The sequence below is a fragment of the Tenebrio molitor genome, chromosome 6 (assembly GCF_963966145.1).
Source record: "Tenebrio molitor chromosome 6, icTenMoli1.1, whole genome shotgun sequence".
In the NCBI taxonomy this organism is placed as follows: Eukaryota; Metazoa; Arthropoda; class Insecta; order Coleoptera; family Tenebrionidae; genus Tenebrio; species Tenebrio molitor.
The window spans coordinates 7514289-7630808 of record NC_091051.1 but is presented as its reverse complement, the minus strand read 5'-3'; the positions used below and the strand labels follow the sequence as shown (position 1 = coordinate 7630808).

The 116520-nt window shown below is 37.4% G+C and overlaps 25 protein-coding genes and 11 long non-coding RNA genes across 40 annotated transcripts; 20 read left to right on the top strand and 16 right to left on the bottom strand.

Annotated features, from left to right (window-relative positions):
* Positions 1–2716: 2716 nt before the first annotated feature.
* Positions 2717–3101, bottom strand: LOC138132430 (uncharacterized). The gene is made up of 2 exons (XR_011160082.1): positions 3005–3101; positions 2717–2938 (listed from the first exon to the last, which is right to left on the bottom strand). It is a non-coding gene; the product is annotated as an uncharacterized lncRNA (long non-coding RNA).
* Positions 3102–4213: 1112 nt separating this feature from the next.
* LOC138132432 (uncharacterized) lies at positions 4214–4777 on the bottom strand. Its single transcript, XR_011160084.1, has 2 exons — positions 4513–4777; positions 4214–4452 (listed from the first exon to the last, which is right to left on the bottom strand). It is a non-coding gene; the product is annotated as an uncharacterized lncRNA (long non-coding RNA).
* Positions 4778–6474: 1697 nt separating this feature from the next.
* LOC138132434 (uncharacterized) lies at positions 6475–7532 on the bottom strand. Its single transcript, XR_011160085.1, has 2 exons — positions 6770–7532; positions 6475–6708 (listed from the first exon to the last, which is right to left on the bottom strand). It is a non-coding gene; the product is annotated as an uncharacterized lncRNA (long non-coding RNA).
* Positions 7533–8713: 1181 nt separating this feature from the next.
* Positions 8714–9263, bottom strand: LOC138132431 (uncharacterized). The gene is made up of 2 exons (XR_011160083.1): positions 9021–9263; positions 8714–8953 (listed from the first exon to the last, which is right to left on the bottom strand). It is a non-coding gene; the product is annotated as an uncharacterized lncRNA (long non-coding RNA).
* Positions 9264–10672: 1409 nt separating this feature from the next.
* LOC138132428 (uncharacterized) lies at positions 10673–11560 on the bottom strand. Its single transcript, XR_011160080.1, has 3 exons — positions 11498–11560; positions 10966–11359; positions 10673–10905 (listed from the first exon to the last, which is right to left on the bottom strand). It is a non-coding gene; the product is annotated as an uncharacterized lncRNA (long non-coding RNA).
* A 47-nt stretch (positions 11561–11607) lies between these two features.
* LOC138132429 (uncharacterized) lies at positions 11608–12452 on the bottom strand. The gene is made up of 2 exons (XR_011160081.1): positions 11888–12452; positions 11608–11831 (listed from the first exon to the last, which is right to left on the bottom strand). It is a non-coding gene; the product is annotated as an uncharacterized lncRNA (long non-coding RNA).
* A 7413-nt stretch (positions 12453–19865) lies between these two features.
* LOC138133126 (uncharacterized) lies at positions 19866–20438 on the top strand. Its single transcript, XM_069050931.1, has one exon. The coding sequence runs from the start codon at positions 19866–19868 to the stop codon at positions 20436–20438; it is 573 nt and encodes a 190-aa protein (XP_068907032.1).
* A 466-nt stretch (positions 20439–20904) lies between these two features.
* LOC138132938 (uncharacterized) lies at positions 20905–22265 on the top strand. The gene is made up of 2 exons (XR_011160225.1): positions 20905–21473; positions 21527–22265. It is a non-coding gene; the product is annotated as an uncharacterized lncRNA (long non-coding RNA).
* A 131-nt stretch (positions 22266–22396) lies between these two features.
* On the bottom strand, positions 22397–22780 carry LOC138132937 (uncharacterized). The gene is made up of 2 exons (XR_011160224.1): positions 22702–22780; positions 22397–22641 (listed from the first exon to the last, which is right to left on the bottom strand). It is a non-coding gene; the product is annotated as an uncharacterized lncRNA (long non-coding RNA).
* A 3667-nt stretch (positions 22781–26447) lies between these two features.
* LOC138133939 (uncharacterized) lies at positions 26448–27130 on the bottom strand. The gene is made up of 2 exons (XR_011160577.1): positions 26752–27130; positions 26448–26684 (listed from the first exon to the last, which is right to left on the bottom strand). It is a non-coding gene; the product is annotated as an uncharacterized lncRNA (long non-coding RNA).
* A 2677-nt stretch (positions 27131–29807) lies between these two features.
* LOC138133755 (larval cuticle protein F1) lies at positions 29808–30596 on the top strand. The gene is made up of 2 exons (XM_069051707.1): positions 29808–29957; positions 30009–30596. Exons 1-2 carry the CDS (start codon positions 29949–29951, stop codon positions 30540–30542), a joined length of 543 nt encoding a protein of 180 aa, XP_068907808.1. The 5' UTR covers positions 29808–29948; the 3' UTR covers positions 30543–30596.
* Positions 30597–31978: 1382 nt separating this feature from the next.
* Positions 31979–32899, bottom strand: LOC138133406 (larval cuticle protein F1-like). Its single transcript, XM_069051310.1, has 2 exons — positions 32554–32899; positions 31979–32500 (listed from the first exon to the last, which is right to left on the bottom strand). The coding sequence occupies exons 1-2, from the start codon at positions 32563–32565 to the stop codon at positions 32042–32044; spliced, it is 471 nt and encodes a 156-aa protein (XP_068907411.1). The 5' UTR covers positions 32566–32899; the 3' UTR covers positions 31979–32041.
* Positions 32900–33712: 813 nt separating this feature from the next.
* On the top strand, positions 33713–34583 carry LOC138133407 (larval cuticle protein F1-like). Its single transcript, XM_069051311.1, has 2 exons — positions 33713–34004; positions 34060–34583. The coding sequence occupies exons 1-2, from the start codon at positions 33993–33995 to the stop codon at positions 34513–34515; spliced, it is 468 nt and encodes a 155-aa protein (XP_068907412.1). The 5' UTR covers positions 33713–33992; the 3' UTR covers positions 34516–34583.
* Positions 34584–36570: 1987 nt separating this feature from the next.
* On the top strand, positions 36571–39281 carry LOC138134023 (uncharacterized). The gene is made up of 2 exons (XM_069052084.1): positions 36571–36719; positions 38892–39281. The coding sequence occupies exons 1-2, from the start codon at positions 36708–36710 to the stop codon at positions 39192–39194; spliced, it is 315 nt and encodes a 104-aa protein (XP_068908185.1). The 5' UTR covers positions 36571–36707; the 3' UTR covers positions 39195–39281.
* A 3198-nt stretch (positions 39282–42479) lies between these two features.
* On the top strand, positions 42480–43394 carry LOC138133124 (glycine-rich protein-like). Its single transcript, XM_069050928.1, has 2 exons — positions 42480–42630; positions 42748–43394. The coding sequence occupies exons 1-2, from the start codon at positions 42619–42621 to the stop codon at positions 43243–43245; spliced, it is 510 nt and encodes a 169-aa protein (XP_068907029.1). The 5' UTR covers positions 42480–42618; the 3' UTR covers positions 43246–43394.
* A 4895-nt stretch (positions 43395–48289) lies between these two features.
* Positions 48290–49218, top strand: LOC138133886 (cuticle protein 63-like). The gene is made up of 2 exons (XM_069051886.1): positions 48290–48440; positions 48492–49218. The coding sequence occupies exons 1-2, from the start codon at positions 48429–48431 to the stop codon at positions 49035–49037; spliced, it is 558 nt and encodes a 185-aa protein (XP_068907987.1). The 5' UTR covers positions 48290–48428; the 3' UTR covers positions 49038–49218.
* Positions 49219–50987: 1769 nt separating this feature from the next.
* LOC138133904 (uncharacterized) lies at positions 50988–51830 on the top strand. Its single transcript, XM_069051913.1, has 2 exons — positions 50988–51090; positions 51142–51830. The coding sequence occupies exons 1-2, from the start codon at positions 51049–51051 to the stop codon at positions 51691–51693; spliced, it is 594 nt and encodes a 197-aa protein (XP_068908014.1). The 5' UTR covers positions 50988–51048; the 3' UTR covers positions 51694–51830.
* A 1326-nt stretch (positions 51831–53156) lies between these two features.
* Positions 53157–54010, top strand: LOC138133112 (cuticle protein 64-like). The gene is made up of 2 exons (XM_069050916.1): positions 53157–53271; positions 53324–54010. Exons 1-2 carry the CDS (start codon positions 53260–53262, stop codon positions 53846–53848), a joined length of 537 nt encoding a protein of 178 aa, XP_068907017.1. The 5' UTR covers positions 53157–53259; the 3' UTR covers positions 53849–54010.
* A 1256-nt stretch (positions 54011–55266) lies between these two features.
* Positions 55267–56014, top strand: LOC138133469 (isoniazid-induced protein IniB-like). The gene is made up of 2 exons (XM_069051405.1): positions 55267–55378; positions 55427–56014. Exons 1-2 carry the CDS (start codon positions 55367–55369, stop codon positions 55889–55891), a joined length of 477 nt encoding a protein of 158 aa, XP_068907506.1. The 5' UTR covers positions 55267–55366; the 3' UTR covers positions 55892–56014.
* A 1345-nt stretch (positions 56015–57359) lies between these two features.
* LOC138133861 (uncharacterized) lies at positions 57360–58366 on the top strand. The gene is made up of 2 exons (XM_069051848.1): positions 57360–57483; positions 57536–58366. The coding sequence occupies exons 1-2, from the start codon at positions 57472–57474 to the stop codon at positions 58100–58102; spliced, it is 579 nt and encodes a 192-aa protein (XP_068907949.1). The 5' UTR covers positions 57360–57471; the 3' UTR covers positions 58103–58366.
* Positions 58367–58766: 400 nt separating this feature from the next.
* Positions 58767–61012, top strand: LOC138133654 (calphotin-like). The gene is made up of 3 exons (XM_069051597.1): positions 58767–58875; positions 59069–59459; positions 59508–61012. Exons 1-3 carry the CDS (start codon positions 58864–58866, stop codon positions 60836–60838), a joined length of 1734 nt encoding a protein of 577 aa, XP_068907698.1. The 5' UTR covers positions 58767–58863; the 3' UTR covers positions 60839–61012.
* Positions 61013–61838: 826 nt separating this feature from the next.
* Positions 61839–62717, bottom strand: LOC138133545 (antifreeze protein Maxi-like). The gene is made up of 2 exons (XM_069051495.1): positions 62575–62717; positions 61839–62526 (listed from the first exon to the last, which is right to left on the bottom strand). The coding sequence occupies exons 1-2, from the start codon at positions 62584–62586 to the stop codon at positions 62002–62004; spliced, it is 537 nt and encodes a 178-aa protein (XP_068907596.1). The 5' UTR covers positions 62587–62717; the 3' UTR covers positions 61839–62001.
* Positions 62718–64129: 1412 nt separating this feature from the next.
* Positions 64130–64725, top strand: LOC138134286 (cuticle protein 64-like). The gene is made up of 2 exons (XM_069052473.1): positions 64130–64234; positions 64287–64725. The coding sequence occupies exons 1-2, from the start codon at positions 64223–64225 to the stop codon at positions 64653–64655; spliced, it is 381 nt and encodes a 126-aa protein (XP_068908574.1). The 5' UTR covers positions 64130–64222; the 3' UTR covers positions 64656–64725.
* A 251-nt stretch (positions 64726–64976) lies between these two features.
* LOC138134285 (uncharacterized) lies at positions 64977–65675 on the top strand. Its single transcript, XM_069052471.1, has 2 exons — positions 64977–65177; positions 65228–65675. Exons 1-2 carry the CDS (start codon positions 65166–65168, stop codon positions 65609–65611), a joined length of 396 nt encoding a protein of 131 aa, XP_068908572.1. The 5' UTR covers positions 64977–65165; the 3' UTR covers positions 65612–65675.
* LOC138134287 (uncharacterized) lies at positions 65622–66345 on the bottom strand. Its single transcript, XR_011160706.1, has 3 exons — positions 66044–66345; positions 65884–65952; positions 65622–65830 (listed from the first exon to the last, which is right to left on the bottom strand). It is a non-coding gene; the product is annotated as an uncharacterized lncRNA (long non-coding RNA).
* Positions 66346–67632: 1287 nt separating this feature from the next.
* Positions 67633–71702, top strand: LOC138133134 (fibroin heavy chain-like). The gene is made up of 5 exons (XM_069050939.1): positions 67633–67725; positions 67783–68872; positions 68930–71326; positions 71379–71489; positions 71544–71702. The coding sequence occupies exons 1-5, from the start codon at positions 67702–67704 to the stop codon at positions 71630–71632; spliced, it is 3711 nt and encodes a 1236-aa protein (XP_068907040.1). The 5' UTR covers positions 67633–67701; the 3' UTR covers positions 71633–71702.
* LOC138133136 (cilia- and flagella-associated protein 298) lies at positions 71693–75383 on the bottom strand. The gene is made up of 3 exons (XM_069050941.1): positions 75302–75383; positions 72006–72675; positions 71693–71956 (listed from the first exon to the last, which is right to left on the bottom strand). Exons 2-3 carry the CDS (start codon positions 72651–72653, stop codon positions 71726–71728), a joined length of 879 nt encoding a protein of 292 aa, XP_068907042.1. The 5' UTR covers positions 72654–72675; positions 75302–75383; the 3' UTR covers positions 71693–71725.
* Positions 74747–79105, top strand: LOC138133135 (bromodomain-containing protein DDB_G0280777-like). The gene is made up of 2 exons (XM_069050940.1): positions 74747–74898; positions 77436–79105. Exons 1-2 carry the CDS (start codon positions 74887–74889, stop codon positions 78543–78545), a joined length of 1122 nt encoding a protein of 373 aa, XP_068907041.1. The 5' UTR covers positions 74747–74886; the 3' UTR covers positions 78546–79105.
* Positions 79106–84347: 5242 nt separating this feature from the next.
* Positions 84348–88083, top strand: LOC138134282 (uncharacterized). Its single transcript, XM_069052468.1, has 2 exons — positions 84348–84503; positions 86969–88083. Exons 1-2 carry the CDS (start codon positions 84501–84503, stop codon positions 87815–87817), a joined length of 852 nt encoding a protein of 283 aa, XP_068908569.1. The 5' UTR covers positions 84348–84500; the 3' UTR covers positions 87818–88083.
* Positions 87983–92283, bottom strand: LOC138134280 (facilitated trehalose transporter Tret1-like). Its single transcript, XM_069052466.1, has 3 exons — positions 92149–92283; positions 89493–89662; positions 87983–89441 (listed from the first exon to the last, which is right to left on the bottom strand). Exons 2-3 carry the CDS (start codon positions 89536–89538, stop codon positions 88111–88113), a joined length of 1377 nt encoding a protein of 458 aa, XP_068908567.1. The 5' UTR covers positions 89539–89662; positions 92149–92283; the 3' UTR covers positions 87983–88110.
* Positions 92284–92429: 146 nt separating this feature from the next.
* Positions 92430–94965, top strand: LOC138134288 (uncharacterized). Its single transcript, XR_011160707.1, has 2 exons — positions 92430–92559; positions 92621–94965. It is a non-coding gene; the product is annotated as an uncharacterized lncRNA (long non-coding RNA).
* LOC138134279 (facilitated trehalose transporter Tret1-like) lies at positions 92454–94041 on the bottom strand. The gene is made up of 2 exons (XM_069052465.1): positions 93927–94041; positions 92454–93871 (listed from the first exon to the last, which is right to left on the bottom strand). Exons 1-2 carry the CDS (start codon positions 94024–94026, stop codon positions 92553–92555), a joined length of 1419 nt encoding a protein of 472 aa, XP_068908566.1. The 5' UTR covers positions 94027–94041; the 3' UTR covers positions 92454–92552.
* LOC138134281 (zinc finger protein 143-like) lies at positions 94164–96268 on the bottom strand. The gene is made up of 6 exons (XM_069052467.1): positions 96128–96268; positions 95769–96062; positions 95608–95718; positions 95386–95552; positions 95137–95332; positions 94164–94957 (listed from the first exon to the last, which is right to left on the bottom strand). Exons 1-6 carry the CDS (start codon positions 96129–96131, stop codon positions 94554–94556), a joined length of 1176 nt encoding a protein of 391 aa, XP_068908568.1. The 5' UTR covers positions 96132–96268; the 3' UTR covers positions 94164–94553.
* A 73-nt stretch (positions 96269–96341) lies between these two features.
* Positions 96342–97412, top strand: LOC138134283 (soma ferritin-like). Its single transcript, XM_069052469.1, has 3 exons — positions 96342–97033; positions 97087–97173; positions 97235–97412. The coding sequence occupies exons 1-3, from the start codon at positions 96512–96514 to the stop codon at positions 97382–97384; spliced, it is 759 nt and encodes a 252-aa protein (XP_068908570.1). The 5' UTR covers positions 96342–96511; the 3' UTR covers positions 97385–97412.
* On the bottom strand, positions 97400–98609 carry Fer3HCH (Ferritin 3 heavy chain homologue). Its single transcript, XM_069052470.1, has 3 exons — positions 98474–98609; positions 97989–98213; positions 97400–97938 (listed from the first exon to the last, which is right to left on the bottom strand). The coding sequence occupies exons 1-3, from the start codon at positions 98579–98581 to the stop codon at positions 97744–97746; spliced, it is 528 nt and encodes a 175-aa protein (XP_068908571.1). The 5' UTR covers positions 98582–98609; the 3' UTR covers positions 97400–97743.
* Positions 98610–98692: 83 nt separating this feature from the next.
* LOC138134277 (tetratricopeptide repeat protein 17) lies at positions 98693–103662 on the top strand. 5 transcript variants are annotated; one of them, XM_069052462.1, is made up of 10 exons: positions 98693–98833; positions 99206–99279; positions 99507–100387; positions 100436–100972; positions 101025–101274; positions 101393–101927; positions 101996–102205; positions 102255–102411; positions 102467–102868; positions 102916–103662. In XM_069052462.1, the coding sequence occupies exons 3-10, from the start codon at positions 99606–99608 to the stop codon at positions 103166–103168; spliced, it is 3126 nt and encodes a 1041-aa protein (XP_068908563.1). In that variant the 5' UTR covers positions 98693–98833; positions 99206–99279; positions 99507–99605; the 3' UTR covers positions 103169–103662. The 5 variants fall into 5 exon arrangements, with proteins under 5 accessions (XP_068908563.1, XP_068908561.1, XP_068908562.1 ...); XM_069052460.1 differs by lacking the exon at positions 99206–99279 and having other exon boundaries at positions 98701–98833; positions 102916–103209; positions 103261–103662; XM_069052461.1 differs by lacking the exon at positions 99206–99279 and having other exon boundaries at positions 98701–98833; positions 101393–101852; positions 102080–102205.
* The last annotated feature ends 12858 nt before the right edge of the window (positions 103663–116520 follow it).

Sequence of the window (116520 nt, the reverse complement as noted above, 5' to 3'; positions counted from 1 at the left end):
GTTAGATGGAAATATTTGTCGCAACCGTTGTCGTTACCTTATTTATTATGGAGAAGGAGAACCTTACCCGGTACCTACTAAGGTTCTTGATTATAAAAAAAAGGTAACGACAACGTTACGGTTGCGCCAATATTTCCATCTCACTTAATTTGTTTGTCACACTCATAGGTTTGTCGATAATGTCCTCTCTTTTAATTTGGAGTCTCAAAAATGAACAATGAGTTGTCGCTACCTTATTTATCATCGAGAACCTTACACGGTAGTCCCGGTACATGTCATTTCTGCCCTCATGCTGAGATACAGCGCAAAAGTGAATGCAGGTGAATTCCAAAAATGATCTGAAAATTCTAGGGTTTTAATATTCTATTTCGATTTCACCCTGTATGTTGCCATGAAATTTTAAATGTTGGAGGAAGCGTGGGGGAAAATTGAAATGGATTTGTAAAATAATACGATAAAACTAACTAGTAAAACACGATAGGTATTACTATTGAATATTGGATAAAGTGGTTTTTCGGTCACATTTAGTAACTATCGTGATGTTGACTGTTGTGATTAAGACATGAAACATAAAGCATAACATGAAAAGTTTACTGGTAATGCAGGATTCAAGTATAAGTAGTATTTTATGTAGAACATCAAAATACAATAAAAAATAAAAATTGGCTGGCTATAATTGCATGACCTAAATTAAGGACAAGAGAAAAGTGTAAAATAACTTTATGTAATAACCGATTCTGGTTGAAAAATAATATTTACTCGTATCTACAAAGAATACAATTCAAAGTAGATAGCATAAAAGTGATAGTGGTTAGGTAGATGAAGAAAATTTTACCTACTTGGAAGCAACTGATCTAGAACTAATTTTTAATAATAAGAATATGCTTGACTAATTTAGATACAAGTTATACCTTATTATAAATATTTAAATAATTTTAAATAAACAACAAAAGCAAGCATATCTTTTAGATATAGCTGTTCCAAATTCACATAATATAACACAGACATATAACACAAAAATTAATAAATATTTAGAGCTGTCCGTTGCTATGAGAAATCTTTGGTGTTTAGAAAAAATTTCGATTTTACCACTTGTAATTTCAGCAACGGGAATAGTACCGCAATCTCTTTTTAAAAATTTAAAAATTCTGGATTTAGATAACACATTGGTAGTTGAAATTCAAAAAGGTATATTATTATACTCATGTCACATCGTGAGGAAGTTCCTTAACATTGACACAAAACATAATACACAACAAAGTCAAAATGTGGAGGCAAGACGCCGGTAATTATGTTGATAAGCACTGCACTATTACTTGATAGTAATATCCGTAATAGTGTATGTACTCCGGCAAAATTGCCCTGCCGCCGGGTGGAGGTGGGATAGTGTATTTAAGTAATACTAATCAAGTGAAAATTATAAAAATTGAAACTGTTGATTAGTGAATTAATTATTATTATTTTACTTTGCGTTTAATTGTATATGTATTTTGGCACAACAAAATTTCGAAGCAAATCTGTAAGCGTTTACACAGTTTTTGAAGTGAAACTTTTTATGGGAGGGTCTTGAAATTCTGATCGGCAACCTTTTTGTGTGACGAAAAGTGGTGGGGGTAAACACAGTCTCGCACAACGGTTGCGCCAATATTTCCATCTCACTTAAATGTAATTGTGTATACTTCTGTCTTTGTCACACTCACGGCATTTATCGATAATGCCTTCTCTTCAATTTGGAGGCTTAAAAATGAACAATGAGTTACGCATTTCGATATTGTTTAGTGTTATCGTTGTTTATAATTTATTTTCTTCATTAAAATATACAATTTTGTTGTGAATATGCTATTTAAAAGTGATTGATGAATAATTACAATGTTTCCCTGTAATACAAAAGTTTCACTTCTATCGTGCGTCTTTACGACACATTCTGTTTTTTTGTTATCAATTTAATTCTCTACTGCAGTTGTCAAAAATTGTTAGCCGTCAATAATAAAAAATATCTATGATCATTGATCACACATATCTGCAATATTTAACATTGGGTGGTTCGATAGTATGTACTATCGCGGCCATCCAAAAGTGAACGTTTTTTTTTAATAGTTTGATTTTTACTTTAAATCATAGGCGTCCTAAAATGTCAAAGTTTGACACTAGCGTTAAAAAATTATTGAAACTATTTTTTTTAAATGCCACATCTCACTCCGATTCAGACAGCTAGGGCTATTGCAAAGCTAGAAGAAAGTTGGTCGTTGGCTGCTGTGGCGAGAGAATTAGATAGATTGCAGTAAGACTCGCATCTTCAATATAAAGAGGCTTTGGCAAGAAAACAGGCTTGAGACGCCAATACGAATACGTGTTGGAAAGGTTTCTTTACTAAAGTTTACTTTCACTTTAATAATGTATGAATTACTTCTGAGCCTCATTTTAAAAAAAATATTTATTACAACTTTTTATTATTAAAATAGTAACGACTGCTGCACGAACGCCAATGAATACAGCCTGATTTAATCTAACGAAAAATACGAAAATTTTGGCAAGCTATCGTTCACTTTTGGATGGCCGCGATTGTACCTACCTCTATCAAAATTTTACTTTAGGATTTGGTATTACAGTTTGAGAAAATGTTTTTCTATAAATAATAGTTACTTATTACAAAACCTGTTATTTATGAAATTTTTTTTCAATCTGCACGAGGATACATGAATAAATGAAGAACACATTTGTAAAAAGTACTTACTATTTATTTATTATACGTTTTCACATAAATTCAATTTTAAATATTGCTAACCAAGGAAGGACCAGCCCATGCAGGAGCAATAATTCCGGCGCTCAAAGGCGCAGCCACTAGAGGCGAAGAGACAAGGCCAGCGCTCCATGGAGACACAACGGCAATTCCAGCATAAGCGGTGGCAAGAGCCAAAACGACGAAAATGGCAACAATCTAGAAAACACAAAAAAAAATTTATTAACAAATACTTTACTTATTCTTAGAGTATAATGTACTCACCATAGATTTCATGATGATTTTTAATTTGTTTGTTTAACGTTTATAACTGTTAAAACTTATATGTCGGGATAAACAACGGGACAAGTTTATATATAGGGCACCGTATCCTTGAAAATGACATTTTTTTGTATGTAAACTGGTTATAATGTAACTCAACGAATTATTTCAACAGAAATTTTTGACAAGCGGGCATCAAACTTCGCATAATTAATTATCATAAGATTAAACAAACAAACAAAGAACATGACACGGACTTGTTTCCTGAATTAATTAAAACAGCTGATCGATAGAAATGTAAAATTCTTTTTTATGGGTGCCCATGTCAGTAGTGACGTGATGTAACAACAGTTTTAGATGTCTCCTTTAAAAGAAATGCAAAAAGCCTCTTGTTTCGACCTATAAATTATCCGTTCCCTGAAACAAAATCCTGGGACAATCATAAGATTTTTTAATTTGTATTATTCATGACCAAAAATTAATTATGTACTTACTAATAAGTGTTCAAGACAATGTTGTCGTGAACAGAATTGTAACACAATTTCTTAAATACCAAATTTACAGTGATGATTACAATAATTTCCAAATAAGATATAATTTATCTACGATCATGCGATATATTCTATTTTCACACGCATTCCAGGCAAGTAATAATTTACTTTACCGCACGCCCTAGGATAAAGTACAAGTACGTACAGCGTGATTCAAGTTTTAGCGCCCGATCGAAAACACCCATTTATAATCGATTTAAAATTCAGGAATTGATGTATATCGTAGAATATTCTGTAAAAATTTCAAATTTTTTTATGAAACAGGTAAATAGTTTAATATTCTGTAAAAATAAAAATGTTTGTTTTTCAATTTATTTGTTGTATAATTTTTTCAATTATTCATATGTGTCAGAATTTAGAAACCACTAATTATTTGTTGGTTGGGGTGGGAGCCTAAAATTGATCTTAACTTGTGCTGATGGATTATCACTTTTCTTGTCAATTTAATACAGTTAATTAAGTAATATGCTTTTGCCAATCAGGGAAAAATCAATCAAAAATAAAATATCAGCTCACTAAAAAGTTTTTTTTTATGTGAAAGTTCTTATAAATGGAGCATCTTCGTAATTGGGGTAAATCAGTCACATCGGAATCCACTGTATTTTTTGCCAAAAGAGAACAAATATATGCTTGTGTGAGGAAGTCAAAAAAGTCCAAGTAATTAAAAATATAAAATTCTTTATTTACATAAATGCACCTTTACACTTTATATAAACTGGTCTTCCTTTACCAAACAGCTCCAACAACGGGGCTGGCACCCCATGAAGAAGCGATGAGACCACCGCCCAAGGGACTAGCCAATGGAGAAACCAGTCCACCGTCCCAGGAAGAGGCAATAAGTTGTGGTCGTGCTCGTGCGTAGGTGAAGGCAATAGCCAACACGAAGAAAAGGGCAACAATCTAGAATACAAAAAAATTAATAATAAATACTTTACTAATTTTTAGTGTATATGTATTCACCATAGATTTCATGATGGTTTTTAATTTGCTTGTTTAACGTTTGTAACTGTTGAAACTTATATGTCGGGATTCACAACGGGCAAGTTTATATAGGACACCTTATCCTTGAAAATTTCGAATTTATACGTAAACAGGTTATAATGTAACTATCCGAATTATTTCAACAGAAATTTTGGACGAGCGGGCATCAAACTTCGCATAATTATTATAAGATTAACGAAACAAACAAAGAACATGAGACGGACTTGTTTCCTGATTTGATTAAAACAGCTAATCGACAGAAATGTAAAATTCTTTTTTATGGGTGCCCATGTCAGTAGTGACGTGATGTAAGTAGGTAACAGCTGATTTAGATGTTTCCTTTTAAAGAATTGGAAAAAATCTTTTGCTTTGAACCGTTCCCTGCAACAAATGTTCTGGGAAAATCTTAAGTTCATGGCCAAAAATTAATTAGAATTAGGTGTAAAAGACAATATGTCAAAAGAGAGTGAATTTCTAAGTTGTAACATACCTACCGGTCACAATTTCTTAAATAGCAAATTTACAGTGATGATTATTATTGATTAAAATAATTTCATCCCAATGAGATATCCATCTCCGACACGCGATATAGGTATTCTATTTTTCCAGGCATTCCAGGCAGGTAATGATTTATTTTACCGCACGCCCTGGGATAATAGTATATTATTGTACAAGGTTTATAAGACGCTTGATTGTGACACGAGTTGGTTGGGGCACGACGAACGCAGTGAGGAGTGCTTCAACAGAATCATGTCACAGTGCGTCTGAAAAATCGAGTGTAACATACAATTTTTTCTACTTTGGTCGCATTGATTTGATAAAAACTCGAAAATCTAATTATGAAATAATCTAGAGCCTTTTGTGTGGCATGAGTTATGGTGGCATTTCTGTGAAATTTATGTCAAATTTCAAATGTTGTAATTGTTAACAGGAGGTCGCTAGAGATGCCGGACGCCGGCCGGCCAGCGTGATATTACACCAATACCAACGTAATACGTATAAAAAAAAAACCAAAACGGTTTCACAGAAAGTTCCATTGTAACACTACTTTTAGTTTCACAAAGACTCACTTATGATACCAAAGTAGAAAAAGTACATTAAGAAAGAAATCGAAAAAATTAAACAAGCTTCCACTCATGATTTTTAATGAGAAGATATAGGATAAGGGTTGACGCTACTACTGTGTCTGCAGACAGGTTTTTGCCTAAAGAATTCATTATCTCTTCTCAAACTTTCATGAAAACAAAAATCTAAAGTTGACTGTTTGTGTAGTTGCTGAGGCTTTGCTATGATTTTGAAAACATACTCGTATAACGCATATTTATACTTTGAATTGAATGTTTGCAAATAAAAATCCGTCTATTTTAAAACATTCTCTAGAATAAAATGTTTATAGATAACATTTTGCAGGCAACAAGTGTATGTTGTAATGGCACTGACATCATCAAACAAAGTCAACCAATAGCCTCGTTGTGTAAACTTATGATGCGTGCGATAATAATGTCTATACACCACTTGTTAGGTAGATAACTAAAACTTTTTTCAATTATGTTTAAACACTGAACGACGAATTTAAAGAATGTTTTGAATGGTACAAATGATTCAATACAATACTTAAATTATGAAATATTTTTTTTAGCACAAACTCTTGAGAATTAAAAAAAATATATATTTGTCATTGTTGAGAATTCTCTTCTGCAAAAATTTAAAGTTCTGCTTTTCAATGCTTTTATTTTTATTGTATAATTTTTTCAGTTATTCACCAATCTCTACATATGATTTTGTTTCGGAATTTAGAAACCACTAATTATTTATTTTCATTCTTTATAACAGGAGCAGCTTTGTAATTGGGATAAATCAGTCACAGCGGAATCCACTACACTTTTTGTTAAAAGAGTTAGGTAATATGCATGTGTGAGGAAGTTAAAAAAGTCCAAATAATTAAAAATAATAAAATTCTTTATTTACATAAATGTACCTTCACATTATATATAAACTGGTCTTCCTTTACCAAACAGCTCCAACAAGTGGGCTGGCACCCCATGCAGAACCGATGAGACCGCCGCCCAAGGGGGTAGCCAATGGAGAAACCAGTCCACCGTCCCAGGAAGAGGCAATAAGTTGTGGTCTTGCGTAGGTGAAGGCAATAGCCAACACGAAGAAAAGGGCAACAATCTAGAATACAAAAAAATTAATAATAAATACTTTACTAATTCTTAGTGTATTATGTATTCACCATAGATTTCATGATGATCTTTAATTTGCTTGTTTAACGTTTGTAACTGTTGAAACTTATATGTCGGGATACACAACGGGACAAGTTTATATAGGACACCTTACCCTTGAAAATTTCGTTTTTATATGTAAACAGGTTATAATGTAACTATCCGAATTATTTCAACAGAAATTTTGGACAAGCGTGCATCAAACTTCGTATAATTATCATGGAATTAACGAAACAAACAAAGAACGTGGCACCAACTTGTTTCCTTAATTGAATAAAACAGCTGATCGACAGAAATGTAAAATTCTTTTTTATAGGTGCCCATCTCAGTAGTGACGTGATGTAAGTATGTAACAGCTAATTTGGATGTTTCCTTTTAAAGAAATGGAAAAAGTCTCTTGCTTTGAATCGTTCCCTGCAACAAATGTTCTGGGAAAATCTTTAGATTTTTAAATTTATATCGTTCATGGCCAAAAATTAATTAGAATTAGGTGCAAAAGACAATATGTCAAAAGAGAGTGAATTTCTCAGTTGTAACATACCGGTCACAATTTCTTAAATAGCAGATTTACAGTGATGATTATTATTGATAAAAATAATTTCATCCCAATGAGATATCCATCTCCTAGATGCGATATAGGTATTCTATTTTTCCAGGCATTTCAGGCAGGTAATGATTTACTTTACCGCACGCCCTGGGAAAATAGTATATTATTATACGAGTTTTATAAGACACTTGATTGTGACACGAGTTGGTTGGGGCACGACGAACGCAGTGAGGAGTGCTCCAACAGAACCATGTCACAGTGCGTCTGAAAAATCGAGCGTAACATACTATTTTTCTTACTTTGATTATGAAATAATCTAGAGCCTTTTGTGTGGCATGAGTTATGGTGGCATTTCTGTGAAATTTATGTCAAATTTCAAATGTTGTAATTGTTACAGGAGCTCGCTAGAAATGCCGGGCGCCGGCCAGCGTGATACATATTACATCAATACCAACGTAATACGTATAAAAAAAAAACAAAAACGGTTTCACAGAAAGTTTCATTGTGACACTACTTTTAGTTTCACAAATACTCACTTATGATACCAAAGTAGAAAAAGTACATTAAGAAAGAAATCAAAAAAATTAAACAAGCTTCCACTCATGATTTTTAAGGAGAAGATATAGGATACAGGTTGACGCTACTACCGACAGGTTTTTGCCTAAAGAATTCATTATCTCTTCTCAAACTTTCATGAAAACAAAAATCTACTCGTAGAGTTGACTGTTTGTGTAGTTGCTGAGGCTTTGCTATGATTTTGAAAACATACTCGTATAACGCATATTTATACTTTGAATTGAATTTTTGCAAATAAAAATCCGTCTATTTTAAAACATTCTCTAGAATAAAATGTTTATAGATAACATTTTGTACGCAACGAGTGTATATTGTAATGATACTGACATCATCAAACAAAGTCAGCCAACAGCCTCGTTGTGTAAACGTATGATGCGTGCGATAATAATGTCTATACACCACTTGTTAGGTAGATAACTAAAACTTTTTTCAATAACATTTAAAGACTAAACGACGAATTTAAGGAAAGTTTTGAGTGGTACAAATGATTTAGTACAATACATACTTCAATTATGATTTTTTTTTTGCACAAACTCTTGAGAATTAAAAAAAATATATATTTGTCATAGTTGAGAATTCTCTTCTGCAAAAATTTAAAGTTCTGTTTTTCAATGCTTTTATTTTTATTGTATAATTTTTTCAGTTATTCACCTATCTGTACATACGAATATGTTACGGAATTTAGAAACCACTAATTAAATATTTGTTTCCATTCTTTATAACAGGAGCAGCTTCGTAATTGGGATAAATCAGTCACATCGGAATCCACTACACTTTTTGTTAAAAGAGTCTTAATATGCATGTGTGAGGAAGTCAAAAAAAGTCCAAGTAATTAAAAATAATAAAAAATTTTATTTACATATATGCACCTTCACATTTTATATAAACTGGTCTTCCTTTACCAAACAGCTCCAACAAGTGGGCTGGCACCCCATGCAGAACCGATGAGACCGCCGCCCAAGGGGGTAGCCAATGGAGAAACCAGTCCACCGTCCCAGGAAGAGGCAATAAGTTGTGGTCGTGCTCGTGCGTAGGTGAAGGCAATAGCCAACACGAAGAAAAGGACAACAATCTAGAATACAAAAAAATTAATAATAAATACTTTACTAATACTTAGTGTATTTGTATTATGTATTCACCATAGATTTCATGATGATTTTTAATTTACTTGTTTAACGTTTGTAACTGTTGAAACTTATATGTCGGGATACACTAGGGGACAAGTTTATATAGGACACCTTATCCTTGAAAATTTCGTTTTTATATGTAAACAGGTTATAATGTAACTATCCGAAATATTTCAACAGAAATTTTGGACAAGTGTGCATCAAACTTCGCATAATTATCATGAAATTAACGAAACAAACAAAGAACGTAGCACGGACTCGTTTGCTAAATTGATGAAAACAGCTGATCGACAGAAATGTGAAATTCTCTTTTATGGATGCCCGTTTTAGTAGTGACGTGATGTAACAGCAGATTTAGATGTTTGCTTTTAAAGAAATGAAACAAGTCTCTTGGTTTGAACTACTTACAAATTATCCATTCCTCGCAACACATTTTTTGGAAAAATACTAAAATTTTTAAATTTATATCATCATGGCCAAAAATTGATTACTAATAGGAATAGGTGTTTATGATAATTGTGACATACCAGACACAATTTTGATGATTATTGATTAAAATAATTTCATCCCAATAAGATTTTATTTACCTACGACATGCGATGTATTCTATTTTTTCACGCATTTCAGGTAGGTAATGATTTACTTTACCGCACGCTTTAGGATAAAGCACATAAAAAAAAATGAGAAAAAAATTCAACAAGCTAACTCATATTCGACGCATGATTTTTAAACAGAAGATATAGAATAAGGATTGACGCTATTCATGTGTTTGCAGACAGATTTTCGCCTAAAGAATTCATTCTCTCTTCTCAAACTTTCATGAAAACAAAAATCTAAAATCGACTGTTTGTGCAGTTTCGGGGGCGTTGCTACGATTTTGAAAACAATTAGCGATATTTCTACTTTGAACTGAATTTTTGCAAATAAAAATCTTTCGATTTTAAAACATTCTCTAGATAAAAATTTCATAGATAACATTTTGCAGGCAACAAATGTATAATATGTTGTAATGGCACTGACATCATCAAACAAAGTCAGCCAACAGCCTCGTTGTGTAAACTTCAGATGCGTGCGATAATAATGTCTATACACTGAACGACGAATTTAAAGAATGTTTTGAATGGTACAAATGATTCAATACAATACTTAAATTATGAAATCTTTTTTTTAGCACAAGCTCTTGAGAATTAAAAAAAATATGTATTTATCTCATAGTTGAGAATTCTCTTCTGCAAAAATTTAAATTTTTGCTTTTCAATGTTTTTATTTTTATTGGATAATTTCTTTAGTTATTCAGCTATTTGTACAAATGTTTCGGAATTTAGAAACTACTAATTATTTGTTTCCATTTTTTATAAGTACATCTAATACAAATGCTAGTGGGAGTTGTAAAATTGAGCTTAGCTTGTGCAGATTATCACTTTTTTTGTCAATTTAAGAGAGTTAATTAAGTAATGTGCTTTTGCCAATCAGGTAAAAATCAGTCAAAAATAAAATGTCTGCTCACTAAACATTTTTTTTAATTATATGAAAGTCCTCATAACTGCAACAGCTTCGTAAATGAGAAAAAGCAGTCACATCGGAATCCGCTATACTTTTTGGCCAAAAGAATCTTAATTGAACAAGTATATGCATGTGTGGGGAAGTCAAAAAAGTCCAAGTAATTAAAAATATAAAATTCTTTATTTACATAAATGCACCTTTACACTTTATATAAACTGGTCTTCCTTTACCAAACAGCTCCAACAAGTGGGCTGGCACCCCATGCAGAACCGATGAGACCGCCACCCAAGGGGGTAGCCAATGGAGAAACCAGTCCACCGTCCCAGGAAGAGGCAATAAGTTGTGGTCTTGCGTAGGTGAAGGCAATAGCCAACACGAAGAAAAGAGCAACAATCTAGAATACAAAAAATTAATAATAAATACTTTACTAATTCGTAGTGTATTATGTATTCACCATAGATTTCATGATGATTTTTAATTTGCTTGTTTAACGTTTGTAACTGTTGAAACTTATATGTCGGGATACACAACGGGACAAGTTTATATAGGACACCTTATCCTTGAAAATTTCGAATTTATACGTAAACAGGTTATAATGTAACTATCCGAATTATTTCAACAGAAATTTTGGACGCTCGTGCATCAAACTTCGCATAATTATCATGAAATTAACGAAACAAACAAAGAACGTAGCACGGACTCGTTTTCTCAATTGATTAAACAGCTGATCGACAGAAATGTAAAATTCTTTTTTACATCTGCCCATGTCAGTAGTGACGTGATGTAACAGCTGATTTAGATGTTTCCTTTTAAAGAAATGGAAAAAGTCTTTTGCTTTGAACCGCTCCCTGCAACAAATGTTCTGGAAAAATCCTAAGATTTTTAAATTTATATCATTCATGGTCAAAAATTAATTAGAATTAGGTGTGTAACTGTGTAAGACAATATGTCAATACAGGGAATATTCTAAGTTGTAATATACGTACCGGTTACAATTTCTTAAATAGCAAATTTATTTTGAAATGCGATATAGGATAGGTATTCTACTTTTCAGTTGTCAATTTTGACGGGCTAATTCAAACTTCAAAAGCAAGTGTCATTTTTGTATCAATTTATTAATTAAAATGGTTTTTACACTAGAGCAAGACATTTTTATTGGTATGGCGTACTTTCGGACTGGAAATTTTGATGCTGCTAACGGTTGGCAGTATTCCACGGACCACAGACGATGCATTTCACCAATTTCAACAAATGTTCCCCGAGCCAGTTGTTACCTTAGTTGCGTTTAGGCAGCATTGCACGAGATTGGCGCAACGTTACCTGCAAACAGGTGATGTGAAAAAGGCAAAACCTACAGGTAGAACATCTACACTCACAGAAGATGTAGTCGAGAACGTTCGAGGTAGAATGGAACAAAGCTCTTGAAACTCAATGCGAAAACTTTCACTCCAAAAGGGTGTGATTCTTATTTAAAACACACGCATCCAATGTTCTTTGTTGGGCACGTTTAATGCAGGGCCTAATAATTCTTACCATTAAAAATCCCGTCATTCCTTTTCCTTAGTTTACAGGCTTGTCATATGGAAGTTGCCTAACCATTTTAAAGAAGAAATTAAAGTTCCACCCTTACAAATTTTCCCGGATCCAATCCCTGCATCCCGCAGACTTTCAGCTCGAAAATAATAACGCATGAAACATGTTTCTGTTTCTCAGGAGGACCATGCGGTCACGGCCTGTCGCTTTTATGAATATCGAAACAGTGGGCCATTTAATTAAGTATGGCTAATTACTTTTTATACTGTTTTTGGTCGTTTTGTACGTATCGTGTTTTAAAACTACCAACCCGTAACATAACCTAAATTTTTTGACATTCACAACTTGCAGCGGGTGCCAACACTGACGCACAAAAAATTTTCATAGTTTGGGAATATTTTGCTGTCATTTGCTGCCAACAGCTTCAGTCCTTGTTGATCACGCTGTAGTATATTATGTTATGAGGAGCAAAAATGAAGTTTTATGTGCGTTCCGCAGCCAAACCAGCCAAAGCGCATAAAACCATTTTTGTTCCTCATGCCAAAAAGGCCCAATTTACACACGAACGAGTTGAATACAACGTTTTTTGTTCGACGAGCCCCTTAAAGGCTTTAAATCACTTAAAATCTTTAAAATTAGCTAGACGTTTCGTTTTGACAAGTTGTGACATTTATCAAAATCCGTTCACACAGGAAAAAATTCTCAAATTCTGACAGTGTCGCACAAAAAGGTATATTATTATAGTCATGTCATATCGTGAGGAAGTTCCTTAACATTGACACAGAACATAATAAAACACAACAAAGTCAAAATGTGGAGGCGAGATGCCGGTAATTATGTTGATAAACACTGCACTATTACTTGATAGTAATATCCGTAATAGTGTATGTACTCCGGCAAAAATGCCGTGCCGCCGGGTGGTGGAAGGAAAGTTTATTATTACACGAGACGATTGATTGTGACACGAGTTGGTTGGGGCACGACGAACGCAGTGTCACAGTGTGTCTGATAAAACGAGTGTAATATACTATTTTTGCTACTTAGGTCGCATTGATTTGATAAAAACTCGAAAATCTAATTATGAAATAATCTATAGACTTTTGTGTGGCATGAGTTATGGTGGCATTTCTGTGAAATTTATGTCAAATTTCAAATGTTGTAATTGTTAATAGGAGCTCGCTAGAGATGCTGGACGCCGGCCAGCGTGCTATTACAGCAAAACCAACGTAATACGTATAAAAAAAAAACAAAAACGGTTTCACAGAAAGTTCCATTGTGACACTACTTTTAGTTTCACAAAGACTCACTTATGATACCAAAATAGAAAAAGTACATTAAGAAAAAAATCGAAAAAATTAAAGAAACTAGCTCATGATTTTTGAAGCAGAAGATATAGGATAATGGTTGACGCTACTGCTGTGTCTGCAGACAGATTTTTGCCTAAAGAATTCACTCTCTCTTCTCAAACTTTTATGAAAACAAAAAATCTAAAATTGACTGTTTGTGTAGTTGCTGAGGCATCGCTATGATTTTGAAAACATTTTGAATTGAATTTTTGTAAATAAAAATCCGTCGATTTTAAAACATTCTCTAGATAAAAATGTTTATAGATAACATTTTGTACGCAACAAGTGTATATTGTAATGATACTGACATCATGAATCAAACTCGGCGAACAGTCTCGTTGTGCAAACTTCACATGCGTGCGATAATAATGTCTATACACCACTTGTTGGGTAGATAACTAAAACTTTTTTCAATTACATTTAAACACTGAACGATGAATTTAAGGAAAGATTTAAATGATACAAATGATTTAGTACAATACTTCAATTATGAAATATTTTTTTTAGCACAAACTCTTGAGAATTAAAAAAAATGTATATCATTGTTGAGAATTCTCGTCTGCAAAAATTAAAATTTTTGCTTTTCAATAATTTTATTTTTATTGTAGGTATAATTTTTTCAATTATTCACCTATCTGTACAATTAATTTCACAATTATAGAGTACACCTAATTTTCCACCATATGAAAGGCACTTACACATTTTGTCAATGATCAATGTCAATTTTGACGAACAAAATGCCTAATCTCATAGAAAACGAGAAAATGCCCATTCTTTCCAAATTAGAAGAAGGGTAGTCGATCCGGAGGGTAGCCCAGTATTATAACATCGCGAAGAGCACCGTGCAGAGGATAAAACAGACAATATTATGGTGTCCTAAAATGGTCAAACTTACCTAACCTATATAAAAAATATGACGTTCAAATTTCAAAAAGGCATCTTTACATATGGAAAAAACTGTAATAAAGCGACTTCTTGATTTTTTAGGTGTACTCTATAATTTTGAAATTAACTGTACATACGACTATCTTTCGGAATTTAGAAACCACTAATTATTTGTTTCCTTTCTTTATAACAGAAGCAGCTTCGTAATTGGGATAAATCACTCACATCGGAATCCACTACACTTTTTGTTAAAAGAGTCTTAATATGCATGTGTGAGGAAGTCAAAAAAATCCAAGTAATTAAAAATAATAATAGTTATTTATGCATTAAGAGTGTACAAAATAATGTAATTTTGAACGTTATTGTTAGAAAGAGGTACTGTAGCAGGTAGTCCTGCCTACTTTCTTTGTGAGAGGGGTGAAATCACCCACCCTTATTTAAGTCGAGATATAGCGGTAAAAACAAGAGTCTACCACTATCCTTGGTACTTAACACTTGTACATCAACATTTTGTCATACAATAAAGTTTTTAAGTAGTTATACAAAGACGACTATATCATTTGAACGGCTAATATCACCACCCAACAGTGATTAATCGTTCATAATTTTGGTCCTTCGAGCCGGATGATTAAATCCATATCACACGACGGTCGTCTAGTGTAATAACAAGTGTAATACAACAACAATTCAAGAAACAGTTTCGACACCCAGAGGGCAGCAACGATTTCGTCACCTTCAGCAAGGGCAAAAGGGCAGCACGAATAGTCACCGAATTGGGTAGCAGCGAAGCGATCATCACTCAAGACATCAACAAAGGTTAGTGGCTCTCAATCCTTTCAATTTCCCTTCCAAACTGCATTACTACGTACGACTTTTTCTATTGTTCCTAATTTCGCAAATTTTCATCTCGACCACGTAAATCAAATCAATCATTATGCCCGAGACATCCTTATTAGATGAATCAATTGCCAAATTAGAGGCTCTAAAAAGGAAAAGAACCTCATTAAAAGCTAGAATTACGCGTATTCAGAACTTTGTGTCTAATTTTCAATCAAATGATAATGATGTGTCTCCACTAGAAACTAGAAAAACATTCATCGAACAAATATTCAAAGAATATGACGAGGTACAGACTGAAATTGAATCACTCGATCTTTCATCAGAGGCGATTGAGACACAGACTCAGGACCGCGACGAAATTGATTTAAGGTATCTCGATGTATTATCATCAATTCAAACAAAAATTAGACAAACGACGCCTCCACCGCACACTGCGGCCACAGCGAATCCTAACGGTAGTTGTTCCAGCGCTAATTCACATTGCTCTAATCGTGATCAATCAATCAAATTGAATCTGCCAACTTTAAATTTAAAATCTTTCACTGGTTGCTATAAGGAATGGTTGTCATTTCAAAATTCATTTAAATCCATTATTGAAGACGAAAACAACATGCTAAACAACTGTCAACGTTTCCAATATTTGCGATCATGTTTATCTGGTGAAGCTTTGCGAGCAGTCGAGTCATTAACGGTGTCATCAGAAAATTATAATGTAGCGTGGGATATCTTAAAGAAACGGTTCTGCAACAAACGGCTGATCGTTCACGATCACATAATAGCCATCACAAAGGCACCCCAAGTAATTAAAGCCTCGCATTCGTCACTTAGGTGTTTTTTAGATACGTTGAATTCAAATGTTGCCGCGTTAAGACAGCTAGAAGTACCGATTGATACTTGGCACGCTCTTCTAGTCGTAATAATTGTGGACAAATTAGACGACAATCTTGCAAGAGAATGGCAGGCTACATTAACCGACGAGGTTCCAACTTACGGTCAAACGATCGAATTTTTAGAAAAGAAATGTCAGTTGTTGGAATCCTTAAATCTATTGCACCCCAAATCGAACGTCAATCCGAATCACAATAATGCAAAAAACAATATGTCACAAAAACGAAGCACTACATCTTATGTTGCCACAAACAAACTACATTGTACATTTTGTAAAAATGACGATCATACAATCTTTCAGTGCAATGAATTTACAAAATTAAATGTAGAGGAAAGAAACGCTCAAGCTCGAAACCTGAAGTTATGTCTTAATTGTCTAAGAACCAATCATTTTGTTAACAACTGTCAGTCCAAATTCAAATGCCGTAAATGCAATCAAAGCCACAATACGCTGCTTCACAAAGAAAGACAAATCACGCAAACCAATGAAACACCAGCACAGGTAGAAAGTTTAAACGCTCATTCTATGAGGTCCCAATCATCAATTATTTTGTTATCAACCGCGATCGTTCTCATAGAAGATCGTAATAATAAGTCACATAAATGTAGAGCTCTCCTGGATGCAGGGTCCATGAACAGTTATATTACGTCATCATTTTCCAAAAAATTACGTCTACAGCAGAAAGCCGTAAATATAACCGTTGGCGGAATTGGTCAAATTTCGACGAACATCAAACAGGCCGTCCAGGTAAACATCAAGTCTCAGTACAATAAGTTTTCGGCGAACTTAAGTTGTTTTGTTCTGGAAAAAATAACCGAAAATCTTCCCCTGGTGACCATAAACATGTCTGCAATAAATATTCCAAAGGAATTACAGCTAGCCGATCCGAAATTCTTAGAAACTGCACCAGTAGACTTACTTATCGGGGCTGATTTGTTTTGGAACCTTTTATGTCAAGACCGCAAGGAAATAACACTGAAGAACCATAACAAACTAATGCTGCAAAATACCCATTTAGGTTTCATTGCGGGTGGGTCACTAAATATGAACAATAACAATAGCTCAAGCACCTGCTCGCTTTCTCTAACGTCGGTAACCGACATTTTAGAGAACCAGGTGCAGAAATTCTTCGAACTAGAACAATGCAGCAACCCTTCCGAACAAAAATGCTTTTCAAATGAAGAGATTATGTGCGAGCAACATTTTATTCAAAATACGTGCAGACAAACAAACGGAAAGTTTCTTGTTAAACTGCCATTAAAAAATGATCCTCCAATTCTCAAGTCAAACCGCGATAGTGCTGTAAAGTTTTTTAACAATCTGGAACGAAACCTAAACAAAAGGCCTACACTAAAATCAGATTATGTGCAATTCATGCGGGATTACATCTCTTTGGGTCACATGGAGGAAGTTCCGGGTTGCGAATTAAATAAACCGAACTGTACATATTTGCCCCATCACGCGGTACTCAAGGATTCTACATCGACCAAGTTAAGAGTTGTTTTTAACGCGTCATTTCGCTCAGCTGATGCATTAAGTCTAAATGACAATCTTATGGCAGGACCTACAATCCAGCCAGAGCTTTTTGCAATTTTGTTGAGATTCAGAACTTTTAAATACGTCGTAAACGGGGACATAGCTAAAATGTACCGTATGATAGAAATACATCCCGATCACAGTGACTATCAACGAATTGTTTGGCGCGAGAACACCGAAGATCCGCTAAAAACGTATAGATTAACCACTCTAACCTACGGTACAAAACCGGCCAGTCTTCTAGCAACAAGATGTCTTAAAGAACTAGCTCTTCAAAACGTAAATCAGTACCCGGAAGCCGCTAAAGCAATTCAACAGGATTTTTACGTAGACGATCTTCTGACGGGAGGAGACTCACTTGAAAACCTAATCACTTTACGAGATCAAATAATTCAAATTTTAGCTCATGGTGGTTTCTTATTACGTAAATGGGCCGCCAATCATCCTGCATTAATTCCAGATAGTCACGAGCCTAATCTCAACGTCAGTTTCGATAAGGATGCTTACACTAAAACGTTAGGGCTTTTTTGGAATCCTAATCACGATTCGTTACGCTATCAGGTAAAACAGTGCGACATTCCGAAAAGACTAACAAAACGCGAAATCCTGTCTAAAACTGCCCAGGTATTCGATCCATTGGGTCTTGTGGCGCCAGTAGTAGTAAAAGCAAAAATAATCCTTCAACAGTGCTGGAGTTTGAAAATTGGATGGGACGATCTATTACCTGAAACTATTTATTGTGCATGGGTTAAGATCTTGCAAGAACTCGCTCACTTAAACGAAATCGAAATTCCCAGAAACATAATAAAATCAAGCCCCGTACAGGTGCAACTACATGGTTTTGGTGACGCATCACAAATCGCATATGGCGCTGCTGTCTATCTAAGAACAACTGATCATAGTGGCAATCATCAAGTTCACTTAATTTGCGCTAAATCTCGTGTGGCTCCTCTTCGCGCTGTTACGTTACCACGCTTGGAGCTGTGTGCCGCCTTAACGTTGTCGCGACTATTTAATACAGTTTTACGAACGATAAATGTCAAAATTGATCAGCAATTTCTCTGGACAGATTCCACAGTCGTTCTGGCATGGATAAACGCTACATCTTCAAACTTACAAACATTTGTAGGAAATCGAGTTTCCGAAATTCAAACGCTAACGGATGCGAAAGATTGGTATCATGTCAAAAGCGAAAGTAACCCTGCGGATGTACTAAGCCGAGGTGCTTTACCTGGTCAACTCAAAACTAATAAACTGTGGTCGAACGGTCCTGATTGGCTGTCAGAAAACAACGACACTTGGCCCGTATCTAACGTAAATCTTTCGGATATTGAAATTCCAGAACGGCGAACTGTCACTCTGACCAATATTCATTCTCGCGAAAGACAACTACCGCTTCTTACAAAATTTTCAAATTACAAAAAAACTGAACGCGTAATGTCATGGGTATTACGGTTCATCAACAATTGTAGGAAGCCAAACCAAAGGCAAATCTCTAGTTCTTTAACATGTGAAGAATTAAAAGATTCCATGAAGGCCATCATGCGTTTAATTCAAGAAGTTGCATTCAACGATGAATTAGCTTGCCTTAAACAAAACAAACCGATTAACAAGAAATCACGTTTACTGTGCTTAAATATTTTTCTCGACAAGAATGATAATTTAATTCGCGCGGGAGGTAGGTTGCAAAACTCATCCTTAACTTACGATGTCAAACATCCCATCGTGCTACCAAACGATCACCATTTGATTAAGGCATTAGTCAAACACGTGCACATTGAGCAACTGCACGCTGGTGTTCAGGGAACTTTAGCCGCGTTACGTCAAAATTTTTGGATAATTTCTCCACGCAGTGTGGTACGCAAGATTTTGCACCAGTGTTTGCAATGTTTTAAAGTCAAACCAAGCGTTATGTATCCTATTATGGGTAATTTGCCCAAATCCCGTGTCGAACCAACCAGACCATTTTCAATCAGTGGCGTAGATTATGCCGGGCCTATTTACATCAAGGAATGTCGTGGTCGCAGTAAGCGTACTGTGAAGGCATATATTTGCGTCTTGGTCTGTTTTTCAACTAAAGCCGTTCATTTAGAACTAGTTGGTGACTTAACGACTCAAACCTTTTTGAATGCGCTAAAACGCTTCATATCAAGACGTGGTCATGTGTACCATCTTTATTCGGACAATGCTACAAATTTCGTTGGCGCCAATAGAGAATTACTGGAACTAAGAACATTTCTAAAGTCAGCTTCATTTAGTCAAATTACAGAAAATCTGGCTAATAAGGGTATCTCGTGGCATTTCATTCCCCCCAGATCCCCGCACATGGGCGGTATTTGGGAAATAAACGTAAAATCCATTAAAGGTCATTTAAAGAGAACAATTGGAGAAGTCGTGCTTTCCTACGAAGAATTGTATACCCTGTTAACAAGAATTGAAGCAGTCCTAAACTCCAGACCTTTGTGTCCCTTGAGTAACGATCCTAATGACCTTAATCCCATAACCCCTGGTCACTTCCTCATCGGAGAGCCATTAACTTCTATAAGCGAAAGAGATCTTACGACGACGAGGATCAACCGATTGACGCAATGGCAAAGAGTGGAACAGATGAGGCAGCACTTTTGGCACCGCTGGCAAAGGGAGTACCTTGTTCAAAACATCAATCGTTCCAAGCAGCTCCGTGGTTCCGGTTCCAGACCGTCCACCCCCGCCTTGGAAGTTGGTTCCATGGTGATTCTAGTTGAGGACAACACGCCGCCACTACAATGGAAATTGGGACGCATCGTAGAACTTCATCCCGGAAGTGACGGTGTTGTGCGCGTAGTGTCCGTAAAGACTGTCAATGGCATCTTCAAAAGAGCCACGCGAAAGGTGTGCGTTCTGCCAGCGAATGAATAGACTATGTTTGTATCGTGTAAATATTTGTTATAATTATGCATTAACCCTTTTTTTACAATTGACTTCAATGTTTGTATTTTTTAATGTTTTTTGTCATGTTTATTGTGTAACAATCCTTTTTCTAATAACCATGTTCGATCTTTGCTAATTCCAATATTTTTGAAGTCCGTGCCTTCAAGGGGGGCGGTATATGTACAAAATAATGTAATTTTGAACGTTATTGTTAGAAAGAGGTACTGTAGCAGGTAGTCCTGCCTACTTTCTTTGTGAGAGGGGTGAAATCACCCACCCTTATTTAAGTCGAGATATAGCGGTAAAAACAAGAGTCTACCACTATCCTTGGTACTTAACACTTGTACATCAACATTTTGTCATACAATAAAGTTTTTAAGTAGTTATACAAAGACGACTATATCATTTGAACGGCTAATATCACCACCCAACAGTGATTAATCGTTCAAAGAGCATAATTTTGCATTTTGCTGCTCGCATCGTCATATTGATGCCAGAGGCGCTAGCCGAGGGCATTAAGACGATAAGAGCAGCAAAATGCAATTTATGCTCGTAATGCATACAAAATTTTATGCGCTGCCCTCAAAAATTGAAAAAACCAACACAAAAATTTCCTTGGTATTAATTTAAACAAAGTAGCCAAAGATTGATAATTTTTCCAAACTACCGTAACTACGAAATTTTGTAAACAAGTGGCAGACATTTGCTTTTGTGTGCAAAAGATTTTTCAATTTAGCTGAAAATGGTAAGAAGACTATACAGTACACTGAAGATGTTTGTCTCGCTTACTTTTTTGAAAAATCCAACAACTACAAGTCTTCGAGTTTGTGGAGTTTTTACTCTATGTTAAGAAGCACCTTGCTAGTAAGAAATGGAATAGACATCAGCAAATACTTAAAACTTCAAGCATATTTAAAGTGACAATGTGATACTTACAAACCTAAAAAGTCAAAAGTCCTTTCAAAAAGCGAAATTGACAAATTTATTACGGAAGCACCAGATGATACGTATTTAATGATCAAGGTAAATTACTTTGTTGCTTTTATATTTCAATAGTTAATTTGTAATTATTCTAGGTTGCTGTAATCGTAGGAATTGCCGGTGCTTGCAGATCGCAAGAGTTGTGCTTTTTAACAACAAAAGAAATTGAGGATTTGGGCTCTGCGATACTGATAAGACTAACTGAAACGAAAACAAAAGTATCAAGACGGTTTACTATAATACAAAATGAGCAAAATTTCTTAGAACTTTTCCGCAAGTACTTTGTTTTGCGGCCTCCACATACTAAACATAATCGATTCTTCATTTTTTACAAAAATGGGAAATGTTCCACGCAACCCGTAGGCAGAAATACGTTTGGAAACATTCCATCAAAAGTAGCAACATATTTGAACCTTCCCGACCCCAAATCTTATACCGGACATTGTTTGCGTCGCAGTTCCGCTACTTTACTTGCAGATTCTGGTGGACATATTACAGACTTAAAACGTCACGGAGGTTGGCGTTCTGGTACAATCGCAGAAGGATATATAGAAGATAATATTCAAAACAAGCTCAAGATAGCCGAAAAAATTCAAGGGAAACGTCAACATGAAAAAACAGTAGTCCCATCAACATCCAGTGCTTTTTCAAATGACTACACTGAAGAACCGGAGGATAAGAAAAGTAAAGGAGTTTCCATTCTTCAGACAAATGCGGAGTTGAACATTCAAAATCGACAGAATCAAATATTTTCAGAAAAAATCAATTTACCTTCGATTGTAATTAATAGTTGTAACAATGCTAAAGTAGAAGTAAATTTTTCGTTTAATTAAATTGTTACTTTATTAAGAAATACGCAATTTCATGTAATAGAATTTTCTTTAGAGCATAAAAATTACGCCAATGCTTTAGAGCAATAAATTACCCTTTTATGCACTCTAATGAGGTAAATAAAACGGCCAAAATTGCTTGGCAGCGCATAAAATCCTTTATTTACATAAATGCACCTTTACACTTTATATAAACTGGTCTTCCTTTACCAAACAGCTCCAACAAGTGGGCTGGCACCCCATGCAGAACCGATGAGACCGCCGCCCAAGGGGGTAGCCAATGGAGAAACCAGTCCACCGTCCCAGGAAGAGGCAATAAGTTGTGGTCGTGCTCGTGCGTAGGTGAAGGCAATAGCCAACACGAAGAAAAGGGCAACAATCTAGAATACAAAAAATTAATAATAAATACTTTACTAATTCGTAGTGTATTATGTATTCACCATAGATTTCATGATGGTTTTTAATTTGCTTGTTTAACGTTTGTAATTGTTGAAACTTATATGTCGGGATACACAAGGGGACAAGTTTATATAGGACACCTTATCCTTGAAAATTTCCTTTTTACGTGTAAACAGGTTATAATGTAACTGTCCGAATTATTTCAACAGAAATTTTGGACGAGCGGGCATCAAACTTCGCATAATTATCATAAGATTAACGAAACAAACAAAGAACATGAGACGGACTTGTTTCCTGATTTGATTAAAACAGCTAATCGACAGAAATGTAAAATTCTTTTTTATGGGTGCCCATGTCAGTAATGACGTGATGTAACAGCAGATTTAGATGTTTGCTTTAAAAGAAATGGAAAAAGTGTCTTGCTTTGAGCTACAAATTATCCGTTCCCTGCAACAAATTTTCTTGAAAAATCCTAAGATTTTTAGATTTACTTATATCATTCCTGACCAAAAATTAATTACTAATAGGTGTTTAATACAATATGTCAAAAGAGAGTGAATATTCTAAGTTGTTACATACCAGACACCACTTCTTAAATAGCAAATTTACAGTGATGACTATTCCATTCACCTGTCATTTGTTAAAAATGGACCAATAAAAACACAATTTTACACATTTGTTACCATGGTTTCAAAAAATTGGACCGAATATTCCCACTCGTGGAAATTGTATCGGTAATACCACTAGTGATCCCAGCGATAATTTTTAACAAATGAATGTAGCCTGGAGAATTGCTTCCAAATAGACTCACGTGTCTTTTTGTGTTGTTGGAAACATTTTCTTCGATTTCTGCGTTAATTTCTTCTTCCGATTTGCTCCCAAATTGCCAAAGTTGGTTCATGGAATAGTCCTCCGAATACAACTCGTAGTCCAAATTATGTAGACTATTTTTCAAACTGGTTTCACTCATTCAGTTGTGCTTGCGAATCTCACTCGTGGATTCACTCCCAAGCACAATTGATAATAATTCGTGACCAGTTTGAAAAATAATCGACATAATTTGGACTACTCGTGGTATTATAAATGATTATTATTGCTTGCAGTAATTTCATCCCAATAAGATAGCACATGGGATATATGTATTCTTTTTTCCCATGTATTCCACACAGGTAATGACTTACTTTACCGCACGCCCTGGAATAAAGTACATAAAGACAAAATTAGAGAAAATTAAACAAGCTAGTTCATATTCGACTCAAGATATTTTAAGGGTAAGATCTAGGATAAGGATTGACGCTGCTACTTCTGTGCCTGCAGATAGATTTTCGCCTAAAAAATTCATTCTCTTTTCGCAAACTTTCATGGAAGCATAAATCTAAAATTGACTGTTTGTGTAGTTGTTGAGGCTTTGCTATGATTTTGAAAACAAATAGCGGATATTTCTACTGCTAGAAATAATGAAGTAAATAACTTGATCACAATTCTTCAGTATTGTTATAGCATTAGCTAGTAAAAGACAAATAGTCAAAATCTGTTTTAAAAATAAACGAGGTCAAAGCTGCACCTTTTGAGCCCCCATATTTTCAAATCTAAGAGGTATAGAATTTTTTCATTATTTTATAACATGAGTTGACATTGCTCCATTGAGTTTTTCCGCGAATTTTGGGGCTCCCAGTATATACCACTTGTTGGGTAGATAACTAAAACTTCTTTCAATTATATTTAAACACTAAACGAGGGAGTAAATTAAGTAATTTGTTTTTGCCAATCAGGTAAAGATCAGTCAAAAATAAAATGTGTGCTCACTAAAAAGTTTTTTTTTCCAACGTCAAGTCTGAAAATGACATTTCCATCACTCAATTTAGAGATGAAAGTAGGCGTTTGCATCACATGTGAGGAAAGTAAATCACTTCCCTCACTAGTGGGGAAAGTAAAAAAAAAAAATTGATCCCCATTTAGGTATGTACATACTTTCTTTAAAATAACGTTCAAATATACATATATATGTTACGGACAAAGACGATAATTCGGCCAATAACGTTATTGGCCGGTCAATGACGATAATGGCCAGTCAAGTTGGACATTAACCATAATGACCGGCCAGTAACGTTAATGTCCATGTAATTTGGGCAATGTTAATAATTCATTCATAACATAAAATAATACCAGCGCGCTGCATAAAAAAATTTGCAATTCGAAGTACCATGGATCACTCTCATGCCACAACAAAAATGAATAATTTTGAGTACTCTCAATATTATTTGAAAAATTTGTATTTTTCACTTTGTTCTAATTAGCTATTTATGCACCAAGGGCGTTACAACGATGATTATGCCCGGAGAACGATGAATCCAGCTCGAGGGCTTTACCCCGAGAGATGGATATCGTTCGATGGGCGTAATCATTCGGTGACGCCGTGGTGCATACCAGATTTTATTTTTCACTATACGTGTTCTTTAAAAAATTTCATTACGCCCGCTTATTCTTATTACACCCTGTTATTATTCCCCGGTTGTTATGGACATGTTTACGTATTTCGTATCCTAGGAGTTATCATGCAATTATAGTAAAGTGAAAAATAAAAAAAATCTTTTGTTTTTTTTATTTACTTACGTTACCAAGTAAAATTTGATAAGTGTGAATAATATTTTTTCACATAGTACCTACTTCAACACATTTGATAAATAAAAATACTAAAAGAAAACAATATATGTATTGTCTAGTTTCAATAATAATCATGTAACCTACGAGTATATCAGCATTACCCAGCCGTTTTTGACCATTATCATTAATGACCGGGCAATGCTGTTAGCGTTAGAATAAAAATGACATTTTTAATAACATTGCCCACTCACCACGGGCCATAACGTTAATGTCCGGTCATTATCAATAATCGCCAGGAAAAATGGACATTCACGTCATTGTCCGGCCATTATCGTCAATGTCCATTTATCGTCTTTGTCCGTAACATATATACATTTGTCAGAATTCTTTATTAACAATTAGCACTTACAAAGATACTTAACTTTTTTATCAGTATTATAGAAATTAAATGTACAATTTTTTACACGAATTAAAACTCCAAATGTTCCTGATTTTTTTTTCTAAATAACGTGTCGGTACAGAGCTTGACGTTGACGCCAAACTAGCGCTTCTTACTACTTGTCTCCATCTCAGTAACGCATCGTATTCCTTTCCGTAGCGTGCTCGAGATTTTATAGGTAATAATTCCAAAGATACCTACTTCGCTGCTTCTTTAATTTCTGTATTTGGTAAATTTACAGCACTATCTTCTACTTCCATCACTATTTGTTTAGTAAATTCTGAGTAATTTTCAAGTTTTGGTAAAAACACGACTTGACATTCATTAATTAAATTTTATTGTTTACTGTGAGCATGGAAACGTGATTTTCAAATTTTACTTCTATGTTGATTTGTATAAAATAATAAATTGATAATACCTATGCAAGATAAACCGAAAGCTCTTGACGTTGGAAAAAATAGTATGTTATATACGTGAGGGAAGGTCCATTGCTAAACTTGAATGATTAGATTAACTCGCTATCGCTCGTGATCCAATTGTCATTCTCGTTTAGCAATGCATCCCTTTCCTCACTTATATAACAATATACTATTTTAATTATGTGAAAGTCCTTGTAACTGCAGCAGCTTCGTAATAGAGAAAAATCAGTCACATCGGAATCCATAAAACTTTTTGCCAAAAGAGCCTTAGTAGAATAAATATCTATACGTATGTGTGAGGAGGAAGTCAAAAAAGTCCAAGTAATTAAAAATATAAAATCCTTTATTTACATATATGTATGTGCCTTTACACTTTATAAAAACTGGTCTTCCTTTACCAAACGGCACCAATAACAGGACTGGCAGCCCATGGAGAAGCGATGAGACCACCGCTCAAGGGGGTAGCCAATGGAGAAACCAATCCCCCGTTCCAGGTAGAGGCAATAAGTTGTGGGTGTGCGTAAATGGAGGCAATAGCCAACACGAAGAAAAGGGCAACAACCTATAAAAACAAATAAATTAGTTAACACAAATAAATAAATTGCAAGACTTATATTTTTGTATCTTACCAAGCACTGCATGATGATTGTATTCAATATTGTAGTTGTCTTGTAGTGATCACAAACTTTGTATGCCAGGATGAAGCTCCTGGAAGCTTATATAGGACACTCTAACCTTGACAGTGTAGTTTTTTCGATATCTTAACAAGTTATCTTGCAATTTTCTGAACTATTTCAACAGAAAATTGTTTTTCGACAAACATAATTATCATAAATTAGAAGAAAAAAAAAACAAATAAGGAAACAAAACAAATTTATCGAAGACACCGAAATATGTTTGAAAGTTAATTTTTCCGAAGATGCACCAAAGAGACATTTTTCAAATGAAGACGACAAGCGACATGAGTCACATCTGTTGGGACCTGTTGGTTTGAACTTTAGAAAAAAATATGAAGCAATTGTTGCTGAAATTTCATAATACAAAAAAGGAGTTTGCGTTTGAATTTGTAACAGAAGCTGTCAAAAACCTGTTTTACTCGTATAAATACGTGAGGATGTAAACCAACAACACTAATATTGACCTGGCTTGGTAGGATTACTCAACTTGAATCAATGTCACTTAACAAGAGTTTAAAAAGTAGTTTAGGTGAAGAGAAAATCATAGAGGGAGCAACAAGGGACAAGAAAATGAATGATAAGGGACAAGAAAATATAGACAATTGATACATTGCATAAATTTTATTGTAAATCTTATGTTTGCAAATAGCAAAGTAGTGACATGTGATGTCACAACATAAATTCTGAGTGACTTAATACCATTATTTATGGTCGATCTTGTGTCATTACGAACTCCACACCTTAAGCGAATCTAATTAATGTCGAAACTAAAATTATACGCCTTAACTAATTTATTATTGTTCGCATAGCGAAGAAAATTCGGTGTTAACTTGTAAATCCGATTGACATACTTAATAAGAATGTTAATTTCCTAGTTACACATGTCAGAATCCACGGACAGAGGCGTCCATTCAACCCTGCAATAGAACCACGATTTTTCTAATTGTCTGCATCAAATCGATTTTCTTAGAGGCCACCCCTTTGATTATATAAGCTAATCAGCTAATCACAGCAAGCATCATTCAAACGACAACTTCGTCACAGAAAAATTCAAATCATGCGTTCTTTGGTGGTAGATTTACACCAAAATATTTTTAACAAATTGTTTAATATTTTTTTGAGTTTTCAGGTCGCCTTTGTTGCCCTCACTATTGTCTCTACCGAAGCTGCCATAATGCCTATGATGGGACGTGCTGGAATGATGGGGGGTGGTGGAATGATGGGGGGTGGTGGAATGATGGGGGGTGCTGGAATGATGGGAGGAGCTGGAATGATGGGAGGCGGTGGAATGATGAGAAGTGGTAGAATGATCCGAGCTGGAGGTATGGGAGGTGGTGCGGGGATGATGATGGCTCCTATGATGATGGGAGGCATGGGCATGGGCATGGGGGGTGGCGGCATGGGGGGTGGCGGCATGATGATGATGCCACGAATGATGGGACGAATGGGATAACAGACTTACAGAATGGACTCCTTGGATGATGTATAATTAAAGAAAATTTTCCAATATTTGTGATAAAATTAAAAAAAATGTACAGCGAAAAAGTATTTAATAAATGGGTAGTGCAACTAATAATCTTTCTATGAAGAACAATATTTAGTATCTATTGGCCAGTTTTTATTGGTTTTTGTTTTCCTACATTAAACAAGAACTACAAGAAGAATGAAAATTAAAAAATATGAAATATATTATCCGTTCACGATTGTTTCAAATTCGGACTCTCTATGAAAATCTGACATTTTAGTTGTCAATAATGTGATTTGGCGTAATAAATCTATTTTATGTTATAATTGAATTACACTGGATTAGAGTCACTGGATCAATTAGGGAATTGACAACAAGACGAATATTTAATAACGAAACGTCATATGACAGGACCTGACGCCAATCTAACAAAAAAATATCGGTATCTTCTGCGTGTTTAAAACAATCGTGAACGGCATATAAAACCATTAAACATTTTGATTGGATGACAGTTGACAGTTGTGACGTATTTAGTCTTTAAAAAAAATAAGCTCCATCTCATTTTGACAAGTGTTGTTTGTTGTACCTGGTTGTACCTCTCCAGAGGAAGATTTGGAAATTGGTTTTTATTATTGTGGGAATTGTGCACCACTTTCTTTTCTCAAGTTATTAATCAAATCTTGTATGATGACATAACCAAAATGAGTAAAGTTCTCGAATTTTTGCTCATTAACATAATGTCATTGACATATAACAAGATTTTATCAAGATTTTGTCAAAGAACTTGTCGATCCTGCATCAGCTGTAACAATCAACTGAAAGTGTCTGTAAAGCGCCTTACCTTCTTACGACAATACCAGCACTAAGTGCAATACGAAATCGATTAAAATTACAAAAGAAAACATTTAAGACTTAAGAGATTAAGTTTGCATTAATGATCCATTTTTTCTATTATATGAAAACCAGTTCATTTCCATATTACATTTTTCGCCATAGAGAGAAAGGTTTGCGACTTTGTTGGCAAATTGCAACATTTGGATTACAAAACGTATTGGAAAAAATCAAAATTATTGTATTACACGAAAAATGTAATTATGATTAAGTAATCTATCGATTCCAACAGTAGTAACAACAAGAGTAGATAAGATTGTTTATCGTCGAAATAATTTTAAATGAAAATTTATTCGGCAATAAATATGCAAATTCCATTCAGTGCTGTTGCTACACCTCCATTGAACAATGTCTTTCATAATATGGGACATATTTTTGCTGTTCATTATTTTGTTGTAATAAATTGCTGACAATTAAAAATTAATTATGTGTGTCTTTGCTCCATAACAGTTTTGCACATGGCCGTCGTTTAATTTATTTCTGTAGAGCTTCAGCGAAAGGTGACGGTCATGTTAATTAATGAATCGAGCTTGAGACCTCCATAAACTGTATAATTTCATAATAATACCGAATCGGTACCATCAATATAATGGGTGATACTGATATCTAGATATTTGACATTATAATTGGGCACTTGAAACATAACACACCAAACCAGTTTTATTTAGGGTGGCCACTAAAATCTTGTTGAGGTTGAGGCCATTGTAGAGCTATATAAATCGAAAATTTCTTTCAGATCGACATCAGACAACCACTCAAGTTTTTAACAAACACATCTCCCAACAAAACCACCATGAACGCTGTAAGTCCATAGTTGTCAAACCATCATCACATCTAATTTGTTTCGTTGCAGTACGTAGCCGTCTTCGTCGCCTTCGCCGTTGCCACCGCCAACGCCGGCCTCATCGGAGCCCCCATCGCTGCCCCCATCGCCGCTCCCTTGGCCACTAGCGTAGTGTCCACCCGCACCATCCACGCCGCCCCCGTCGCCGTGGCCCATGCTGCTCCTCTCGCCGTAGCTCATGCCGCCCCCGTCGCCGTAGCTCATGCCGCTCCTCTTGCCGTAGCTCATGCCGCTCCCGTCGCCGTAGCTCATGCTGCTCCCCTCGCCGTAGCTCACGCCGCCCCAGCCATCGCCTATGGAGGATATGGATCTGGATTGATCGGTGGAGCTTATGGAGGTGGATTGATCGGCTCCCGCTCTCTCTATGGAGGATACGGATCTGGATTGATCGGTGCCCGCTCTGTCGTAGGAGGATACGGATCTGGATTGATCGGTGGAGCTTATGGATCTGGATTGATCGGCGGAGGATTGTATGGTGCCCGTTACGGACTTGGTGCCCCCGCTCTTGGTCATGGATTGATTGGCGGCGCTCATTTGTACTAAATTATTTACAAAATCTGTGTGATGATGTATAGAAATAAAATTTAACTTATTCAAGTCTTTTGTTTAAATTTGTTTCTTCTGGATAGTGAAAGTGAATTTTAATATAATCTTAGTTGGCAGTTAAAAAAAAATCTACATCGAATATAAGTTACTGGGAAAGTGATATCTACACATCGACAAGAAAAAACTACAATTTTATTGTTAGAACAGAATTTAGAAGACAAAAAAGATTCCGTAGTGGTGCCTTGAGGGAAACCATCTAGTATCAGTGATACAGAAATTTCTGTACTGATTTCCTAACAAATGTATTGATTTTTGGTCAAGAAATGTAATACATACATGTTTATTATAATTTTTTTATTTTTAAAATTTAATTACTGATCAATTTCTAAAAAGTTGCTTTTAATTATTTCTGTTAATAAAATAAAATAAAATTGTTTAATAAGCGTTAAGAAAAATGACAACGTGCTGTAAGATTTAATCGATTATAACAAGACCTTGTTTTTTAATAGGATAAATTTTTTTATTTCACAAAAACTTTTTGGTGATAAATTTACGAATTTGAATTGGACATTTTTCTTCTGATTAAGATTTAATCTTTGAAGAAAAATGTCCAATTCAATGAGTAAATTTATCAAACACAAAAAGTTTGAGTAGATAAATTAAAAAAATTATCCGATCGAAAAAAACAAGGTCGAGTTATATTTGTTGAGATTATATCCAGAACAAAAAAAAACAACAAACAACCACAATATATTATTATTTATCGACGAAGAAGTCATTTTCATTAAATTATAAAATGAACTGTCAAATGTGACAAGTGGAAAGAAAAATTTTAATCTGACAAAAGGAAGCGAATTTTTATCCGAGACAAACAAAAATGATTGGTTCAAAAGTCAAATTCTCATTGGACCATTGCCTGTGTTGCTATAGTGATGGAAATAATCAATATAAAAATTTTAACAAGTCTAGCAAAATTTTTACGACAGTTGATTAATAAATTAATAATGATAAATCTTTTGCTTTTGCAAACTAGATAATAAGCTTGTTAGAGGTGTGGATTCTCTCATGGGCTGTGACCTTGGAAATATCTGCGAAGACGGGCGATAAACCAGTGAAAAATCTGTAAATGAAAACTGAAAACGTCGACTAGTTTCAAATTCAAATACAAACGAGAGAGAGAGAGAGACAACGAATGACGATGTTTTCCGGTCGGTTTGTAGCGCCTACTTGAGACCGATATTCGTCGTTTGAGCAGATATGATTCATAGTTCATGAGAAAATCCAAGACCTCTACACATTTTTTCTTTACAGTCTTAATTTCTCTCGATAAAATTATAGGTAGAATACCTATGATCTCTTTATGTTCTCACATAATCCAAATGCTTATTGATTCTTTGTCAATTTGGGTGATGAAATACAATGAAAAGTCCAAATTATTCAATAAATAATTTTATTTTCCTGTCTCACTGAGTCTGGCAATAAGAATTACATTTTCTTTACCAGGCTGCCAAGGGGGCGGCAGAGAGTGTAGAGATGGCTGGAGCGCCGATGACGGAACGAGCACCGATCAAACCGGTGGCCAAGGGAGCGGCAGAGAGGGTGGAGATAGCTGGAGCACCGATGATGGAACGAGCACCGATCAAACCGCCGCCCAAGTGACCGGCAGAGAGGGTGGAGATGGCTGGGGCACCGATGATGGAACGGGCACCGATCAAACCACCGGCCAAGGGACCGGCAGAGAGAGTGGAGATGGCTGGGGCACCGATGATGGAACGGGCACCGATCACACCGGTGGTCAAAGATGGACCGGCGAGGGCTACGGGAGCGGCGACAGCTGGGGCGGCCAAGGAGATGGAACGGGAGGCAACTACACTAGTGGCCAAAGGAGCAGCCAAAGGAGCTCCGAGGAGATTTCCAGCGCTGGCACCGGCGACGGCGAGGGCGGCAAAGACGATCTACAACATTTGAAAATACTCTATGGACTTACGCAAAATCTAAAGGGTTTTACCAAAGCGTTCATGGTGGTTTTTTGAGTTTGTTTGTAAACTGTAGTTACAAAAGCTGTGTCTACAAAAACTGCAGCATGACTTTATATAGTGACAACTTGTCCTCCACCGAATTAGGTGGTTCTATTTACAAAAAAAACCTGTTCCATTGTGGGATAATTTGCAGGCCCACCATAAATGTCAGATCTAGTTGGTGCGATGTGGTAGCTTATGAAACATTCAAAAAAATTGCATTTTGCAAATTTGTCACGTCTTTGCCATTTTTCATTAGGTTTCATTATGTTACATTCTGTATCAATATAGAAGAACCTAAATCTTTTGCACTTGAACCTTGAGGACAAGTTTCTTCCTCGTGCAAGAGACTTTATCTAAAAAACTACAAAATTATACTCTGAAACAACTCCTTTCTTACCAAGAATTTCCTCTAAGACAATAAACAATTGTTATTACGTTGAAAATGTTAGATGTTGAGTAAGTCAAATAAAAAAATTGTTTTACTTAAGTGAATTACTTAGACGATGTGCAATGGGTTCTCTGACCTTGCGATAGTTATTTGAGATAAATAATTTATATTTATGGCGATTAGATCTCACTCTGCATTAATTAATTTATCACATTTATAAATTACAAAAGCTTTAATTATGTATTATTAAAAATTACCTTTCCTTAATTTTCTGAATAATTTATTTTAAATAAGCTTTAATTTTATTATAACCAATAAAATAATAACAATATCTCAAAAATGAGGTATGAGTCATTTTTTAAATAATTATAAATTTCCTGTTTGTTAAAAAGTGAACGATTTAACATTTAACAAAACCTAAGCAGGAAAAAACTGGGTTAACAGAAACAACCTTCAGATCCTTATAGATCAAATTGACGTATCCCTGCGTTAGCCAAAATAATAATTTCATTTTATTTGACATTTTTTTCCACAATTTAATGCTGTAGTAGGCAGTTTTTTCATAAATTAATAATTTTTCCAAAAAGCAAGAGCATATTTTATCGATATCCTTGCAAATTATTTTTAAACTCGACTTTTATCAACTGCTATGAAAATTATTGGCAATTCATCTTTTTTAACATTTTCAAATTTACGAGTTAAAAAGGTTCAAAATCCATATTTTTAACTTCTTGTGGCTCTTGTATGGATGATTAACATACTTTGCTTGCCAAATCACATTTGTAGTTTGTATTTGATCATTCAGATCACACTTCCAACTGCAATTTCTTGCAATATTTCATAAGCCTCATCATGGTGCGTAAACATCAAATTTTATAGTACAACCATATCACACCACAATGAAACAGGTTTTTCAACCACTGAACAATTTTGGTGGAGGACACCATTTCACTATAAATACTCAAATTTTGCTTTTTGCAGATATCACAACTTTAAAGCTATTGTAACAACAGTTTACAACCAAACAACACAATTACCATGAACGCTTTGGTAGGAACCATTTCATTTTAACTGTTTCCTTTCACTACTGTTGTTTTATTTGCAGATCGTCTTTGCCGCTCTCGCCGTCGCCGGTGCCAGCGCTGGAAATCTCCTCGGAGCTCCTTTGGCTGCTCCTTTGGCCACTAGTGTAGTCGCCTCTCGTTCCATCTCCTTGGCCGCCCCAGCTGTCGCCGCTCCCGTGGCCGTCGCCGGTCCAGCTTTGACCACCGGTGTGATCGGTGCCCGTTCCATCATCGGTGCCCCAGGCATCTCCACCCTTTCTGCCGGTGGCTTGATCGGTGCCGGCGGTTTGATCGGTACCGGCGGTTTGATCGGTGCTCGTTCCATCATCGGTGCCCCAGCCATCTCCACTCTCTCTGCCGGTCACTTGGGCGGCGGTTTGATCGGTGCCCCAGGTATCTCCACCCTCTCTTCCGGTGGCTTGATCGGTGCTCGTTCCATCATCGGTGCTCCAGCTATCTCCACCCTCTCCGCCGCTCCTTTGGGCGCCGTCTGGTAAAATGTTGTTGATAAACTGTTGTTACTGATGTCTTCAATGTTAAAATAAATTTATTTATTGAATATTAATTTTCTGTATTTTATTTTAATGTCAAAAACTGAAATCTTTTAATTTTTAATGGTAAAACATTAATAATCTATTACACCATTTGTTAAAAGGAATAATAATATGTCTAGATCATCTTTGTTTATCCTGTTTATCGCCGGTGTTAGCGCTGGAGGCTTTGTCGGAACTTAGTTCGCTGCTCCCTTCGCCGCCCCTTTAGCTGTTCCGTTGGTTGATTCTTTGGCTGCTCTCACGCCGTTGTTGCCACCACCTCCGCGATTACCGCTGCTCGTTTCGCCACTTGCTTCCTTGCTTGATCGGAACCCGCTGCATCATCGGTGCTCGAGGTCTTGCAGCCGCTCCTCTCGCCGCCCCCTGCTAAATAGATTTTTCAAATTAAAGTGCCAACGACCAGTGTCCATAACAAAGGTTGTATTACTTATTGAACAATATTTGTCTTTTATTGTTCCCCTCCAAACTAAAACTAGTTCAACGTAAAAATGGACTTTGTAGGTTAATTAATACAAACATTTTTTTGAAAATTACAAGATTTATTGAGTGGAAATTTTTAAAATGGTGATTTGTGGACAAGTCTAACTTGTTTCGTTCAGTTTGCAATTAGAAGCAAATTACAAATTCTAAATTATTGTTAGCTGTAGATACCTAACCTAAAAATATTCATTTTCACAAGTAATATTCTTTTTCTCGGGGATTCTCGATGTGGATAAAATGTCAAAACGAAGAGACCAGAAATGGAAACAGGTGTTTCTTCAGTCCTGTCAAAATTACAAAAATTTGTTAAAGTTTCACTTTCAAGTGATATTTGTGGTCAACCAAATGGATACAAGCCATAAATTAACACTTTTGACAACTTTGTTACGAAAAGAATCGTTCGCATTCCTCTTCAGTACCATTGTAATTCAAAAATCGGTACATTTAACCTTGATCAGATGTTTCCTCAATATATTTGCAAAACTCTTAGTTATTATTCTGTCGTTGGCAGATTTAAATGTAAACGGAAATTACTCGATTTTTAATTCACCTTGACTGAGATTAATCTCAAGATATTAAATTCTGGTGGGTAGCTCAGAATTACGAAATGACGTGATAGTTGCTATTGTTAATAATCCCTTGTTCTGTTCTAATAATTAAACAAAGTTCAAGTAGAATCAAAAGTTCTGTTTGAGCGACATTTTGCACAAACTTAGACACTCGATGTTGAAATTTTAAGAATCTTAAAATATTGAAAATTATGCAATAATTTAGTTTAACCTTGCCATCTTAACACTGACTCCAACCTATGGTGATAAAATCATCAAAGTTGTAATCTGATTTTTGGCAAATTGCGAAATTTACAACAATTTTTATAATGTTACGCTAACCTCGACCGTTTAGTCATGCTTCATTAATTTCGGAAGTCACGAACAATTTAAACTTATGTTAATGCTATGCAAATATATTAAAATTATGGAATCGCTCACGGTTTTATTATCTATTAAATAATGCATTGTATTAACAACTGATTTATTGTCGCCAATTTGTACAACAACATAAATTTTTATTAGAATCGTGTCCATCATCGTCTCTCATCAGTTCATCACATAATTAGTTACTCACTAATTAATGACGTCGCACCAGTTAAAAACCGTAACAATTCGCAATATCCATTTTTCACCGTCGAAAGTAAACTCAGCGTGCCCGACTTCTTTGTCAGCTGAATGATGATGTAATAATTTGTATCGGTTTCATTGATTCCAAAGATGTAAAAACTGACGCAATTTTCGGAGATTTTCGGAAAAGTCGCCCCTCCAAAGCTACCACCGTGGATTTTTTTACCCCACGGTGATTAACTGATTAATAATGACAGAAATCGATCAAGTTTAATTAACGCGACTTCATTTTGTTCGATCTGACCCAATTTACCATAGACCATACCTACATGAGCGACAAGCAATAACAATTTATTTTTAAAAAATTGCATCCTATGCTGTGTTAGTAGAACCAGTTTTTCTTGGAAAAATCGCAATTTATTTGGATCACGAAGGCCGTTAGATCTGTATAAATACAGTATGGGGTGTGCACAATGGCATTACGCTAAGTACACTTGGTTTCAGTTAGTCAACTTAAGTTAATCTAATCCGCTCGAAATGTACGCCGTGGTAAGTTAAAATCTCATTTTTTGCTCACTCCTGACGCAATGAAAATACTAAATCTCTGGTCCAAATTATATCGAAAACGTTTGGTAATTAACAAATTGAGAAATCGTTCAACAGAGGACATAAAATCTGTAGCAAAAAAATTATACATATAATAAAAAATTTGGAATTTTGTTGTGTAAAAAATGTACAATTAAAGAAAATTGTTTGTGAAATCCAAAATTGGGTAAAATTATTAAAATTAGGAGAAAGTAGAAGCCGGCTATTGTTGAGACAGTGACAAGATTAAAACCGGTAATTTTATTTTAGTTCCACAAACGAATTGCTGTCATTATTATTTTTGTAAAATGAAAAGCCCACGCAAATAAAGATATCTATTTTTACTTTTTATACAATGAAAACATCAATAAGTTATTAAACAATTTAATAAATTAGATGAAAAAATAATTTGAAGTTAGTTCAAAGGTATGCAACCAACTATACCCTCAAGCGTGTACAATTCTCTATCAACAATAACAGTAGTTAAGAAAATTTAACGATTTAATGCTCGTTACCCATTTCTTCTCTTGCTTTAAAATTTCTCGGCGCATTTTTAGTTTTTTTTCTTTGAACTTGTCAAATTTCTATCAAGCATTAAGAATATTAATAATAAATTTAATATTTTTAATATTCAAGCTTCTCATGCATGGCTTAAAAAATCAAATATTCATCCTGAGACTGAGGGTTTTATATTTGCAATACAAGATCGTGTTATAAATACAAGAAATTATAAAAAACACATATGCGGTTTACAATCGATCATCGATAAATGTAGGATTTGCGGAACTGAAGGGGAAACCATTGAACACATCATTTCTTCTTGCACCGTTTTGGCTCAAAGCGAATATAAAAAACGTCATGATATATTCGCAAAAATTATACACATGAATTTAGCAGTTAAATTCAATTTATTAAAGGATACACAACCACATTACATTTATAAACCAGAAAGTTGTTTAGAAAATGACAATTACAAATTATATTTTGATCGCACAGTTTTAACTGACATTCACATTCAGCATAACAGACCAGACATTATTATTTTAAATAAACAACAAAAGCAAGCATATCTTTTAGATATAGCTGTTCCAAATTCACATAATATAACACAGACATATAATACAAAAATTAATAAATATTTAGAACTCTCCGTTGCTATGAGAAATCTTTGGTGTTTAGAAAAAATTTCGATTTTACCATTTATAATTTCAGCAACAGGAATAGTACCGCAATCTCTTTTTAAAAATTTAAAAATTTTGGACTTAGAGAACACATTGGTGGTTGAAATTCAAAAAGGTATATTATTATACTCATGTCACATCGTGAGGAAATTCCTTACATTGACACAGAACATAAAACACAAAAAAGTCAAAATGTGGAGGCGAGACGCCGGTAATTATGTTGATAAGCACTGCACTATTACTTGATAGTATTATCCGTAATAGTGTATGTACTCCGGCAAAATTGCCGTGCCGCCGGGTGGAGGTGGGATAGTTCAAATTTAAAGCTTTTTCGTTGTTCTTGGTTTCCGTTTTTGATTTTTGTGCTTTGACGTACCAAATGTCTTCGGTGGAATAATTGAAGAGATCCCAAGAAAGCTAATGCCTCGAATAAATAGAAAGAATAGAAAATTTATAACCATGTATTTTATAAATGTAGGTATTTTAGTAAAATAGGTATTATCAAAGCTATTTAATTGTGTATCTTCTGGTTTTCATATCATTTATACAACTTTTCTGTACTATCAGAAAGGAACGGTTTTGGAACATTGTTAGACAGGTATTAAATAATCAGTGAAATCTGATTGCGAAATTTTTTCTTAAACAACAACGAAAATATTTACAACTTGTCAAAAAAGTGTTAGTCACAAAAGAATTCGCATTTGTATTTTAATATCACGATAATGGCGATTTTTTATTACGCCAAAGTGAACGTAGTTCGAGAGTTCCCATTGTCGGTCGGCACCTCCAGTCCAAGGCGAATAAAGAAACAATAATTATATCAATACAATTTTAGTACGTACCGGAAATCGCGCACGAAAATCATAATAACGGCCACAGCGCAACTATTCGCCTAAAACCCTCTCCGACCTTCACGCTTTCGACACCTTATTCCATCTGATTCCCTTTCTTGCAGCTCGTCCTTGCCACCCTCACCATCGCCACCGCCAACGCCGGTTTAATCGGATCCCCGTTGGCGGCGCCTCTGGCCACCAGCATCGTCGGAGCCCGGACGATTTCCTTGGCAACTCCTGCGATCGCACCCATCGGGCTGGCCACACCGGTCATCGGTAAATCCATCATTGGTGGTCCAGCGATCGCCGGTCCTCTGGGCTTGGGCTTGGGGGCCCCTTGGCTGGGAAGGTCCATCGTTGCCGCTCCCGCTATCTCTTCCGTGGCTGTGGGACACTTGGGCGCTCCCGTCCTCAGAGCCTGGTGAAGTCGATAAGGACTAGAAGCTAGTAGAAGTACTTCTAGACGAATGTTTTGTTGTTTCGACACTAATAAATAAAAGCATTGTAAAGGATTTGTTGGCGTTTTATTGCACACCGGAATCGAGTGGTAATGACCATGGTGGTTTGCTATATTTGTGGTTACTCAATCGCGAGTGAGGTATCAAGTTCACACATGTAGAATCGGAGTAAACAAACTGGGTGCGGCTGATGGTGATTTTGACAACTGCTTATGGCTAAAATGAGGAGAATGCGAGTTTTGGTTTTACTTTCATTGATTTTCTATCAGATGTGAATGTTCTCACATGAACAAAATCAGAATTTCACTTTTATGCCGTTTCCTAATTTATTTGAAAAGCTGACTGCTGTGTTCGAATTAATTCCATAATATATTTGTCCAAACGAAGTTGAATGCAAATGATTACTTCACTAATTTGCTGTGATGTGTTTAAAAATCCCATAATTTACGTATACTTAATTAATTATCACGGAAGGTTCTTAAGTAATAAAATAATTTTATACATCGTTTAAATTTTCATATGTCCTTTTTTATTATTTGTGGTGAAATAATCTGTAGTAAGTTGTAATTTCTCAAGACACATAAAAATGTCTGTCGATTACAGTAATATTAATTTCCTCAGGAAATCAAATCAGCACGCAATAAATTCGGCTAGAAAATTTCATTTTATATTTGCAATTTAAAAAAATTAACAGTCTATTTTAACAAATCAAGAATGAAGAATGTGTTTTGTTCGTATTGTGTTGTGTAAAATTTTATAAAAAAAATAGTTTTAAAAATGCGTAAAATGAGTCATCAAATAGTAATTCCCGGTTATCTAAGCAGTCAAATGATGAAATTGACAAAGCCATAGAAAGTACAACTCCTCAAAATACATGGTTATTTTATTTTGTCGCCTCTTCTTATCACTTATCACTTTTTCAAAGTGCTAATTCCTGAATTAATTGAGGAAGCAAAAGTTTTTTCAAGACTCGTGAAAGACATCGATTACTGTTGTAAGTAACAAACATTCTGTAAGTGCTTTAGCAGTAGTAATAAGTGATTTTATTCCACAAATATTATTCAGTGTTGGCCCGCATGAGTGAACGAATACCTTATAAAATATGTCTAAGTTCTAAACGAAGAAACGTCTTTGGTAATCCAGATTAGAGATGTAATCAACAGGTTTGTTCAGGCTGGACGTGTAAATTAAGGTAAATCGACTGGGACGCTTCCACAATCTGAGGAAGCTGTTGAGGATTAAGGGAATTACAAATTTTGTCCAGGTGTTTGAATGACAGTTTAAAGAATACGAAACGTTTTTTGAAACTACGTGAAGAAGAGCAATCAAGTGTTTGGGACATTGGAATGAACAATTTTTCATTGAAAACATTTGTTTTTTTTGCTATCTTCGTGTTTTTATCATTTTTAAATACAATTTTGATCAATTTAACAGACGAAATTTGTTGTTGGGTGATTTGATTTATAGTGAAATTTTTCTAATAAACAATTGTCAATGTCAAAATGCAGTAAAAAAACACTCTGTACCACCCTAAAATGTGGCCATATGGACCAGCTGTATAACAATTTGACACCAAATCATAGTTAAGGTTATGTTCACTTCACTTGCCGTACCTTTCTTCCGCGAAATCATTTTCAAAACAAATTTAATGAGAAATCAGGAGAAATCTTTTTCGAATTTAAAATAAACTCTCGCTCGTCGGGACGCAGGCTCAGTTACATTAAAAAAATGTTGATACTCAGTGTGACTAATCGTATTATCATGAAAATCACTGTTTGGCTCATACCAACATGACAACGTTTTGACAATTGTTTATTAAAAAATTCCAATTATACGTACTTACTTACCTTACTTACTTTGTCTTAAAGCCCCTTGCTTTAGGCAACCAAATAATCACATTAATTTACCTTTAAGGAAGTATAGTTACGTTATGTATTGTAGGTGACAAATTTACAGGCAACTACGATGTTACAAACATTTCTTACAACCCTCTACAAAGATTTAATTTTTTGTTTTATTTATTTATATTATTTTTTACACAGCTGTATATCACTTAAAAAACGATCGCCTCTAGCTTTATTGCAGACCTTACACCTCAAGGATCACTCATGGGTGATTGCAATTGCAATTTTATTTTAGTTCCAGTTAAGAACTTCTTTGGATAATCTAAATCCTGCATCTCTCACAGCAAACGATTTCTTCCCAACCAGCATTTTTGTAATTTAGAAGATTAACGCTTTGGCTTGAAGGTCAATCTTGACTTTGATAGTTTTTATAATGTAGGTAACATAGGTATTTCATTTATTTTATCGAACAATTTTGGAACAGAAAATTATTTATTAATTAACAATTAAATTCGCTTTTATTTTATTGTGCAATGTATAAAAAGTTGCTGCAATTCTTATTTTTTGTCTTTATAGGGTTATATGACGTCAGCTTAAGACCAAACCAGCGATTTATGCAAGTCACACTTCAGTTCTAATTTATCTCATTCCATTTTTTCTTCAGACCTTGTCCACTAAGACAAATAATTTCTTACTTTTATTAATTAGTACTTTTCTGTCTCGGGCGCAGTTTCTTATTAAAGACAACAAACTTTCGACTTTCCTATTTGTCTTTCATCCCTCATCTATCCAATCAAGCCTTCTCCCTCAATTGTAGATTTTTATCTTCTGCCTTGATCTCCCCACCTTTTTGTTATTTACATTTTTCTAACATTTTTTATTGTCCTACTTTCATTCTTGTTTCATGTCATCAAATTATATTTCGATTTAAATTTGGTGAAAGTCATGCTAAAATCTCTCAGAGCCCAAGTGAAATATTGTGAGAAATGCGACTGACTAATTTGTGTTTTCCGTTTCGAGAATGAATCGCAACTCACGAAGATGCGCCTGAAGAAGCGCGCCGCACGCGCCACCTCTTCAATATGAATGAACGCTTCAAAGCGAATACTACAAATGTCGATCGTATTGTACTACAAGAACAAGATAATTGTTGCTTGAGAACAGGCCAATTTAATGGTGCAATATCACACGGTTGCATAATCGGAATCCATAATAAATAAGTTGTTCCCTGAAAACCTTACATAGTGCACGTTTCCGACATACGTTGAGCAAAATGGGTGTGTGGGTCTGAAATCGCAGAGAAATCAACCAATAATTACGCGATTTGTTCCAAACGATACTCTTACGATTTACCGCAAATCGCAATTTTAGCGAAAAAATCGCTATAAAAAAGGAAGGGCGCGGCGTTTGTAGCTAAAGGTGGTATTCTCGAATGAGCAATCCGTTTTTGAGACCATTATTTAACACACCGAAGGCCGAATTATGGCTATATAAACTGGGGTAAGAGTAGAGCACCTCAGACTCTTCAGATCTTCACACGAATTACAATGAATACCTTGGTAAGCAATTTTCAAAATTTCAACCAACCCATTTCCTGCATTCCCTTCCCTTTCATAATTATTCTTGCGCACATTGCGGTCTCTTACATAAAAGTATTTGACCTTGTCAATTTTCAGTTCGTAGCTGTGTTCGCCACTTTGGCCGCCATCGTCAGCGCCGGAGTCGTGGGACACGGGGCCGGAGCCATCGTCAGCGGACCCTCCGGAGTCGTCACCTCTCACGGAGCCATCGGACCAGCCGGACACGGTCTAGGCTACGGTCTGGGATATGGACACGGTGCCGTTGTTGCCGCTCCCGTAGCCACCAGCTACGTTGCTGGTCCCGCTGTGGGACTCGGCTACGCCGGCCTGGGATACGGAGGTTTGGGAGTTGGACACGGATTGGGAGTTGGACACGGATTGGGAGTTGGACACGGATTGGGATTGGGACACGGTTTGGGATACGGTGTGGGACTCGGACACGGTGTCGTGACCAATGGAGGAGGAGTTATTGGACTTAGCGGACACGGAGTTGCTGTTCGTGGTCCTGCTACGGTCCCAGCTGTGATCGCTGGTCCTGCTGGTAAAATCGTAGCCCATGGGCTCTACGGCGTCCCACATGGGCATGGGTGGTAAACAAATTAGGGGTTTTTTTTTACAAATGGGTCAGTTCTGTGACTTGATATTTATGCTTTGTCTACGACCATGTGTATTTTGTAAATGCTTATTTATGAGTATTAATTTAGTACGTGATGAATAATAAATAATAAATGAATTACCAAAAACACATTTTTCATTTTTTCAACTAACTACCCCAATACTACGGTTTTTCTGCGCCTCAGACTCGTAAAGGACATAAGAAATGACAATTTTCATAAAAATATTAGTCATACACCCATTTCCTTTAGAATGTCGTGTGAAATTTTTTTCTGACATTCATGCAAATTGCTCTCGGTGACGTGTCCCTGTTGGTCGATCAAATCGAACAACACGATCGCAAGAATAATGATTATGAATGAGAGACAATTGTCTTTAATTGTCTAGATCACAAATTATGAAATAAATCTCTAATACACAGTCCACCTACGTCTTGTAATAATAAATAGTTGCGGGGAACACAGAATGACCTTAACCATAAACGATACAGTAATTGCGAATTTTATATTTTAAAGGTAACAAACATACTTTCGCTAATGTATCTTTGAAATAAAATCGACCTGCATTGGAAATAATTGCAACCGATGCAGTGTTTACTGTAAGGTCAGAGGTACAACGAACGACGTTCTTTGTTCAATTTTTTTTCCACCATTTTTCTTACCGCTGTTGGGGCGTGGCAAATTAATGTTACAAAAATCTGATGAGCTGGTGTTGGAAATGTTTTTCATAATTTTTCTTACGCTATTGGCGTGACCAATGAATGTGACAAAAAATCTGATGAGTTGGTGTTGGTCGTTATGTTTGTATATTTCAGTTCTTTTGCGGAGAAAAAAGTGGTCGGAGGCGTGTTGCAAATTTCACGTTCGATATTATTACTGTTATTTATAGATAAGGTGGAACAGCAATAAAGTAAATTATTTTTGTGAAAATATGGAGTAAACTTAAAGGGCGTGACATATTAAGAACGTTATGTAGGTCTGTTTCAGCAGGTAGTGCACGCTTCGTTAGGTACGATACGTTGCAGTTATGCAAGTCAACGCCCAATTTTTATACCACCACAAATCATAAGGCTAAAAAGAGTGGATACCACAGTGTACCGCATGCCAAGAAAATATTTTTGAATGAAATTTTACTTTCGTTGATTCATTCAGTTGAAGATCTGCTAAGTGTAATAGATCAATTTTGTTCTTTAGGAGAAAAATTACATTTTCGAAAAAGAAATAAAATTTCTAAATTCAGACTGTAGGCTGTAGACCAGACTATTTAAAATGAGATCTAAATATTCATCAGTTTTTTTTAAATACATATACAGTGTGTCCCAGGACTGCGTCCCCAGAGAAAAAAGATAGTATTTGGGTAAATCGAGAAAACACATCCTAAACTATGAAGATCTACAAAGCGTAATACATAGATCAGTTTTTTCTATAGGAGCAAAATGACATTTTCCAGAAAAAAAAAAAAATTTCTAAATTTAAAAACTATTAAATTATCCATTTTTTTTTACATCTGGTTGTAGACCAGACTATTTAAAATTAGAGGCAAATATTAATGAGTTTTTTTTTTAATACAAATATGTACAGGGTGTCCCGGGACTGCCTCCCCAGAGAAAAAAGAGAGTATGGGTAAATGTGACAATTTTAATTTTAGGGAAAAAAGCATTAATCGAGAAAAGACATCCTAAACTTGACCAATCAGAGTTGAGCACCATCAAGGTAGGATGACTGCAATTTTGCCGGCATATACATATTCCAAGTAAACTTTTCGCTGATTCGCGATATCAATAATTATTTTTGCTCTCTAGCAACCTGTCCGATTTTTTAGTAATAACTGAGGACGAGCTTCTGGGATTTGTCAAATTAAAAACTTTATGTGAACTACAGGAAAATTTATTTTAGTCAACTTGGAGTCTCTTTTGCTGTCGGCACATGCCTGTTTTCTATGGGGAGTAAGTTCTGGGACAGGCTGTATAATAACAATACTTACTGATATATGTAGTTAATTAAATTGGAGAATAAACGTTATTTGCGATATAAGTATCGTAACATGTCATTTACGATACGAGATGAGAAAGAAAAGAAAGTTGGAATTTTTTAAAATTTCTGTCACGGTTTTGTTCTCACTGTCAAAATGTAGACGATGTACACTTCTATTCAAAAAAAAGCGTACACGTATTGAGAGCTACTGTAAATGGGGATAAAATTAAATAATCGTTTCCAAGAAAACGTATTCCTACTGATATTTTGTATGTATGTCAAATGTGTGAACACTGTTTTTTATAAATTTTTAAATTGTTGTTAGATTGTTGAGAGTTGCCTTTTTCCATAAATTTGTGAATAAAAGTTTGAATTGTGTTTGTAGTAATTGGTAATATGTACTTGCTTAATAAATAAGGCAAAACATTTATACACCTTAAAATCTCTGAAGAATACATCGATCAAATCCAGCTATCATCACGGGTTTTGTTACAGGTTTCTAAGTAACAACAATTAAAAGATAGGTTTACGATATGGCAATCTAGCCAAAATTGTGCTCACTACTTGTACGCTTTTTTTCTGAATAGAAGTGTACATGATACAGACCAAAAAAGTATTGAAGCAAATGCGGTTATTGTTTGAAATGTTTGAAATCAAGACAAAAATACAAAAATTTTGGCTTGCATTACACTTTATCGCAATTATTAATGAGTTAAAACGTCGGTTTCACACTAGTGCGGTAAAGTATGTTATTATGACATTCAATTGAATGTCATAAAATTTGATATTCATAGCAGTTAAAAAAAATTATTTACTTTAATTATAACAATGGCAATGACGTTAAAAAAATGTGAGTAGGTACGATGTCTAAAGAAACAGTATTTCCAGTCAGCATTCACTTTTCTAAGCAAATAAGTGCCTACAAGGAATTCATATTTTTTATTAGGTTTTTTTAAATTTTCATATTTTTCAATAAAGATAATGTATAGTGCAATTTTTACCCTTTTGAGGTGACGTCACGATTTCCTTTCTCGCTTTCTCTTTATTAAAACGACAGAAACAGAAAAAAACCAAAAAAAGGCACGTTTATTTATTGCTGGTTACTTTGAGGTTATTTTATGCTCCTGTCAATTTGACAATTTTCAATTTCTTTCACTTATTACATTGATTACAAACAAAAAACAACAAATTTGAAACATTATAGTTATTAATGATCAATTCAAATTTGTTTCTGATTCTAGCTCAAACATACATGAAGTTACTAGATAATGACGTCATCGCAAAAGGGTAAAAATTGGTGATTGGTGAACCCACTGACGCATGATAAAGAAAATATTTTTCAATTTGACATACTCCAATGAACTTCTTTTGGAAACAATTTAGAATTTTGTGGTTCTCGTCTTCTTCGGTTGTTTACATTTTATTTAAATTTTATGACCAAATGTGTTTTAATTTACTCTCACTGTGTAATTAATTGTTACGTTTGTCATCTTAGGAAATTTTTGATTAAACTGCAAAATATTTTCTTGATTCATTATCGAGTGTTCAATTGAAGTTCGTCAAGTAGTGTTTGAATTTGAACATTGTGAAGTCTTAGAAGATCGATGACAAAAGTTAGGTCAGGTCAGGTCAGGTCAGGTCAGGTCAGGTCAGGACCACGTTAAGAAGGGACATGTTTGACTAAATTTATTTTTTGTACTCATAGCCTTGAAAGCAATGCTTCCAACATCCAACGCTTGCTCCGAAACGAGTGCTTCCCGGTCGACTCGAATGTAAAAATTGCAAAAAACACTGGCCCTTTGAGGCATTCAAAAAAAATCTGTCTTGATAATAATAAAATTTAGTTCATAAAATACAAGTTCCCTGGGTTTTCCTCCATTAAAAAATTACGGAAAGATTTATAATCGTTGAAAATTGTTCCTACAAAATTCACAAATTATTGCAAAAATTGAAATATCAAGTGAAGCAATTGTTTCCAATAACCAAAGATCACTGCCTACTTGGTTTTATGTTCGTTTATGTTTAATGTATTAAAACAAAACAATTCAATTTAATTTTCGTACAAAAAATATTGTACGAACCACTTGCGTGAAGACATCTTCCGTTCATTCGCGCATTAATTAAAGGCACTCGCTCCTTCGTCGCTCGTGCTTTAAAAAATGCGCTCATGCGGGAACATCGTCTTCCCGCACTTGGTTCGTAAATAACTATTATAATTGTGTAATGTGAATGGCAGGTTATTAAAAACGTTTATAATTAGAGTAGGACATGTCTGTCGTCTTAATTTGACGAAAATCGCAGCGATTTGTAAAATTTTAGGTTAGATGTGCATTCAATGCACATCAAAACATTATTGCCTACGTCGTCGACAAGCCAATTGCAAAGATGTAATCTTCTTGGATAATCTGCTGCCTTCACTGCTGTAACGCGGTAGGGATAAAGATGCAAATTCTTGTGTAACATTGTTTGCGTTGTTCAAACAGAGAGATTAATTTGCATTTTTCTGATTCAATTCTCTGATAGATTTTTTTAAAGTTTATTAAAGTTCAATTCCACAGAAAACGCAACTCAACTCAAAAAAGACGTTACTTTCGCAAAACACAAATAACATCAAGCAAAGAAGGCATCATCATCCATTTTTCATCAAAAAGTCATAGCCAACTTGTTGAACTATTCATTTGAACGCCCGTTATGTGCTTGTTATTTTTTTTAATCGGTAGCAGCGTTAACAAACTTTGAAATTTCCGTGAGTTACATTGATTTCTTTATTATTTTTTAACAATTCATCTATTTAGAAATATAAAATAGCAAAAACGTGTTCTCCAGGAAACCTGTCTTAAAGCGTATTTGTTGAAAATAAATCCTAGACCTGAATACCTCAACTCATTATTTTCCACATTATAATTATCAATTCTCGTATAATTGCGTGCTGAAATTTCATGAATAATTTAAACCTTAACGTTGATTTTTGCATTTAAAAAAATTCTGCCACTTTTTCAGTAAAGTACCTTTTCATAACGGTATCGTACTTGAACACAGTTACGTTCCATATCAGATCTGTGTAAACGGATTAATTAAATGATTTTTCAACCAGACAATTCCTTAATGTCGCGAAGGTCGTATCTTACTATATAAACTGGGGTAAAAGACCGTTTAGTACAGTTCAGTTCTCGAGCTTACCACACAACCATGAACGCCTTGGTAAGCCCTCTACAACACCTCTTCGCAACACAATTACCCTATTCATTTCAGTTTGTCGTCGCCGTCGCCTCTTTGGCCGCCTTTGCGTGCGCCGCCCCCTCCGGCATCCACGGAGCCGGTGCCGTAGTCGCCGGCCCAGCTGGATTGGTGACGAGCCATGGCGCCATCGGCCCCGTCGGTCACGGTTTAGGTTTGGGCTTGGGTGGCTTGGGAGTCGGTTTGGGACACGGAGCCGTCGTCGCCGCCGCCCCCGTTGCCGTCGCCGCCCCTGTGGCTAGCGCCGTCGTCGCTGGACCCGCTCTCGGTCTTGGACTTGGTGTAGGACACGGTCTCGGACTTGGTGTAGGACACGGTCTTGGTTTGGGAGCCGGTCTCGCTGTTGGACACGGTGTCGGCGCCATCACCGCCGGAGGTGGTACTATTGGAGTCAGCGGACACGGTGCCGCCATCCGTGGACCCCCAACTGCCCCAGTTGTTGTTGCTGGACCTGCTGGAAAGATCGTCGCTGATGGTCTCTGGGGACCTACTGCTAATGTTGGACTTACCGGTGGTCATGGCGCTTGGGGTCATGGTGGTGCCTGGGGACATGGATGGTAAATCTCTGGAACTTGTCGGGTCCAGGAAATGACGCAGTGGAAGCCCTTTTGTAGTTTCGATCTGCGGTATTTCTTCTCAAACAACAACTGCCTCTATGATGTCTAATAGTATTCTTTGTATATTTTTGTAGTTTATTTATATTAGTTTTTGTAAATTGTCAATAAATGACGTGTGATTTTTACATATTTTTTTACTTATATTGACTCCTAAGACTTCAAAAAGTTAATCCAGAAACTAAAAATATTTTGATCATTTTTCAAAAATAATTGTTAAAGTTTTAACAAGCCTAATGTTAAAATATAAACATAACAATATCAAATAAAAAATAACAATACATATATTTTGTCTCCTTTCTTTAATTATTCAACTTGGTAATTTTGTTGACTCGCTAAAGAACACAATGAATTTTCCACAGGTCTCAGATCTGGACTTTTAGCTGGATAGACATACATATTTTGAAAAACGAATCTGTAAAATAGAGTAAAAATAACTTATTTAATCGGCTCTGTACACTACGAGTATTATGTTTTTTATTTCAAAAATATTTTCAGGAACTACACATGTTTTTATAACTATTTTTCTTAATTAATATTTTTATTAATGTGATAGTAAATGTAACAAAATTTCGAAAAAGTTCTTGCTTACAGTAATAAAAATACCACAAGATATTTTGAAGTGTTAACTTTAGCTTCACGATTATTTTTATATGAATATAGGAAAATTTTGGTACAAAAAAATACTACGTTTAGAAACTAAGATACATTCTCGAACGCTGTCTCATAGAGTGTTCGAAAATATTCTATTTTTGTTCGACACTGTCAGAATTTGAGAATTTTCTCCTATGTGAACGGATTTTGATAAACGTCAGCTTGTCAAAACGAAACGTCAAGCTAATTTTAAAGATTTTAAGCGATTTGGAGCCTTTAAAGGGCTCGACGAACAAAAAAACGTTGGATTCAACTCGTTCGTGTGTAAATTGGGCCTTTTTTGGCACTCGTGGGCCTTTACTCGTCAAATAAACTACTATAAAAGACAGATAATAATAAAATTTCACTGAAAAAGGGGAGGACACTTACTAAAATCCCTCCAAAACAATACATTTGGAAATTACATTTTTTTTAATTCGAAAAGTATCGGGTGTTTATTTAAATTTATTCCCAAAGTTGAAGAATCGATTGTGAACGCATCACTTGTCAGTCTACTGAGTAAAAACATAAACAACGCAAAAAGTGAGGTTAGATTGAAACATCTGATCCGTGAACTGCAATCCGTGGTGTGTTCACAATCGACTCTTCAACGCCTACTTTGAGGATAAATTTAAATAGACACCCGATATAATGAATAAACGTCTAAACACAACATACCTACAGTGTGAAGCATTTTGAGAAAAAAAAACAGCATTACTTCTTGTTAAAGTAACAATTTAGCATAGACAGATTTTTTATTTTTGTTTAATTTTACTGTTACATTTTTTCAAATTGCAGTAATAAAACCTTTTTTTTTAATTTTTCAATATGGTATTTGAACAAAAATTTTTTTTTTAATTCTTCTAATATGGACATAACATAATGTTTTAAATCTATGTGTCTCAAAAAAATTGCTCAATTGATAACGTTAAAAATTAGAGGTTGCGCAAACACCCTGTATAGTCCATCTGCCAGTAAAAATATTAATGATCAAAAAATCAAAGGTTATGCGTTTTGAAATATTTTAAAGTCAAGAATAAAAGAGACTTTTTTATCTGAGTTTTAAGAATTTATTCGCGATCAAATCTGAAATCCTTTTACTCTAAAATATGTAAATGGTCTTGATTTCATTACTCTGATTAAATAAGTTAATAGTTAATTGTTTAATATTGAGCAAGTAAAAGTGTCCACTGATAATAGTGAATTACCGGTAACAACTACTCTCGCTCTAAAATGTAGCGAATTATTTACCGATTTTTCACCCAGCCAATTCCACAATGTGTCGAAGGTCATTTATTACTATATAAACAAGGGTAAAAGACCGTATGGTACAGTCGTTTACCAACACTACAACCATGAATACCTTGGTAAACTTCTACTACAACCTCTTAATTCCATAATAACAAATTCTCTTGTAGATCGTCGTCGTTGTCGCCTCTATGGCCGCTTTGGCCTGCGCCGCCCCTGGCGGCCTCCACGGAGCCGGTGCCGTAGTCTCTGGTCCTTCTGGAGTCGTCACTAGTCACGGAGCCATCGGTCCCGCTGGCCACGGTTTGGGATTAGGATTGGGCTTGGGTGGCTTGGGAGTAGGATTGGGACACGGAGCCGTCGTAGCCGCCCCTGTGGCTAGCGCCGTCGTTGCCGGACCCGCTCTCGGTCTTGGACTTGGTGGACACGGTCTCGGACTTGGTCTAGGAAACGGGCTCGGACTTGGTGTAGGACACGGTCTCGGTCTGGGAGCCGGTCTCGCTGTTGGACACGGTGTCGGCGCCATCACCGCCGGAGGTGGCACCATCGGAGTCAGCGGACACGGTGCCGCCATCCGTGGACCCCCCACTGCCCCAGTTGTTGTTGCTGGACCTGCTGGAAAGATCGCCGCTGATGGTCTCTGGGGACCTACTGCTAATGTTGGACTTACCGGTGGTCATGGCGCTTGGGGTCATGGTGGTGCCTGGGGTCATGGTTGGTAAATCCTCGTCGATCCAGGAGCATTATTGAAACATTTCATACTCACAACTGCCTCTAGGACATCTTATAATGTTCATTGTACATTTCTGTAGATTTATTTATTTTTTTTAATTTGTCAATAAAGACATGTCAATGAGTATTTTATTGTATTTGTGACAAACCTACCAACTTGTACAACACTATTGATTTCTTTGCATCAAATACATTTTATTTAAAGCTGATGCGCCTTTCACAGGAAAGCTGTGATTATCAGAGCGATCAAAAAGGATGTAAGTTATCCTGGAAAATAAAATTTTCTACATATGTCATTTTAAATACATATTTCTGTTTTCTCCAAAAGCGCTTTTAAACCTCAAATAGAACATTCCACATTTATTTTTGAAATTTTTGAAAAAAATGTTTATGTTCTAAGGATCTAAGGAGATATCAAATGTCATTAGCAAAATGTGTAGGTACGTTGTCATTAAGCCTTTTTGTTTAAACTGTTATTCACAGTTGACATTTTTTAAACAGGATGGCTTTGAATCCAACATTTCTAAACATGGGACACTGCATTTAAAAATTAGAAGTTAAGGTTATTTTAGTCGAAACCAGAAATAATTTTCAGTCACCAAAATATCAAATGATATATGTAGTTAATAAAGAATATATTTTTGAAATGTAAAAATTAGAACAAAAAGAAAGGGGTAAGATGCAACATTTCACAAATTGAAAGTTTTTTTTTAATTTAATTTGGAACATTTGACACCACTACGAGTATACGAGACAAAAATTTTTCCAAAAACTTATTTTTTTTTATTGATTATATTAGGTGTTCATTTAAATTTATCCGAAGAAGCTGGCGTTGAAGAGTCGATTGTGAACGCACCACTCGTCAGTCTGCAGAGTAAAAACACAAACAACGCAAAAAGTGAGGTTAGATTTAAGCAGCTGATCCGTGATGCGTTCACAATCGACTCTTCAACGCCAACTTTGAGGATAAATTTAAATGAACACCCGATATATTCAAAAGGGCCTGTTGTTAGTTTTATAGGAAGCGAAAAAAATTTTTTTTATGGAAAACCTTGCTGAAATTAGGGAAAGTGTTATGAACTTATCAAAAACAGTACAATCCAAGAGTAGTAACTAATTTTAGTTTTTGCTTCATAAATTAGTACTCTTAAGAATGTGAAACCAATTTCTATTACATTTCTCAACGTTTTTACTTTGGCAGTACCTATGTCTTTTATGCTTTCATAATTGTTTGCTACATTACCTTTAAGAAGTAATTAATGCAAGTAGAGAAGTTTGTAAAAGTTATTTCTACAATTTTGCCAGACCTTGTGCCTTACAATAAACTAATTGTTAAAGTCCTTAGAGAAAAGTGTTAAGAGATTGTAATCACGTGGGAGTATTTGCGAAAGTACCAAATTCGGTATCAAATCAAACGCACTAAAGTTGAAAAAATCACATAAACGATTTTTCTCTTCGACATTCCCCAACGTCGCGAAGGTCGTGTCTTTCTATATAAATCAGGGTAAAAGACACCTCTACCACAGTCAAGTCTTCGAGCTTTACTTCACCACATCATGAACGCCTTAGTAAGTACTTCTCTTAAATCCTCAATCTTCTCTGTAACAATTTCTTCGCTAGATCATCGTTGCTGTCGCCTCTTTGGTCGCCATTGCCTGCGCCGCCCCCTCCGGCATCCACGGAGCCGGTGCCGTAGTCTCTGGTCCTTCCGGAGTCGTAACCAGTCACGGAGCCATCGGTCCCGTTGGCCACGGTTTGGGATTGGGCTTGGGTGGTTTGGGAGTAGGATTGGGACATGGAGCTGTCGTCGCCGCCCCTGTGGCTAGTACCGTCGTTGCCGGACCCGCTGTCGGTCTTGGACTCGGTGTAGGACACGGTCTTGGACTCGGTGTAGGACACGGTCTTGGACTTGGTGTCGGACACGGTCTCGCTCTTGGACATGGCGTCGGCGCCATCACCGCCGGAGGTGGCACCATTGGAGTCAGCGGACACGGCGCCGCCATCCACGGACCCCCAACCGCCCCAGTTGTTGTTGCTGGACCTTCCGGAAAAGTTGCCGCTGCCGGTCTTTGGGGACCCACCGCTAATGTCGGTCTTACCGGTCATGGAGCTTGGGGTCATGGGGCCTGGGGCCATGGCTGGTAAATAGTGAGGTTTCAGCAGATGCTGAAGAGTCACTGGTGACTTCTTTTTTTGTTCAAACAATAACAAACAACTGCCTCCTTACGTTTACTTCTCTTTGTATAAATTTTGTAAAGTATTTATGTTATTTTTTATAAATGGTCAATAAATGACAAGTGATTCATATTTATGTATTCGTTTTTTGTGAAAACTGCTCAACATATTCCCCCCTTTTTTAACTAAACATAAATAAAAGAATATCTTTTTTAAACATCCAAAATAAGAATTTGATAAAGTTTTTTTTATTGGATAATTCCAGAAAGCCGAAATATGAATAAAATATACACATTCAAATCAAAATAATATGTAATAATAATAAAGCATAGTTTCTTTTAGAAACATTATTAATAACATCTGATTTTTTTTATTTAAAAATTTAGAAATAAAAGAAAATCAAGAGACAGATTTGATCATTGGTCTCTTGGATCACCCGATTTGTCTCCATTTGAAAATGTCTAGACCATGATTCACTACTCTAGACGTAAACTAATATAAACAAATGTATTTCTTTTAACGCTGTTGCGTCTTAAAAAATCAACATTATTTAGATATTTTTATATTTGCTATGATGTTCAGAAATTTTCTGATAAATATTTTCTTGGGAAAGTATCAATAATTTCTCAGGTAGCAAAAATAATCACCCAGTTGAAACAGTCTGTACCCAGTTGGCGTTTCTGCAAATTTGTCGATTAATAATTTCAAAACATATCTGCTGGTGCATTTGACAGTACTAGGAATGCCGCACGTTCCAGTTAAGCAATAAGATCCGCTGAAGCGTGAATATCGGTACTACGAGAAGAAATGGTACAATGAACATGTCTGCTACAAAGTTAGACACATACAATACAGACAATACAGGGTACGTCAGGGTTACATATCTGAACCACTTGAAAATATCTATAAAAGTAGTACCTTAGCAGTACCATAAATCTCGAGTAATGCTTTAAATTCATTAATTTACACATTTTTGTGTCATAATCGCAAGGACTGCAAGAAAGGTGTGTCAGTCACACGGAATTATCCCCCATAGCTAAGATGACTCGTCAAATTCATTTTTAAGTCATATTTTTTAATTAGTAGTTCAATGATTATTACTCTATCAGATTAGCTGATTGCATTGATCTGGTAAAAGTACTGAGCGAACTTGTGCCTACCGTGATGCAACAAGTAAGAAATGTTTCATAAGGAACGTCTATTTTAACACAGGAATTTTCTTTACTTAGTTGTACTAAATTTAATACTTGAGTGACTCCAATTTTTGACAATTATGCACAAACACCCAACCGAACGGGTCTAATTTTTTGCATGAAACCCTTTCTTGTTTGGAATTTTGAATGAACACTCTAGGAACATACCTAGTGGACAATTATTATATAAAAATAATTTTTAGAATACATTATAAGGCGTATGAAGGCTGGGTCTGCTACTATATAAAGGAGGGTAGATGATAATGTCAGTATAGTCACAACACACCAAGCAACAATGAACACTCTGGTGAGTCCAATTCCAAAAAAAACTCAAAATTTGATTTTTTTTGTGTAGCTCGTCGCCACCCTCGCCGCTTTGGCCACCCTTTCCGCCGCCTCCCCCTCTGGAATCTTAGGCGGAGCCGTAGTCTCCGGTCCCGCAGGAATTGTGACTAACGTTGGAGCCATCGGACCCGTCGGCGTAGGTCTCGGTCTTGGAGGCCTCGGGCTCGGAGGCGTTGGTCTCGGAGGTGTCGGTTTAGGTCTCGGAGGCGCCGTTCTTGCCGCTCCCACCGCTGGCGCCGTCATCGCCGGACCCGGTTTAGGCGTCGCACCAGGTTTGGCAGTTGCTGCTCCTCTTGGAGTTGGAGCTATCACCAATGGGGGTGGCACCATTGGAGTGAGTGCAGCCGGTGCAGCGATCCGTGGACCTGGAACTGCCCCAGTTGTTGTAGCAGGACCCTCTGGCAAAGTCGCCGCCGCTGGACTTTGGGGACCCACCACTAATATCGGATTGGGAGCGCTAGGAAAAGCCTGGTAACGACTCCGATGGACTGAAAACCGACCGCTTTCGCTGCCTCCGTTACCACGATACTTTAGATATTTTATTTTATGTTGTGATTGTGAAAAATGTGCTGAATAAATGACTGACAATTACGTTTAACTATCTTGGTATTGTCTTTAACAGAATTCATCAAAGAACCAACAACCAAACCACTTCAAAATATTCTGCTCAAATCGTTTCCTTCGTTTTTCTTCAAATTATCTTTCACCTAACTTTCCCCTTGTTCACTTTTGCACCTCTTGATCTTTCACATTAATTTTTATTGTCAACATATCTCTTTCTGGTACTCTACCAGTACTATTTTTTCTGAAATAAAGACAAGTATATGCGAACTGGTGCATCATTTGATCAATCAAATACTGGACCTCTCAGTTCAGGATCCAAGCTCTGATCCTTTTTAGTGCCACCGATTAAGATTTGTTCCATTAATTTTTTTGCCATACTGTAAAATTTTCAAAATTAAATTTTGAACGTCTCGCTATTCTTCTGGGTTCCTTTTTGGTTTTTTCCTATTCTAAATACTGCAAATCATTTGTTTTCCCCTGTTGAAACAGCTACAGCTACACCAAAACCTTCAAAAATTAAATATGAAAAATGTTATTATTCATTAGATAACTGTAGAACACTGAAGAAGAAGAGTGAAAAAGATTGTAGAAGACTGAAGAAGAAGAAGACTGTAGAAGATAACGAAGGATAATGAACAGGACGTGATGCACATGATGCACAAATAAAAATAAACACTTACGTTATCTTTGTATCGGGTGTTCATTTAAATTTCTACTCAAAGTTGGCCTTGAAGAGTCGATTGTGAACGCACTACGGATTACAGATTACAGATCAGCTGTTTAAATCTAACCTGACTTTTTGTGTTGTTTGTATTTTTATTTTGTAGACCGACGAGTGGTGCGTTCACAATCGACACTTCAACGTCAATTTTCGGAAAAGATTTAAATGAACACCCGATATAAAAATATGTACCTAAGTGTATAGAGATAAATAGGGAGGGATTATTAAAGAAAATAAAACTAAAAACTGTAACCAAATGAAAATGGGAAGGATGGGCAGATACTCATAAAATTTGAAAATAGGGTGAATTTTTGAAAAACATTTTTTATGATTGTTAGTACATCACTTTGGAAACTATTAAGACGGTATAAAGTTGTCATCCCACACGGCAATAAACCACCAGGATATGTTCATAAAAGAGATGATTTATGGTAGCAGCCTGCATAACAGTTAAAATAAATGAAAAAATTATGAATGTATTATATGGTTATATCCCGTTATAAATCGAATGCATATTCGCAATGCACTTAAGACAGTTAAAGCAACAACAACTTTCATTTCAATGGCTAATTACGCCATTTTTAAGTGCGCTGTTCTTGCACTTGACGGAGGTAAATTATAATTTATAATCACCTCACCGAAGGTATGGACTGGTCTATTTTTCCAAACGAGCAATTCCTGAATACATTACCGAAGGTCACTATTGCCTATAAATGCGAGGGTAAAAGGCACGAGTGGCATATTGTTTGGTTCACATATCTTACAAAACCATGAACGGACTGGTAAGGCAATCGACATCGCTGACCAAAATGCAAAATATAATAATTCTTGTAGATCATAGCCGTCTTCGCCGTTCTGGCTGTGGCTAACGCCGCCCCCTCTGGCCACCTCGCGGGCGCCGTCGTCGCCGGCCCCGCTGGAGTCGTGACAAGCCACGGTGCCATCGGCGCTGTGGGTGTGGGCCACGGACTGGGTCTCGGCGTGGGATTGGGACACGGAGGAGCCGTTCTTGCCGCCCCCTCCGCCTCTGCCATTGTCTCTGGACCCGTAGCTAGCGGCGCCGTCCTAGCCGGACCCGTGACCGGAGGCGCCGTCGTCGCCGGACCTGTGGCCAGCGGCGCCGTTGTCGCCGGACCCGCTCTGGGTCTTGGACACGGACTCGGTCTCGGACTCGGGCTCGGTGTTGGACATGGAGTTGGAGTCGGTCTCGGGCTTGGACACGGTGTTGGAGTCATCACCAATGGAGGAGGCGCCATTGGAGTGAGTGCACATGGAGCCACAGTCAGCGGACCTGGAACTGTTCCGGTTGTTGTCGCTGGACCTTCTGGAAAAGTCGCCGCCGCCGGACTCTGGGGACCCACTGCTAACGTTGGGCTTGGCCATCATGGGCATGGGTGGTAAAAGGTGAACTGCAACAATATCATTAGTAAAGGTTGCCATAACATGTCAGATTGGAAACCAGCGGAGCAGTTTTATGCTTTCACAGGTTTGTGCTGATGCTGTTATGGGGATTTTTAACATCATACCCTCGACTTACCAAAAATAATAATAATCAACGCGTGGAACAGGATCATGAATTTTTTTGTACATTACTATAGATGCTATTTATATGTATGCTATACCTGTAAAAATGTGTTCAATAAATGATGGATGATTTTGTAAAAATGATTTTTATTTTTCAACAAATTTTCAAAAATGACAATTATCTTGCTTTGAATAAATATTTACCACAACAAATATCACACGTTCTAAAAACTGTGTCCATTAATTTCTTAATTTTCCTTAAACTTTTTTGAAAAAGTTCACATCCACGTGAAAGTAAAAAAAATAAATTTGTCAGTTGATTTTTAGTTATGTACATTTTATAAATTTGTGATATTAAAAATTGGTTAAATTCATTTTTGTCTGCATGACTGCATTTTTATTATTTTTTTAAATTCCAGTATAGGAAAAGCAAAAAGTGTAATTTCCCTGTTGCATGTTACAAAGCAAATTCCAGAATTGTCGACAATTTCGTAATTATGAATAACTTCACATTTATGCAAAGAAAAGGCGTGGTAACAAAGAAATAAAAGTGTAGCAAGGTTGCATAGCGGTATAAAACAGAAGTTAAAGATAAATGACATTAAGTTAGATCCTAGTTACAGTTCACGGATTCTACAATGAAGTTTATGGTAATAACTATTCTTTTCAATTTATTTTAAGCAAAATTTTTACGCCTCATTATACACCACAGTTGAACCTCCTTCAACCCGTCTGCTCAGTTACCGTTTACTAACGCTTCATTTATTTTAACCTCTTCACTCTACCTGCGTGAAATAATGTGATCACAATTTAGAAAAGTGTGATGTGACATTTTTTCTGTAGCTTTCACTACTAGCCTTGGGCTACGTAGCGTCAGCCAGCCCCGTTCCCAGCTTGCCGCTCCACCCTGGAGGAATCGGTGGTCTATACAAAGGTCCCAACTCCGAAACCATCATCAAGGGTCCAGATGGAAGCGTCATAACTTCAGCCGCTGTAGGAGGAGAAGTCTACAGTAATGTCGAACCAATTGTGGTACCAGAACCGGCTGTTGTCCAACAAGTAGCTCCAGTAGTAGCCCCCGCTGTAGCAGCTGCACCAGTTATCGAAACGGTTGCGGTAGCTGCGCCAGTTGTGGAGAGCAGACAAAGCTCCGATTTAATTGGACCTTCAGGAAGAATTTTAACACATGGATCTCAGTCGGTGGTTGCTGGTCCAGCTTCAACAACAGTCACAGGTAAAATGCTCTCTTCTTCTGACTCCAGAGTTGACGAAAAGTTTTTAGGTCCAGCTGTTGTGGCAGAAACAGTTGTTAAAGGGGCGCCTCTTGTTGCTACTCCTTTAGTTGCTCCAGTCTCTGCAGTAACAGCAGCTCCAATAGCTACAATTTCTGGAGCGTCTTTAGCTCCCATTTCTTTAACACTCTTGGCACAAATTGCACCAGTGTCTGTAACAGCGTCTCCCATAGCTGAATTAGCTCCAATATCGGTAACGGCATCTCCATTGCCCCATCTTACAAGAGCTGAATTAGCTTCAGGTTTAGCAACGGGTGGAGTACACGCTGGATTAGGAGGAGGTCTTACAACAACAGTTACAGGAGTACCTCTTCAAGCTGTGGCAACCGCATCTGCTTCGCCTCACTTATCCGTCGCTTCAGCTTCATCTACTCACGGAGCTTCAGCAACAGCGTCGGCAGTTGAAACTACTGGAATTACTACAGTAACGGGAGCGCCTTTGCCACTGGTACCACCAAGTATTCAAGGAGTTAATGTAGGAATTAATGATCGCATTGACCTAACATCACAACTGGTGCAAGATCAACTAGCTTTGGACAATAGACAGTTGACTCTAAATCCAGCTCTCCTTCCGGCAGCAAACATAATTCCTCCGGAAATATCCGTAACACCTAAAACCATAATTGGTAGAGTACGACCAACACCTGGTACCTTGTTGACAACTCCAGGTTTAGGATCAGTGGCAGGTTCGTCGAATATACAACGAGATGAGGCAGACATTGCATTAAGAGTGACTCCAACGCCTGTACTAGGACTGCTCGATGGGTTAACCCAGCAACAACTACAAGTCTTGCAAAATCAACAAGTCCAGAATATACAACGAGATGAAGCAGACATTGCATTAAGAGTAACTCCCACGCCTGTACTAGGGCTCCACGACGGGTTAACCCAGCAACAATTACAAGTCTTGCAAAATCAACAAGTCTTGTTGAATAATCAAATTCAACATGCTCAACAAGCTGCAGATCCAGGGGTGGATATTTCGAGAGTAGCTGGTCCAGGTGTAGTTGGTTCTAATCAATTGATCGGAGTGAGGCCAAGTCATGAATTATTACCGCCCCCAATTGCAGACCCAAGATTGGTAGCTGGTGGTAATCAAGTAGCTTCACTGGCAAGTATCCAACAGCAAGATCTTCTCGCTGCCGAATTAGCAAAGTCAGGAATTGATGCAAGTCAGCTGCAGTTAACCAATGTTCCCTTGTCGGCTGTATCTGGTTTGCCAATAGGTTTAGGACAGTTGAAAGGAGGAGTGATTAACGATGGGTTAGGGGCAGAGGCATGGGGACGGTATGGAAGAGGAGCAAACAGCAAGAAAATCTGATGGTAATGGAAGGAAGGAAAACTAGTCATTAATCAAAGATATTTGGTTGAGGTTTAATCTGTATTTACGCATTTCGTAACTGCTTGCGTTGAGGGAATTATACTTTTTACTGGCTTGTCTTATGTATTTTTGTAATAATTTATATTTTCATTAAATAAAATAATGAGAAAGTAAGAGGCAAAATTTAATGGAAGAATGTGTGGTGTCAAGAAAAAAAACAACATAATAAGGAAATTACATACCATAAGATTCAAACGAAAATTTTTCTTTGAAAAACACAGAATTGTTGAAGACATTCGCAACATGGCTGAAAAAAATTTCGATTCCGTATCAACACAAGCACTAATGGTTCAGGAGAGCAAAGTCACTAAAAATAATTGGAAATAAATCTTTGTCAGATAATGGTAACTATTTTTCGAAATATTTCATTGTTCAGTAATTCGCGTACACAAACCAAATTGGAATAAAAAAAAAACTCAAGTTACCTCTTTTATGTTTGAAAATAAAAATCAAATGCTTTGCCAAGGCAGATTAGTTTTGGGAAATAAAAAACTTTTCACAAAATTGGAAGCTTCGTTATTGTAAAATAATGAAAATTGCATTTTCCAATTATTTGTTTAATAAAAATATTTCCAAGAATTTATCATCATCGGTCACGTTTTCTGCAACAGCTCTAAAATAAAAAAACTACTGAGCAGAACCTTGAAGTATCTCCACCCAACAATTTTATTTTAATTCGAAAACTTAAAAGAGTAACTGTAACAGTAATTGCACCATTCCTCTTGTCATTTGATTATAGACAAGGTCATTTAATCAAGAATGAACAATTTTCTCAAACAAACTTAATAATTTTCAATTAACTGTAACTGCAAACACTTTTCCGCCATTCTTGTGAATTCCATGTTGTTAAACATTCATAATGAAAAAAAATGAATCTTTTATGTCAGTTAGTTCCGTTAAGTGAACTTCAGATTAGATTCTACAAAATTACATCAACAGATGAGATTTGAATTTTTTATTTGCATTTTCCCAATCTGATTCGATTGGTTGGTTATACAACAACATCACATAAATATGTACATTTAAATGATTACGCGAACGCAGACGTCTGGCTCAAAAAGTCCTTAAAACATAGCAGTCAAAAATAAACCGTAGGCGAAACCCTAAATCAGCTTTCCTGCAAGCCCTAACCCTAGCCCTCCAGTAATAATGGTCCTCCTGGCTAACAAACCAGGAGCAGCAATAGCCGCCACTCCCGGATTGCTGATCACCGTCCCGGAAGGCCCCGCCAGAATGGCACCTGCAGGAGCGGCGATCGCTGCAGGGCCAACTACAGCGGATCCTGCAACGGCGAGAGGTGCACCCAGAGCAGCGATCGCAGGACCAGTAATTGCGGTTGTGATGGCGGCGGGAGCGGCGATCGCAGCGACAACCGGAGCGGTAGCGGCGACTACACCTGGGGCGACAGCCGCAGAAACTACTCCACCAGCTCTGGGGGCAGCTGCGATAGCGCCAGCTTGAGCGGCGCTGGAGATCGCGCTTCCGTCCGGACCGGCGACAGTGGCTTGAGCTGCGGGGCCTTTAAGAACTGCGCCGGGAGCGGCGGGACCGATGAGAGTGGCGGCGTCTCCCAGGCCGATGATGGAGGCGCTGGCCACGGAGAGGGTGGCGAAGAGAGAGACGAACACCTGGAGGAGTTTCATATGGTTAAGGGGAAATTGAAGATGGGTACTTACCAAGGAGTGCATTGTGATGACAGTACTGTGGGAGCTTTGATTGATTATCGGGTCCACCCTGGTATTTATACGGGAAGGAGCAGCCTTCGTTGGAAAAATATTTCACTGCGTTTTCCGTATTTGTAAAGGCGTTACCAACCCAGAGTTGACATTTTTCTCTACACATTGCATCATTTTATTAGTTGGGGACATACTCGTATATTGGAAGAGACAAGCATTGCGTTAGTTTTAAAAAAATTTAAGATTTTTTTTTATTCTTGTGCAGCAAGGATTTGGGAGACCACGTAGGTACTAATATTTTAATTAAAAAAAATCTTCATCGTTCCAAAGAGGTATACCGTTTTCAAATGTAAAACACTCATAATTCTTGTCGGTGAGTTTTATCTACACCTTTTAGAAGAAAATATTCTTTTGGCGAAAATGTGCAGACTATTGTGGTGCAACAATTTTTTTAAACCTTCTATACTTAATTTTTTTTGTACTTTGTAAAAAGCGTTACTAAATAACCTAAGTGGGTTGCAACTCAATTAACAATTGTTATTTCTGAAACCACTCCTGTTATCAATTACATCGTTAATTACTTATTCATTAAGACCTCTAAATAGTCAAGGTGAATGTCACGTTCTCTCGACGAATCAAGATCAGTACCAGTACCAGTACCAGTACCAGTACCATCCATATTATCTGTCATCGCTACTTCTTAATTAAAAGAGAGTAATTTTCTCTAGTGACATTCTAAAATGTTATTACATAAATTAGCATACTAATTAGCATAATCGCTATCGCTATCGCTAATCGCTATCAGATTTACTAGGAAGTTACTGATTAATGATTATATATCGGGTATTCATTGAAATTTATTCCCAAAGTCTGAACTGAAGAGTAAAAACACAAACAACGCAAAAAGTGAGGTTAGAAGTTAGTTAGTAATCGACTCTTCAACGCCTACTTTGAGGATAAATTTACATGAGCACCCGATATGTTGTTAATTACAGTTAACAATAATTTTTGTTAATACACAAAAAGTATTTTCAAAAAAAAATATTTTTTTTATTTGGTTGAAGGTTAGTCCACAGTGGATTTTGAAATCTCACTCCAATTTTGTGTATTTAATTATTGCTTAAAGAAATAATAAGAAATATTTGATCGGAATTCAATAAATAAAAAAAAATCTGCTATAAAAAAAAACAAATTTGAAAGTTAGTTCTCTTATTTTAATTCCTAAAAGATTCCACTTAAGAGCAAATTATGTTGCATTTTGAAGGATTCCTGAATAAATAAATACAAATAAAAATGTTGATATAAATTTGTTGGAATAAAATTCAGGTCCACCAGAACTTTGTCTTCTTTAATTTTACACTTTTTTTTATTTGAATACACTAAGTATTCGAGAACCAACACCTAATGCAGGTAGTGATACCTGACATTTACTATTGTAAAAGTTTTTTAATAAAAATTATCAACCGTAGCCTTTGTGCTCTCCACCCAACACATGTCTTGTCACCAAGACAGCAGCCATGCAATACTTAGTAAATATGCGTAAGATTAACTCGAAGGTTAGCATATTTTTCATTAAAAAATCCGTATATAAAGCCAGCAGGGTAGTAATTCACAGCAATTCAGTTCAAATCAGCTGAGAACAACCATCATGAACTCCCTGGTAAGCCCCGCACAGTCCCTTCAGCCCAAAACCTAAAAATCTCTCTTCGAAGGTCGCCGTCTTTCTCGTAGCCGCCCTGGCCGTCAGCCACGCTTCCATCATCGGCCTGGGAGGCGCCGCCACGCTCGTCGGCCCCGGCGCCCCCGGTGCCGTCCTCAGAGGTCCTGCCTCTCATGCCAGCTTGATCGGCCCCGACGGAAGTCACATCGCCGCAGCCGCCCAAGCTGGAGCCCTCGCCGCCGCCCCTAGACCCGGAGGCGTCGTCAGCGCCGCCGTCGCCCCTGGAGCCATCGGTGTAGGACTGGGACTCGGTCATGGTGCTGTTCTCGCTGCCCCCGGTGCCGTCGTGAGCACCGGTTTGGGGCTGGGACTCGGCGGTCATGGCTTGTTGGGAGCCGGACTTTTGGGTCACGGCTGGTAAAGAATTTAGATACTAAGAAGATTTTTGTACTGCTCACTAGGTTCAATAAACTGCAAAATTTTCAGTAGAATTGTGTTTGTTTCTTGGTTCTGAAGGACAACCAACGGGCGTGTTTGTAGCTCGTGGGTGGGTAGTCCTTGGGTGTAATGCACATGATTGACTACTACTAATGCATAATTGTGCATGGTTCCGTAAGCGTAGAAATAAATTATTACCCCGCCCCATGCATTCCTCGAGCGTTCAAGGTTGACGATAATAACTATAAACATAAAGTGAATAGCTCAATTAGCAATGACAAGAACTCGCGTCCCCCAAAAAACAAACAGATTGTTTAATTGTTGCCGATTTAAATTTGGTACTTTCATCTCGGCCAACAATTACCACAAGTGCTCCACCTGTGCCGATTTCCGCAAAGAAGGGCCGGCGAAGGGGTTTGCGAGGTCACCTCGTTTATATAAAATACACCACCGCCTCCGTCATGACTGATCACACCACACAATCCACTCCAATATGAAGCTATCGGTAAGACTGCTTCGAAAAAAAATCTAGTCTTGTGTATTTTTACATTCTAGGTTGCAATTCTCGTTTTGGCCACCGTCGCCACCATAGAAGCCGGCCATTTGGGAGTCGGTCTCGTGGGACCGGCAGCCCCAGGTGTGGTCCTGCAAGGTCCAGGTTCCAAAACCTCTCTGGTGGGACCCGATGGTAGTCACATCTCCGGATATGCTGCAGGTGGTACTGTTGTGGCACCACCCCTACATGGAGGCGTCGTGAGCGCCGCCGTCGCCCCAGGATACGTAGCGGCAGCCCCTGCACTCGGTCTACACGCAGGTGTCATCGCAGGACCCTTGCTAGCCCCAGGATCAGGACACGAAGGACAATACGTCCACGACTACACTGAGACTCTGTACGACGACGGCTCGTACAAAGGGGACTATTACGAAGGGCATTATTAACAACAAAGAGTGACTCCGTAAATAAGCATTTACATATTGTACAAATACAGTTTTTACAAGAAAATGTGTCTCATTTTATGCCACCCAGTGCGCTGACCAGGACAGTTTCACACCGTCGCTGGCAGTACTGTAAACTGGGTAGGAGTAGGTTACGTGAGGGTAGGGTCCCAATGGGTAGTTGTACCATCCTGCGACGACAGTCCCAGGGAAACCGAACACCTGAAACGGGTGCAATCTAAAACCATCCCGGGGATAGGTTCTTGGGTACTTACGAAATTCGGCGTAGGTTTGCCATTTGTAGCGGAAATAATTAGAATGGTCGACAGCAGAAGAAATGAAATCTGAAATAAATTACAATGTGTGACAATAGTGGAAACAGTACGTCGCAGAGAAATTGTTCACGGTTTATCGCGAATCAAATCTGAAACTCACATGTAATTTCATTTCGGGTGTTAATAAAGTGTGCAAAGTGGTTATAAGCTTGTCGCAAGATTCATTACTTGTAACGAGTCTCTGCGCACTGTTTCAATTTATAATTTAATAACTGCATACAAGGAAAACACGTGTGCGTCAATGATGCACTTAGTTGTTATTTTTTGCGACAATAAATGATCTATGAGACGTGATAATTATCGAAACTGGTGTAATTTCCTCCAATTAACAACAGTCGATAAAATTTTATTATGTGCGTTCGACATAATGAACAACCAGCCAGTGACTTGCAGTTTCCAAAAAAAATTCAATACTGGGGGCCCAGTCGTCCTGGCAGCTTAGCTGCTTTGGAGCTTTTGCACCTTCCGCGGTACTCTACGCTCCATATATACATATTTGGAGATCAGGAAAACCATCAATACTTATTAAACCAATTAAATCCAAACATTACATGCCTGTTTAGTTTTCAAAATGGAGCGTTCGTTATTATTGCAGTCGATGCAGCGCTGATTGCTTTCAGCTTAATAATTTGCCGTATTTCTTATTTGACGTTTATGACAAAACATTTTTACGTTGTAAAATTCGAAATCCAATTTTCATCTCTAATTTGAAATGTAAATGTTAAACCGAGACCGAAAGCGTAATTGCACCGATATCCTCAAATTCAAATTTAAATTGACAATTTAATTTCTAGCGTAAAGTAATGTTTAATTGTTATCCAAAAAAAAATTCTCGGTTTCGCACCATTTATGGATTGTCAGTCGAAGATGTTTTCTTTTTCACATCTACGACCACATTTTGACTAGAACCAATGCAAAACTGTAACGAAAGCCTTTCACTTTTCTTCCATAAATGGCGATTTCCGCAATAACTGCCATAGGTATTTTATGCATTGTAATGACTCTTACGGCCACCGCCCATTATTAGAATGCACTATTCTGCACGAAATGATAGAGATCGACCTTCACTGCATCCTTTTTTAATCATTTTCTAGCCTCATTGCCGACGTGACAGTTGGAGGTTTCAAGTTTCGTTCGCCTTCGATGGTGCAACCGTTCGAAATATTTTTTTCTAATTTAAAGATTAAAATAGAAAGTGAGGAACACATGTCGGATCTTGGTTTAATTAATAAGCAATTTTTGAAAACCACTAAAAGTGCAACAAAGGAATTTTATTGCGATAACTATATCCACTCCGTTTTAATTAAACGAACATGCAATAACACGGTCGATTGAATTAATGATGTCACTAAAAATTAATTCGCTTTTTGGAGGAATGTCCAAGTGGTTGTAGTATTTATTAATAATGGACATTATGTAAATCACAAATTGCTCAGTGTTTGTTGTTGCAATCATTTAATTTAATTTGATAGAACTAAGCATTTCTTATGAACACTAATTTCTTTGTTTCGAAAATATAACAAGCAAACTCCGATTTCATGGTGTATCAATAAGAGGAAAAAAAATTAATTCGGTTTTGCTAAATTTCAAATCAATTTTAATTGAAAAAATAGTAAAATAATCAAGAATTCGGTGGAAAGAATTATTGATTAGGTATCGATAAGATGCAAATAATCTTCCTACACTAATTCACCAATAATCTAGAAAAGTATAAAACTCAGCCATTTGTAAGCTAGTCAGTCATTGGGTGGCCTGAGAATGCATAAAAAAATGAAATTGAAAGTAAGCATACTTTGTTAACTTTTTGTCGATTGTCGCTAAACTGGATTCTCTTTTCAGCACATTTTCCTAACGTTTACAAGTTTCTTCTTAGCCACCCGTTCAGCTGTTATAGTGGACAAAGATACAAAACAGGGTAAAAGTGATTATCAAGCATCCCCTTCTTTCTTCGCTCAACAACCGTACGCAGTAAATAATGATGGACTCTCTCAAGCTTGTGCTAGTTTATTCAACGGCGCTAATCTAGGAAGTGTTTACGGAGGAGCTCAACAGCAAGCAAGTGGTGGTTTTGGTAATGGTTACGAACTGACCCAATCACAACCTGCCACGAATGTACTATACCCTGATTATGGTAAAAGCTACGGTTACGCAGATGCAAGCGCTGCAGCTCGTGCACTAAGTGGTGGTTATCCCGATAATGGATATCTCGGTAATGGTTATTCCGGTAATGGTTATGGTTACATATCAGGACCCCAACAGCCCCAGTCACAGTTCAATACTCTAGGCGGTAGTTATTTGAACGGCTACACTGGAGCGATCTCCGATGCTCAAGCTCAACTGACTGCTGCAGGAAATGGTGGTTATGGAGCAAACAGTTACGGAGTACCGAACGGTAACTTGCAATTTGCTGGTTTAGGAGGTGGATATGGTGATTTATCTGTTGGCCAAGCTCAATCAGCCGCAAATGCAGCAAGTGGAGCTCACGGTTTAGGAAACGGTTATGGTGTGAGCGAAGCTCAGGCTCAAGCAGCTGCGGAAGCAACAAGTGGAGCTGGCGAAGGAAGAAGTTCAGGCTCAGCAAGTGCTAGTTCGCAAGCAAAATCGTCTAGTGCAGGAATAGGAGGAAGTGGGGCTACTGAAGCTCAAGCTCAAGCTCAAGCTCAAGCTCAAGCTCAATCTGGTGGTTATGGACTAACTGCGGCTGATGCAGAAGCGAACGCTGCCGCTTTGGGAAATGGATTTGGTCTAGGAGGTGGAGTTGCTGAAGCTCAAGCCAACAGTGCTGCGCAAGCAACAGGTGGCGCTTACGGAGGCAGTTCGGCAGATGCCAGTGCAAATGCTGCCGCTTCAAGAAATGGGTACGACACAACAGGGGGTGTATCTGAAGCTCAAGCTCAATCTTCTGCATCTGCAGGGAGTGGAGTCCAAGGTGAGAAAAGTCCCCGGGTCTTAACAACTAATGTTTAAACAAATGCTACTGTTTCAGAGGGAGCTAGCTCTGCGGAAGCTAATGCAGCAGCAAACTCTCTCTCTCTAGGAAATGGATATGGTCTAGGAGGTGCAACTTCTGACAGTCAAGCACAACCAGCCACACAGATAATAAATGATGGTTCTAACGGTGGTTTGCAATTACTCCAAGGTACTCCACAAGTTACTTTGGGAAATGGTATTGGAGCAGGAGGTGCTGCATCTGAAGCCCAAGCTGCTGCCAGCAGTCAAGCCTCAAGTTTAGGTTATGGTGCGAGAAGTGCTATCTCTGACGCTCAAGCTGAATCCTCGGCTCAAGCAGTAAATGGTTTTGGTTTGGGAGACGGATATAGTACAGGCAATGCCCAAGCTGCTGCCGAAGCTGCCGCCCAAGCGTCAGCAGACACAAATGGGTTGAATACCGCTGCAGGAACTGCTTCTAGCGCTTTGTCTGAAGCTCAAGCCCAAGCTTCTTTAGAAGGAACAGCTGGTTCACAAAATGGAATAAACTTAGGAAATGGGTATGACGCAGGTGCACATTCGGAAGCTAGTTCAAGTGCCTCAAGTAATGCTAATCTAGGAAGCGGTTATACAACAGGAGAACAATTACAAGCTGCTGCGGATGCAGAAACTGCTGCTCAGTCAGCGGGTTTAAGAAACGGCCATGGTGGAGCAAGCGCCGAAGCTCAGTCCGCAGCTACGGCAGTTTCTAATAATGGTTTTGGAGCAGAAGAAGCTAATCTACAAGGACTAAGTTTAGGAAGTGGTTATGGTGCAGGTGGAGCTAGCGCTGAAGATCAAGCCAAAGCTGCGGCAGTTTCTAATAACGGTTTTGGAGTAGGAGAAGCTAATCTACAAGGACTAAATTTAGGTAGTGGTTATGGTGCAGGTGGAGCTAGCGCTGAAGCTCAGGCCAAAGCTGCCGCAATTTCTGATAACAGTTTTGGAGCAGGAGAAGCTAATCTACAAGGACTAAGTTTAGGAAGTGGTTACAGTCTAGGTGGAGCTGGCGCTGATGGTCAGTCCAAAGCTGCGGAAGTTTCTGATAATGGTTTTGGAGTAGGAGGACCTAATCTACAAGGATTAAATTTAGGAAGTGGCTATGGCGTAGATGGAGCTAGCGCCGAAGCTCAGGCCAAAGCTGCGGCAGTTTCTGATAATGGTTTTGGAGTAAGAGCAGCTAATCTACAAGGATTCAATTTAGGAAGTGGTTATGGTGTGGGTGGAGCTAGTGCCAAAGCTCAGGCCAAAGCTTCCGCAGTTTCTAATAACGGTTTTGGAGTAGGAGGATCTAATCTACAAGGACTAAGTTTAGGAGGGGGCTATGGAACAAGTGGAGCTAGCGCCGAAGCTCAGGCCAAAGCTTCTGCAGTGTCTGATAACAGTTTTGGAATAGGAGGAGCTAATCTACAAGGATTTACTTCAGGAAATGGTTATGGATTAGGTGGAGCTAGCGCCGAAGCTCAGGCCAAAGCTACAGCAGTTTCTGATAATGGTTTTGGAGTAGGAGGTGGTAATACACAAGGAATAAATTCAGGAAATGGCTATAGTGTAGGTGGGGCTAGCGCCGAAGCTCAGGCCAAAGCTGCGGCAGTTTCTAATAACGGTTTTGGAGTAGGAGAAGCTAATCTACAAGGACTAAGTTTAGGAAGTGGTTATGGTGCAGGTGGAGCTAGCGCTGAAGCTCAAGCCAAAGCTGCGTCAGTTTCTGATCATGGTTTTGGAGTAGGAGGAGGATTACAAGGATTAAGTTTAGGAAATGGTTATGGAGCTAACGATCAAAGTCAATCAAGTGGCCAAATAATTAGAACAGGCGGATCTGTCTCAGAAGCACAAGCTCAGGCTCAAGCACAGGCTCAAGCTCAAGCACAGGCTCACTTACAAACAAAATCTCTCGCTGCACCTAGTCAAGGCTACACTATTGGAAACAGTTTTGGTTTGCCAGGATACACAATTCAAACACAATCAAATGGGGGCCAACTTGGAGGCGATTACTCTTTCGGACCAAGTAGCGCCGGAGGTCATCCACAAACGTTGAATGTAGGAGTATTCGGTGGTTTCGAATCTCCATTCTTTGGTGGTTATGGAAATTCGGCGAATCAAGCTGGCGCTTACGCAAATGCTGCAAGTCAAGCTGGAGCTTACGGAAATTCTGCCGGGCAAGGCGGAGTTTACGGAAGTGTCTCAGGTCAAGCTGGACCTTACGGAATTGTGACAAGTCAAAATGGACCTTACGGAAGTGCTATTCAAGGTGGAGCTTACGGAGGAGCCGGAAATCTAGCTTACGGAAACGCCATAAGTCAAGCTCAAGCTGAATCTTTCGCAAACGCTGCGAATCAAGGTGGAGCTTACGGAAGTGGTTACACTGGCGCAGTGTTTCCTCAAGGATTTACCAATTTTGTTTCCCTACAAGGAGGTACGATTTGATCAGATTGGCTAGACATTTTGATTAAAATGTTTTGTCTTAGGAAATGGAGTCACTTATGCCCATCACGAGCATTCAGGAAATAGTGAAAAATCGTCCAATTCAGTAAAGGCGGCAAGTCATAAAGGGTCGTCAGGAGCCATTCACAGTACAGGTCCTTATTAACAACAAAAAGTAAAAATTGTCACTAATTTTACTCTTTTCTCAGGGTTTACCTACCACTCTCAGAAGAAGAACGAGCATTCCAAATATCAAAGCAAAGTACAGCACATGGTAATCAGTCCCTCAGCATACTGATATTGTACATTGTGTTAAAATAAACAAATTTTATAAATTTATCATCAAATAATAACGATATTTATTTTAACATTTTTATTATTACTTTCACCATTACTTTCCAGGCCTCCAGGAAATATTTTGGAGCCCGTGGAATGTTCTCTTTAAGTTGCTACTGTCTGCCCATTGCGAATTAAAATAACTGTCGTCCTCATCCATCTCTAACTTCTTCAGTTCTTCCTGTCTTTTGTACGCTTGCATCATAAACTCTTTCCGCTGTTGTTCATTCATAATCGGTTCTCTGGCAGGCGGACCTTGACCCCTTTTAGTCAACTTGACGATTACCTAAAAATCAACTCTCAAAAACACTATTTTCTTCCCTCTCCTCAATTACCTTGCAATTCTCTATTTTACCAACATAATCACCCAACAATTTTCCCTCCCTGTACATCTCTTTTCCGCAAAACCACAACTGAGCAGTTGCTGGGTCGATAACTTCAAGCGAGGCTTGGGTCCCCGACAAGTCTTCAATATTCTCAAACTCCATCCGGATCACGTCATGAGGGGGTAGCTTCATCGGGTAGACAATCAGCGTCGCGCCCTTCAACAGATTTATAGCTTCGCGTACCACCTTCATGTCCAAAGACTTGTGCTGCAAGACCAAGTTCTTCGAAATCATATCTTTCGCCTCTTTTACTGCTTTATTCAACACATCCTGCATTTCCTTGCGGGGTTGCTTCCCATTTCGGCGTCCTATCGGATCTTTTACCACGGTAAAGCCCCCACTAGGTATGCACTTCTCCCCCCAAGAGTCCGTCAGTTTCATGTCGTCTACTTGTTCCGGGGTTAAACCTAGAATCTCAGGGGGGTATAAAGTTCCATATTTGGCTAGCTCCTCCATTTCGCTGCAGATTCGGTGCACTTTCAAACGACCATTGTAGATTGATGTCACTTTCGTTGCAACTTCTTCAACTGATGCCTGGAGATTAGTTTCGAAAAGAAATTGGTCTTGATCGTTGTGTTTTACTCGCAAAATCACCATTTTCGAGACTTATCACTTCACTCTAAACGCCAATAAATAAGTTTCGTTGTTATGGGGATGTGGATTAAGGTTACCAGATGGTCACGTTTGATCAATAATAAATAGGAGTAGTTCAATTAAGGTGGAGAAAAGACAACACATGGAGAGAAAAGCCAAAATTGTTTTATCACTCGAAAGTGGCTCCTTGTGTTATTTTTTTGAATAGTAGAAAGTATACAGTGGTCAATATAATTTTAATTGATCGTCAGAAAAAACAAAATTTAAAGCGACCATTGCGTGTTAATTAATAGCTACATTGATGTTTGATAAACGGGTGCGCCTGCTACGCCTGAAGCTACAGCAAAGAAATTAAGGAACTCTTTGTCAACTCGTATGATTTATATTTTGTTGCGTAATCAATTTCCTTTGAAATATGAATAATTTTGTGTAATTATCAATTGTCGACAATTATCGTGTCGCAAAGATGTCGAGACTTAATAAGTGGTCCCGAAGTGAAAGAATTTTTTGTTAACTGAAGCATAACAAAATCCACAAGTCAAAAAAGATCACAAGTAATGACCAACGAAAACGGTATCGTAACCGTGATATTGACATTCACCGAATGTCGACACGGTTTTTCCTTTCTAGGTCAACAATAAAAGCGATCAAATCTCCGCAGCGCTAATTATTGACCAAACTGGATTTGTATCAAAAGAGGTGGATCAAGAAAAAATTCTAACACGATAGTGAGAGTGGTTATGTGTTTGTTCGGGTGAGCGGTAATGTTTTTTACGAAAGTGAAAATTCGACAAAGTAAATGGTTCGCAATGTTGGAATGTAATAAGATATTTTCACACCTCGTAATAAGCAATTTGACTAACGATATGTCAAATTTAACCGCTTGTCAGACTTACTATAAACAAACTACATGCTGCAATTTCCATAATCGGTCATGCTGCTGGAAAGGAATTCGATTTTAGAGATTTTGCCCGCAATAAATTTCCATACAACAAAAGTTGGTCACAATGGGGAAAGGTCAAGTTTACGTTATGTAAGTTCGAGGTTTGTCACGCTCAGGAGGAAATCTAAATTTGACCCAGGTCATCACCCGACCATATGAAAGTTTGATAATTACACATTTGGGTACAATTTGACAGACGATGCAAATAAACATTTTATTTTTACACAACTCTTCAGAGAGTACAAATTTTCTAATGAACATTTAAGAGAACAATAGCACTTTTATCGTTCAAAATTTTATGTCTTTCTGTGTGCTGTTCACAAGTCATCAATAGGCTTTTCTTCCAGTTTAACAACCTCCACTTTTCCTTCTTTTATTTGAGTGTTATGTTTGCTTTTTAGACTTGTAACAACCGAGTAAAATAATAAATTATACCCAACCACGGACATTTTTTTTTGTCATGCAATTTCCAGGAAGCAGTGTCAAGTCGTAATTAGAAAGAAAAAACAAAGACTTGTGTGCAATCGCAAAATCCTTTGATTTTTAGAGCGTACAAAGACACCGAAAGGATTCAAATCCGAATTATTACAAATTAATTATTAGCACATCACTAATTAGCGCTCGTTTTAAGCGATTTTGAAAGCATCTAACACCCCGTTGCGCACTACATCACAATTTCCATTAAATCTGAAAGTATAATTTGAAAATTATTAAAAATGAGTGTCAATAATTTTCGTACAAATTCGTCAACTCGTTCCGAGAGTAATTGCATGTACTGGACGAGATTTGAGAGTAATGAGATTTAAATTGTCCCTAGTGGGACACTGCTGACAATGCATTCGTAATGATTAAGATGCAAAAGACCATAACTTGCATGTGCGGCATTAGAGAGCTGGATGGAGCGATGGCCGAAGCTGGCCAATTAAACACAAAATGTCTAATTTGCTCGTTAAGATGATCATTTAATTTTTCTTTGGAACAATGGTCCGGTGCATCGCAATTAGGTGAGGACGCTGAAAAAGAGCGAGTCTGCAAGATGTCGACGACAATTATGAAAAATATTAAGGATACAGTAACCTTCAGCGAAAGTACTCTCCACCGGTTAGTGAAATTGTATGTTTGTCTCTCTTTTTCATCCAATCTAGGACATGTTTCCAACAAAAATATACACTTTGGTACTTTTATGCTATAAATAAGAGAGGGGTTTCAGCTTCGGTGCATTTGTTTCACGGAGGTGAGTGTGAATCGTTTGTTGACGTCTTCGCGTTTTTGGACGTCCCAAGCTCGAGCAACATGAATACTTTGGTAAGCACAAGTGCATTTTACAGTGATTATTTCAATTTTACTCGTTCTCTAGTTACTTTTTTCTTAATTTTGCTTGTTAATTAAATCATACTGGGAGTAGTGCTTTTTCAAAATCCGATGGTGATGGTGCCGAATGACAGTTACTTCTTATGAGTGACACTTAATTTAATGCCCATATTAAAATGTTGTTAGAAATCTGTGCATGAATTAACAACTCTATCAAATTTGTTTGAAAATTAAACGGATGGAGATTGCAAAGGTATGAATTAAGAACTGAGGTATAAAATATGTTTAAAGAAGAAAGAAATTAAAATAAATTCAATTGAGGTAAGCATGGGTAATAGAAATTGAAAAAAATTAAAGGAAGTGGATAAGTAGCGAGTAACAGAGCATTTTTAAATACCTAATGCTGAAAGTGTCGACTGCAGCGTCAAGAGAAAGTAAATGCACTTTTAATCAAATGTTAGAAACTGGCATGATAAGACTTTGACATCAATTGACAAAGCAATCGCCGTGTACAGGCGTAAGTGTATTGATAATTAGAACATAAAAGACATTTAATCAATGCATCGTTGATTGATATGGTCGGCGAGAACCTAGGTGGAATAATTTCTTGGTTTAATTCACTTAATGAATGAGAATATTACCGTAGAAATTATTTTAAATTGATTAATATTGTTAAAAGTCACATAACATTTACACCTTGAAATTTTCAATTTTGTACAATTTTAGTAAATAATATTTTAACAGTGAGCCAGTCTGGACACTGAATCCTACTTTTAAGTAGGTAAATTTTTTAATGTAGATTCATTCGTGTTATTCACAACAAAATTAAGGTCTCCAAAAAATAGCCGAAGTAAACACGCAACTGTTTACTTTCTATCGCTGACAGTGGTTAAGAGATGTAAAAGTATCACTAAAACACTAGATGAATTAAAATATCGAGGAAGAAAGTGGAGGAAAAATGTTTAGTTAAAAATCGAATTAATTATGCCGTTTCAGAAATTAGTTGATATTGGAGATTCTCATTTTTACTGTATTATTAATAAAAGCAATTTGAATTGGATCTTTTAAAAATTACTTACAAAATCCAGAAAACAGTAAGTATGTAAAACAATTTCAACAATTTTGAATCGAAATAAATGGAATTAGTAGCAAGATTTCGACAAAATTAATCTGGATGTGGTTTTGTCTCAATTAAAATGATAAGTTGTCTTTATTATTCTTCACAAAAAAAGAGAACGGAATGACAAGTCAGATTTGAAGTGTTTTTATAGATTTCTTGAAAAACCCATAATGCTCAAACCTACTTCTGTAAAAAAATATTCCTTTCATTATTATTGTTTTATAAGTTTTTTACCAAGGTTATTACCCTTAATCCGCTTTTATTAAATAAATGAGTCCTGTTAGTCGAAAGTGCAACTATGAAATTGTGTAGCTTGCAGTTCAGCACAGAAAACTTCCCTGAGCAAATAATTTTTCATTTTTTTGTTCGACACTGTCAGAATTTGAGAATTTTCGCCTGTGTGAACGGATTTTGATAAATGTCACCACTTGTCAAAACGAAACGTCAAGATAATTTTAAAGATTTTAAGCGATATGGAGCCTTTAAGGGGTTCGTCGAACAAAATAACCTTGTATTCAACTCGTTCGTGTGTCAATTGGGCTTTTTTGACACTCGTGGGCCTTTAAAACGCGAGTGAAACTAGCCCACTCGTGCCAAAAAACCGCAATTTACACAAGAACTCGTCAAATAAACTACTATTATTTAGATTCTAGAACATGACTAAATTCTACTCTTTTGTAACTAGGTATCCTAAAAAAATTGGATTGCAAAATTTTGTCATTTGTAAAAACATCAAGAACGTTAAAATCTGAATAACTAACTCATTGAAGTATTTTTGCAAGAAATAAAATCTAATTGTTCCAATAAAATGAATATTCGTAAATATATTGTTCGCCCTATAAGTATGCAACTAGTAAAACTCCCGAGTAGTGTATTTCCTGTCAAAGCTTTCAGCAGAATTCACGGTGTCCGTGAATTCATTATTTTCGGCAGCTGCAACAGAAAGTATAATTGAGGTGAAAGTGATTCAGTCCACTTTATCCATTACTTATAACTTTTTCTTAACACACCCACTTGCACGCAGTTTTTACCACACATTTTTTAAATGAAATTTTTATTATAATGTAGGTACGATTGTTGTAGCGTGATTTAAATACTACCATGTCAAAACTGAAATCTGGCACTTATAGAATATTTTAAATAAGGAAATATTGCTTTTGATTTTCGATGATCACAAAGGGATCGCCTCTTCCGCCGGTCCATACCTATAATTTCGTAGAAAAATTACACGCTTTCAAAAACCACTTATGTAGCTCGCAGTAGAAAGGAAACAGGAATTATCTAAAGTGAATAATAAAACGATTTTCCGGTTGATCTTGGCACAATTATTATTACAAGACAAATTTGTATGATTATTGTGTTATAAACAAGTGTTAAATTGATGACGGTTTAACATGTTTCACGTTTCCAGGTCATTCTTCCTTTAATTCTGTGCGTCGTCCAGGCTAACGCAGCAGACAAACAAGAGGTAAAGGCAAAAACGACCCCTTCGGCAGTCAACACGATTCAACAAAACCCCAAATATGAAATGTACTACCACCAACCGATGGTTAAATACCAACAACCAGTGCAACAAATGCATCAACAAATTCAACTGCAACAAGTTCAGCTCCAGCCAATCCACCAGATCCAACAACTGCAACAACTGCAACAAAAAGCTCAACTGGTTCCAGTACAATTCATCCACAAACCGTACTACGTGACGCAACAGCAAGCGCAACCCCAAGCTATGATCATCATTGCTCAACCCGCGCTCCTCCCTCAGAGTTTGGTCTACAACAACCCCACTCAACAACTTCTCAATTATTTCCACAGCAACCCTCAAGCTAGATACCAGTTGCTCCACGGAAACTACCACCACAACCACCAACTCCAAGCCCAAGCAGCTCAAGCGGTCCAAGCTGGTCAAGCGCAAGCAGTACACCCAACTCAAGCCCAAGCTGTCCAACCCACCGCCACCTACATGCACCCAGTACTAGCATCACCTTCCATCGGCAATTACATCTTAGCTGCGGCCCCACAATATCAACAAGTGTCAGCACCGGTGGCCGCTCAACACCAGTTGGTAGCCCACACTAGCGCCATGCCTGCTCAAGCCATGCAGTACACCACTCAACAGACCCATCAAGTCCAACAAGTTCAACCACAACAACAAGTTCAGCAACAGCAACCCGCTCAGTTGAGCAGCATAGCCCACTTGGCTCAACTGGCCGCTCAACAGTACGTCTCCAATCAGATGAAGACCGCTCCGGCTATTGTTACCGGATTCGAACATTTCACACCTGAGCAACAGGCCCAGATTAAAGCACAGTTGAGTTCCCATTTAGGTACCGGATTCCACGCAGTCGCTAATCCCAATCAGTACTCCGCCAAGTACGTCGCAGAGCAAGATGCCAACAAAAACAACAACAACAATAATAATTTCGTGCCGAGTCCGCAAGTCAAAACTGAGTCTCTTACAACAGTCAGTTCCCAACCAGCTGACGTCTTGAAGGCGCGTTTCATGAAAGTCAAGCATTAAGAGAGTTAGTTCTAGTTAATTTAAACTCATGTATTTTCTTTTCTTTCTTGATTGTTTGCCAGCAGAGGCGCAGTCTTCACGTTAGATGATACTAATGTAAAAATAAGGAGCAGTTAATTTATTATTTTGATGGATGCGCCACTAATTAGGGAGTTAACTGTGGCTCAAGACTGATGGAATGGTAGTTGGTACCTAAGTAGCAACATGTTTAGCCCGTTGTTCGTATTTTTCGTGTATCATAATTATGTTTACTTCGTGAGGAAAGATGTCCCGCTTTGGAATTTATTATCTGACAACCTTCATACATTTATATACTCGAAGATTTTTTTATTGTGCTTTTTACTGAAGTATTTTTGAAAACAAGTGCGTTTAAAAAATTCTTAATATATTTTATTATAAGTAAAATGACTTTTTACATTGTGAAAGTGTTTCGAGATTCTCAGGAAAATTATTTAGCATCCATCTTCACGAAAATAACCAGTGTATTATTACAGAATATTTCTTACCATCTTTACTTTTTTACTCTAATTATTTTTGTTACAATAAAATGATAAAATCTTGTTGTTTATTTTAGTCCTCTTTAAAACTACAAAATCGGCTTCCCAAAATACAAATTTCGTAAGAAATGATTCAAATGTCCCCACTTGAATGAAAAACAAAGCAAAAAATTCCTACAGTTCTTCATTTTATCCGTTTGCTGATCTGAGTCGCTCTAGGGCTAATTTTGAAATCTTCACGAGCAATATTTATTTCACAACTTCCGTGCTTCATCACTGCCAGTGATGGTCAAACAGCATTAGAGAAATTGAAAAGGGAACGGCCACCTGCAATAAAAACAAAACTATCACACATGTTCAGCAATGTAGAGCTAAGAAGAAAGTTGATCATCAATAAAAAAAAGTAATAATAAATCGCCTCTTACTATGCTCTCCATCTCGCCACTTAATTGCGCCATAACCCAACCTACGGTGCTAGCACGAAGCATTTTTTAATTTAATTGCCACAATCCTGCAGCAATCAACGGAATGAAAATTTTCAGCAACAGTAACAATCCCAATTACGCGGAAACAACTAAGTACCGTTCAAGCGTAATGAAATGTAATTACAAGAAAACTGGACTTTCTAGCAGCTTTTGTCGACATGATTCTCCTCCAGTGAGACGCACCGTTTAATTATTTCGACCAGATAAAAATGAATCTGTAGCAAATCGCGATTCACCTTCACGTTCGTCGTGAGGTCGTTTGTTCACACAAAGATGCTAAAAATCACGTTTCTAACAAATTGTTGGTGGTCACTAATGAGTATAAACGTCTTCACGATTTACAGCTTTCAGACAAAGATGTTCCATGACAGCGGATCTCATTACAGTCAGTGGGATACCCATTTGGCACAACATGTTAATCAGTTAGATAACAAAACAATCAATTTGAATAATGCGTCGATATTTCAGGATGTTTCTCCGAAAGTATGTACTTTCATTTATTATAAATAATTTCATTTAGTTTCAGCGGAATTTTCCTGGTTTCTGTTGCGGGTCAGAACGCTGACTAATTATTAGAAATTTTTCCTCACAACAAGTAGATGGTCAAGTTAAGGTGCAGTTTTGTGCAGTGAGAAATGTCCATCGGGGAAAGTAAACATGTTACCATTTTACAAGACCCGACCACAAAAACTGATCCGATCTTTATTGCGTTTCCTCCGTTCATTAAGGAACAAGTGTTACAATAATTTGCAAGGAAACAAAACTAGAGATAGAGCGACCAGCAGAGATTACCGTGTGATAGCGGAAATGACTTTCTCGGACCGCCACAACCTACAGATTTTTCCCTTCTACATATCGCACCCATTTCAATCAAGTAGAGCACAGCAGGATGTGCCGACACAGAAATGAGCGTTGCATATCATTAGAAATGCACCAAATTCTATCAATCATCCCAACGACATGAACTACCAGTTGCGACAGCATTTTTGCGTCGTGTAATTGACCACTGGCGTGCTACACTTCTTACACAAGTCGCCGGCTTAATCACAAGTTACGGCAACAATTACCAAACATGCGATGTTTTTTTTGGGGCTTAATTGACGAAACGAGGAAGAACAAGGCGCGACCTTGTCGTGGAAAATGGAAGAATCCACGTTGCGTCGTCTCGCTTTTGTCACCGTCGAAGGCGGGTCCTGGAAGAAAGTGAATGTTGGTAGGCTTCCACGAAAAAATGGAACTGAGGATGATAAGATGACCTTTCTCTTGCTGCGGGGTACGGTCATCGACAATATTAAAAATAAGTGAATTATTTTTGTACATTTTACTTTCACGAACAATACTCAAGTGGTCGTCACTTGATTAGGCAGATTCGGGGCACGCTTTCGCTGCCAAATTCATCAAAAATACAACAAAAAGGTATTATATTATTTGGTTACGCAATGGACAGCAGTTCTTCGTTATTGTTGCGTGTTATACATTTCCGTAGTCCACTTTCATTTTTTGCCGTCGTTATCATAAATCTTCGATGGTGCCTGAAGAATATTTAATTATCTCTTCAAGCTAACTTATCTACGCGTGGACTGTGAGGTCGTGTCTTCGGCAACACCTTCTCCGAGTATTTAAACTAATGCATTTTATGGTAGTTGAGATTGTTATTTATTGATGATTGCCTTTCTAGAATTCCTTTTAGCTTAAAAGATACTGCATAATGATTATTGCACGGTAATAATTTGTTTTTAGTACCTTCACTTACCATTCCCTTAGAAATGATGAGTCGGATGGTTTCTGATAAACTATTTATCGCCAACAGTTTACGTTTCTTTATACTACAAAATCGTCTATTCTGGAATCTAAATTAACATATACTAACAAACTAGGAAAGTTTCTCTGTCAAATAACTATTGCTAATTTTCATTAACCGGAATAATAAAAATTTGGACTTTTAATAAAGGTGAGTTTTCTCCAGAATTTGCATAGGTTGTGTGAAAAATTTTCCATAATGTTAAATAGAGTAAAAAGAAGGAAGTAGAGAGTCATAAAATATACACTTGGTTCTCTTAATTACGATATTATAAAAATTCTCTGCCAAAGTAATAATTTAAGGATGACGTCAAATTCTTAATCCAATCTCTTTAATTTTGGCATTTATCAGTTCATCGTGCTTTCACTCAACATGACACTGAAGCCCATCAAAAACTTTTTCAGCATAATATATCTACTTGACAATAAATGTACATTCTAAAACAATAATTTGCATATGAAATTATGTCCAATGGATGTTGTTATGATTCCTGATAAGCTGACTGCCGCTTACCTTTTAAACCTTCATAAATAAAGGATTAAATTACAAACGCCAATGTTTTTATTAGAGTTTCTAAAAGCCTCGTGACGTAACACGAGATGATAATAAATTGACAACAACTCAAATGTACTATGTAAATTCCCATTAACTTTTTCTCTCATTTGAATAAATTTTGCTTTACGCTTGTTGCCGGAATGTGGATAACAGAGCAACCACACAAACCGCAGGTGTTTAATTATCACAAGTTTCAATTTTATAACTGAATTCAATTAATCAATAGGTCAACAAATCTGTTATTGTGACGCTCGAATAATTCCGTTATGGATGCGCGAAGAAAAATCACTCAATAGAACGGAAAGAAAAGGAGTTGAAACATTTTCATTGAATTTTTGTGGAGCATGTAATTTAGGCTTGTTCACAATCACAATTTTTATTCTTCGCAGGTGCAATTAAAAGATGTCTGTTATTTTGCACGGGAAGGAGCATTCGAGAGCAATGAAGAGCACTCTAGGCCAACAATTTATTATGATTTTTTTTTGGGAAAGACACACCCCGAGGCCTTGTTGAACAATGGCACCAAGATAGAGTCAACATCCTACTGAAAATTAGCGTTTGAGAGGTGAACGGATAATTACAGGCGGTGTCTTCATTATAACTCCGATGTAGTGCAAAGGTAAAAGTAAAATAATGTGCCAGTCATCCTTTAACAGGATTAGCACGGGACAAGAAATCGCAAAGACATTTCGGGGCACGGCGCAAGGATTGTCTAATTCCAGCACGTTGGTCGCACAGGATGAAAGTGATTTCAGTTTGTTTATTTAATTAATCAGCAATAAATAATAATTGGTGAAATGTTTGACTTGCCAAGTACTCACTAAAATTTTGTAATTAAGACTCCATTTTTATTGCAGCTAGTTCCGTTTCAAAATCGCAATTTGACTCCAATTATGAGCGCAATTAGTTGCATCAAGAACATTTTAGTTGATTGGAAGAAAGCTCAGGCTTAATAAATTGTTGCAGCCGAGAATCTTAGAAAAATGCAACTCGATCAAAAAATTGTTAAATCGAAAAGAATGAAATGAGTGCATAAAAAATTGTTCACGTAATGTAAATCAAAAAAGAAATTGCAAACACATCGTGCTTTTCTATTTTTTTCCAATGGGATTTGTTCCAAAAATAGCAGACACAAACAACGCAAAAAGTGAGGTTAGATTTAAATTTTAAACGTTCACAATTCACGTCAACTTTGAGGATATTTTTAAGTAAGTTGAGAGAACAGCTGAATGGAAATTGTTCAAATCGGAAGATGTCTTGTCAAGAATTGTTTTTGTTGAGTTATTCTAAAATTATAGATTGTTCTATTTTTTTCTGCATAAATTCAAAAATAAACTAGATTATAATTGGCGTTAATCGCTTGGAAAGAAATTTCCTCTGGCGATTTGCTTCAGATTGTCAGACAAAATTGGACTTGGGTGTTTCATGCCTCCTGAATTTTAGAATCCTTGAGCGGTGTATAATTTTCCCATCAAAGCATCTATAACGTGAGGTAATAATTTGTAAAATACAATTACGACTACAGTAAACGTTATTGTTACGGTGAATTAGCGCCGCCGGTTTTGATAAAAGAAGCATTTTGTTAAAAGAAACCGCTCTAGAAAGACAAAGAAATTGTTGTTATTATTATTAACATAGTAAACAAACACTTGCAATTATAAAACAAACTGCAAACTGTCTTGGTGAAGTGGGAAGGTCGACATCTACTTGTGTCTATCTTCGATTCGATCAACACTTCCTTTCTACAAATATGCTTTCCGATTCCCATCGTGATAGAGAGGCAAATAATATAAGTAATCGATATCAAGTAACACACTCTCTTAATTACATATTTTTCTCTTTGGAGCGAAGATGAGTGATCAGAGAGAAAGGCAAAAAGTATGCAAACCAATAACTGTACTTTTGAAGCGGTGCCGAAGTACTTCTTTTCATCAATATCGGCACCATAAAAAATTGATTAGCATGTTAACACCTCCGACATCGTGACTACGATAAAAAATTTGTCCAAGCGAGCAAATCTGGTTTTTGCGAAATAACTAGCAGCGATTAAAATAATTCCGTCTGGTAAAGAGACCAATAAAATGTGCTGTAATCGGGATTAATGTAAGCTCGACTGCCAGAAGCATCTTCCATCTGGTGTGGACTCGCTAATCAATTACATAATTGTGCCTCACGATTTCCACACCGACTGAAATGATCTGAAGCAAACTGACAGGAAATGCGTAAAAGGAAAAATCGGACAGCGCTCCAGCAATCACTTCGATTTTTACAAAAGCAACAATAGTAGATCGATAAAAAATGTCGATGATTCGAAAGGGGAATGCACCAGAAATGCCTGACATTTTTCATCACTTTCTTCTTTAGGTCAACGGAAAACAACAGTGGACGCGGCCCTCGACCATTAATAACCGCCGTCAGGAAATTTCGAAGTGTGCTTAAGGCCATCCAATATGGGGATATTAAAAAATACCCATCCGGTCATCCCAAGATTCCATATTTGCGTTGGGTAGGGTGGGTACCGCTCACTTAAGAAAGTACAAATGGAAGTTCGTGTTGTGGCAGATCACTATTTTGTGCCGAACCTTCCACCTAACTGTATCATTTCACTTTCACAGACATGGTAAGTACCCATTCGTTTCCAAAGTGCCTAGTGTTGTGCGATCAGTGATAATTTCTGCAAACAATGCACCAGTGATGCCGTCGTTGCATTTTTATTTTATCATCCAAATAAAATGGTGAAGCTTGATTCCGAGAAGACACAACAGGGACCAAGGTCCAAAGAGTATCATTGGTGAAATTGTTTGCATTGGCTTAATTGTTTAGCTTTCCAGCCATTGTGACTTTTAAATAAAACGTTGTCTTCAACAATAACATGCGTATTATATGGACCTATTGTTAAACTGAGGCTTCCGAAAACAAATCTCTTTATTTATTCAGTTTTTATTGAATTGAATCAGTATTCGTGACCGGAGACGTAAATTTGTTAAAACAAAATCAAAACATTTTTAAATTTGTTGTGAAGTCAGAATGAAGCATTAAATGACAAAAAAAATGATATTGAAAGCGAAGATAATAACAATAAATGAAAGTTGGTTTAAAATGAGTTCAAATAATCGATCAATTTAACCACGAACGTCAAGAAAACGTTTTACATTTTTTTATTTCTTAATTATTCAGCATACAATAATAGTTATTTATGCAACGAGGTTCTGTGTAAATTGGACTTTTCTAATTGCCCGAGAGGCCAGATTGAAATACGAGCGTAGCGAAGATTTTAAGGCCTCGAGGGCAATTAGAAAAGTCCAATTTGCACAGAAACGAGTTGCATACAATCTTTTATTGTTTGAAACGACGTCCCCGAAGCTTCCAAATCTATTAAAAATGATTTCGCATTTGCTTTTGACAGTTTTGACAAATTTTTCAAGAAATGTCACTTTGAATGTGTTGTCTATGGCAACGGTTGGTTATCTGCTATTTTTTGCTTTAGAACAGTTAGGAGGCAGTTTACAAAGGAGAAAAATGAGAATTTATGACAGTTGAAAGCAATAAAAATACTAAATAAATTCTTGCTGTTTATATAATAATAATAATAATAATAATAAGTCAAAAAAATAAAAAATATTTTTTTTAGTCACGTTAAGCCATTGGTCCCGGTCTACTGAGTTGGTCATCATGCCCCTCATAGATTTGTAAACCAGTCCTAGACTGTGTAACAACATTTTTTTTTCAAAATTGTATTGTACTTAAAGTATAACGCTAATACCATTAATTTAATGTACTCGTAAGTATTTAACTGCACAGACATTTTCTGTTTTGTTAGTTGAACCGGTTTCAACAAAAGAGAGATATTTGGCCAAAGATGAAACAGTTTTTTGCCAAATATTTAAATTAATTCGCCCGCTGCAATGCGCATTTATCACACTTCTACTAGCGTTAAAAAGCAATAAACTGATCGGGCAACAAAAACAATTCAATAAACGTTTATGTGAACTAATTGTGCATTTTACAACTTTAACATTAAGTGTTGACGTAAAATGGGGCCTGTAAAATTGTCGCGGCAATAAATCGTTTGAAGACATTCTAAAATGCAAAATAAAATTTATTCTTTCAAATTAAGACGTCAACTTGTTTATTTTCTTCATTAATTTGCATAATTGGGAGATTCCAAAAAATCACAAAAAACCAAAAATTGAAAGTGTCTTGAATTGTCTGCTGTGGTTTCCAGTTTCTACCTTCGCGGAGATTAGATTCGGCCCACATAATAATATGAATTTGGTCAAAAATGGTAATTTCCGCTGGCACGAATACGGGCAAAGACATTAATAACATGCTGCTTGTTGCAGTTTGTCGTATCATAATATATCACTAGACGCTCCCAGTGATTATTATTGGCTTAATACTTCCGGAAACACGGTTATTACTGAATCAGATACTAAAGAGTTTGGGAGAGGACACTTTCTCTTTATGTGATCTTATTAAATTAACTATGATATCACGACAGTCGAGAGAAATGGAATCTCAGATATTTTTTACAGAGTGACACATTAGAACGGTTCGTATGACGGATAAGAAATCAATTTCTATTCGACAACACAAAAGCTTGGGAAACTAAATCGTGATGAACGACGTATTTCATTTGCAAATATGTAGTTGCTTATACGAATATGTTTAATGTGTGATAACTATTCAAAATTATTCAGAATGTTAAGTCTACCTGTATTCAAAAGAAATATTCCACCTAATGGATTATAATTTACGTTGAACTTTCCAGAACAAAAAATTTCTTTTCCAAACAACATCTACATTGGTTTCGAATTATGCAGGTCGGCTTGTTTGACATCTTGTGGAGAGAAATTTACACAACAAAACCATTATTCGAATATAAATTAAAATAAATTTGCAAAAAGTGACATATCACATTTCCTCCACCTCCCATTATCTTGGTATACTTTCACCGGCGAGGTGCAAATATTGTGGCCAACCACACGTGAAGAAACATAATAGCCGATTTTAATTTCGCTCGGGATGCATTTCCACCCGTCCTAAAAGAAAGTTGTATCGATTACAACATCCGTCTTGTTGCAGAGATACTTCGTGGTAATTTGTTGCGTGTTGGCGTCGGTCGTGGCCAAGGACACGAAAGTCAGTCTGGAGGACATCGAGAGGGACAACTTGAAATCGTCGAAGACAATACCACAGAAAACACTTGCGGGTTCTCCAACTGATTACGGATTTTTGCCGGTGAAAACAGCGACCGACTATACAAGACAACAACCGAAGTATGTCCAGTACGTGCCACCCCAACAGTACACACCACCCATTCAACAGTACCAAGCGGCCCCTCAACAGTACTACTACCAGCAGCAAGCCCTCAACTTGCAAAATCCCTACCAACAATACGAGAATGTCCAGTACGTCACCGACAACAGCATCGCCCAACAACAGTACTACACCCCTCAGTACGTCTACTTGCAACAGTACTCCGCCCCCAGTACTGCCGTTCAGAGCGTCGTCGACCCCAAAGGAGGGATTCAGTATGTGATGTACGTGCCATCGTACACACCGAAAGCTGAACAGACGCAGAGTTTCCAAAATGTTGTCTACGCCAACGACCAACAGACTTACACCGTTCCGGAGACTCAGTACGTTGCACCCCAACCGCAGACCCCCGCGATCAAATACGTGACGCCCCAAAAGAGTCAAGTTTATACGAAACAAGAGCCGAAGAGTCTGCTCGACTCGTACGTACCGTCGATCTTGCAGGTGCAGTACTACAAACAGCAACAGGCGAGGGCGAATGCGATTCAACAGTCGGTGAAGGATGCGGCTCCTGCTGCGAAGGGGTATAGGCCGGCGCAAACCCAGCATAATAGCGCGGAAAGTATCGTCAATTACACCTATCAAATTCCAAGCACTCACCAGAAGTACAATTGAGTTTGATTATATGTTATCTGTTATGTAAATCGTGATCTTAGTTGTAGGTTTGCTTGTCACTTATTTATATCCACTCGTACTTGTCTCTTCTTCCACTTTGCTACTTTTCCGACTACTCTTCTGTCTTTTTGTAGCGACTGATAGATTTCAATCGGCCAGTTCTCGTTCTCTCGTAATTTATTTTCAACTTTATTCTTCGTCTACGTTTATGTTACAAATTTTGTACAATGTATTTTTACAAAACAAATAAAACAATATTTACAAAACCTTGTTTGTATTCTTCGTCCCGACACTCATTTAGGTAGCTTATCTTTCTTGGTTAAAAGGAAATCTTGAATTTCTTCCAAGGTTTTGCCTTTTGTTTCCGGCACAAAAACTATCACAAATATGAGATTAATCGCACAGCAAGTCGCGAAAGCGTAAAATGGTAAGTACATCCCGTAGGAGTCTCTCATCATCTGGAAAAATTTGGAGACTGTCGCAGCGATAATACAAAAGTACACTTCGGAAACACACGATGCCAGAGCTTTGACTTTTGTCGGGAAAAGCTCGCCTTGCATGAGCAACGGAATGGGTTGCGCCCCCACATTGAAGAGGATCACGTATCCTATAAGTGCCACCACTGGGACAAAATGAAAGGAAGAAGTGTCAATGTCGGTGAAGTCTTTTATGTAGAAGTAGCTTCCTTCGGCGAAAAGGGAGAGTGCTGAGCCCCCTAGAGACAAAATCAGAAGAGGTCTTCGACCTGTCTTGTCTATGGCAGCTGAACACACGACGGTCATAACGCACTGGATGCTCACGTAGATGATGGTGGCGGTCAGTGGAGAGATAAAATCTCCCGCCTCGTTAAAAATCGACAAAGTATAAAAACTAATAGCTGCTACTCCACTCATCTGTTGCGAATTTCTTACTATCGCAACAATCCCCAAACCCCTCTGGTTGTTGCTTCGTTTGAACAAATCCATAAAACTTCCGCTCGTGTCGTTTTGACTCCTCACAGCTTGTTGCAACCTCATCAGTTCATCGTCGACGTCGTTCCTCCCTTTGAACTTCTTCAGAGCAGCTCGTGCCCCTTCGTAATCATTCTTCAGGAGCAAAAAGTACGGACTTTCGGGCATCCAACTGAAAGTCAGCAAGAGCAAAATAGGAAACACCGAGCAAATGGCAGCAGTCATGGTGATGCTCAAATACGAGCCAATCACATTGATCAGCAGCATGCCGAAGATCCAGGTGACGGAGATGCAAGCTGCTAGCAGTCCCCTGATACTAGCGTCGGCGATTTCGGCGATGTACAAAGGTATGACAGTGAAAGCTATCCCGTCGGATATGCCGACCAGAAATCGAGCGGCACCTAGTGTGAAGGCAGACTTGGCGAACGCGATCATCAGCCACCCCACGAAGTAAGGAACTGCTGTCAACAAGATGCACTTCTTGCGGCCGATGATATCGACCAACAAGGCACCAATAAAACACGACGGGATGGGCGAGATCAGTTCCATTATGACAATCCAAGAGCCTTCGTCTTCAGTTATGTGGAATGAAGTCGAATTTCCCGATGTATACTGGGGGAGGGATGGGGATGGCCAAGCATAGTGCAAGCCGCCTGTTACGATCGTCAGCAAAGCTAAAAGGGGCGGTTCAGATCGGGGGTTGTTAAAATAGAAGCGAGACTCACCGGTGAATGTGGTTAAATACTGGTAGGAGCGACTCGAGGTATTCATGTTTGTTGTGGGGCGATTCCTTCCACAACTGAATTAAATTCCAAGTTAGCGGTAGTTATTACGTTAAAATTGTTGTTTCTTAAATCCGGTGAGTCTTGAACAAATACCTACGTCTTCTTTGTGTCTAAAAATAGAGTCACAATAAAATTTACGCGTTTGGGTGAGTAGCCTAGTACAGATATGGAAAAGCTTCTACGTATGTCGCACTTTGAGATCAAATATTTTTTTGTTCGACACTGTTAGAGTTTGAGAATTTTCTCCTGTCTGAACGGATTTTGAGAAATGTCACAACTTGTCAAAACGAAGCGTCAAGCTAATTTTAAAGATTTTAAGCGATTTGGAGCCTTTAAGGGGCTCTTCGAACAAAAAAACGTTGTATTCAACTCGTTCGTGGGGAAATTGGGCTCTTTATGGCATTCGGGGCCTTAAAACGCGAGTGAAACGAGCGTTTTAAAGTGGCCCACTCATGCCATAAAGAACCCAATTTACACACAAACTCGTTAAATAAACTACTATTTAAGCGACGAATAACAACGGCATTAAATTTGATAAAGGGGAACTGTATTGAAAATCGTAAAAAAGTAATAATGTATTATCTGGTTCATTAATAATTTAACGTAGTTTCGATCCGACTGTACACAAAAATTTGCAGACATACGAGTAAATAATAATACATTCATATTTGCTGAGAAATACCTATACAAAGAAATCAAAAACAACGTTTCTCTTTTGTAATAAAAAACTTGCAAGACTAAACTATCTCTTGTCTATAAAAGAAATCCTTTCATTACAACCTTTTTGACAGGAAGTAATCGTTATCATTTCGTATTGTTCTTATTGCAAAAAAAACGGGAACTGTCAGAATAAAATTGGCATATTTTTACAATTTTTTCACAGTGTGAAACCTCCTTACGAGAGATAGGTTAGAATTATGGTCAAAATTCAATGACATTTTTAAAAATTATTTGACAGGTATTGTTAAGAAGAGATATTTTCATATTTGATGGCGGAAACAAAAGACTGAGAAATGTCACAAATTTGTATTGTCAGTGTCAAATTTGTCAAAGACGTTCGTGATTTCAACAGAAATGCAGCAAATGGGCAATAAGAAAGCTATTCATCGTCGAACTAGAGAAATAATTTGTAATACGTTTGATTATATGAGAATAACTTTTTCTCCCTACCGGTTAGAAATGTAGGCTGTGGATACCTCATTTGAGGTGAGAAAATTCAACTTTCTCGCTAAGGTAAGAAAGTTAATCATGAAATGTTTATGGTAAAACTGTACCAAAATACAAATGTCAAAAGTGTCAAAAGTGAAATAAGTTATTGATAAATGAAAGCCAATTCAATGAAGTAAGTTGGTAGGTCAATGATATAATCTGGAAAATAAACAGATAAGCTAGGTAGGTAGATTACTTTACCCTGTTTATATCAAATTTTCGAACAAACCTCAAATCTTCAAATGCGATGACAAGTTAATTAAACAAATAACACAGCCTACTATTCAATTCTCAAAATTTTCGTTTTAATCACGAATATAACCATCTTTTTTGACTTTTTTCAACAAAGTTGTGCCGGTAGGGAAAAAAATTGTATTCAAACCTTGTTAAGAAAGTGTCCTTGCAGACCTTAGGCACTTTTAAACCTCGTCTACGACTCGGTTTATAATCATTGCCTGCGGTATGCAAGAAACCACTTTCTTACCTTGGTTTGAAATATACTATTCCTTTTGAAGCACTGACAAAAATTGGTCTCCTTAGAATTTGTTTTTTCAATCTATTTAGCGAAAATTTAAATTTACCTAGACATTCCTTTTTACGGCGTTCATGAGAAATTTAACACTGACAGTACATTTTTGTGACATTTCTCAGCCTTTTGTTTCCGCCACGAAATATAAAAATACCTCTAGACAATTAGTTTTCATTTCCCGTTTTTTTTTTTTTGCAACCAACTGTTACTCTACTGTATACTGTTTTAAATATATGTACTATCGCGGCCAAAATACTTTGGTCGTCACTTTTTGACACTTCAAATGTAAATCAAGTATTAATGTCAATATACATGACTATTCAATTCACCTGTTATTTTTCAAATATTAACCAATAAAAGAGCAGACATGTACTTTCGTAGCCTAGCAACAGAAAATTCCAGCGAATATTCCACTCGTGAAAATATAACTGACTATTCCACTAGTGGTCGAGGTGAATATTTTAAACAAACCTTGATTATTATTTTTATTCAAAGAAATTATTACTTTCTTACGAAGTTAACTGAACAATGAAATCATGTGTAACGCAGATTTGCGAACTAGCTTTGAAAATTTTTATTTTAATCATTGATTTGGTTCATTGAATAGTCTGTTGAATACAACTCGTAGTCAAAGATAGTAGAATATTTTTCCGATGGTATCACTTATGGTCATTACGCTTTTGAACACCATTCGTGCTACGCACTCATGGTGTTCATAAAGCGAATGACCATTCGTGATACCACCACAAAAATATTCGACAATCTTTGACTACTCGTGGTATTATAATTGACAATTTCAAATTATTCTTGTCAAAAATATGACACCTTCAGTTTTTGATAAATATAGAATCGTCTTACTTTCTTCTGAAGGTTGTCTAAACCGCGACCACGTTGATCTTTTGCTTTTGAACCCTGCCTCTGCAGCTGGGATTTACCCCATCCGAATGACACTGATAGATTAAAATAATTTTGACAGTAGTAAAAAATAAGGTTAAACATCCTAAAGTTTGCTTTACAATTGAATGTCATTTATGTCACATTGACGACCAAAGTATTTTGACCGCGATAGTACTATCAGCGTCGGTGTTATCACATCAAGACCCCCTTTACGCAACTACTTTTATTTAGGTTTTGCTAAGAAACATTGAAACATTGAGACAAAATGACAACGACGATTTTTATTCATCCAAGGTTTTATCATAAATTTGATGAACAATCAGTTTATTTCCCAACTTTTGGCGCTTTTGGTTTAACCTGACAGCTTAATTTGTTTGTTCTTTTTTCCGGTGACAATTCTGGATCTCCTCCAAAGTTTTTCCTTTCGTTTCAGGTACAAACAGTACAACAAATACCAAATTAACTACACAACAAAGTGAGAACGCATAGAATGGTAAATACATCCCGAAGCTATCCCGCACCACTTGAAAAAACTTCGACACAATTGCCGCGACAACGCAACAGTAAACTTCGCAAAGACACGACGCTAGAGCTTTGACACTTGTAGGAAAAAGCTCTCCTAGCATCAGAAGCGGTATAGGTTGGGCCCCCACATTGAAAACAATTACGTATCCTAGGAGCGCCACCACTGGTACGAAATTAAAAGAACTGGTGTCAACACTGGTAAAGTCTTTGATATAAAAGTATGTTCCTTCGAGGGAGAGAGCTATCGCTGATCCGACTAAAGAAGCGATGAGAAGAGGTCTTCGACCAGTTCTGTCTATAGCGATTGAACACGTCACGGCCATGACACACTGGATGCTGACATAGACTGTGGTAGAGGTCAGCGGGGACATGAAATCTCCGGCTTCTTGGAAAATCGAAATTGTGTAGAAAATCGTAGCGGCGAGACCACTCATCTGTTGGGCGTTCCTCAACACCACGATCACCCCTAAACCTTTCAGATTACTTCTTTTCCTAAACAAATCGAAGAAGTTTCTTCTAGTTTCACGTTGGATTTTGACAGCTTGTTGCAGTCGCGACAATTCGCCCTCAACGTCACTTCGTCCTTTGAATTTCTTGAGCGCTGAAAGCGCCCCCTCGGCGTCATCCTTCATGATTAAAAAGTAGGGGCTCTCGGGCATCCAAACGAATGTTACTAGAAATAGGAGAGGGACAATCGAAGATGTCACAGCTGTTGCGGTGATGCTTAAATACGATCCCATCACATTGATGAGTAGCATTCCCAAAATCCAAACTGCCGAAATGCTCGAGCCCAGAAAACCCCGAATTTGGGGATCGGCAATTTCGCCTATGTAGACAGGTACGACTGTGAAGATGACGCCGTCGGCTAGCCCGGCAATAACTCTCGCGGCTCCTAGTGTTAATGCGGAAGAGGCAAAAGCTATCATTAGCCATGACACGAAATATGGAATAGCTGTTGCTGTTGCTTTTTTTCGGCCGATGGTGTCGACAATCGCGGCACCGAAGAAACACGCCGGGATCGGTGCTATTAGTTCCATCACAACAATCCAGGAGCCTTCATCGCTCGTTATTTGGAAAGAGCTTGAATTGCTGGTTAATTGTGGAAGTGAAGGTGACGGCCACGCATAATGCATGCCAGCTGTTACCATGGACAACAATGCTACAGAATCGGGTTTCTTTGATTAATGAGTGGCAGGATTCAATGAGAAACACACCTGTGGCTGTCGACAAGTACTGGTAGAGACGGTTCGAGCTGTTCATCTTCGTTTCTGTGTGATTTTTCACGACATAACAAAGTTTTTGGTTAATTCTCATTATCAACACTTGTCCTTTGTTGTAGTATCGTGTATCTTTTAAATCTTCTTATTGTTAAATAAATATTGTACAAATAAATTCATTTTCCAAAGTAGTCTAGGATTTGGTGACGACAAATACATTCACAAAAAAAAAACTTTCGGGATTTATTTTTTATTGGTGTAATAATTATAAAAGAAAGTATAATAAAAAAGGAAATGTAGAAAAACTGGGTCTGTTGACGGATTTTTTTTACAAATCAGCACGTTTATAACCATTGCACACCGACAAAATCGAGCTGAAGCTGAAAAAAAATATAACTAAAGTTCAATTCATAACCGGGACATTATATTTTCAACAATGCTTTTAGTTCTTCATTTTTACGTATCCAGGGGTGGAGTCTAAAACCCGTTTGCCCTATTGACACAATGTATTTCTTTTAGAAAATGCAAAAACATATTTCATGTTAATAAAAAACAGTCTGAATAAATACTCACAGGTGATTCAAAATAGTGCCATAAAGCCTAACCTCACAATAAATAAATATTTTACTCTATTTTAACAATAATTTCGGTGCCATCCTTGGTCACCACAACGTTGTGTTTTAACCGCTTGTGGAAATTAAGTGCAGATTCTTGTTTAAACCGTTGCCCACAAAAAATGCACATGTGTGGTCTGACTGGCTGGTGGACGGCGTTATGTTTGTAAAGTGAAGAGTACTCGGTAAATCGCTTCCCGCAACCCTCCACGTTACACACATACGGTTTCTCTCCAGAATGTATCCTCAAGTGGTTCTTATAGTTAGTTGATGACGTGAATGCTTTTCCACAGTTGGGGTAGTTGCAGCTGTATGGTCTTTCTCCAGTGTGGGATCTTATGTGTACTTTTCTGATATTGGACGTCGTGAAGGACTTGCCGCAGCCCTCGATTGGACATTCAAACGGTTTTTCACCTAAAATTTCACCATAAATGACATGAGTATGTGCGCAAGTGTCATTTAAATGCGTGGCAGCACTGCAGATTTGACTTTTGAAGTCACAGCACACTCAGATATTAAAGTTGGCCACTAATTTACTACAGCAACAATTATGATTACACAATATTTTAATAAAAACTGAAATATGGTCGTACCAGTGTGAATTCTAATATGTTTTTGTAAATCACCGGAAGTTTTGAATTGTTTTATGCACAGAGAACACCCATAAGGCTTTTCTCCAGTGTGGGTCCTGATATGAGCTTTTAATGAATAATTTGTAGAAAATCTCTTCTCACACCCATCTATAGCACACTGATAAGGTTTACAGTCAGTATGACTTCTCATATGTACCTTAAATTTAAAAAAATAAATAAAACCATGAAACTCTCATCCAGTTGAAGTACCGTAAGATGGTATGAAGTAGCATAAACCTTTTCACATCCTTCATAGTTGCATTGGAATCTTTTAACTTTTTTAGGTGGTTCTTCTTTAGGTGTGTCATTTTTAATTTTATACAGTGTGATTATGGCCTGTGAACCATCATCTAGTTCCAATAACTGATAATTTATGTCTGTTTGAAAATAAAAACATGAACAAAGAAAAATTTCACTGGAAGCCTGATTTACCTGCATTGTCAACAGATTCCTCTTCATTTGATAGCTGTGAGGCATCTGTGCTTTCCTGTTCTTCTGAAGAACCAATCAACAATGATGTCTGAATATCATCAAAATTTTCGTCTAAAATTACACTTTATCACAATCTAGCTTATTTTTTGTATGATTCCAACCTGTTGTCATAAAAATTCTGCCATCCTCTAATGTTATAAGTTTAACATCTGTTTCATTGTAAGAGACTGATTCGTCAATACTGTCTTGGGTATTGTCCACTTGGACTTGAAGCGCTTCTTCTTTAACACTTTCGTCATTGCTGTTGTCAAAAGTTAAATAAAAAATCTGCTTATTGTTTATGCTGTTGTCTTCTGGCACTGAGGGCAAGTTCAATATATCTGAAATGCCAACAAAGTTTTCTTCCTCGCTCTTGATTGTAAAATACTGGTAAGTCGGTTCTTCTTCTGTATCATCTAAAAATAATCGATGGTTTTTGTGTTTTTAGTTTGAAAATAATGAAATCATGTTGGGAAATTACCCATAATGAACTTGAAGAACTGAGGCCTCCATTTGTTGCTTATTTACACCAATTAATACTAGTGCGCATGTGCAAACATGCAAAGAGGACAGACCCGGACTTGGGAGTCTTGGGACAATTTGTAAAAAGGCAACCGATTCTTATCTATTAATATGTTATTGTTTGTAATTGGGACGAAGCATACAACACCAATAGCTTTAAAAAACTTATTTCGCAATTCATTAAACTCATAACTAATCGAACAACGAAACAATTAATATCCTTTGAAAGTCTCTTGGACCTTTGTAACATGCATCAAGGTCCCGTACTACTCTTGATAATTTTACTATGACACTGACAACCATTTGACAACAGTTTTACTTGTTATATGTTAAAATTCTACTCATGGCGTTGGGAAAAATTTTCAATAACCGAATTACTCATTTTTTGTCGCACACAGCACAATCTTTTTCATCATTGCAAAATTATGGCCCTCCAGTTTTAAAAAATTTCCCTATAAATTCACGTATTTGTAGAAATTACGCTTCTTGCGATGATGGTGATTCCAAACAGGGCGACACCGCGAAAACCAAAGAGCAACAAGTTCAAATCTTTCGCCACGGATATGCCGAAGAAGTCGAAGGTGCTGTTAACCATCAGATTTTAGACGAGCTGAACGCGAGCATGATCTACCTTTCGATGTTCTGTTATTACGGTAGAACTGACATAGCTCTGCCGGGTTGTCAGATGTTCTTCAGGAGGATGTACGACGAAGAACAAGAACATGCAATGGAATTTATCAACTATCAGCTCATGAGGGGTGGACAAGTGCATCTCTTTCCTCTCACGATTCCAGAAGATACGAACTGGACGGATATCACTGTGGCTCTGGGAGTGGCCCTCGAATTGGAAAAAAGAGTTAAAGAGGTGAGTGAGTATGAATTAGTATGTAAGTTTTGGATAAATCTGGTTTTCCGCAGAAACTGGAAGGACTGGCCAAAATTGCTGAAAAGCACAAAGACGCGCAGCTTCTCGATTTGGTAACTTCCAAATTTATGGCGGAACAAGTTAGTGAAGTTAAAGCTGATATTTTGGAAACTCTCATCAACTTATTTTTGTATGTTGTAGAACAAATCGATTTGTGAGATGGGACGTCTTTTGACCAATGCGAAAAGACTAGTTGATACCGGTGGGGTCGGTAGACATCTCTTTGATAGAGAACTGATGAAACACGTTTCTACATCCTTCCCAGAGGTTAAAATCCCATTTTACATTTAACGAAATAAAATCACATTTAATTGAATAATTGACCAATTTTATTTATCAATCACATGTTAAATCACGTCATCAGAAATGTCATTGTGCTGTTAGTACAACTATAAGCTGTATAATCATTGTATACGTAAATATTTGTTCCCTAAGAACAAGCAAGTCTAGAACTATCTACAAAACACGTTACATAATATTTTTACGTCTTGATTAATTGATCCATCGTGTTTCTCCTTGTCTTTTATGTGTCATTCGTTAATATTACATCAGTTAAACTAAAAACTAAAATATTAATGTCGAATAAATACTGAATTGATACATAACATGTCGGTAAAAAAGGGAATTCTCTCCCTTTTATATACAAATTATTACTCTTGCGCCTCCGCCAAAGTTTGGTCAAACATGTACACCCCAAGACCCTCGCCGACGCGTTTCAGATTTGTGACGTGATCCGCGATCTCTTTGATAGCGTCGACTTGCTCTTGGAGGTAGTGAGTCTCCAAAAAGTCACACAGATTGACGTCCATGTGACCTGAAGCTGTGCTGTGTAGTACAAGAAGACTCTGTAAACTCAGATTTAGACACAGTTTGTCTATCATTTGTTACAATTTACCTCGTTGACCTTCTTCTCAAGCTCCAGAGCGGCGCACATTCCTTCTTGAGCAGTGCCCCAATCTTGCTTCTCAGGCGCGCCAACGTCCGTCAGGATGATGTGACCTCCTCTCTTGTTGATGTACTCCATCAACTTCTCAGCGTGACCGCGTTCTTCATCTGAACAAGCCTTAAAGTATTTGTGGAGTCCTGGGAGGGCGACATCGTCCTTTTGAAAATGATACGCCTGAAAAAAAAGTTTCAATTGGCGCGCCTTTTAAATTATCAGTGGCCTTGGTGGTGTAATGGTTATTTATAGTGGTTGCGCAAGGGTAAACAAAATTTCAGTTTGGAAATGTACCAGATTTTTTTTGTGCACGTTTGTGTTGTCTTTTGTGTTGTGAAAACATGTTAATACGAAACTACGCAATATTTTCATAAATCAATAAATTTCGTTCAAGACGCATGATGACCAATTTGGTGGTAGTAGCAGACAATTTTTCTTACCAAAGACAGATAAGTGTAAAAAGCGTTCAACTCGACATTGATTTGCTTATTTATCGCATCTTCGCAGTCTTTGTGGAAATTTTGGCGAATTTGAGATTGATGAGCCATTTTCTTGATAACTAGGCAACCACTTATACACGCACTTCACGCCCGACAGTTGGCGTTGGTTTCTTATCCTTGCGCAACACATGTCGGGGACAAGATTTGACATGCGTCGCGTATCACACAAATGTCAAGAAATTCGTAAAAATGGTGATATTGAGGTTGTGGACAATATTTTTTGTTTTTTTGAAACTAGTATGCACGAGTGATGGGGCCACACATTGGGTCGTCACCGAAAAAGGGATGATCCAGTCGCACGTGAGTCTTCGAAAGTTGTTCCCCACATTGTAGGTTATGTGTCATCTTTTGTTTTCTTATTTTTTTCGAGAATTATTTGTGTATCGCCTAAAATAGAGTAGACGAGCAACAAGAAAACGAAATTTACATTTATTCCACCATTTTACAACCACATATTTACATAAAGATAAGTCCTATTGATAATTACGCCTGAATTACAAATTCAAATGTCAGAATTTGGACGCAACATTGTTGCATTGTTTATTACATAATTCATACGGACAAAAAGTGATTTCATAATTTATTGACAGTTTTTCATGTCACGTGCTTTTCTTTGTCCGTTTTTATTGGACCCTGTTCATATGATATACAGGTGACCCAAACATTTTCCAGGTTCAAAGCGGTGACATCACATACCGCGACACTAACAGATGGTTCAAATTACGACACTCACAAACAAGTTATAAGTAAGAACAAAAAAACATTTTAATTCAAAAATTATTATCTAAATCACAACATGAATTCTATTAAAACCTAACCAAATCACTTAATACTCATATTTCTGCTGTTATATTTTAATGGGGTGACTTGTCTGCCCTTTGACCAGCCAATCTTTGACTGCTGCTAGCATTATGACTCGCAACAATTTGAATCCGTATCGAAATTTATGTGTCGACCTTGGGTGCATTTCCAGGTGGGTTCGCCTCTGGATCTGCGTCGACCCTACGACTTGATCTCCCTCCTGGACCAAGAGAAACGCTGGGACGAGGTCCAGACGGTGTTGCAGAATCTGATGAGCAGCAAGTTCACGATCGAGAAGAAATGGGAGAACCTGCAGGGCAATCCTGGAATGGAGTCAAAGATGGCCCTCAACAACACGGACTGTTTGATGAACGGTCAATTGTTGAGCACCTTCAACGTATACACGATCGCGACCAACGGGAGCGAGAGGGTCAAAGTGGACTTGACCGTTGATAAGGAAGATGTCGCGGTCTACCAAGTACCGGATTGCAGTCAGTACAGCAAGATAGAGTTCAGCATGCCGGACTACGAGCATTTTCCGTCGCTGCACAGCGAGGATAATGTGAGTTTGGTGCCGGAGGATTCTCTCGAGAAGCTGATGCCGGTGGCGTCGGTCAGTCAGTTCGGACACGAGATACACAAGGAGCTGGTCAAGAATAGCAGTTCGTGGGTGCATTACAATCTGGGGGCTTTATACTGGAGGATCAAGGGGGACGGCCCCAAAGCGGTCGAATGCAGCAGGAGGGCTTTGCACTACGTTTCGCAAATGTACAGAGACATACCTCTGCACAATTTGGCGGGGATTCTGCTCAAAGCGGGACGTTCGAAAGAGGCCACTTTGATGCTGCGCACCGCGATAGAACACGCACCTAAACAGGCCCTACACTATCTAGCTCTGGGCAATGTTTATTTCGCCACGGGCGACTACAACAACTCGCTAGTGTTCTACGACAAGTTTCTAGAGCTAGAGCCCGAACACAGCGAGGTCAACGCTATCAAACAGGCGACTCTGTGTTTCTCCAAGCTCGAAACTCATTTGATTGACTTCCAGGAGTGAGTATGTTTCCAGATCGGTATCAGTTTTGATCAGCGATTTTTAAGGAACGTTTTGGGGTATCTGCAAGGTATCCTGTCGGACCTGCACAATTTTCACAGTTTGCAACAGCAGTGGTTGAGACTGAGCGAGCGACTGATGTGGGAGCACTCGTCGTACGACGAGGAGTTGGGCAACTTTCAAGAGGAAGCTCTCGAGTCGGTCTTCGGCAAGAAGAGTCAGCGTTGTGTGAAGAAGTCCGCAACGATTTCGTGTGATCTAGTCGACGGTCCGATCGCCGACTTTGACACTATGAATTTGCAAAATCTCTTCCAATATGTGGAGTCGGAAACGCAAAAGATTAACGAGCGGATGGCCAAAACGAATCGTATGAATACAATCGAGGACAAGAATAGAATTGGAGAAGAGAGCGGTCCACAGTCTTATCCGAAGTTTCCCACGACGATGTCCACATCGGGGGAGAAGTATTTCGATGTTGCCGGTTGGCCACAAGAGGAGGAGTGCAAGAAGTGGAATTTGCCGATCCACGAGAAGGAGGATTTGAAGCTGCCAATTTTTTTGCCCCCGGAAAACAAAGGATACGAGTAATTATTGATCCAAGAGGGTTGGGGGTTTGATAAGGTGGATTCATTTTAGCATAAATAAGATTCTGTCGGACTCGATAGGGTTACCGAATGGGTCGGAACATAAATTGCCTTGGTACCCTCCCGTGTGCGATGATTCTAGCGCGTTCGGAGAAAAACACGTCCAACAGTCGGAGAGACATGTCCTGAATAATGAAATTAAAAGTAACCAATTTCTCAGAAATCATTTTATCAAATATGTCAATAACGGCAAAGCCGACGAGGCGGAGATCGGGCAGAGGATCATAACTGCAATGGAAAAGGTTTGCGGCTGCACTTGTGACTTCTTTGTATATTTTTTGGCGTTTGAATTTTTTTCAAAAATGTGTCTAGTGCTGAAGCATGATTTTATTTGGTGCAAATTAATTCGTGATATTTTAGAAAAGCGCCCCGAACTGGGTGTTGTCCACGCTGGCCAGTTTGTACTGGCGAATACGAGGCAACACCAGGAAGACCCTCGACTGTCTGGATTTGGCGCTGAAGACGGCGCCGAAGGACCAGACGGACGTGATCCTAGTGTCGATTAGCTCCGTGGTGCACCAGTTAGGTTTGGTGAACCAAGCAATGAAGTACGCGAATTTGGCGTTCAAGCTGAATTACGTGGAACCAAGTACAAATTTTCTACTGGCCCTTTTGCATTACGACAGTAACCCGCTGATGGCGCTGTACTACGTGAAGAACGTGTTGCGCGTCGATTCGGAATATTACGACGGACAAGCCGAGTTGTTGCTCAAAATTTGGGGTTGTCGGATCAAAATGGGCACTTACAATAACGTGAAAAAGCCGGCAGAGAAGATGCCCCAGGAGATTTGCTCCGAAAAAGAATCGTTCAAAGGACAAGGTATGATTTGTTCAGCAAATGGCGATGATTGTAAAACAGCTTCTATCCAATGTTTCCATACCAAAAGCCTTGAAGGTGACTATTACTAATCCGTTGTGGTTTGTGTTTAGTTTTTTGTTTTTTTTTTTTGGTTGATTGTGTAGATGGTGTTGTACTTAAACATCCTTTTGTCAAATTTAACAGCGGAGTTAAACAATCATTAATGTCTACTATCATTGCTGCTGAAGGTTCCGGTGATATCGAACCAGATCAGTCTCAGTTAGAGAGGATCACTGACAGTCCCCATCCGATCCACATGAAGATACTTTTGGGCGACGATCAAGTCGCTCCAGGACCGACCCCGGAGTTCTACGGTAAGATCCCAATTAAGACTGGTTCCGGTTGTAAGCGCCGCGATTTCAGTGGGTTTCAGTGATGACTCGGCGTCCGAAACAGTACTTCACGTCTACGACAAGTCCGGTACTTACCCTCTATCGTCTCACGCGTGTAAAGAGATAATAGAGGCGGATTGGGTTCACTTTACGTCGATGTGGCAATCAATCGCTGCCAGGAACATAGAGTGAGGACAGTTTTGTCTGCACAAGCAGAGATAATAAGCCGTGTTGGGGTTTCAGTGTCGGACCGTATTTAAAACACTTGCCTAAAAACTGGAAGAAGCGCAATATAAAGCCGTACTGTAGCGACGCCAGCGTGCACCCTGGCGACACTCTTTTGAACCACTTGACTAGTAAATTGTTACGTAGCAAATTTCCCAACTCCCCGGACAAGAGTCTAGCAGAGTGGTTGGGCATCATGGCCGGAGACAACAGAGCTTCGGTGGAAGAGCTGGGGGCCAAGATCGGGCTGGCCCTGCAGGAGAACACGACGTCTTGGCTTTTGGCGACTGCTGCCGCCCTCTACTGGCGCGTGCTCGGCAACGCCGAAGAAGCGATAGTGTGTCTGCGTCTGGCTCTCAATCACGTTCCAGGCAGCATGAAAGACGTACCTCTTATCAGTTTAGCCAACGTTTTGCAGAGGTTTGAATTTTCGGCGGTTTTCGCAGTTCACTGGACGGATTTTTCAGGTTTGGGTTCAACGGTGACGCTTTAGAGGTGGCCTACTTGGCGCTGAAAAGCAACCCGAACTTCGTGGTTAATCACTTTAATGTTGGTAACATATTAACGTCTATGGGGGACCTGGAAGAAGCCATATCGTTCCATCGATCGGCTCTCGCTCTGGACTCGAACTTTGAACCGGCAAGAAATCGATTGCAGGCGATCCTGTGTACGTTGCTGTTCGACGAGGCCGGAACCTTGAGAAATATACCTGAAAATTGATTCTATAATGAACAAATAAAGATACTATTTTTGCATGCCGTGTAAGATGTTTGTGTACCGACTGTCAAAAATATAGATTGATTGTATTTTAGTTACTTCAAGATGTAGGTGTCTAGGCCTTTCGTTCGTTCAACGAATACTGATTACTTTGACTCAATGATAAGTGTGATGGAAATTCGTCAAGTGATATTTTTTTTCAATCCTTCAACTGATCTTAAACTTAGTTGTACTTAATCTCTATTTGCCAAAGATATGGAATTGACTTGTGTTCATTACGTTAGAAATAGCTTTTTTGTTGTTTTACAGACATTCCATATTATAATTTAATACTGTGACTTAACGTGAGAATTTTATTAATTTTCAAGTCATTGTTGACTCGTAATGCGTGTAAAAATACTTGTGTGTTGTTCTTTTGAATTTCACATTTTATTTTCTCCTATCGTTCCAGACAAGGTTGTTAATTATTGTTTAATTTAAGTAAATATTGAAAAGCATTACGACAGTTTCATTTCTTTCGTCCTTTTTTGATGCTGCTAGTTTTACTTTGTTTAGGAACGTGAGATTCGCGCGGAACTATAATCCTGTAAAATACTAATTGCAGGAATCAAGCTGTATATCCTACACCAGCCAGTTAATAATAAAGTAGGTAGGTTCCCGTGGAATTCCAGTGAAAATTCTCCACGTGTCGTATGCGACTCATCAAAAATGGATTATAATTACATAGAATGTACAGTAAATCAGCGTTTATCAAGCGGGTGTACGTTGACTCCTTAGGGGCGGAAGTCCGTGAAGTGTTTGCCGAGAACGTGGTAAATTGATAAAAGGATATTTTTTTTTGATGAAAGAAAACAATGTTGTATGAATAACATTGGTTGAAATAAAAGAAATATTTATTAACGATTTTTTTAAATTATACCGTGTGAGCAACAAGTACTGATTGAGTTGGCAATAAATTCTGGTGATTTTTGGTGACTTTTATGTCATGTTCCAACGAGAAAACCATTTTATTAATAAAAGATTACAAAAACCAAGACTTTTAAATTTGAAATGTATACCAGCTGTCAATACTGTCAATAAAACAAACCGAAATAGGTACAATTCACAGTCTTGAAAATTTTATGTAAAATTTTTTTTTGCCAACTGAATCAGTTATTGTTGCTCACCCTGTAGTTATTACATGTCAACATTAAATTACCACGTGACGTAACATTTTTGGGTATAAACAAGGCGGTCTTTTTTTGACATTTTACTTGACACCTCGACAGGCAGTATTGTGATTTGTCATAATTGAATTGCACTAATATAATTAAGTAGGTACCTAATTAGTAATTATCTACTGAATTGACGAATATTTAAAAATGAAACGTCATATGACAGGACCTAACGCCAATGAAAGAAAAAATATCTTGGCCTGCTGCGTGATTGAAACAATCATGAACGTTATAAGGTTTTCTATTTTTTTTTTTTTTTTGTCTAATAACATCAGCCTTTACGTTTACGGTTAAACTGTTCGAAAAAACGTTGAGGTAATCTTATATTTTTTCTTACTTCCATATTTTTGGGGTTCAAAGAAGTCAGTTTAACAATTGAAGCATGAGGATATAGCAAACAGATTTTTATTATATCAACGTGTCGAAGAAATAAGTACATTAATTTTAACTGGTAATAGAACTCGTTTATAGAAACAATATTTTATTCACAATCGGTTAGCAAAGTTCAGTTGGTTGCAAAAAAACCGGAACTGTCAGAATAAAATTGACACATTTTTATAATCTCATAGTGTGAAACTTTCTTACGAGAGATGGGTTAGAATTAACGGCAAAATTCAATGACATTTAAAAAAATTATTTGATAGGTATTGTCAAGTAGACAATTAATTGACAAATGGACAAAACCAAATTTACATTAGGAAAATTATCGTTTCCGGTTTTTTTTGCAACCAACTGCAGGTACAGCTTTTCGAACCTCTTAAAAGTTGGAAAGTGAGCGTACGATTCAACTGGTCAGTAATGGGTCTAAGTTTTAATATTATGCCGAAATTGGTTTTTATTTATTTTTTATTGTTATAATGTTGCTTGTTTTATTAAATGATTGATTGTGAATAAACTAGTAAGTATACAAACCTCAGCGAAAGTACCATTCCTGTGTCTCGAGAACTAGTTCACTTCAAGGGCAAGCCTCTCGGTAAAGTATTCTCTCGACAGGTATGGAATACTTTCCGCCTCGGTATGTAATATACAATATACCTACTATAAATATATTTTTTCGTAAACCTTGAAGTTATTCAATTAAATTTATTGAAAGATTTGACACAAATTTCATTACCCACCTATGGGGAAGAAAAAACAAATGCAATAAAACTTTCACTTGTTTTTTGCTAACTTATGCACAGCGGCTAACTGCTACGCCCGTTATTGTGAAAGGATGGAAGAGAAAAAAGAGAATCATATGGTAGATAACTAGATATTAAATGAAAACAGTTTTAATAATAAATAACTGAAACTGACTTTCATGAATCTCCCATACCTTAGAGCTTAGATAATGACAAAATGTCTCCTAAAATTAGTGTATTAATCCGTAAAAATTCTCACGAAGTAATCAGAGTAATCACTAATCATCACACGAAATGTTGAAAGGGACCGCCGTTATTGTCAATAAAATAATGAAGGGGCCGACGAAATGATTCTTCAACTCTTTCCAACGTACCTACCTCTGTTGCTGCGAATTGTTGTGGCTGTGGCATCATTTTCCACCCGCTGTCTTAAAATTTCAATTGTATCAATTGGGATCGAATATACCAAGGTCTTCATGTACCCCCACAAGAAGTCGCACGGAAATTCTCTGGGCTCGAAGAACACTCCCCCACCCTTCACCATACGCCAACACAACATCTGTGTATTCACTATGTGAAAATAAACGCGCCATTTTCACAAAATTTTAGCTTAAATCACAAAATCAACACGTAAACACCTGCCTTGTGTAGTCGGATAAAACTAACTAACAATGTAATCCTGCTGTCTCTACCTCGACCCCGGAGCGAAAAAACACAATGTTTTGCGCTGATTTTACAAAAACTATTATTTCACGCTCACTGTCGTTGGGTCAACTAACTAGAAAATAGCAGTGGCGGCTCGTAAGTAAAGAAATAAAAAGTTTTTTTTTTAACGTGTTCAACTTTTTATTGGAGATATTGAATTAGTTGATTTATTTATTTTATGTCAATACAAATTTATCGTATGCAAAGGTTGCAGTAATCGAACTTATCAGCGGAAAGTTTCATATTATTCATTCTCCTTTCTTAAGGCTGTATGACACGATGCTAAATTTTGTAGAAAATTTGTTAAAAAATGAGAGAGGACCAATGAACGATCAGGATCTGACAAAGACAGACTATGATCCTGATCGTTCATTGGTCCTGATCGAGGGTCTTTCTCATTTTCTAACAAATTTTCTACAAAATTTAGCATCGTGTCAAACAAGCTTTAGTTCATGGCTATCGCGATTCAAAGACTTTTTGATCATACGATATTTGAACGATGAGAAAACAGACATGATCCTGATTTATGGCGAATGTAATAAAAATGGTTCTGCCGTTTCGCGTTTATGCAGACAATAAACTTTTTTCCAAAAACTTCGTTTCTTCAGAATATCATTTAACCAAGCGAATGATGTTTATGTCAAAATTAACGAAAGTGATGTTTTATGTTTTTTAAATCAAAAAACAAATATCCACGAATCCGGGTCGTCTCCGGATCGGCTCCGAGTCGGTTCCGGGTCGGCTTCGGGTCGTTTCTGGGTCGATCCAGGGTCGGCTCCGGATCGAGTCCAGGTCGACCCCGGGTCGGTTCCGGCTCGGCTCCGGGTCGACTCCGGGTCGGTTCCGGGTCGGGTCAGGGACGGCCCTGGGTCGGCTCCAGGTCGGTTCCGGGTCGACTCCGACTCGGCTCCGGGTCGGTTCCGGTCGACTCCGGGTCGGCTCCGAGTCGGCTCCGGATCAATTCCGGGTCGACTCCAGGTCGGCTCCGGGTCGGCTTCGGGTCAGATCCGGGTATGGTTCCGGTCAGGTCGGGAATTATCTTTACATGAATAAAGAGGACTATAAAGGCGGCCTTACACCAAGGCATCAATTGGCAACATGTAGCAGACAACATTTTTTAGTAACGACCGGCAACATTACTAAAAAATGTTGCCAATTGCTGCCTTGGTGTAAGGCCGCCTTTAAAAAAAAATACGTTTCCATGGAAATGCGTTGACATACAAAAACAGCGAGTAGGTTAAGAAATGGAGGATATTTTATTAGTAAAAAAAATTTTTGTTAAAGACATTTTGTTATAAAGTCCATATTTACGGAAATAAACCTCCCATTCCATACTTTTGACTAATCTTGTAAACGAGGCCAACGTCTTGTCTTTATTATTGGTTATTTGTTGTTTTGTTTGTTAATTTGTTTGTGTCAAAAAGAAGAATAAAAAATTTACGTGATTACACGTGTTGGATTTCACAGACTCAAATGGCCTCCTGACAAAAAACGACTCTGGAATTATTATATTTTATCGTAGAGACAAATACACACAGGGCCAGTTTACAGAAGCGAAATTAAGATAATCGTATTCAAATGCGAGATTAACTGAACACGTGATCAGATTGAACCAATCGAAGTTTCGGACTCATGGGTTAATCACGCATTAAAATTTAATTCGATTTAAATATTTAATTCCCTTTCTGTAAACCGGCCCCTAAAGTTGAGAAAGTAGTGATGAGCCCAATTGAATTACTTAAAACTTAACGAAGATAATTATAGCATACATGGTCTCGGTCCCACAAACCCCATCCGTGTAAAGCAGTGTTAAGCAAGAGCCTATTAGAAGTATGTATTTACCTTTGTACATAATTTGGATGACATTACTCTGAGTTCATTAAAATAGATATTTTTTCCACTACTAGGCTCAGAAGGCTTCATTATTGACTCTCGAACCGACCCCAGAAGTAGAATTTCTCTCCCAAGGTTAATAATAATTTTCATTATTAACCTAGGTGAACAATGAACAGCCGTCACCTAGCAACGAAAGATTTTCGTTGATTTAATTGGTTAACGTTGACGATTTTCATAGCAACCGTTGAAAAATGAGAACTCGGATCGTCGCATCGGACAAAATATTTTTTTTTATTCGACACTGTAAGAATTTGAGAATTTTCTCCTATGTGAACGGATTTTGATAAATGTCACAACTTGTCAAAATGAAACGTCAAGCTAATTTTAACGGTTTTAAGAGATTTGGAGCCTTTAAGGGGCTCGTCGAACAAAAAAACGTTGTATTCAACTCGTTTGTGTGTAAATTGGGCCTTTTTTGGCACGAGTCGGCCATTTTAAAACGCGAGTGAAACGACTACTACTACTACTATTTTTTTTATTGCTCATTTAAAATACGCCTGAGCGTGGCAACATCGCGCGTTTTCCATGGAAACATCACCAAACCCGAGAGGACCGGAGAAACGTGACGTCTAAATGTTAACTCATTTAACATTAAAAAAAATATATCGTAAAGTATTCGTGGATAACTTATACTATACTATATTAATAATTATTATCCGAAAGGGTTTTAACGTATCTAGTAGTGGAAAAAATTGTATATAAACCACGGTGAAGAAGTCCCTTATAGCCTTCGCGCCTTAGAACTCTCGGCACGCCTCGGGCTCTAATCTTGGCGCTCTGGCTATAATCATGAACTTCTTCACCTTGGTGTATAATATACTATTATTTAATTTAATTGACCTCAAACAAAAACAAACAAACATCTAAGGTTAACAATAAAATTTAACGCAACTGTTGAAATTGTCCTTCGCCAACCATTTTGCACTCGCTAAAGTAAAAATTATCGTGGAATATCGATCAAAAAACAAGTTCCTCTGAATATACTAAAATACCGCCAAATTTTTTAATTTTATAGATCATAACTAATAATAATCAGTGTAAACATTTTGTACAGTGCGCTCAATAATGTCAGGGCATTTCAGCGCGAATTCTCTGCCGTAAATCTTCTAAATTGTTTAGTCTATTAAAATAAACCCCGGATTAAATAACCCCATAAAAAATTACATTAAAAATTAAATTAAAATTTCGAAGTAGAATTTGTCATTGTCTCAAAACAATTGTTATGTATGGTACCAAATTTTTTCATTCAGGAAGGTCTATCAGAAAGAGAAGAAAAAAGTGGGGATCGTCATTTCAGAAAATTGATGATGACGTCATTGCGCAAAAACCAATGACGTTGTTTAAACAAATTGCACATCACGGATGGCAATTCGAATTAAAATCGACTTGTCGGAGTGATTTTCTTAAAAACTTCACATAACGTTGTTATGAAATTTGTTTCAAACTTTATGTTCACACTGTAGAATTAGCAGTGGACTGTTAAATGAATATAATGGTGAAAAATATTAGAATTGTTGAAATAAAAAGATAAAGCAGATCTGGTATTAATTTTAGGAATATAAATGTTGATTAATTCAAGAACAGTAATACGTAAGAAATCACCCATAATAATTTTTTGCAAAAATATTACACTTACAACATTTTTCCTTCTATTGAAAGAAATTTGATTTAGTGAAAATGAATAATTTTCTTATTTTGCTCGTGTTGTATTGAATTTTTAAAAAGAAAATGGATTCTAAATAAATAAAAATACCTTTTTTGGTAAATTTTTAAATAAACAAGTACCTACTTTTCCATCGTAATTTCATGCAATATTGACTAAGAATTAGAAATCAAAGAATAATCTTACTTACTCAGACTGTATATTGGAAATTGAAAAACCTCTGAAAAGAGAACACAAAAACACACTCTGTTACAAGACAAATCAATAAGTTTTTATAAAAAACATAGTTACACAATACGAGAGGGAAACAAAGAAACAGTTATAAAAGAAAATCCAAGTAATAGATTTAAAAATAGAGATTTTTATTAAAAAAAAAAATAGCAGCTAAAATTTAAATAAAGTAAATGAACGAAAACTGAAAAATATATTATAACAATTAGCTAATCGATATAGTAAAACATAGAAAAAACAGAAAATCTAGAAATATAAGAAAAATAATAACAGTCAAGAAAAGAATGCAGAGGTGCTACTTAATTAAAATGAATAAAGAATGATTATGTTGTATTCTTGCAGTACTTTTCAGAATAAAATTAAGAATTCCAAGTGGAAAATTACAAAAAAAAAAATCCCAAACCATATAACATTATTTAAATTTAATAAAAGAGCTGCGCTAATTTATGAATATTATTTAAAGCGCGATCATGCTTTCCACGTACAGTCATGTTCAAATTTAAATGTGACTTCGAGTAGTTAATTAATTAACTTTTTATTTAAAAAAATATTTTGGTTAAAATTAACAATTCAATGGTCGTTAGTTTATAAATTAGTTATAGTTTACAAATACAACTGTCCCAGATTTATTTGAACATGACTGTACTTACCAGCTTTATACCAGATCATGTAAGATGCATCTACCAAACTCACACTTGCTTGTAACAGAATCTCAAAAGCCTTTTCTCGATTCTGTAAACCTCGTAGCGCAACAAACCAATAACTAATTTCTATATTTGACCATAATTTGTACAATTAAACAACGTTTACAATTACATATTTACATATTTTCCCTTCAATTTCCTTCTGACTTCGTGAATCGTCACTCGCTGAATTTGTTGAATAAGAATACCCACAATAGCCGCTGTCACACGCACAAGAGTTCTGAAGTATCTAATCTTGTGCAGCGTCCAGCAGCTGCAGTGAGATTCTGCCGCCGTCGTGCTAACCCACCGTTTAAAAAAATACAACCGTGAAACAATTTTTTCATAGCATACCCGCCCCCTGCACAAGTACGTTCACCAATAACCGTCATTAGACTCCGGCAAACTTTCCTAGAACATGTTGTCCAACAAAAAATTATATAGTGGAGAGATGGACATGGCATATGGACGCTTCGTCTTCCTGGAGGAAGTTATGAAACCGTGTAGAAGTGCATTTTTTCATCAGGTTGAAGTAAGACAGCTGGAAGTTGTTCGTTATAAATTTATCAATAAATAATGAATAAGAAAGAGCCTGAATATAAATCAATATTAGGGTCAGTTGTTCTTTCATAATAATTATAAGCCTGTATCCCAGGGAAGAACAGATGGTTGTAAATTATTTAAAGTACAATTGTCCCCAACTACTTGACACGCAATCCATAGAATACCACACACACTACTTGTCTGACTTCTTACATCATACCAAATGAATGTTTAAGATGATTTTTTGCATCAGCGAACTCTACTACGTGGCGTTCAATAATAATAAGAGTTGACGTGGTTTACACTGATGCAGTTTAAACAATTTTCATTAGAAATTGAATAATCTGTTGTCGGTTATTACAGCAACAAAAAATTATTAATAATTAATTATTATCAATGGAAAAAATGTAGAAGATAAGTGCCTTTACTATATACCGGGTGCACATAAACAATACCCTTTTAATTCTCTCACTTGAAACACCAGAGCACTGTCACTTCAAATATCTACTAAAGACTTGTAACAGGTTTCATCCCCTATATAGACGTTTACCCCCTCTCCGCTGCCAGTAAAGCCAATATTGTAATTATGGTTACTTATCTGTTTTCAATACTTTCCCGATCGCGGATTGTCTTCGCTCGCCGATCACAATCATACCAACACTCGAAACCATCCCCAGATTGTTATTTTGGGCGAAATCGTAATTATTTAAAAATTATGAAGCTGTAGATAAATCAAGCCGGAAGGAAGCGCCCCCGGGGGATGGATCCCTCTGTTTCCGCTGTGTGATACCCCAAAAGTGCAGTCTAGCTTATACCTTTACAGGATTACTGCGAAGCCTTTCAAGCTGGGACAGTGTTACAAGAGTTCCGTGTGCGCTATCCAGTTACAACCATTAATTGTATTGTTTGGTGCGAAGGAGCGAACCCGTCATGGGCAGAAATTCGTATAATAGAACAACTTCTGGCCCACGACCGGCCTCCACTTCAGCACCATCTCTGGCTGATGTCCCGAACTGGGTCTTCACGAGCCGAAGAAGAGTTGAGATCAATAAGTTGCACGAGGCTGGCTGCCTGCTCTACCATTAAAGTTCCCAGCTTCAGCGTTCTGACGTCATTGCATCAGTTGACGTCATTCTTGCCCAGTTTGCAGAAACAACCAGAATTCATCCGAAACAGATATTTTTTATTTCTGGATTTGATTGTGTCGAGCAGCGCTAGCAGGATCGTAATAAGATTGGGAGCTTTCAGGATAAATTAGTGGGCAAAGTGCACCTGGAGTTCTATTATCAACGGGGAAAATATTGTTTGATGCAGCATCAGATCGAGTTTCATGTCGTAGCTGAAATTAACGGCGCACTAATCAAGTTTCCCGACGGAAACCATCAAAAGCCAATCGATGTGGCAACTAGAGTCGTGTGACAGAGTTTGGAACTAATGTAATACGCTCTAACATACGGTTTTCGTTTTGGTTTTTCTCTGAAATAGAAATTTTCTATTAAATCACAATTTTAAACAACCCTAAAGTAAGATGTGATCTCAGAATTGAAAGTGTTATAACTACGAAAGCTTTAAATTTAGCATCTTGTAAAAAGTTTTTCAAAGTTGTTAAATTGTATCTTTACAAGGAATGATATTTATCTTCAACCGGTCGAAAATAGCGCCTTTGTGTATTTCTATGGAAACGGTTGAAGTGGCTTTTTTTTAAAATACTTCAAATCCTAGGAGTTGAAATGTCCGAATTTCGGTTGGCTTAAAATTTGAAAATTGTAAATTTGAAAATTGTCATTTTACTGTAACTACAGCAAAAGATAATAATAGTTATTTACACAATTAGTGGGATAAAAGCAATATTACAGGATTCGAGTGTGAAGATTGCAGATGACGAGGGCGTTAGCCCGAGTTCATCTGTAATCACACGAGTTTCCTGTAATATGCTTTAGCCCACGTGTTATGTACAAAATTTTATCTAAGACCGCCCCGAATTAAAAAAAAAAGGTAAATCTAATTTATTTCCGCCAGTTTCATTACACCACTCAGTGGAATAATGACTTACTTATCCCACTGAGTGGGGTAATGAAGCTCACTTATCCCACTGAGTGGAGTAATGCAATGCGTCCGGTAATGAAGTTCCTTATTCCACTCAAATGAGTGGGATAAGTGTCATTTATCCCACGGGATTAGATAAATGAATTTATGTCTGATTTTTTTTGTGATCCGCTTGAAGATAAAATAGTATATTCATTCAGAGTAGAAGGTCTTTTTGTGCTTCGCCCAGTTGCCAACCTCGACTTCGTCTTGGTCTTCGATCTCTGGGCTCAGCAGAAAAAGACTCACTTCAAAATTTGGTTAGATTGTCACAAATTTAAAAAATTTCCCTGCCTGATTATGCCCATGTCAACAAAGTGTCAAAAAAATGAGAACAAAATGACAATTAATGTCATACAACATGATGATAGGTTATGACATTTACGACTGTTTTACAATGGAGCATTTTCGATTGCGTTAAAGAATGACCTTGACGACCAAAATTTATTGCTTGCGACTGTACATATTGCTTTTTATTTTTTTGCAACTTTTTAAAAAGAAACTACCTTAGTAGGTATCTACTTAATCAGTATTTATATTTATATTTAGTCATCCGGTAAGATAAAGAGTTATAAAGTTGTAAAGTTAAGATAAGAGTTATAAAACTGATAAAGCTGTTTTGTAATAAATTGCTTTTATTACAATAAAAAGAAGAAACAAAGCCTAAACATATTGACTCATTGTTGGCAACTTTTGCACTTACAGTAATTATTTCATTTTTAAAACATAAATGTTTTTTCATTTTTTTGTAATACATGAAAAAGCTGTACTAGAGCTTTCAGTATTTTTGAAAATTATTTTTTGATTTGTATTTTTTTGTCTTACAAATTCACGTTAAGAAACAGCTCTGTTAAACTGTCTGTTCTTTGTTAATTTCAGATTTCCTCTTTCAGCTACTCCTGAAAATCTATGACCTGGCATTTAGCTTAGATATGACATACAATAGAGAGACATTCTGAAAATAATTACGAACTGCTGTTTGTATAGAAGAGAATTTTTATTGAGTTGGGCTTGAAGCTATTTCCAGGCTTGGAATTAAATGAAAAACATGAAAGCCTAGGTAAGGCATATAACCATCCGTTAGTTATTGAATGACCCATTGAGTTAAAGCTCTCGCAGATACAAAGTGGGGGAGAGCTTTGACCTAGTTTCACCCTGTGTGCAACGCACCCAAAATAAACAAACACCCTCGGTTCTTATTTTATCCCAAATCCCTTTAAAAAAAATTCTCCCGTGATTTATTAATGAACGTGAACCCTACCAGACCCACCTACACCCAAAATTTTTAATAGGTGCGACAAGAAGTATCTTTGTATACGCGAGAGGATAACGCTCTCTGCCCTTTATCTTTCGCCCCTCGCCCTTCCGCCTCTCCCGTTTCCATCTCTCTCTGTTACAGACTAATCCCGTGGCTATTATTAGATCGAGGACATGCTATTTTTAGCTCAATTATATAGGTTAGCTGGGGGGTGTGGCGCTTGCGCCCTACCCCATGACGTCATAGCTGTTCCAGATCTGGATCTCCTCTCCAGGCGAACCGCTGAAACTGTTCATCCATTCAAATAAAAGCGAATATTGTTCGACTGCTGGATCGTCTCTAATCAGGAGCAGATTGCGCGAATTCGTCGCAGGACAATTTGCGAACGCCACCGAGATTTGGGCGCGGGGCGCCAAGTGGCGAAATCGTGTCGCTATTATTGCAGGAAATCAAATAATGTCGGATTTGATTTGATTATATCGATTCGAGCGATGGCGGCAATACACGATGACGCCATATCTCATTTACGTCACGAGCGAATTCTGTACAGAATTATTACAGGGAAGGCAGCGAGACGTACAGATTTGAGGTGTGTGGGCGGAATCGCTGACCTACAACACTGGAAACGTGGGTGAAAGTTTAGAAGAGGAGAACCCATCGCTTCTACAACACCCACGCACCAGCTGGATTTGTTTCGTCACAGGAAAACCGACGCCGCACGTGACAGCAGGACTTTCGCGTACTTCCCTCCTGCACGTCGTAAAACTACGAATCTGATATGCTTAAAAATGACGTGGTGAGCGTGTTGCGGCGTTGGCGGAGGCATAGTGCAGAGATGGTGGAGGCGCCGGGCCAGAATTCCTGCAAGTGCGGAAAAAATGTTCAACTTACATTGTTTGCTGGCGACTCTGCGGCAACTGGAAGCTCTGAACTGGCGACAGTTTTGCGAATTTCCTCCGACTCTTGGCACCAATCGCTCACTGGCCAATTGTTTAAATAATTGGACGACCGCATGGGCCGTGTGTTGCTCCCGCTGAGGCTGCAACCTAACTCTGGAACGTTTGCCGCGGTACTGAAGTAAGATGAATCTGTAACAGGCACGGTTGATGCCAGTGAATGGATCCCAGCAGGGATTGGTCGGTTCTGCTCTGACGTCATTACATTGATTGTCAAGTTTCACGTGTCGTTCGGACTGCAGGGTCATAATACTTGCAGGAATATTAGAATGGGCCTTTCTGCCTAATGTTCCAGCAGGACTCTGCACCAGCAGGTTGTCGAACGTCCTGGTTGCGTCGGAGATACTGCTGCAGTGAAGGAAAACTTCTGGAAAAGGACTCGGAGGAAAGTAGAGAAGGGTGTTTAATAATTAGCAGAAAACGAAGCAAGGATTTTTTGAAGACAACAATGTTCTATTCTGGGGTTCACAATTAAGGATTCAATAGAGTAAAGTTGCAAAGCACAAAACCTACAACTCATATAACCGAGTATTTTGTTAATGATGGAGGGTTGACAATGTTAGGGTGCTACGTAAAGGCTATTAATCTATAAATAGACACATTTTTACGCAATTGCTATGCTAACGTATGTCCAAAAACATTTGGTGGCGAAACGTGCTGCAACTCTATTTTCACAGCTTTTGTCTTTGCCTCGTGTGGGACAAAGCTTTTTTCAAAAATGTCCACAACTCATTTTCAAAATCATCTCTCTGCACGTATGTAAAACATTGTTGAGTTGTTAAATTCTCATCGGCAATAGATATAAATTGCGTGGTATAAATGGTGGATGCGCCGGGATAATTCGATTGGTATTATATGTTTGAAATAGCTGTATTGGACAAAAATAATGTGAATACGATGGTTTCGACTGGTATTGTTAATCCCTTTCAGTTAAGTGATGACGTTGATGAATTTGAATGTTTACTGACATTTTGAAAGGTGTGCTTCATCACTAAAAGGA

What these genes read in the sequence shown, in the direction of transcription:
- Fer3HCH (XM_069052470.1), bottom strand. Translation starts at nt 98,581, where the DNA reads ATGGCTCATCAATCTCAAATTCGCCAAAATTTCCACAAAGACTGCGAA. An exon ending in TTTACACTTATCTGTCTTTG is followed by an intron (nt 98,214 to 98,473) that starts GTAAGAAAAATT and finishes CTTTTTTTTCAG; the next exon opens with GCGTATCATTTTCAAAAGGA. An exon ending in TTGAGAAGAAGGTCAACGAG is followed by an intron (nt 97,939 to 97,988) that starts GTAAATTGTAAC and finishes CTGAGTTTACAG; the next exon opens with AGTCTTCTTGTACTACACAG.
- LOC138133126 (XM_069050931.1), top strand. Translation starts at nt 19,866, where the DNA reads ATGGGCGGTATTTGGGAAATAAACGTAAAATCCATTAAAGGTCATTTA.
- LOC138133134 (XM_069050939.1), top strand. Translation starts at nt 67,702, where the DNA reads ATGCATAAAAAAATGAAATTGAAA. An exon ending in TGCAGGGAGTGGAGTCCAAG is followed by an intron (nt 68,873 to 68,929) that starts GTGAGAAAAGTC and finishes CTACTGTTTCAG; the next exon opens with AGGGAGCTAGCTCTGCGGAA. An exon ending in AGGAGCCATTCACAGTACAG is followed by an intron (nt 71,490 to 71,543) that starts GTCCTTATTAAC and finishes CTCTTTTCTCAG; the next exon opens with GGTTTACCTACCACTCTCAG.
- LOC138133136 (XM_069050941.1), bottom strand. Translation starts at nt 72,653, where the DNA reads ATGGTGATTTTGCGAGTAAAACACAACGATCAAGACCAATTTCTTTTC. An exon ending in GTAAAATAGAGAATTGCAAG is followed by an intron (nt 71,957 to 72,005) that starts GTAATTGAGGAG and finishes GTTGATTTTTAG; the next exon opens with GTAATCGTCAAGTTGACTAA.
- LOC138134279 (XM_069052465.1), bottom strand. Translation starts at nt 94,026, where the DNA reads ATGAGAATTAACCAAAAACTTTGTTATGTCGTGAAAAATCACACAGAA. An exon ending in GTACTTGTCGACAGCCACAG is followed by an intron (nt 93,872 to 93,926) that starts GTGTGTTTCTCA and finishes CCGATTCTGTAG; the next exon opens with CATTGTTGTCCATGGTAACA.
- LOC138133654 (XM_069051597.1), top strand. An exon ending in AGCTTCAACAACAGTCACAG is followed by an intron (nt 59,460 to 59,507) that starts GTAAAATGCTCT and finishes AAAAGTTTTTAG; the next exon opens with GTCCAGCTGTTGTGGCAGAA.
- LOC138133904 (XM_069051913.1), top strand. Translation starts at nt 51,049, where the DNA reads ATGGTACAGTCGTTTACCAACACTACAACCATGAATACCTTG. An exon ending in CTACAACCATGAATACCTTG is followed by an intron (nt 51,091 to 51,141) that starts GTAAACTTCTAC and finishes ATTCTCTTGTAG; the next exon opens with ATCGTCGTCGTTGTCGCCTC.
- LOC138134283 (XM_069052469.1), top strand. Translation starts at nt 96,512, where the DNA reads ATGGCGTTGGGAAAAATTTTCAATAACCGAATTACTCATTTTTTGTCG. An exon ending in TGGAAAAAAGAGTTAAAGAG is followed by an intron (nt 97,034 to 97,086) that starts GTGAGTGAGTAT and finishes GGTTTTCCGCAG; the next exon opens with AAACTGGAAGGACTGGCCAA. An exon ending in CCAAATTTATGGCGGAACAA is followed by an intron (nt 97,174 to 97,234) that starts GTTAGTGAAGTT and finishes TGTATGTTGTAG; the next exon opens with AACAAATCGATTTGTGAGAT.
- LOC138134280 (XM_069052466.1), bottom strand. Translation starts at nt 89,538, where the DNA reads ATGAATACCTCGAGTCGCTCCTACCAGTATTTAACCACATTCACCG. An exon ending in GTATTTAACCACATTCACCG is followed by an intron (nt 89,442 to 89,492) that starts GTGAGTCTCGCT and finishes CGCCCCTTTTAG; the next exon opens with CTTTGCTGACGATCGTAACA.
- LOC138134281 (XM_069052467.1), bottom strand. An exon ending in GGAATCTGTTGACAATGCAG is followed by an intron (nt 95,553 to 95,607) that starts GTAAATCAGGCT and finishes ATTTTCAAACAG; the next exon opens with ACATAAATTATCAGTTATTG. An exon ending in ACATATTAGAATTCACACTG is followed by an intron (nt 94,958 to 95,136) that starts GTACGACCATAT and finishes GTGAAATTTTAG; the next exon opens with GTGAAAAACCGTTTGAATGT.
- LOC138134277 (XM_069052460.1), top strand. Translation starts at nt 98,723, where the DNA reads ATGGTGATATTGAGGTTGTGGACAATATTTTTTGTTTTTTTGAAACTA. An exon ending in AAGGGATGATCCAGTCGCAC is followed by an intron (nt 98,834 to 99,506) that starts GTGAGTCTTCGA and finishes GTGCATTTCCAG; the next exon opens with GTGGGTTCGCCTCTGGATCT. An exon ending in ATCGCTGCCAGGAACATAGA is followed by an intron (nt 102,412 to 102,466) that starts GTGAGGACAGTT and finishes TTGGGGTTTCAG; the next exon opens with TGTCGGACCGTATTTAAAAC.